The 112,288-nt window shown below is 42.1% G+C and overlaps 2 protein-coding genes and 1 long non-coding RNA gene across 6 annotated transcripts; 1 reads left to right on the top strand and 2 right to left on the bottom strand.

The window, feature by feature from the left end:
- Positions 1-22,788: 22,788 nt before the first annotated feature.
- On the bottom strand, positions 22,789-43,597 carry LOC121874972. Of its 4 annotated transcripts, XR_006090522.1 has the most exons (8): positions 43,301-43,597; positions 33,865-34,105; positions 32,504-32,785; positions 30,864-31,148; positions 28,712-28,993; positions 27,077-27,355; positions 24,145-24,210; positions 22,789-23,975 (listed from the first exon to the last, which is right to left on the bottom strand). It is a non-coding gene; the product is annotated as an uncharacterized LOC121874972 (long non-coding RNA). The 4 variants fall into 4 exon arrangements; XR_006090524.1 differs by lacking the exon at positions 27,077-27,355; XR_006090523.1 differs by lacking the exon at positions 28,712-28,993.
- Positions 43,598-59,241: 15,644 nt separating this feature from the next.
- On the bottom strand, positions 59,242-88,575 carry LOC121874970 (SET domain-containing protein SmydA-8-like). Its single transcript, XM_042379320.1, has 5 exons — positions 88,383-88,575; positions 63,271-64,626; positions 62,633-62,728; positions 60,586-60,794; positions 59,242-60,140 (listed from the first exon to the last, which is right to left on the bottom strand). Exons 2-5 carry the CDS (start codon positions 64,616-64,618, stop codon positions 59,976-59,978), a joined length of 1,818 nt encoding a protein of 605 aa, XP_042235254.1. The 5' UTR covers positions 64,619-64,626; positions 88,383-88,575; the 3' UTR covers positions 59,242-59,975.
- A 2,333-nt stretch (positions 88,576-90,908) lies between these two features.
- Positions 90,909-106,989, top strand: LOC121874969 (exosome complex component RRP46-like). Its single transcript, XM_042379319.1, has 6 exons — positions 90,909-91,014; positions 93,410-93,485; positions 97,019-97,132; positions 100,058-100,179; positions 104,974-105,114; positions 106,593-106,989. The coding sequence occupies exons 2-6, from the start codon at positions 93,419-93,421 to the stop codon at positions 106,785-106,787; spliced, it is 639 nt and encodes a 212-aa protein (XP_042235253.1). The 5' UTR covers positions 90,909-91,014; positions 93,410-93,418; the 3' UTR covers positions 106,788-106,989.
- The last annotated feature ends 5,299 nt before the right edge of the window (positions 106,990-112,288 follow it).

The raw sequence follows: 112,288 nt of genomic DNA, 5'->3' as shown, positions 1-112,288 counted from the left end.
TCCCACACACCACACCCTCCACACACCACACCCCTCCACACACCCACACCTCCCACACACCACACACCCCTCCACACCACACACCCTCCACACACCACACACCCTCCACACCCACACACCCTCCACACACCACACCCTCCACACACCCCCCTACACCCCTCCACACACACTACACACCCTCCACCCTCACACACCTCCACACACCTCTACACCCTCCACACACCTCTCACACCCTCCACACACCACACACCTCCCACACACCTCCACACACCCCACACCCTCCACACACCCCCACACCCCTCCACACCCTCCACACACCACACACCCTCCACACACTATACACCTCCACACACTACACCCTCCACACACCACACACCCTCCACACACTACACCCCCTCCACACACCACACACCCTCCACACACTACAACCCTCCACACACCACAACCATCCACACACTACACACCCTCCACACACCACACCCCACACACCACACACCTCCACACACTACACACCCTCCACACCTACACCCTCCACACACCACACACCCCTCCACACCCACACCCCCTCCACACACCCCTCCCACACCTCCACACACCCCCACACCCTCCACACACCACACACCCCTCCACACTCCCCACACCCTCCACACACCCCCACACCCCTCCACACACCCCCACACCTCCCCACACACCACACACCCTCCACACTCTACACCCTCCACACACCTACACACCTCCACACACCCCACACCCTCCACACCCTCCACACCACACACCCTCCACACACCATACACCCACACACTACACCCCTCCACACACACACACCTCCACACACCACACCCTCACACACCACACACCCTCCACACACTACACACCCTCCACACCACCCCACACACCACACCCTCCACACACTCACACCCCTCCCACACACCACACCCTCCACACACTCACACACCTCCCACACACTAAACACCCCTCCACACACGCCCCCCTCCACACCCCACACACCTCCACACCCACACACCCTCCACACACTAACACCCTCCACACACTACACACCTCCACACACATACACCCTCCACACACCACACCCCACACACCCCCACACTCCACACCCTCCACACACAAACACCCTCCACACACCACACCTCCCACACTATACACCCCACACACACACAACACCACACCTCCACCCCAACACACTACACTCCTCCATACACACTACACTCTTCACATACAATATCATGTGACTATGAATCTGAAGACTTCCTAGACGCAGTACAGGACAATTATTCTAAACAACTAATTACACCCACACATCACCCACACACATCCACCCCACCACACACATCACCCCACCACACATCCACCCCACCACACATCACCCCCACCACACACATCCACCCCACCATACACATCCACCCCCATACACATCCACCGCCACCACACACATCCACCCCACCACACACATCCACCCCACCACACATCCCACCTCCACCACATCCACCCCACCACTCACACACACACATCCACCCCGCCACACACATCCACACATCCACCCCCACCACACATCCACCCCACCACACACATCCACCCCTACACACATCACCCACACACATCCACACCATACACATCACACCCCACCATCCCCCCACCACACATCACCCCCACCACATCCACACCACACATCACACACATCCACCCCACCACATCCACCCACCACACATCACCCCACATCCACCCCCACACACATCCACCCCACCACACATCACCCCACCACACATCACCCCACCACACATCCACCCCACCACACACATCCACACACATCACCCACACATCACCTACCACACATCCACCCTACACACACATCACCCCTACACACACATCCACCCCTACCACACACATCACCCCACCACACATCCACCCCACACACATCCACCCCACCACACACATCCACCTCCACCACACATCACCCCCACACACATCACCCACATCCACCCCTACCACACACATCCACCCTACACACCACCACACATCACCCACCACACATCCACCCCCACCACACATCCACCCCCACACCCCACCACACACATCACCCCACCACACATCCACCCCCCACACACATCCACCTACACACATCACCCCACACACATCCCACCCCCACATCCACCACCACCACACATCCACCACCACACATCCACCACATCCACCCAACCACACATCCCCCACACATCCCTCCACCACACATCCACCCCACCACACATCACACACCACACATCACCTCCCCCACACATCCACCCACCACACACATCCACCTCCACCACACACATCACCTCCCCACCACACACACATCACCTCCCACCACACATCCACCCACCACATCCCCCCACCACACATCCACCCCACATCCCCTACCACACATCCACCCAACCACATCCACCTGCACACATCCACCCACCACACACATCACCTACCACACACATCCACCCCCACACACACACATCCACCACACATCCACCCCACACACATCCACCCCACACATCACCCACCACATCACCCACCACACATCCACCCACCACACACATCCCCACCCTACACATCCACCCCCACCATACACATCCACCTCCCCACACACATCCACCTCCACCACACATCCACCCACCACACACACATCCACCCCCACCACACACACATCCACCCCCACACACACATCCACCCCCACACACACATCCACCCTCCCACCACACACACATCCACCTCCACCACACACATCCACCCTCCAACCACACACACATCCACCCCCCACCACACACATCCACCTCCCACACACACATCCACCCCAACACACACATCCACCCCACCACACACATCCACCCCACCACACACATCCACCCTCACCACACATCCACCCCACCACACCATCCACCCCCACCACACACATCCATCCCCACCACACACATCCACACCCCACCACACACATCCACACCCCACCACACACATCCACCCTCCACCACACACATCCACCCCCACCACACACATCCACCCCCACCACACACATCCACCCCCACCACACACAATAATAATAGTAATACAGAAGGAATATTTGATAAAGTGAGTTTGATGAGATGATACGTATTAGAGGATGAAGGAAGAGAAGCAACGTATGATAACGAACGAGATGATTATTATAGAGAGTGGATTATGGCAGGTGATTTTAACATTGTGGTTAGTTTAGTTTAGTTTAGTTTAGTTTGGTTTAGTTCAGTTCAGGTTAGGTTAGGTGTGGACTAGTGATGGTTAGGATAGTTCAGGGTTGACGATTGTTTGTGTGACCTGAAACACAAAGATATACTCATGAAAGATTATCAGCTGCAACACTCGAAAGGTTCACTCATGTCTGTATCAATATCACCCTGGCTAAATAAACTGTTTTAATTGCAAAAATAGAGATGCGTTAATCTGCGTAGTTATACTGTATACCTGGTGTGTGGCGTATAAGTCAAAAACCCAGATTTTTGTGATGCTTATAAACAAAAAACAAAAAAAAATCACGACACTGTGGACCCCATCTATGTTATGGTTGGGTCCGCCGTCACACCAAAACAAAGCCAGAGACGAACCCGACCACGCTCCACAACAAAGCCAGAGACGAACCCGACGGCCACGCTCCACAACAAAGCCAGAGACGAACCCGACGGCCACGCTCCACAACAAAGCCAGAGACGAATCCGACGGCCACAACAAAGCCAGAGACGAACCCGACGGCCACAACAACACCAGAGACGAACCCGACAGCGCATCACAACACTCCTCTCAGCCTGAACTTATGTGTCCAATATATCTTCAGCGACACTTAGAAAGACGAGGCTTGTCTGTCTGTGTGTGTGTGTCGGTCTTGTGTATAAAAGAAAGCTTATTTAATCTGCTTATCTTAATCTCCCAATAGGTATCTAAAGGCCAGTATAGCGGGAGTTATAGTAATCTCTCTCAATATATTGTACATATCAACAACTGTATAGGATGTCCTTTTCTTATCGCTATTATCGGTTCCATTAGCGTTAAATACGAGTTAATAATGGTCGTGGAACATTGGTCATTCATCGCTAGTTTATTGAAGACGTGAGGATAGAACCACTAAACTTTCGTATGATTGATATTCTTCGTAACTGATAGTGTAAAAATGTCACTAACAGAGACATAATTCAGATACTGTTCAGAATTATTCCAAAATATTCTGTATATTAATTTTATTTTTGGTGGTGTTAGGCGAACGAATATTATAATAAAAAATTAGAGACTCAAAAGAATTTTACTTTTTGACGTTATTATAGCGTTTTAACTTAAGGTCAACTAGTTAAGTACATTCCTATATCATCAGTTACAAGGAATACCATTAACTTTGTAGGAACCTTTTATAAATACCAACAGAAATTCAGTATTATAAAATATTATCTTATTCCTTAGATACACCAGGGATCAGAAGTTCTATCCCACCTGCACCAGACGTCACTCGGGGTAAGTCAGTTCGAAGATTCATTCCCGTGACTCAGCTTCACCACAGGGAGCCAACTCTTATCCCAGACTGCACATGAAACTACGAATGATATTGTGGTAGAAATGTTGAAATTGTCGTCAGAAACAAGAATCTGAGGTACACAGGTAAGTAATATTGACGTGGTTGGTGTTATGGTTGTGGATGGAAATGGTGATTTGTGGTTTTTTTTCTCTTTCGTTGTAATGTGATGATGTAAAGGAGGTGGTGATAAGAGCAGCAGCAGGATGATGTTGATTGATTCTGAGTCCTTGATTGCATTTATTGACTCTCTCTCTCTCTCTCTCTCTCTCTCTCTCTCTCTCTCTCTCTCTCTCTCTCTCTCTCTCTCTGTGCCCCCCCCCACATATATAATGAAACAATCTAGCGAATGCAAACACTCAAACCAAACACTCCAAGCACACACACACACACACACACACAGAGTTCCACCTCAAGCCTAAAGAACTGTGGCCTGATCTTGACGACACTCTCAAAGAAACACAGTTGTCAAAAGGCCATAAGACGAATTAGCAGTTGGCAATGAGCTTAGACAAATAGAGGAGGAGGGAGGGTGACAGGAGGGAGAGGTGAGGGTAGGAGGAGGGGTGACAGGAGGGAGAGATGGGAAACCAGGAGGAGGAGGGTGACAGGAGGGAGGTGGGGGGTAGGAGGAGGAGTGACAGGAGGAGAGGTGAGGTAGGAGGAGGAGTGACTGGAGGAGAGGTGAGGTGGGGGGGGGTGACAGGAGGGAGGAGAGGTGAGGTGGGAGGAGGAGGGTGATGAAGGGAGGAGGTGGGGGGGTGGGAGGAGGAGGGCAGCAGGGAGGGAGAGGTCCAGGAATGGGAGGAGGAAGAGGTGACAGAAGGTGGTGGGAGGAGGGAGGGTGACAGGGGAGGGAGAGGTGGGGGTAGGAGGAGGAGGGATGACAGGAGGAGGTGACAGTAGGAGGAGGAGGGTGACAGGAGGAGGAGGTGACAGTGGGAGGAGGGTGACAGGAGGAGGTGGCGTGGGAGGAGGAGGTGACAGAGGAGGTGAGGTGGGAGGAGGAGGGTGACAGGAGGAGGAGGTGAGGGTGGGAGGAGGAGGAGGGTGACAGGAGGAGGAGGTGAGGGTGGGAGGAGGGGAGGGTGACAGGAGGAGAGGTGAGGGAGTGGGAGGAGGAGGGTGACAGAGGAGGAGGTGAGGGAGTGGGAGGAGGAGGGTGACAGGAGGAGGTGACAGTAGAGGGGGAGGGGGTGTTTGGAGGTGACCCAGTAGGAGGGAGGGTGACAGGAGGAGAGGGTGAGGTAGGAGGAGGGAGGGTGAGCAGGAGGGAGGTGACAGTAGGAGGGAGGGTGACAGGAGGAGAGGTGAGATGGGAGGAGGAGGTGACAGGAGGAGGAGGTGAGCCAGTAGGAGGTGAACAGGAGGAGGTGGTGGGAAGGAGGAGGGTGACAGGAGGGAGAGGTGAGGGTAGGAGGAGGGAGGGTGATGGGGGAGAGGTGAGGGTAGAAAGAAGGAGTATTTATCATACCGATATTAACTTACCTAGCAGTACCTCTTCATACTATGAGTACCACACAATTATTAAAATTACAGGTGGTCTAAAATGAAGCCCTAAGATTCGTCACAGGTGAAAGATACCCCTTCACCAGAACCACAGCCGAGATACATAGAGACCTGAGAATAAAACCCATCAACCAGCAGCTACACACCCTGGCCAGCAGAATCTGGCAAAAGATAGAACGATCAGAGCAAGAACTCCTTCAAAGACTCCCACCAGATAACGACAACAACCATACATGGTTCCCAAAAAGTTACCAAATCTCAAACGGTCCATTACCACCCCCGATCTACACGGCCAGGCAATAGACAACCTCCCTAGACCAGCATCCGCCAGTAGGGTCGGCGGAATATGAAATAAGGCCCTTGAAACACCCATAATTGGGACAGGGTAGGATGTCTAGTGCCTGTACCGACAGACAATAACTAACCCATGACACAACCCTAACACACCATTAGCTTAGCTAGGCGGTCAGCCCGCCCTCTCTTACCTCCTCCTAAATTTCTTTTTCCGAACTATATCTTCCTTCCCCCTCCTCTAATCTTCTTTCACTCTCCTTTCTCTACAAAAAAAACCAGAGAGGTGATGGGAGGAGGAGGGAGGAGGAAGAGGAAGGCTGGTAACAGGAGGGAGAGGAATAGGTGGAGGTGGAGGTGGAGGTGTTGGAGGTGGTGTTGGAGGTGGTGTTGGAGAGAAAGATTGAATTACACTCGAGAACACAGCTGCTGAACCTTGACTCTAGTATTTATGTAACCTTTGTGTAGGGCGTTCAACTCCAGCAAGCCAAGCCAAGGATGCAGGTAATTCTGTCCGTGTGTCTGCCTATCTGTTTGTGATTGACTCTTGCCTCTTGATAGGTGTTTGTTTCTCTGTTTTGTTGATTTACGTGTCGTTTTTTTTTGGGGGGGGGCCTTTTGAGGGGAGGAGGGGGGTTATCTGTGAATGTGTTTGTCTGTTTGTCAAGGCTCACCCAAGGGGACTCAGGTGCGTCTTCTCTTTTGCTTATATCTGAACCAACTTAACATTTTGTGTCTAGTTTTATCTGTCTGTGTCTGTCTGTGTCTGTCTGTGTCTGTCTGTATATATTAGTATGTATGGCCATATATATTTTACTATTTGGTGTCACAATGAACAAAACTTAAGAGGGATTTGAGTTTTTTTTCTCTTATTCGTAAACGTTAGTGAAATATTATGACTTTTTTTCTAAATTTACGATCACCATTATATACTTCACAGCTATTGTCTCTCAGTCCCCGACAGTACTAGACTAATATCGTGTTTTGTATTAATGCTCTAAAGGTAAATGAAAAAGGTTATTATATTAACTAATCTATAAATACAGGTGTTATAAAGACCTTAGTTGTTGAAACGTATTGTAAAAGATTATAACACGAGCATTTGTCAAGTGATGGTTTGGTTTGGCTCATAAGTCACAGATGCAGGAACACTTTTTAACCTGGATATAGTCATCTTGTAGGTCGTTCTTATCTATGTTGTGTTGTGGTGAAGACGAACAAATGCTAGAGGATTTTTTTTTTTTTGGTTTTCCCTCGTACTCAACACTATTCCAAGCCTGTTGTAACGTCATATCTCCACTGTTTACATACGGGATGCTTTTGGTGTCGGGACTAAGTACAATCGGGGCACACCAGAGGGCCCCCCCCTAGTTAACCCTGCTGGGAATAGGTTACATTGGGAGGAGGTGCGGGCAGGTGAATGCATTACCCACCACACATTGTCTCATTTCATATCATAAGTAAAGGTTTTATTTCTTAAGATTATTAATTTATCTTTTCACGAAGCTTTTCACATATGACACCTGTTGTTTCATATATAACACCTGTTGATTCATATATGACACCTGTTGATTCATATATGGCTTCTGTTGATTCATATAGAATACCTGTTGAATATTATTTATAATTTTATACGGTTTTTTTGTCAATTTACATTTTTTTTTCTAGTCTAGCAAATTGTCGAAGATAATGTTATAATTTTATTTGTTGATTACTAATGCGTTTACGAATCGTGAATACGCGCCTTAATAACTTTAGCAAGATGACTTAATCCCTTGTGTATGATAACTTAACCCCTTGAGTTCAGTTTCATTTTACAAGTTATCGTACTCAAGAGGTTAAGTTATCGTACTCAAGAGGTTAAGTTATCGTACTCAAGAGGTTAAGTTATCGTACTCAAGAGGTTAAGTTATCGTACTCAAGAGGTTAAGTTATCGTACTCAAGAGGTTAAGTTATCGTACTCAAGAGGTTAAGTTATCGTACTCAAGAGTTATCGTACTCAAGAGGTTAAGTTATCGTACTCAAGAGGTTAAGTTATCGTACTCAAGAGGTTAAGTTATCGTACTCAAGAGGTTAAGTTATCGTACTCAAGAGGTTAAGTTATCGTACTCAAGAGGTTAAGTTATCGTACTCAAGAGGTTAAGTTATCGTACTCAAGAGGTTAAGTTATCGTACTCAAGAGGTTAAGTTATCGTACTCAAGAGGTTAAGTTATCGTACTCAAGGGGTTAAGTTATTGTACACAGGGGATTAAGTCATCATACTCTATGGATTAAGTCCTCATACTCTATGGATTAAGTCATCATACTCAATGGATAGTCATTGTACTCATGGGATTAATTCCTCATACCCAAATGTTAAGTCGTTTAGTCAAGAGGTTTAAGTCATCATACTCCAGGGATTAAATCATTGTACTCAAGGAGCTACGTCATTATACTCAATGGATTAAGTCATTGTACACAAGGAATTGAGTCATTGTACTTGTAACAGTGCCATGTTTTTAGAGTAAATTATGTCATGTCTTAGAGAAGATATACATGGAAATTAAGCTTTAACAATGATTACCTGCCACAACGCCCTACACGACAGCGTCCCCATTAAACTCATGAGTGCCTGAAACACCTGAGCCATGAACCAATCACAATGACCTGTGAGTGTGATGTCATAGGCATGAATGTGCTGATTGGTTAGAAGTTAGAGTTCGTGGCCTGGACAGAGGGTATTCGGTTTTCCAATACAGAATCTGTGTTGGAATGTTGTTTAGAGAGGTGTGAGACGTCTGTGGTGGCGACATGGTAGGTATTTGGTTGTATTCTATTTGGTAAATCATTAAGTTCCCATTTGTTGTGAGATACGTGGTCTCCGTTTAACTAGCTACGAGTATAGGTTGTTTTGAAGTGTAATTGACCATTCTTAAAACTGTTAATAATTAAGAATATTTAAAATGTGTCTTCAATTCCCTCTCTTTGTATTGAGTAGAATATCAATCGTAAGTGTCTTGGTGTTATACAGTGAGTCCTGAGTAATAACACACCTATCACCTGTTTCCCTTAGTGGCTCAGTTATCGCTTGTTGACTCTATCCCCAGTTATTCCTTCCTTCCTTAGTCTCCCCTTTGTTTTGCGGTTAACAAATTTATTGACAAAGCTTGGAGTACAGTTTGCCTGTTCTGAGTAATTCAGTCAGGTCTTGACACTGAGGGTGGTATCACTGTTCACTGCCACGCAGGACAGAGGTTCATACACAAAGAAATACATCATATTCATTAACAGTATATATAGGTCAGAGTCATGTGGGTGATGTCACTGTTCACTGCCATGCAAGAAAGAGGTTCGTATACAGTAGAAATCATATTCTATTTGAAGACTAATCAGTGTGGGCTGGCAAATTTGGGATAGACAGCAAGAATGTCCTCAAGCACTCCTGATTCAATGCAATAATTACAAAATTCATGAAACAATAAACCAGTGGCCTGAAGTCTTTGACAGTGTCGCATTCAATTATATAGTGTTCAAGTGTATGCTTTGCATAAGAACATAAGAATGGAGGAAACTGCAGCGGGCCTATTGGCCCATACTGGGCAGTCCCGTTTACACCCAACCCCTATTGCTCATATGAGCATCCAACCTATGTTTGAAGCAATTCAGCGTATTCGAGTTAATGATGATATTTGGTAACTTGTTCCATTCATCCACTACTCTGTTTCCAAACCAGTGTTTACCTATTTCACGCCTAAATCTAAATTTGTCTAATTTAAAACCATTGTTACGAGTTCGCTCCTGGTTGGATAATTTGAGTACCTTTGTAATGTCTGTTAGCCCTGCCTTCCACTTATACCTCTATCAGGTCGCCCCTCGCTTTAAAGGTTTATCTACAAAGTTTACATGCTAGGTGTTCGATATCGTTACAGCGGTGCACTAACACTTGAATGTGTCTATATCAAAGCCTAATTCTGTACGACTGCATCCATTGTCTGGTTCTGTCCTTTATATGCTGACCATACCGGTACTTGTGGGGTATGGAGGTTTGTGTTCACTTTCAGATGGAATAGAAGAAACTCACAATGTACTCTCTATATACATGTGTATTGGATGTAACACAATGCAGCTTGGTGCTGGGAAAGCAGCATGTGGTTACAAGCGTGATGTAGAGAGAGCTGGTTGGTGAGGGTGCTCAGAGGAGGACAGCTTGTGGGTCGCCATGCTCGCCGGCGGGAGCGAGGACCGCCAGGCAGCGGTGGAGGTGTTACTGGCTGGTTGGTGTAGGTAGAAAGAGACAGGTCACGACGAGGTCAGGTCTTAAACAGCGGGGGGTAGGCGTGGCTTAGTAGTTGACCCCCGCTCCGTGGTGTATGGCGGCGCTGGTTGACCAAGACCACGAGGCATACACTGGGGAATTGGTGGGGTCGGCTACTCAGCGACAAACAGCGTTTGTAGGGGAGAAATCCACTACAACCTCTTGTCACAAAATTTGTCATATTTACTAATGCTACAACTGCCAGGTCTCTCTGCATTTCTCAGTTCTTCTAGATCAGAGTTCATGATTCTGACTTAAATGTTTTTAAGTACAGCATTGGACAGGCCAAGGTCACGGTCAACATTTTTCTTTCTTACATGCCTCATTGGCCAGTCCATCAGCACGGTCATGATACCTAATTCCAACATGGGACGGAATCCACACAAATTTAATACGAGAGTTGTTCTCCTTAGCATTTATCACATTTCAGTTAATATCACAGACAACTTTAGACATAGAACCTGACAGTCTGTTCATTGATTCAAAGCACTTTGAGAGTCACCGAATATCACCCCACCTCCATTTTCTTTAAGGTAGTCTGTAGCTAAGTAGATTCCAGTTAGTTCAGTTTGTGTTGTGGTGGCCCAGTTGTTCAGTCTTTGCTTGTTTGACACAAATCGACTGTTTTTCCCATCTTCCTGGCTCCCCCTCCTTACCTCCCCCTAACCCTCCCCCTCCTTACCTCTCTCTCTCTCCTCTCTCTCTCTCTCTCTCTCTCTCTCTCTCTCTCTCTCTCTCTCTTTCACGAGTAAAGAACAAAGAAAGAAAGATTAAGACGAGAAAGAAAAGAGAATTGGAAATTAAGGAAGAAAGAATATAAGTTAAGTAAATAAATAGAGAAATAAGAAGAAATAAAAGAAAGGTATTATAAACTATTTTATTACATACTCGAGGGGTTAATTCATCATACTCGAGGGGTTAAGTCATCATACTCTAGGGGTTAAGTCATCATACTCTAGGGGTTAAGTCATCATACTCTAGGGGTTAAGTCATCATACTCTAGGGGTTAAGTCATCATACTCTAGGGGTTAAGTCATCATACTCGAGGGGTTAAGTCATCATACTCGAGGTTAGAATCATACTCTAGGGGTTAAGTCATCATACTCTAGGGGTTAAGTCATCATACTCGAGGGGTTAAGTCATCATACTCGAGGGGTTAATTCATCATACTCGAGGGGTTAATTCATCATACTCGAGGGGTTAAGTCATCATACTCGAGGGGTTAAGTCATCATACTCGAGGGGTTAATTCATCATACTCGAGGGGTTAAGTCATCATACTCAAGGGGTTAATTCATCGTACTCAAGGGGTTAAGTTATCATTGCTCAGTAAGACCATAGTTGTTATTGCACAGTAAATCTTTTATAACAACAAAAACGTCAAAGTAAGAGTAAACACACTTCCTCCTTAAAGCTATTGACATACACTTAAGTCAATCGACCCCCTCCCCACCCCCACACACACACTCTCCCTTCTTCCCTGTCACTTCTTATGTCTTTCACCCTTTATTCTTCCATCTCCTTCTGTATCTTCTCTTCTTCCTCTTACCATCCACATCTAATTACTGTCTTATCTATTTTTACCTATATTTTATGTCATTATTATTTGTTTTCATATTACCATAGTCTACCATAAGAACTGATTCGTTTTCTATCTTAAGTTATATTTCCTTCCTAATTTCTGTTTCCTTGATTTTATTATACGTATTTACTTCCTAATTTTTGTTTCCTTGATTTTATTATACGTGTTTTGATGTTTATTACTTCTATATTATTACTGAGCTGATACAAAGAGGATTATCTGAGATTTTTTCTGTTGTTGTGTCGAAGGCGATGGTTGAGAGGGCACTTGCGGACACAGGCGGTGGTGGGAGGGGGTAGGGGTGTTTATGGGGAGGTTGTTGTGTGGGGGGTTCTATTGGTTTTATGGGGGAGGGGGTAACATTGCGCTTGATGGAGGAGGAGGTATATATAGACGTAGTTGAAGGGGAGATGGTTGTTGCAAGTAGTATAGATGTGTTGCAGGTGACTGAAGAATATTTTGGCCTTAGCTTGAGTTGCATGTGGATGAAATTTGCACCTGGCTGTACTGTACCACACACTACTGTACCGTTTATGACTGTAGTACTGTACCTCCCGACACCTCAATAAACGCAGTTAGTTTTCCCCCTTCCATTCTTCCCCGTGTCCGAATCCTCTGATCGATTTAAGTAAACAAATATAAAAGTTTTTTTGCTTTAAACATTTCATATTACAGGTATTAGATAAAATACATCTACACATCACTACTGTACATGTTTATTTACGATTTAAAAGCTAAAAAGGGGGATAATTAAGTTACTGCTAAAATGGTTAATATTTCTTTTTGCATATCTGAAGCCAAAGCCGCGGTCTGGTTATCGCCTTAGAACGAAGGGTGCACTGTACTTATTACATAAAGGGAAATTGTATGCTCCTGCAATAAGAGAGAGAATGTGTGTGTAAATAATAATAATAATAATAATGTAGGGTTACGTGAGGTTATGTTATCTAGCATTCAGGATGGATGGAAACTCTAGGTCAGGGGTTCAGCAAATTGATTCAGGTTTTCAGAAGACTGATTCGGGAGCAAGAGATATGTTCGATGAGAAATCAATCACAGAATTTTGGCCCTTGATGTGAGATTCTACCCAAAAGTGGCAGAAAGAGCTATCCGTGTCTTGCTTCCGTTTGTGTCGACATATCTTTGTGAGTCAGACTTTTCAACTGAGTTGCAAATTAAAACGAAGCAACGTAGTAGATTAGAGGTAGAAAATGACCTGCGTTGTGCCCTTTCAAGCACTCCTCCGCGTATCCCAGAATTGGCGAAGAAAAAACAATCACAGGTTTCTCATTGACTGTAATCTTCATCTGAATAAAATTAATTACAAATTTACAATATCCTGGTATTCTATTGAACTTTTTGTTTATTGCATTATGCTTCAGTTTGGTCTGTTAAGTAATTCATTATAAATATATAAAAAACTATTTTACTTTTATTCAAGTTTTATAAATCCATCAACATTTTCAATTGCCATTTAATTTGTAAAACTCCACTATAAAAATAATCCATGTAAAATTGTAAATGTATATGTACTAATATGGAAAAAATAAAGGATTTTCAGTATTATATGCATATTATTTGGAATGCACTTTTTGAGGCAGACAATCTTGGAAAGGAGGAGGGAATGACATCCTGACATATGGTGAAAGGGGTGCATGGGGCAAACAAGGTTGAGAACCACTGCTCAAGGTGGTGGTTTTCTTATATAAACTATATCATATACAAGACAGTTTGGTGCTGGAGATGCCGTGTGGTGAGGAGCTTGCTCAAGAGACACGTTCAGTGAGTAGCGTGCTTAAGGAGGTATATGTGCAGGAGCTTCGTTAGAGGTGATGATGCTTGTTGCTGTCCTCCAGGTTGAATGAGGTTGAATTTATTGATCCTGTAACCAAATATTTTCAATTCGTCAGATGCCTTTTAGCCATGTGAGTATATGAGTATAATACCTGCATCAACTTGGCTGTACTGGTTGGACAGACTGTATTATTTTCACTGCCTTCCGTATCGTGTTAATTGTTTCATTGTTCTTGGTTTTAGTGATTTATTCTCTGTGCGTCCATTCTTACCTGTGTTGATCTTCCCTTTGGTAGTCTGTTTGATGCAGTTTGTGAAATCAATCCGCTTTTGTTTAATAAACCATCTTGCCATCAGTTACTCCTTTTGCGACTTCATCACGCTTACAATCCTCGCTGATGTGGTTTGATACGAAGAAGCTCCTTTTAGTGGGTTGTTATTCCGTTGTATGAGGATGTTGCCTTGGCCACTTTGGGATGGGCAGATTGTGGTGGCGTAAACTTTGTTCGAGGATTGTTTAAAAGCAGCCTGAGTGCAGAACAGCCTCCTCATGGGAATGGGATGACTGAGAGGAGGATGGGGGTGTATGGTTGTCGGGAGGGAGGGAGGGATGGGGGTGTGTATGGTTGCAGAGTGGGAGGGAGAGAGAGAGAGAGGGAGGGAGGACACATAATCATCAGGGTGCACATGGTCCTGAGTACTGTACACATCTCTCTCTCTCTCCAAAAGACAAACAATCTTAACACGAAAGCAAATATCACAACAACCACAAACACTTCTAAAAACACACATAAACACTCCCAAACACACACACATATACCCTCGAGGTCTCACGCCTTCACACCAGCGCCTTCAAATGTTTTTGTCCTGTCAATGGGTATATGCAGTCAAGTTTGCCTTTGATCTACGCCTCTGCCAGTGTCTCAACCCTCACACGACAACACACTACCCATAACTCAACTACTTCACGTTTATCAAAGCTCAAAACACATTGTTACAGACTAATTTCATGTTTATTTCCCTTATTTTATAATTTGACGCCGATTTGTATTACAAGTGAGGAAATGTGACGATTATTGAAGCTGAAGGCGAGGACAAGGTCGTGGTTTGGGACGAGGGTGTCTGGACGTAGTGGTTCCGGCCTGCATTGGTCTGAGAGCAGAAGGGGAGGCGGGGGAGAGAGGAGAGGTGAGTGTGGTGGTGGTGGTGTGGGAAAGGATGGAGTGGGAGAGGGTTTTGGGGTTATGGGATGGTGGGGGTTGAGGAGAGGGATGGTTTGGGTAAGGTTTTGTGGGAGAGGAATGATAGTGTCATGATGGGGGTTGCGGGAAGGATGGGGTGGGAGAGGAGTGGGGTAGGAATCGGATGGCGGAATGGCTGAGGGATAGAAGAGATGCTGGGAGTGGGGAGACGAGAGACACGTAGAGAGAGAGAGAGAGAGAGAGAGAGAGAGAGACACACAAGAGACAGTGCAAGAGGCAGGAGAGATATTAGAGAACAGGAAAATGGTGGGAAGGGGGGAGCAGGGTATTTGTGGGGTGGAGAAGAGCTTAATTTAGTAAGCTTAAGTCATGGCCGATGCAGAGGTCAGGACACAGCAGGCCACCTGGGATAGGGTGCGGCTTCCTGCATAGTCCCTAGGTGATGGAGGAGAAGGAAAGAGGAGGAGGAGGAAGAAGAGAATAAACAGCGGGGAAGAGGAAGATGAGAAGAAGGAAGGCGAAGGTGGTGGGAGTTAGGAGGAAGGGAATAGAAGAATGAAAAATGGAATGAGAGAAATCGAAAGAAAACGTAATTATTATGGAAACTGGGAAACCGTTCAGCAGCTGTCCACCTGTGCGCCATATTTATCTTAACTGGAGAATCAAAAACATACCTCACTGACTGACTGACTGACTGACACCACACAGATATTATTGCTACAATGGCGTCGAAATTAAACTGAGACTCGATCTTAGGAACCTTCAACAACACAGGTAAAGTTCAATTAGTTTCCTAGCTAATGAAGGTAGAGTCTCAACTTAATTCAGGTGCCATTTTTTTTCACTTCGGCTTTATGTTAACTTTTTCTGGTTTTTTTTTCTTTGTTTACGAGAAATATTTACCTTGGAGATGTAGACCTTGGCTGTGTGTAGGATCACCTGAGCGACCTTGTTAAGGCCAGTCAGGTGAGAACCGGACGTTGACGTACCTGCATGTTGGAGAGAGCTGGAGAGGGGGGAGGAGGGAGGGAGGTAGGGAGAGGGTTCGGGAGGAGAAGGCAGGGGGAGGTGGGTCATGGAGGAAGGGGTACAGGGGAGAGGGTGAGGAGAAAGTTGACTAACAGGTGTGTTGAAGAAAGTACAGGTTAAATGTATTTATTAGATGGCTCGAGTGATTATATGTCTCCGTCTGGTAGTTTGTTTTTATAGATTAATTCTTATGTTGGGTGGAGAGGAGCCTTTGTGTTGAGAGATAAATGGATCCATAAATTAAGGCGTAAACAACAAGTTATAGATTGAGGAAATATATTATAATGCTGCTACCTGGTGAGTACCTGTACCTGGGGTCACCTGGAGATTAGGCTATCCAACTTATTTGACCTAATATTAACCACCCTAAACCTAACCTAATTTTGACCCCGGATAGCGTAAGGGTGTTAACGAGATCTTCAGGTGAAATAAGGTGGGGTGACTAATTTTCAGATTGCCCTGTACCTGTACTGTCTCGTTCTGGGTAAATGACTTGTATCCCTTGGTCCCTGTTCACCTAGCAGTAAAGTAGGTACCTGTTGTAAGTCGAAAAGTTGCGAATTCTTATTCAGGGAAAGTTTTGAGCTTTACAATAACTTGGTAACAAAAACCTATGACTCTTCAGGCTTCTACGCCCTTGACAAAAAAACTATGACCCTTCAGGCTTCTACGCTCTTAACTCATGAGACATAAAGGCAAGCAGGAACTTACCATGATTCCAAGTTGGGCACTGTAGGCTCTTCTGCGCTTCACCTTGCACAGGATGTAGGGGGGTGCCCAATAAGAAAGAAAAATAAGACTTGTATTAAATATATATATATATATATATATATATATATATATATATATATATATATATATATATATATATCTATCTATCTATCACTCATGATTTAAGAAATATATATATATATATATATATATATATATATATATATATATATATATATATATATATATATATATATATATATATAAGGCCGATGGTAACAACACTTCATATAAAAATTACAATTAACAATCGAGTCAACACTCGTGTCATCCTGCACCAATACTCAAGATGTAAAGTATAACAAAAAACATTCACGACTGTACCTCATAACCCTTTCAGTCTCGACCATAAAGACCAGAATACTACCTTACCACCTCCTGCCATCACATAATGCACTGCCACCTCCCCAGTGCAACACTAACCCTCGCCTCCTGCAACAGGCTGGGGCCGCGGTCGCCCTGGGAAAACTCTGTAACGTTGCAAGTTAAGCCTTTGTAAAGTTCTTCTGGATCATCAAAGGTGAAATGCAGACAAGATTTTGTCCTTCCAGGTGTGAGAATCGATCCTGGAGCACAAATTTTTGCCTCAGTTTCCTTGGCTGTGACTTCCTCTTCATGAATCAAGACAACCCATTCTTATTCCTTAAATTGATAGATAAATTTATTTCTCAATTGTTTATTGTCTCACAAACAGCACCACCAATAACTTCACACATTTATATTCGTATACAAACGTAGATATAACAATTAATTAAACCGAAGTCACATCCCACATCTCGAACACGGCCTATGCAACATTATGCACGTAAGCTCCGCGTGTTGCAGTGTTTTTGCCTCTGCAAGGTGGGTAGGCAAAGAGGGGCTGAGGGAAGGGTCAGGACCTACTGCCCAGGAGCCTCCACCTACATCACCCTGGGAAAACCTCGGCCTAAAGAAGGGACGGAAAGGTGCAGGAGGGAGGGAGGGGAAAGCCATAAAGAGTGGGTCAGGTTGTAGAGGCGGGGGTTGCAAGGGTCATACAGAGGGTCGCCTTACAAAGCGCCGTTGCAACTGGTGCATTACTTGCAGTGGTGCGCGACCAGCGGACCGTTATGGATTTATATGGTTCATTTGCATACGAGCAATGAGGCGTTGCAGCCGGAGACGTGCAGGTGAGAAGTGTACGGTGAGCAACAGGTATAGAAGCCCTGTTTTAACGGTGAGAAGCGACGCAGTGGCTGTACAGTAAACATGTAACCATCAGTGTTCTGGGCTGGTGGAGAGAGGTCTTGTTAGGGTCCTCACACATCCATACGAGGTTATTTACCAAATCACATTAAATAACTATGGCTCTGTTAATACGTCTGTCTGTTTCCTTCTGTGTCTGTGTACTTGTCTGTTTCCTCTGCTTGTACTGTCTGTTTCTTCTGTGTCTGTTACTTTCTGTTTCCTCTGCTTCTTGTCTGTTTCCTCTGCTCTTCTGTGTCTTGTTTTCTCTCTACTTTCTCTTCCTTCTGTGTCTGTGTCTTCCTGTCTTGTCTCTTCTCCTTTTCTTGTTCATGTCATTCATCTGTCACACACACAACACACACACCTTAACACAGGTTGCTTATGTTCTGTTCCGCATTTACAAGAATACCAAATATTTTGAAGTGTATAACAAACTACACAACACAGAAATTCAGTAACATAACAACCATACATATATAACAAAAAATTACATATTCTCGTAAAAAAAAAATAAAAAATAAAATATATCTTTAAATTAAACACTCATTTGACTTTTCCCCGCCAAAAAATAACAGAAATTATCGAAATAAAACCAATATATATTTTTTTTTCGTTCCCTCGGCAGTCTAACACAGTCATACATCAACCTGTAATCCACACTACAGTTAACCAAGCGTGTAATCCTCTTACCCAAAGTCCAGTCACTGGCAACAGTCCCCAACGCCACAAACTCCCAACTCGGGACGAGATTTTAAAATACTGCATCGAGTCTCCTAACAGCTGGTTGATTTATATAATAGATGTCGTTCTGATGTCTCATTCGAGTTTGGTATACGATTTCAAACACGATGGCCTGAGCGAGATGCAACGCGGCCTTAAAATTAAATAAAACTGCCACCCTTCCCTACGCTCCACCACCCCCTTCCTACCTCGATCTGTTTCTCTTTCTCTCTCTTTCTTTCTTTCCTCGACCCCTCTCTTCCTCTCCCCCTCTCTCTTTTTATATCTCTCTCTTTTCGTTTTCATTTCGTCTCAATAGCGGACACGGAGGCGGTCGGCTGGAGAATCAACTCATTAGGAACACCTGAGAGAGATTGAGGTGAGGCTAATTGGATGTACACAGGTCTTACTATGGTTCTTTTCACTCTTAAAGCCCCATTCACCAACCTTTTTTACCTGTCTGCTCGTATTTTCGATGCATTTGGGTTTTTATCTGGCGTGACTCAAGTAGCCGCTGGTGTTGTGTCCGTAATTCGTGACAGCTGATATGGACGGTTATTTACGGCATTGGTTTTTATCAATTGATATTTCAGGACTGATTTATTTATCAAATGGTTGTTTAGTTTTTTTTTCCTAAGGTTGTCTATAAACTGTTTCCATGTTGCTGTTGTTATTGTCATGGAGAACGTGAGGTTTTGCTTATTTTGAATTACGACAACAGTAAAAACATCCACGCCATTGTGATTTCCTCAAAATTTCCGTTCAATGCACACGGACAAAAACCAATGTACAACTACAGTCCTTTCACATCTACCTAAGCTTCCCTTTAGAGCGAAGTCCCTCCGTTTTCTATGACTGGTCCTCCCGCAACCAAACACCTGAATGTCCACCAGCATATAAAAACCACTTTCCTCCTCCGACACTGCACACCGCGTCATTACAAGCTCCTCTCTGTGGCGGTGGGAACTAGAAGCATCTCTTGTTGGCTTGCAATAGAAGACTTTTTTTAGCTTTAACTTGCTATGATGGTGTTTTTGAGTTTCTTCACGAGGCTACACTCCACGTAACTTGTCACTGCTGGTGTGTGCAGGAGTCGGTCATGTTAGGTAGACGATCATGATAAGATAAATGCTTAGGTAATATTCCATAACACAAACTTAATTTTCCTATATCTGTCTCCTTATCTCTCTCTGTCTATCCATTTATATTTGAAATACTGTACCTCAATCCGTGTCTCTCCCTGTGTTTCTGCCTATCCATGCATCTCGCCGCCTATCCATACATCTCACCGCCATCCATCTCACCGCCTATCCATGCATCTCACCCTATCCATACCTCACCGCCTATCCATGCATCTACCGCCTATCCATGCATCTCACCGCCTATCCATGCATCTCACCGCCTATCCATGCATCTCACCGCCTATCCATACACCTCACCGCCTATCCATGCATGTCACCGCCCATCCATACACCTCACCGCCTATCCATGCATCTCCCGCCATCCATATGCACCCTATCCATGCACCTCACCCTATCCATGCATCTCCCGCCTATCCATGCATGTCACCGCCTATCCATGCACCTCACCGCCTATCCATGCACCTCACCGCCTATCCATGCACCTCACCGCCTATCCATACTCACCGCCTATCCATGCATGTCACCGCCTATCCATGCATGTCACCCCATCCATGCTTTCACCACCCATCCATGCACCTACCGCCTATCCATACCTCACCGCCTATCCATGCACCTCACCCCCTATCCATGCACCTCACCGCCTATCCATCACACCTATCCATGCACCTCACCGCCTATCCATGCATCTCACCGCTTATCCATGCATCTCGCCCCTATCCAAACCTCACCGCCTATCCATCACCTCACCGTCTATCATGCACCTCACCGCCTATCCATGCATCTCACCGCCTATCCATGCATCTACCGCCTATCCATGCATCTCGCCGCCTATCCATGCACCTCACCGCCTATCCATCATCGCCGCCTATCCATGCATCTCACCGTCTATCCATGCACCTCACCGCCTATCCATGCATGTCACCGCCCATCCATCACCTCACCGCCTATCCATGCATGTCACCGCCTATCGCCATGCATCTCACCGTCTATCCATGCACCTCACCGCTATCCATGCATGTCACCGCCTATCCATGCACCCTCACCGCCTATCCATGCACCACCGCCTATCCATGCACCTCACCGCCTATCCATGCATCTCACCGCCATACATGTCACCGCCTATCCACTCCTCACCGCCTATCCATGCGTCACCGCCTATCCATGCACGTCACCGCCTATCCACACCTCACCGCTGCCGCCGCCATCCATGCATGTCGCCGTATCCATGCATCTCACCGCCTATCCATCATGTCACCGCCTATCCATGCATGTCACGCCTATCCATGCACCACCGCCTATCCATGCACCTCACCGCCCATCCATGCACCTCACCGCCTATCCATGCACCGTCACCGCCATCCATGCACGTCACGTCATCCCGCACTCACCGCCCTATCCATGCATCTCACCGCCTATCCATGCACCATCCATGCATCCTCACCGCCTATCCATGCACCTCACCGCCTATCCATGCATGCCACCACCTATCCATCACCTCACCGCCTATCCATCACCGCCTATCCATGCATGTCACCGCCTATCCGCATCTCATGCACACATCCCACCGCCTATCCACGCATCACCACCGCCTATCCATGCACCTCACCGCCTATCCATGCACATCACCGCCTATCCATGCACCTCACCGTCTATCCACGCATCACCACCTATCCATGCACCTCACCGCCTATCCATGCATGTCACCGCCTATCCATGCTTCTACCACCTATCCATGCATGTCACCGCCTATCCATGCATCTCACCGCCTATCCATGCATCTCCTATCCATGCACCTCACCGCCTATCCATGCATCACCGCCTATCCATGCCCACCGCCCATCCACATGCATCCTATCCTATCCATGCATCTCACCGCCTATCCATGCATGTCACCGCCTATCCATACACCTCAGCGTCACACTGATTGACCCGTACAGTGGATCAGGTGTACTGGACATGATTTAACCTATCCTAACCTAACCTAACCTATCCTAACCTAACCTAGCCTGGCCTGACATTATTTTACCTAACCTGACCTAACCTGACATTATTTTACCTGACCTGACATAACCTGACGTAACCTAACCATGTCTGTCTGTGTGTGTGTGTTTCTGTGTGTGTGTCTGTGTGTTTGTGTGTGTGTCTGCTTTGTCCTGCAATGTAACCCACCCTGTTTTACATATACTGGGCTGGGATTGGCTGTCGTTGCGGACCATACGACCAATGGGAGTGCAGCAAGAGGTATACCAGCAGAGTTGACGGTAAAAACATTGGAACTAGTTAGCGTGCATTGAACTTGTCCGATTCCTCTCACTACTTTAAAGAAAAAATACATATATATTTTTTTTAATTATATAAACATTATTTTCAGTACAATGATAAATAAATTGATAAATTATTGTATATTTTATGTTAGTGGTCGATATCTGGATTTAATCATTTTATAAGTATTGTAATATATATTAATCAAGTCGAGGGTTGAAACAAGTGCGACAGGACCAGGTAGAAGAGGGTTTTTTTTCTGGTTAAATCTTTGCTGCAGTCTTCCTTTCATACGACCCACTAAATTTTCTATAGAAGACCTGCAAACGTTACAAGGTTTTCCCACGAGTGTATATACAGAAGACCGTGTTGCAGAGGAGGAGGAGGAGGAAGAAGAGCAGGAAGAAGAAGAGGGAGGTGACGTTTTATTGGTGACCGTCGCCTCACATACAAAACAGATTTATTGCTGAGAAATGAAAAAATATATACAATTATATGGATCCAGATATAGAGTGATGAGAATATATCGAAATATATACATAATGATTCATGATAGACATAATATGACAGACAGGTAATGAAATAGACACAACAGGGAAAGATAGTAAAAATAAATCGATTAATAAATTACTACACTTTACAACAACAAAATTTACAATAAAATTACAATACTAACAAAAAATAACGCAAATACAGCGAGTGAGAAACGCCCATACATACAGGAGAGGCTGTGATTGGCAATTAATTCGTAAGTATTAAATAATTAAGAAAATCTACACAAGTTCTTAATATTGACCTGTAAGTTTGGACTCGTTCTGTAGTTTGTATTCATTCTACCCGATAAAACAAAGTCAAATACCACGTGTACGAACAGCAACAGGAAGGCGGGAAGGGTAGAGACATTGGTTCTGGCGAAATCTTTACTGCATTCTTCCTTTCATACGAGCTACCAAGTTTTCAATGGCAGATGGGCAAGAAATGTAATGTTTTCCCAGGAGTGGTTTATGACCCAAGGCTGCAGTGAAGGAAGGGGAAGCAGGGAGGAGGGGGAGGGGGGAAGGCGGGTAGACAAGCTGGGAGGGTGTACTGAGAGAAGAGATATATAAAATGGATATACTTATAGGTTTAAAATAATGAAAATGGGATATATAGATTGATGAGTACAGATAGATAATGAATAACGTAGAAAACCACAGCTTGTGATTGGCTGCCGCTTGGACTCGTGTAATCAATCAGGGTAAAGGAGGAACTATACCTGGGTAACATGCATAGTAGGTGTCCGATTCTGTAATAGAATTTGTTAGTTATTTTGCAACGTCCGTTTTATTGTTATGATTTAGTTTGTAAGTGAAATACTGTAGATTAAATAACTTGTCATATATCAGAATAATTGACGTTAACAATATAATTTCAATGGGGATTTATGGGGATTTATTCAATTTATGGAGTCAAGTGGGAGGAGGCAGGTAGGAGAGGCATTGGTTGTGGCCAAATCTTTGCTGCATTCCTCCTTTCATACGAGCCACAAAGTTTTCAATAGCAAATGTGGGAGAGTTGCTTGGTGTTCCCAGGACCAGATACAAGACCTGGTGATGACTGTTGGAGGAGGAAGATGTTTTTATAAGCTGACGCCACATTAATCTTAATATATCATATACAGAGCAATTAATTAGTTTAAAAATAATTGCCAAGAACAACTTATAACACATTTAAACTCAATTACAAAAGCAAATTCCGAGTTGCAAAAAAAAATTACTTAACATACACATGCAGTCAATCAGTGTATTTCCTTTCCTAAGTAAACCACTGTACTGCATAACTCTGCATTACACTGAAAAAAAAAAGGTACAAGTTGTCAATAAGGTTCATGAATCATTGATAAAACATAGTAAAAACAGTCTTATGAAAGGATATACTGGTTCGTGTTAACCATGGACGGTGATTGGCTGTTGTTGAGTTTCCATGACCAATCAGGGTTAAGAGTGTAGACTTGCATTGAATGTGTTCGATTCCGTGAAATTTTCTAGATTTTAGACAACGCATTTTCTTAAACATAATTTTTCTGTTAAGGTTTATAAGGATTTTGGGTATTAGGACCATAAATAAATAATCATAAATATTAATGTTAACTCTTTTATATATAAATTTTATGGCATATTGGATTTTATTCTCATCCCAATAACAAGTCAAGGATTGGAACACAGGGGAGGAGGCTGGTGGGAGAGGTTGAGGTCCTGGCGAAATCTTTGCTGCATTCCTCCTTTCATTCGAGTTGCTAAGTTTTCAATGGAAGATCTGCAAGTGTTGTAATGTGTTCCCACGAATACGTACCAGGCGGTGGATGGCAACGTTGCAATGTCGGTGGCTGAAGATGTTTGGTTTCAAGAGGAAGTAATCATAGAAAACGAAGGTCTGGTAGTATTATGTGACCCCTGGTGTTATAACTAATTATTGTATCTGTTTTAGTATATTAATCTAACTTTACAGAGGTTATCATACAGATTTATAAGACAAATAAATTCAAATTAATAAGGATAGTTAAATCTTGACACAGAATCCATTGAGGAAAGTAATTTGTTATGTATTTCATTGTCCTAAGTTAATTAATAAAATCCTGTGCCTAAATTACAATAATCACTGTTAAAATTTCTAAAAAAATTAAACTAAAAGCAACAACTACAATAACCCATTGGTAATAACACAATCTACTTCTCTTTAAGGCTCCCCTACAAGAACAAATCCTTCCTTCCCCGTTTTCTATGACGCCCACAGCTATAAAAACACCCTCCTCCTCCTCTGACTACTCACTGTACACTGGCATATTACTTTTTTTTAATCGCTCTTGAGAACACCTCGCATCTCCTGCAGAAGTACCATTAAAAACTTGCTACCAGGGATGAAAGGAAGAAAACACCAAAGATTTTAACCACGACTGACACATATTACCTACCTCCTCCCGTGTGTTCGAATGTATGGTTTCTTGACTTGTATGAAAATGTAAATACTCATAAAATCTTATTACATTAATGACTGATGCTTCTAGAAGTACAGAAAAGCTTCATATTCACTCATCAATATTACACGTAAAATTCCAACGTCAATTGTGTAAAATTTTCAACAACAAAAAATAAAATACATTGGATTTATATAATGGATTCGAACATTTCAATGCAAGTTACCTGCATTCTCGATCCTGGTTGGTCGCGAGGTCCTGCCCAACAGCCAATCACAGTCCAAGTTTTATGTATATCGTCCGCGGGGTTAAAAGTTTACTAGCAGAAACGGGTTAAAGTTATGTCTGGCAATAGAATTTTAGTTGAATTTCAATAAACGTCTGGAATTTATGATAGTTATTATGTAGTTGATTTACCTCCAAGTGACGAAGAGGATCAGTTAATAGCTTCCTCATAAATGTTATCAATTATTGTATCATTGTATCATTCTTTGCAGCTACAAGTAATTAAAGATCTTAAACATAGTGCGACAACATCAAGTATTCACAGTATACCAGAAAATGTAACTAACATATCCTGCATTAATTACATTTAAAGGATTATAAACACGTTAATACATCTTGCCATGAGTCCCCTTTTCTATGGTAGTTCTCCGCCACAACACAGGTGATGTTTAGCTATAATGGCGACATTGGACTATACTGTAATTGCTTCATTGTGTCATCAACTGTCTTCACTATTCATAATTTACAACAATTTATATGAAATATTTCACCATCAAACTCTCCCCTCATGAATCACCCGATATAAGAAACAATTATTAAACCTTATTTATTCTTCTACTTAATTGTGTCCTAAGTAATGTGAACTCAAAACCCACGTCAGTCAAACTCCTTCTTCACCAGACAGTAAGTGGTGGGAAAACTTAACATTTCTTACAGAACTTCCATTGAAAACTTTGTTGCTGGTGTGAAAGGATGAATGCAGCAAAGATTTCACCAGGACCACTGCCTCTACTACCTTGGGTGTCTCACTTGTTCGAATCTTCTACTTATTGACTTGTGAGACAGACAAATCGTTATATAAACCCACGAAATAGGCAAGATTCTGTGTTTAAGAATAAATAAGAGCTATATATTATCCTGGAGTAAAAATAAATGTTGGAAATATCTCGTATATCTTTAGGGAAATATTGAAGTAATAATTTTTAAAACACCACACAAGGTAATCGGACAAATCAATGCAAGTTACCCAGGATGCAACGTTTTTGCTTCACAACCCGGCTCGTCGCTGCATTCTCCATTCTGATTGGTCGCAGCATTCACTACCGGAGCCAATCACAGTCTATGTTTTATATAGGGTCAGCCTCATCGTTCATAAGGTCGCTTTTCCTATTATTTACCATTGATATTCGTACAAACTGTTTCGGTCTACTGTTTTGTTATGGTTTTATATTACAAACATTCATAATACGCTTGTGTCAGTGGCAGTAAACTACAGATAAAACTAATTATCACGCCATTACCCGTGTTAAGATCACCATTATCATTGCCGAGTAATTGTAGAGCATTAGTCCAACAGAGATCGTCAGGATGTAACGGCAGTATATAGCTATGTGTTATATCGGTTATATTTATAAGTGTTATATGTTGCAATGGTTAAGTATATAAATTATTATATAGGTGTGTATATAAAATATTTAATCCACCCATTAATATAGATGTTTATATATACATCACACACCTTATAAAGTTGGTTGCTGTTGTGTTATGTGGAGGTGGTCCGTTCTGCACGAGAGACCTGCTCACACTGCACCAATGTTGCATATCTGGTCTGCAATATAATGCAAGTGCACCTGGCGGTCTTACCATCACTAACAACAAGCATCAGCCTCTAGGTCGTCCACTGCATCACCACCACCACGACTTCCGACCTTAACACCATGAATTACACTGTAGCCAATTATGCCAGGCACTGCACCTCTATGCTGCCATATAGTTCATTCTTCCTCTGTTGTCCCGTCTGTCAAAAAACACTTATGTCAGTTGTTTTAATACATAAATCACACAAGTTTATAATGTAATAATGATCTTTGTTTGTAAAGTAAGTTGTTAAAGGCCGCAGAGTATAATTCATTACATAAAGCCTCCCTAACGCCGGGTTGTCCCGCGCTCTGCACCCCCAGACACCTGCTGGCCGAGGTGTCGCTCCTGCCCGTCTGTCTCTCAGTGTTTAATATCAACCTATCTGTTTACTTTGTGTAAACGAAAGTCTTTACATTTGATGCGTCATGTCCTTAACTATTTAATTTGTGTAGTTCAGATGGCGACATTGGACTATACTGTAATTGTTTCATTGTGTCATCAACTGTCTTCACTATTCATAATTTACAACAATTTATATGAAATATTTCACCATCAAACTCTCCCATCATGAATCACCCGATATAAGAAACAATTATTAAACCTTATTTATTCCTCTACTTAATTATGCCCTAAGTAATGTGAACTCAAAACCCACGTCAGTCAAACTCCTTCACCAGACAGTAAGTGGTGGGAAAACTTAACATTTCTTACAGAACTTCCATTGAAAACTTTGTTGCTGGTGTGAAAGGATGAATGCAGCAAAGATTTCACCAGGACCACTGCCTCTACTACCTAGGGTGTCACTTGTTCGAATCTTCTACTTATTGACTTGTGAGACAGACAAATCGTTATATAAACACACGAAATAGGCAAGATTGTGTGTTTAAGAATAAATAAGAGCTACGTATTATCCTGGAGTAAAAATACACGTTGGAAATATCTCGTATATCTTTAGGGAAACATTAAAGTAACAATTTTTAAAACACCACACAAGGTAATCGGACAAATCAATGCAAGTTACCCAGGATGCAACGTTTTTGCTTCACAACCCGGCTCGTCGCTGCATTCTCCATTCTGATTGGTCACAGCATTCACTACCGGAGCCAATCACAGTCCGTGTTTTATGTAGGGTCAGCCTCATCGTTCATAAGGTCGCTTTTCGTATTATTTACCATTGATATTCGTACAAACTGTTTCGGTCTACTGTTTTGTTATGGTTTTATATTACAAACAGTCATAATACGCTTGTGTCAGTGGCAGTAAATTACAGATAAAACTAATTATCACGCCATTACCCGTGTTAAGATCACCATTATCATTGACGAGTAATTGTACAGCATTAGTCCAACAGAGATCGTCAGGATGTAGCGGCAGTATATAGCTATGTGTTATACCGGTTATATTTAGAAGTGTTATATGTTGCAGTGGTTAAGTATATAAATTATTATATAGGTGTGTATATAAAATATTTAATCCAGCCATTAATAAAGATGTTTATATATACATCACACACCTTATAAAGTTGGTCGCTGTTGTGGTGGGGGGATGTGGTCCGTTCTGCACGAGAGACCTGCTCACACTGCACCAATGTTGCATATCTGGCCTGCAATATAATGCAAGTGCACCTGGCGGCCTTACCACCACCACTAACAACAAGCATCAGCCTCTAGGTCGTCCACTGCATCACCACCACCACGACTTCCGACCTTAACACCATGAATTACACTGTAGCCAATTATGCAAGGCACTGCACCTCAATACTGCCATATCGTTCATTCTTCCTCCGTTGTCCCGTCTGTCAAAAAACACTTATGTCAGTTGTTTTAATACATAAATCACCCAAGCTTATAATGTAATAATGATCTTTGTTTGTAAAGGAAGTTGTTAAAGGCCGCAGAGTATAATTCATTACATAATGCCTCCCTAACGCCAGGTTGTCCCCCCCAGACACCTGTTGGCCGAGGCGTCGCTCCTGCCCGTCTGTCTCTCAGTGTTTAATATCAACCAATCTGTTTAAATTATATAAATGTTTATAATATTAATATTATTCTAAATTCAGTTTCAATCTTATTTACTTTATAAAAAATATATTTATATAAGCGATGGTAAACTTAATCAACTATAATTATTAATTCAAAGTTCTACACGAATACAATATACAACAGTAATTGTATCAATCTGTAGAAGAGTTAGAAGATATTGTAGTGTTTAGTATATACAGTGTTATAGCTTCCCTCCCTCACTCTCCTTTCCCTCCCTCACTCTCCTTTCCCTCCCTCACTCACCCTGCCCTCCCTCACTCTCCCTGCCCTCCCTCACTCTCCCTACCCTCTCTCCCTCATTCCCTCACAAAAACTCCATCTTCACAACACTCCACAACGCTGCATTGACTCCTTTCCCTGACTTTCCCACAGTGTGTACCTCCTTTCCCTTCCCCACCCCTGCAGGCCCTTTACCCTCACCACTTCCTCTTACCTGCCTTCCTTCCCTCCCCTTATCCCTTCTCTCCTTGCATCTTCTCCACTTACTCTTTCTCCTCTCACCTCTTCTCCACTGACCTCTTCACCGTCATCTCTTCTCCCCTTCCCGTTTCTCCTCCGTCGTCTCCAAAGTATCAGGAAAATACGAAAGGTTTCCCAACGTATCAGAAAATTACTTTGGCGAGAAGTGTACAAGTGAAGTTTTTATCTTTCATTCATCTGAAGTTCCTCGAGTTAATAATAATAATAATAATAATAATAATAATAATAATAATAATAATAACCCGTTTTCTATGGTAGTTCTCCGCCACAACACAGGTGATGGCGGCAGCTTATAAAAACCTCTTCCTCCTCCAACAGTCATCACCAGGTCTTGTATCTGGTCCTGGGAACACCAAGCAACTCTCCCACATTTGCTATTGAAAACTTTGTTGCTGGTGTGAAAGGATGAATGCAGCAAAGATTTGGTCACAACCAATGCCTCTCCTACCTAGGATGTCTCACTTGTTCGAATCTTCTACTTATTGACTTGTGAGACAGACAAATCGTTATATAAACACACGAAATAGGCAAGATTGTGTGTTTAAGAATAAATAAGAGCTAGGTATTATCTTGGAGTAAAAATACACGTTGTAAATATCTCGTATATCTTTAGGAAAACATTAAAGTAACAATTTTTAAAACACCACACAAGGTAATCGGACAAATCAATGCAAGTTACCCGGCTTGTCGCTGCATTCTCCATTCTGATTGGTCGCAGCATTCACTACCGGAGCCAATCACAGTCCGTGTTTTATGTAGGGTCAGCCTCATCGTTCATAAGGTCGCTTTTCGTATTATTTACCATTGATATTCGTACAAACTGTTTCGGTCTACTGTTTTGTTATGGTTTTATATTACAAACATTCATAATACGCTTGTGTCAGTGGCAGTAAACTACAGATAAAACTAATTATCACGCCATTACCCGTGTTAAGATCACCATTATCATTGCCGAGTAATTGTAGAGCATTAGTCCAACAGAGATCGTCAGGATGTAGCGGCAGTATATAGCTATGTGTTATATCGGTTATATTTAGAAGTGTTATATGTTGCAGTGGTTAAGTATATAAATTATTATATAGGTGTGTATATAAAATATTTAATCCAGCCATTAATAAAGATGTTTATATATACATCACACACCTTATAAAGTTGGTCGCTGTTGTTGTGTTGTGTGGATGTGGTCCGTTCTGCACGAGAGACCTGCTCACACTGCACCAATGTTGCATATCTGGCCTGCAATATAATGCAAGTGCACCTGGCGGCCTTACCATCACCACTAACAACAAGCATCAGCCTCTGGGTCGTCCACTGCATCACCACCACCACGACTTCCGACCTTAACACCATGAATTACACTGTAGCCAATTATGCAAGGCACTGCACCTCAATGCTGCCATATAGTTCATTCTTCCTCTGTTGTCCCGTCTGTCAAAAAACACTTATGTTAGTTGTTTTAATACATAAATCACCCAAGTTTATAATGTAATAATGATCTTTGTTTGTAAAGGAAGTTGTTAAAGGCCCCAGAGTATAATTCATTACATAAAGCCTCCCTAACGCCGGGTTGTCCCGCGCTCTGCACCCCCAGACACCTGCTGGCCGAGGCGTTGCTCCTGCCCGTCTGTCTCTCAGTGTTTAATATAAACCTATCTGTTTACTTTGTGTAAACGAAAGTCTTTACATTTGATGCGTCATTTCCTTAACTATTTAATTTGTGTAGTTCAGATGGCGACATTGGACTATACTGTAATTGCTTCATTGTGTCATCAACTGTCTTCACTATTCATAATTTACAACAATTTATATGAAATATTTCACCATCAAACTCTCCCATCATGAATCACCCAATATAAGAAACAATTATTAAACCTTATTTATTCCTCTACTTAATTGTGCCCTAAGTAATGTGAACTCCTCAAAACACACATCAGTCAAACTCCTTCACCAGACAGTAAGTGGTGGGAAAACTTAACCTTTCTTACAGATCTTCCATTGAAAACTTTGTTGCTGGTGTGAAAGGATGAATGCAGCAAAGATTTCACCAGGACCACTGCCTCTACTACCTAGGGTGTCACTTGTTCGAATCTTCTACTTATTGACTTGTGAGACAGACAAATCGTTATATAAACACACGAAATAGGCAAGATTGTGTGTTTAAGAATAAATAAGAGCTACGTATTATCCTGGAGTAAAAATACACGTTGTAAATATCTCGTATATCTTTAGGAAAACATTAAAGTAACAATTTTTAAAACACCACACAAGGTAATCGGACAAATCAATGCAAGTTACCCAGGATGCAACGTTTTTGCTTCACAACCCGGCTCGTAGCTGCATTCTCCATTCTGATTGGTCGCAGCATTCACTACCGGAGCCAATCACAGTCCGTGTTTTATGTAGGGTCAGCCTCATCGTTCATAAGGTCGCTTTTCCTATTATTTACCATTGATATTCGTACAAACTGTTACGGTCTACTGTTTTGGTTTGGTTTTATATTACAGTCATAATACGCTTGTGTCAGTGGCAGTAAACTACAGATAAAACTAATTATCACGCCATTACCCGTGTTAAGATCACCATTATCATTGCCGAGTAATTGTAGAGCATTAGTCCAACAGAGATCGTCAGGATGTAGCGGCAGTATATAGCTATGTGTTATATCGGTTATATTTATAAGTGTTATATGTTGCAGTGGTTAAGTATATAAATTATTATATAGGTGTGTATATAAAATATTTAATCCAGCCATTAATAAAGATGTTTATATATACATCACACACCTTATAAAGTTGGTCGCTGTTGTGGTGGGGGGATGTGGTCCGTTCTGCACGAGAGACCTGCTCACACTGCACCAATGTTGCATATCTGGCCTGCAATATAATGCAAGTGCACCTGGCGGCCTTACCACCACCACTAACAACAAGCATCAGCCTCTAGGTCGTCCACTGCATCACCACCACCACGACTTCCGACCTTAACACCATGAATTACACTGTAGCCAATTATGCAAGGCACTGCACCTCAATGCTGCCATATCGTTCATTCTTCCTCCGTTGTCCCGTCTGTCAAAAAACACTTATGTTAGTTGGTTTAATACATAAATCACCCAAGTTTATAATGTAATAATGATCTTTGTTTGTAAAGGAAGTTGTTAAAGGCCCCAGAGTATAATTCATTACATAAAGCCTCCCTAACGCCGGGTTGTCCCGCGCTCTGCACCCCCAGACACCTGCTGGCCAAGGCGTCGCTCCTGCCCGTCTGTCTCTCAGTGTTTAATATCAACCTATCTGTTTAAATTATATAAATGTTCATAATATTAATATTATTCTAAATTCAGTTTCAATCTTATTTACTTTATCAAAAATATATTTATATAAGCGACGGTAAACTTAATCAACTATAATTATTAATTCAAAGTACTACACGAATACAATATACAACAGTAATTGTATCAATCTGTAGAAGAGTTAGAAGATATTGTAGTGATTAGTATATACAGTGTTATAGCTTCCCTCCTTCCCTCTCCTTTCCCCTCCTCACTCCTCCTTTCCCTCTCCTACTCTTTGCCCTCCCTCACTCTCCTTTCCCTCCCTCACTCTCCTTTCCCTCCCTCACTCTCCTTTCCCTGCCTCACTCACCCTGCCCTCCCTCACTCTCCCTGCCCTCCCTCACTCTCCCTACCCTCTCTCCCTCATTCCCTCACAAAAACTCCATCTTCACAACACTCCACAACGCTGCATTGACTCCTTTCCCGGATTTTCCCACAGTGTGTACCTCCTTTCCCTCCCTCCCTCCCTCCCTCTTTTCCTTTACCCTCACCACTTCCTCTCTTCCTCGCCTTCCTTCCCTCCCCTTATCCCTTCTCTCCTTGCATCTTCTCCTCTTTCTCCTCTCACCTCTTCTCCACTGACCTCTTCACCGTCATCTCTTCTCCCCTTCCCGTTTCTCCTCCGTCGTCTCCAAAGTATCAGGAAAATACGAAAGGTTTCCCAACGTATCAGAAAATTACTTTGGCGAGAAGTGTACAAGTGAAGTTTGTATCTTTCATTCATCTGAAGTTCCTCGAGTTAATAATAATAATAATAATAATAATAATAATAATAATAATAATAATAATAATAATAATAATAATAATAATAACCCGTTTTCTATGGTAGTTCTCCGCCACAACACAGGTGATGGCGGCAGCTTATAAAAACCTCTTCCTCCTCCAACAGTCATCACCAGGTCTTGTATCTGGTCCTGGGAACACCAAGCAACTCTCCCACATTTGCTATTGAAAACTTTGTGGCTCGTATGAAAGGAGGAATGCAGCAAAGATTTGGCCACAACCAATGCCTCTCCTACCTGGCTCCTCCCACTTGTTCCAATCCTCTGTTGACCTGAAAATGATAGTCAGAATAAACATACAAATATCAATTAAAATTCAGGCCTTGACACCTTAAATAAAGTAATGGTTAACTCTGAAAAAACAAAACAAGTTTTTAGATATAAATCACAAATATATCATTAAACAAAACACTGGAGAAACGATTCATATCGACCTTTTCTAGGATTCGAACACATCCAATGCAAGCTGGACAGGATGCAGCGGTTTTGCCCTTGTACTTTACTGAGGTGCTCTCAACCCTTTTAGCTTCCGTATCCCCGAGCGTGAGTAGTCACAGGTTACCCAGGATCAGCCATTCACAAGCCGTGATTTATATAAACGGACTTATGTAGTATTTCTTGTTATCGCTGGTATAAGATAAAATCAGTACAGCTGTTGGCGTTTCTTTAGTATGGAGCTACAGAACTCAAGGTGCACTATGATTTGCATATCGTGACCACCAACCACGAAATGCAAGACGACAGCTGTTGCAATGGTGTTCATTGTTACTGCAACATACTCAACCAGCATAGAGATCTGAGCTGACCAGAGGATGTGGCCATCATCTTAAGCTTCTTGTCTAATGGTTCTCTATTACTGGGGGATAAAAAGAGAGGCTGGGATGAACACTGGGAAGGGATGGTGGAAAGGAGATAGGATAGGAACTGTATTTTGGTTTGAAGGGACGGGGGGGGACGGGGGAGAGGACTGCAGTGTGGTGTGTAGGGTTAAGGATAGGGAGGGACAGTGGGATGGAGGACTGCAGTATGGCGTGTAGGGTTAAGGATAGGGAGGGAGGGGGAGGCGGGCAGAGGGATGGATAGTTGCAGTGTCGAGGCGAAGGTACTCCAGGTAGACAACCCCCGAAGGAGACCCCTCAGTACTAAACATTGTTCCTTGTCTCATGCTTCCCACACCTCCACATAACAGAGTCTTCATCAGCCAACTTCACTAAATTATTATTGTGTAAATATAACGAAAGTATTATTGTTTAGTTTTCTTTATCGACTTCACATACTTTACATGCCTATTAGTGATGCATTTACCTTAATGACTCAGAAGATAAGGATGAAAGATGTAATGATTTAACTAAATTATTTTTCTTTTTGTCGACCAGAATTATGTTTTGTGGTCCATCCGTTTAGGTATATTATATATTAGTGTCAAATTATGTCCAGAAACTTATGTGTGTAGAGGGGAGGAGCTTAGCTTACCCTACATAAATCATGGCCTATGATTGGCTCTTTCTCGCTACCCTGTAACCATTCAGGGTGGAAGACACGGCAGCTTGGGGGGGGGGGTTAAGGGCCTTGTAGCAGTACTAGGGTAAAAAATTCTGCATCTTTTACAACTTGCATTGAATGTGTTCGGATGCCTGAATCACTGTAAATGAACTTAGCGTCTCCTGGGTTATATTTTATAATGCTTCATTGTTTTGCATGTATTTTCTGTTATATGAAAGTTTTAAAACGCTTTGATTTAAGATTTCAATGTGTAATTATCCAGGAAAAATGTATTTCATTCTGATGATCTCTTGAAGTCATCATGTGGAAGGTTGGAACAAGTGGGAGGAGTCAGGTAGGAGAGGCATTGGTTGTGGCCAAATCTTTGCTGCATTCCTCCTTTCATACGAGCCACAAAGTTTTCAATAGCAAATGTGGGAGAGTTGCTTGGTGTTCCCAGGACCAGATACAAGACCTGGTGATGACTGTTGGAGGAGGAAGAGGTTTTTATAAGCTGCCTCCATCACCAAAAATTAATAAAAGTAAATTGTTTAAGAAATAATATGTGACAATATTGGCACTGATCACTCACTTCTTGAACAGGTCTCAAGTCATTAACGCTTCACTTAACATTTGTAAAGTGTAGATCCTGACATGAATTCTAACTTATAATTTGCATATCGCCACAACCAACCAGGTAATGCAACACGACACCTGGTGCAGTGGTGTGCATTGTTACTGCAACATTTGCAACCAACCGAGGGAGGAGGGAACAGTGCAGCCTTGTATCTTGATTTTTTTTTAATATATTCTTTTGTCCAAGGACCGCCCGAGATTGTGTTGAGGGATGATGGAATGGAAGGGATGGTGGGATGGAAGAGAGGGTGGGATGGAGGATGTGGTGTGATGGGGAAGAATGATGGAAAAGGAGGGAGGGAGGGTGGGATAGAGGATATGGCGTGATGGGGAAGGATGATGGAAAGGGAGGGAGGAAGGGTGGGATGGAGGATGTGGTGTGATGGGGAAGAATGATGGAAAAGGAGGGAGGGAGGGTGGGATAGAGGATATGGCGTGATGGGGAAGGATGATGGAAAGGGAGGGAGGAAGGGTGGGATAGAGGATATGGCGTGATGGGGAAGGATGATGGAAAGGCAAAGATAGTTGAACGGGATGTGGTTTAGTGGGATCGGATGATGGGAATAGGAATGGGAGGATGTACTGTGGTGTAAGGTGATGGGAGGACAGTGGGAGAGATGGCAAATACTCCACTGTAATCTTTCAAACAATTTTTCATTTGCTGGCGATAAAAACTATATTCACTACACTTTTGTAAAATTGTAAATACTCTTCACTTTAAAAAATCATAGAGAATTTATCAAGAACGTAATATCTATATCTATCTGTCTATGGGTCAATAGGTCCGCTGCAGTTTCCTTCATTATTATGTTCTTATCTGTCTATCTGTCTGTCTGTCTGTCTGTCTCATATAGGACTCTTTGAATCCGTTTTCTCCGCCACAACACAGGTGATGGCAGCAGCTTATAAAAACATCTTCCTCCTCCAACAGTCATCACCAGGTCTTGTATCTGGTCCTGGGAACACCAAGCAACTCTCCCACATTTGCTATTGAAAACTTTGTGGCTCGTATGAAAGGAGGAATGCAGCAAAGATTTGGCCACAACCAATGCCTCTCCTACCTGACTCCTCCCACTTGTTCCAATCCTCTGTTTGGTAACTTAAAAACCTCAAAATAACATATATATATATTTTTTAAATCTTATATTGGAAATCCACAGTTTCACTCCTTCAAAACTCAGATACGGTAAAATAAAAAATTTACAATTATCATATTTGCATCAGAGAATACGATAAGTAAAAAAATTATTAAATGTGAATGATGCAGGTATTCGAACACACCCAATGCAAGCTGGCCAGGATGCAGTGTTTTTGCTCCTGTACTGCGGTCCTCTCAACCCCTCTAGCTTCTGTATCCTCGATCCTGAGTGGTCACAGGATACCCAGCGAGAGCCAATCATAGGCCATGTTATATGTAGGCCAGCCTCCCCCTTCATAAAGGTCATTTTGGTATCATAAAGTTGTGTTGCATTTATAAACTTTAGACAATATATCATGTGAAATTTCCTCTATTAATACTTTAAGTATTTTGATATTTGTTTGTGTTTATGAAGCTCCAACTTTATTCCATATTTGTTGACATAATTTTATCCGTAAAAACATTAATATTAAGGAAAACAAATAAATAAAAGCTTATTAAAAACAACTTATTCCCCAAATCGTTCAGTATTTTAATGGTATTTATTTTAATTTTAAGGGTTATATAAGTAAGTGAGAATATTAAGTTAACTGAACACAAACAATTGATAGAATGATTTATTTAGTCTTATTCTGAGAACTCTTAATGGGTGTCTTATAACACTCCTAGCCACACTGCAGGTCTCTCTCTCCACCTTCCCGGCTCACCACACTGCACCTCCTTCCCACAGCCGGGTGTTCCCAGGACAATAGAACATCACAAAGGTTTATGGTGATGGCTGCATCCCTCGGCTGGCTACACATGTTGCAGGTAACAATGCTCGCCACTGCATCAGTTGTCATATTGCATTAAAAGATGGTGTCTACGATATTCAAATTCCAAGAGATACAAGAGTTTTGTAATCATGAATATATAAGCATTAAGCGATATATTAATGATATGTGTTATTATTCTAAACATTACTTCTCTTTATAGTAATGTTGTGTACTATAAATGGCTAAATTAATTTCCTCTGTCGATTAATTATGCAACACACAACGGTAAATAACTATTATGTTTTCTACAAGTTGAGGACAAACGTTCTTGAAAAGTCGTTTCTATTTATCTAAATTCTCTCTACTTGGATCCGTTCTTCCCATTTTCTATGTGTAGTCCCTCTCCTACACTACAGTACACAGTGCAACACTCTCCTGCATGTGGTCGTGGGAACACCTTCCTGCCCCTGCACATATACCATTGAAAACTTGGTGGCTCATATGAAAGGAGGAATGCAGCAAAGATTTGGCCAGCGTTATTGCCTCCCCTACCTGCCTCCTCCCGCTTGTTTCAACCCTGTTTCATGACTAAAAACTTGATCAATATGGCTTACAATTATCTCTAAGACCCTGTACTGAGGCCCAAAGTCTAAATGCTTCAAATTGCATATATGACACAAAATAATTTATGTAGTAATCATATTTGTAAGTCTAAGAAAATTAAGGAAAATAAGTTTATTATGAAATGCTCATGCAGGTATTCGAACACACCCAATGCAAGCTGGCCAGGATGCAGTGTTTTTGCGCCTGTACTGCGGTCCTCTCAACCCCTCTAGCTTCCGTATCCTCGATCCTGAGTGGTCACAGGATACCCAGCGAGAGCCAATCACAGGTCATGATCTATATAGGCCAGCCTCCCCCTTCATAAAGATCATTTTAGCATCTCAGAAGACAGTATTGTGTGGCAAAGCTCTAACCCACAAATTATATTTTACCGTACGTATAAAAAAAATTAATACCTAGAGAAGATTGTCCTGGTACTTCAACTTTATCCTGAATTGGTATTATTTTATTTCCAATATATGTTATTTTTTTTTTACACAATGTATCCAAAAGTATCTGTGATTTATTAAGGAGTATGTGCATAAGTTATTGAATATGCAGATGGTAAATTACTTCTTTCATTCATAATTTTCCTCGACACAGTAACAGACGTGCATGTCAATATCTGTAATGGTAGTTTTGAGAGGAAATTTATTTTAAGTGTCCCCAAGCGGTGTCGACTCTGTATACCTTCCCACCACACTACAATCTCCTCTCACCCTTCCTCTTTATACCCTCCTTCATTCTCTCCCTCTTACCTTCCTTCCTTCTATACCTCTTACCTTCCCTCCTTCTCTCCCTCTTACCTTCCCTCCTTCTCTCCCTCTTACCTTCCTTCCTTCTCTCCCTCTTACCTTCCTTCATTCTCTCCCTCTTACCCTCCTTCCTTCTCTCCCTCTTACCTTCCTTCCTTCTCTCCCTCTTACCTTCCTTCCTTCTCTCCCTCTTACCTTCCCTCCTTCTCGCCCTCTTACCTTCCCTCCTTCTCTCCCTCTTACCTTCCCTCCTTCTCTCCCTCTTACCTTCCTTCCTTCTCTCCCTCTTACCTTCCCTCCTTCTCTCCCTCTTACCTTCCTTCCTCCTCTCCCTCTTACCTTCCCTCCTTCTCTCCCTCCCTTCCCCCCTCTCACCCTCCATCTCTCACCTCTCCCAGAGTCAGATACTGAGCGCTTGGGATCCAAATCTTACAAATGTTAAGTAATGTATTAATAACTTCAATCTTGTAAAGTGTAAACAGAAGATTCGTAATGATATACAAAATCCAAGACTAGTTTCATAAATAATAACCTCTTCTTAGTTTTATATTTCCTCCTTATCACACCGCCCCCAAAATCCCGTTTTCTATGAGTAGTCCACCACACGATCCACCACTGCAACACGCTATTCTGTTTACCTTCATGGGAATACCTTACAACACTTGCAGATTTTCCATTGAAAACTTGGTAGGTCGTATGAAAGGAGGAATGCAGCAAAGATTTCGCCAGGACCTCAACCTCTCCCACCAGCCTGCTCCCCTGTGTTCTAACTCTTTCTTGAATGGCATGAGTAATGAATAAAATGACATATTTAACTTGAGAATTATACTTTAAGGCTGTGAATCTAATTGCCTTATGGTGCATATAAAATACAAAGTAATCCGCAAAACAATCATAACATGCAATGTTATATTTACAGGAAAATGTCATCTAGAAAGTCTCATGCAGGTATTCGAACACACCCAATGCAAGCTGGCCAGGATGCAGTGTTTTTGCTCCTGTACTGCGGTCCTCTCAACCCCTCTAGCTTCCGTATCCTCGATCCTGAGTGGTCACAGGACACCCAGCGAGAGCCAATCACAGGCCATGATCTATGTAGGCCAGCCTCCCCCTTCATAAAGATCATTTTAGCATCTCAGAAGACCGTGTTGTGTGGTGTCTCGTCTTTCTTCATATAATGGACTAAAAATCCTTTATTATTTTGGGAATATCTTAAGGAATCTCCAATAATTATCTATATCTTTCACTGCTATAGTTCATGGTTATATATGTTACGATATAAGGATAACAAATACAGTAATAATTAATATGATAATTACTTTAAAAAATGGCATACCCAACTTTATTTCATTTACTGTACGAACCCAAATTTAATTATAAGTATTGAAAATTTTGGTATCTGATTAAACACAGCTTCCTCTCACCCTTCTTCCTTCCCTCTCCTCTAGAGTAAGAGAACTCCCTCTCACAGCCGGGAGTTCAAGCCGATGCTGACATTCTCCTCTCCTCCCTCGGCTGGTGGCTCATGTTGCAGTAATAATGCACGTCACTGCACCATCTTGCCGTCGCGATACACATAATATGAAGTATGCTGAATCTTGATTGATTTCTATGTGTTTCTGTACTCCAGTAAACAAATTCATTTATTAAACTAGACAATAGTTATCATAGCTCTAATATTTACCTTCTTGTTGTCTTTTATCTGCTACAACAGGAATAAAACCTACGTGTTTAGAAATCCCCACTTTAAAATTTATCGGTGATGGAATTATAATATTTTGTATTCCTTAACAAAAATTCGAAAGTAAAGTAAATGAAGAATATTAATGAGAATTTCGAAACTTTTTTTGGGGGGTGGTGGTTGTAATAGAAGATATTGAAAGTCTATTTTCTAAAATGTTAGAAAACGTCAAAATTTCGTTACTTCAAGCATTTTCAATACGTTTGACCATGAGATGGCCACTAGCTATGTTAAGTCACTATGTATTAAAAAAAACTCCCTCCGCGCGAAAAAATATATTTCAGTCACGCCAGGGAAGTCATAACCTTGGCTAACTAAACTTAACAACAAACATCTTCCTCCTCCAACACTCAGTCATCACCAGGTCTTGTATCTGGTCCTGGGAACACCAAGCAACTCTCCCACATTTGCTATTGAAAACTTTGTGACTCGTATGAAAGGAGGAATGCAGCAAAGATTTGGCCACAACCAATGCCTCTCCTACCTGCCTCCTCCCACTTGACTCCATAAATTGAATAAATCCCCATAAATCCCCATTGAAATTATATTGTTAACGTCAATTATTCTGATAAACGACAAGTTATTTAATCTACAGTATTTCACTTACAAACTAAATCATAACAATAAAACGGACGTTGCAAAATAACTAACAAATTCTATTACAGAATCAGACACCTACTATGCATGTTACCCAGGTATAGTTCCTCCTTTACCCTGATTGATTACACGAGTCCACGCGGCAGCCAATCACAAGCTGTGGTTTTCTACGTTATTCATTATCTATCTGTACTCATCAATCTATATAATCCCATTTTCATTATTTTAAACCTATAAGTATTTCCATTTTATATATCTCTTCCCTCAGTACACCCTCCCAGCTTGTCTACCCGCCTTCCCCTCCCCCTCCCCCCTGCTTCCCCTTCCTTCACTGCAGCCCTGGATCATAAACCACTCCTGGGAAAACATTACATTTCTTGCCCATCTGCCATTGAAAACTTGGTAGCTCGTATGAATGGAAGAATGCAGTAAAGATTTGGCCACAACCAATGCCTCTCCTACCTGCCTCCTCCCACTTGTTCGAATGATCAGTTTATACACTTTTGGCATAACCAGATAACCATTATTTAAGCTATTTGAGGCCCATGATCTATATTCTTGAAACGTAACATAGATATTTAAATATTATACTTAATACAGACATCACAACAATGTACAGTTCATTACAAGTAATTTTATGTGAGGAGTCTCAAGAATTCGAACACATCCAATGCAAGTTCACAAGGATGCATATTTTTTGCTCATATTCGTCGTCCAGGCCATTACGTACTGTATATATTCTCGATCCTGATTGGTCACAGCCGTTATCCTGGTAACCAATCACGAACCCTGATATATGTGGGAACTAGACAGCCTCACCAATCATAGTAATGTTTATATAGAGGCGATGACATGTTGGCCCGGAGCAATTGTTGTGGTTTTACTATTTTTTTTTTTAACAATTAGGAGCATTACTGTTTATGTATATACGATAGATTAATATATTTTATAATTCTATTAATCAATCAATTATGTATATATTTTAACCTAATTGGTATATTGACTCTTATAACAATGAATATTCTTTAAGTGAATAACATTTCCCGGTCATGTATAAAAATAAATCCAAATTTTTTCTCGTATATAAAATGAGAGATAGACATTCATGATATATGAATAAATTTACCATATAATATACACTTAAGGGAAATGTTCACCTAGTTCAAATTAGATATAACAGGTTTTCTTGAAGTTTTACGTTGGGTTGATTATAATGTATTACGGGCGCATAATATTAACAGTTACACAAGTCATCACTAAACGACTATTACAGGTTACACATGTCTACTGTAATGTAATACAGTACAGTGAAAAATATACAAATCCTGCCAAACAAATCAATATTATTTTTTTCTTTACACGAATGACTGATGACTGAGTTCCTAAGTTCTTGCATTATTTGTGTGGTTTTTTTTTTCATTTCCGTCTACATAAACTAGTGATATCAGATGAGAGTAATCAGATCAGTAGTAGTAATAAGGGTGGCAATGTTAAGATTGATAATCATATAACAGTACTGATAAAACTCCACAGGAAATACAGTCAATTAAAAGTAATAATAATAATAGTAACAGTTGTACAGTAGCGTTACACCCGGAGGTTCAGTGATCTGAGTAACACGGATTTACCTTAACACTCACTTCGTCTAATTTATCACCTGCACCATCATCATCAATCCCGTCAAAGGCTGCATAAATCTGCATTAATGACGCTACCTGCATTAATGCATATAACACACGATAAAAATGCATTCAACTTACTTGTCCTGCATAGTTGTACTGTTGTTGTAGGTGTTTCGCTGTTGTGTTGTGTGGTGGGGGGATGTGGTCCGTTCTGCACGAGAGACCTGCTCACACTGCACCAATGTTGCATATCTGGCCTGCAATATAATGCAAGTGCACCCGGCGGCCTTACCACCACCACTAACAACAAGCATCAGCCTCTAGGTCGTCCACTGCATCACCACCACCACGACTTCCGACCTTAACACCATGAATTACACTGTAGCCAATTATGCAAGGCACTGCACCTCAATGCTGCCATATAGTTCATTCCTTCCTCTGCATTTTCTTCTACTTGCTAAACCGGTCTCGTCTGTTACTGCACCGCCAGAATATAAAGAGACAGAACTACAGTATCTAATAGTTAAATATTATAAATATCACCTGATAACCTCATAAATAAGTAAAGAATATGTCAACACAAGATGACCCCGCTGATGCATTCTCAGAGACACCTGCCGACCCCTGCACACACCCGCCCCAACGTGTCAAGAAGGAACGACGATTTTTCATTTCATATCGTTCCTTTCAAGAAGTTTGTCGCTCTGGCAAATCCGTATTATGAAAGAATAGTATTGCATCTCTTTTAAGTAGTTTGTATGTTAGCGTTATATGATGTTAGTGGCTGATAGTTTCACGTGATTTTGAAAACTAAAGTCATTTTTTGAGTTAATGAGATTATTAAGATCTAAGTGAACGAAATTTACTGTTTTGTTGACTAGCCTGAGACAGATACTATGCAATGGTCACACTAGACTACATACAGCTACAGGTGTGTGTGTGGGGGGGGGGAATCATTCGTTTGTAATAATTATAAGTCATTTTATTTCAGCTTTTAGATAAAATGAAGAACGTTTCCTAACTATGGGAAAACGAAGAGGCCTCTATCGCCCCTCACTCTGCAGTACCCGATAAAAACTGCATCTGGAGGGACATAAAAAACGCTGCATTTGCCCTTTTTCTTTGGAGTCGCCGTAGGGTGTCCCTCTCCTCCTTCCCACACTGCAGCAGCATCAGGCTCCCCTCCTCCTCTCTCCCACCCTCCTCTGTCGTCACCCTCGCTTCCTCCCTCAAGAGCAAAGAGGAAAGAAAAGAAACGCTGCAAAAAACTTCTGCTCACAGGGCATGAGTGCATAGGTAAAAAACTGCATAGGTGGAGGATGCATTCTTCGCTCCCCCCCTCGGGTGACTGCATATGACACAGTAACAATGCAACGCCACTGCAGCTGCCGTCGTGTTGCATTACATGGTCGATGGTGACGATATGCAAATGCAGCAGAAAAGGTTATGTAGTGTTTACCTGGGTGTCTTGCCCTATGGGGGTGTTGGCAGGGCAGAGTCACATCTGAGAAACCTTCTTATACTGTGATGTTTGATAGTTCTGTGATGATAAAATAGACAGAAAATGTAAATATTATAGATAGATATTAACAAACAGACAAATAACATCCCAACACACAGACGGTAAGACACAGACAACAGTACAGAGACATTGTAAAAGACATAAAAATAATCTCATAGGCAGACAACTAGAAATATTATTCGTTCCTTAAAATTTTATGTGATTCATGGTCCACACTAACTAGCTTACTCCTTCTGAATATATTATCACTATACACATCACAGCTATCACATGCAATAGTTATCATAGTTCTAGATAATAATTATGTAGGCTACACCTCCCGGTACATGAGTCATTCAGTTTTCCTTTTCATCACCGTGTTATAACAACCATAACCCAAGTTCCCGCCACATCCTGTATGCAGCCCTCAACACTCTCCAACCAGGGGAAAAAGGAAATGAAAAAAGAGTGGAAAAAATCACAAAAGGAGTAACCATCTTCATTTTTCTTTAGTTACCGCCTCATTTGTTTCTGTTGGTAATAAGAAAAATCTCTTTTTCTTTTCATTTCATTATTCAGTTTGTGTTGCTGTTTGTGGCGAGTCAATCTATTAAACCTTTCTACGTCTCTCCCACCATCTTCCCACCGCTTTCTCTCATCTCCGTCCGTCTTTCTCTCCCCTCCATGGAGCGAACAGGGAGGTCTAATGCATCTCTTAACCCTTGCAGAGATTGAGAGAACAACTGCAGCGAGTTTTCCTTCTAACTGGCCGCCGTGGGTGCAACTGTAGCATGTTGGTGGCTGTACTGTACCCCCACACTCATCCTGAATTCTAAAAACAAAAACTTTCTATATAATCATAAATTCAGTTTATCATTTTCCCCTCGAGAATATTCTGAGACATTTTAAGATTAATGAATGGTAAATGAATCTGTTCTATATTTGCGCTATGGAAATCGAAGCCGGGACCATGCCACCGGCTGGGAATGCGAGCTGTGCAAGAGTATGCATTCGCACGGAGGTTGCATTGTTGTTTTTGCTGGTGGCTGAGGGTGCAGTTGGTTGTGAGCGAGGCGTGGGAAGACTACCTGCTAGGGCGGTACTCTGTATGGGGCCCTTGCTAGGCTGACTATGGCCTGGCCGGAGTCTTCTTTCTCGACCACTGGGCCTGGGAGGGGAGGGCTCAGGTGCCAGTTGATGTTTTTCTTGCAGATTTTTAGTTTCTACGAATGTTAATAGGCATGTAGACCTTTTCAAGTGAGTCTGTTTTTGGAGTAATGTAGCGGTCTCGTGTACCTTAGATATTTAAAGTACTTAAGATCATTGCATTGTAGTATATTGTATAAGCTTAATAATCATATCTTTGCGTTTCACCTTAAAGAGAATTCGATCAGCTTATACGTAGTCACTTAAAGAGACCTATCAGAGGGTTCGAAGGTGGCAATTGCTAAACTGTTTTTGACATTTCAGGTTTTATTTCAGGATTATTTATACACAATGAAACACGCTCATCAGTCACAGATCCTTAGAATATAATTGAGTCTCTTGCACCAAAGGAGGAGCATGTGTACTGTACCAAATTGTTATTCTCATAAAAAAAATTCATATGTTGCCTTCATCAGTGTCTAATGGAGGGAGGAATAACCTACCAGGAGTGAATGAAGAACAGCGAATGTAGAGAGAGAGAGAGAGAGAGAGAGAGTCTACGTTTGATTCTAGTCATCTTGTAATATAACGAGAGAAGGTTTACAGTCGTAGAAGGACTAATTTATCACAGCTCACCAAATCAACAAACACACTCACCAAATCATCGTACTGCCTGGCAATCCCCCCCCCCACCACCACTACCACCACAACTCCCTTCCTGTGCAACATGGCATGGGTAAATCGGCTATTCCAGTCCTTGCACGCCTCATTGCAACAGTTGCACAAGTAACAGTTTTATTTCCCTTCCTCTTTTGTCCACCTGTCCCTTCCACTACATCTCCCTGTTCCATTGGGCTGTGGGTCCGTACCATTGGCCATGTGCAACCAGCGTAAGATATTGTCAAAAATATTTGCAACGGGGAGTTTGAGCCTTGCAATTGCATAGAAATTATGATAGGTATTAGAAAAGGAAGGATTATGAATGTTTATGGTTTATACGCAGCTTTTATGTCTCACCAATACGCGGGAAAACATTGATTTGCTTAGTTATTCGATATTTACCAACGTGGCAGTGAACTGTTTTTAAATTGTGTATGAATGTTACCAATGGAACTATATATATAATTGTTATATATTACCAATGAAACAATGGACGATTTCTATGTTACTACTACAACACTTTATTACTGCCATACACGTTACTGATAAAACATGGCTGAGTTTATATTGATGAGACAAGATAGAGGATTTTGATGTTATTGTATAGTGGTGATTCATCTCTCTCTCTCTCTCTCTCTCTCTCTCTCTCTCTCTCTCTCTCTCTCTCTCTCATTCCATTACTTACCATCGCTAACCAACTCCATCTCATTCCCCTTTCCAGTTTTTCTCCTTCCCTTTCCCCCTTCCTTCCTTCCCTCCCTCCCTCCCCCATATGCATATGAGAGAGAGACAGAGAACGAGAGAGGGAGGGGAGATGATGATGATGAACCGCGATGAAAAGGGACAAACGAAAAAAAAAATGAAAAGGAAGGTAAAGGTAGAGAAAGGTAAGTGTAGATAAGTGTATCACAAGAGGATTTTGGTGGGGTTCGAACGTGATATGATCTGCGGTGAGAGTGTTTAGCCGGGATGCCAGGAGCCGCGGTCGTTCCCCTGCTACTTACTGGGTGTCTGTCTGTCTGTCTTGGATTAGTTAGTGTATTAGTGAGGGAGATAATAGAATGGGTGTAGTAGACCTATTGGTATACTCATGGGGTGTAAGTGGGGTGTAGGTGGGGTGTAGGTGGTAGGTGGGGTGTAGGTGGGGTGTAGGTAGGTGGGTGTAAGGGTAGGTGGGGTGTAGGTGGTAGGTGGGTAGGTGGTGTGTAGGTGGTGTGTAGGTAGGGGTGTAGGTGGGTGGGTAGGTGGGGTGTAGGGTGGTAGGTGGGGTGTGGGTAGGTGGGTGGTGGTAGGTGGGTGTAGGTGGTTGTGTGTAGGTAGTGGTGAGGTATAGGTGGGTGTAGGTGGTGGGTGTAGGTGTGGGTGTGGTGTAGGTGGGTGTAGGTGGGTAGGTGTAGGTGGGTGTAAGTGGTAAGTGGGGTGTAGATGATAGAGTTATGGGGATGAGTGTTTTAGGTGTATTCATGAAGGTGTAGTGGACTTGGGTGGGGTGTAAGTGTTTGGATATACACATACACTTAAATGTATTGTATAGTGATTAGTTTTTATTTTTTTGGGGTGTAATTTGAGTAATATGTATATGTGTAAATGTATACGTGTGCGTGTTGTATAAGTATTTACATATATTTAGGTGTGTTGGTGACTGTGTATACATATTTGTGTGTGGGTGTATTCTGTACAGTATGTATACACAGGCATTCAAGTGTGTATGAGTGAGTCTGTGTATACATATTTATGGCTGTATGTATTTTGTGTGTGTGTGTGTACGTTAGCACGCATGTACAGTGAGTTTATGCATGCGTTTGTGAATCAGTGTACTCGTATATGCATTTATTTAAGTTAAGTGTGTGTGCTTGTGTGCATATGTGTGTGTGTGTGTATGTGTTTATCATTTTATATGTGAGAGTAAATCCATGTTTGTTTTGGTTCATGTTCTTTGTTTTAATTTAATTGAAATCTGTTCTTTAGTTCTCAGTAAAGCATAATCTCTCTCTCTCTCTCTCTCTTCTCTCTCTCTCTCTCTCTCTCTCTCTCTCTCTCTCTCTCTCTCTCTCATCATAGATTTCAAAAAATATATAGACTGTGTATCTCAAATGACAAACACAAGAACCCACTGCAGCTGCATTCACCCTTCTCCCCCTTACCTCCCCACACCGCCCCTCACCTCCCCTCTCCCCAAATGACAAAAAAGAGCACTAAAAAAAATAGAAAAGGTTGCAACATGGCCTGCAACCGCGTTAAAACACAATGTAAATGCATGCGTGTGATCGACAGGGGATAAATGCGTCAACCTACAGTGGATGACGGGGAAAAAATGACTCCCTTTTTTTTTCCTCTCCTCTCTCTCTTTCTCTCTTCTTCCCAGGGCAAAAAGTCACTAAGGGAAGGGGAAAGAAAGGGTGCCGAGAGTGACAATACGTGTAGCTGCATAGTTGAAGGGAAAGGGTGGTTCTCCTCCAAGTGGATTACCAAGTATTACACTGGATTTTTCCCCTTTGTGGATTTTTTGACGGATTTATTGACTCTTGAGTGATAGATAGAGGGATTACGTGTATCGGATATTGATACTTGGTATGTAGTGAGGGATTTTGGGGTGAGGGAGATTTCTTTTTTTTTGTATTTGTTTGTGAAATAAAATACTGTATAGCTGTACATTTATTCTGTAATTGCCTTCCTAGTAGAGGGATTTTCCGGAATTTGAGATGAATTATTGATCTCAAATTATAGAAGGATTTTTCCGCTAGTTAATATAAGTGAATGTATAATCGTATAATGATAGGTGATATAATTGAAGATTTATTATATATGCAAAATTAAGGTACATATATGTTTTTTGGGCGGAAGATTTAATGGTAATATGACAAATGAATCCGTTGTGAAAAAGCGTATATATATATATATATATATATATATATATATATATATATATATATATATATATATATATATATATATATATATATATATATATATATATATATATATATATATATATAATTTTAACGGGATTTATATATGAAAAATTTAAATATATACATCTGTTTTCATGTACAGATATATATAAATACAGTATATATTAGTACTCTTCCTTGTGTTTCCTTGCATTTGTAATCCACATAATGGGATTTAACTGAAAGAATTAGTTTATGCATGTATGTATGCATATATGTATGCATGTATGTATGTATGTATGTATGTATGTATGTATGTATGTACGTATGTATGTATGTATGTATGTATTACTCCGTATATGCGTGTATACCAAAGACTCAAGATCATCACCGTGGTATATTTGCAGCTGTAGAAATATCCTTGCCTTTGTGTAGCTTTATTCCTGCGGTTATATAAACATCTACCAATTACGTAAAAATATGGAAGAAAACATAACGTGTACTGATAAACTCTTAAATAAAATGAAAGTTTAAGTTTTATCAATAATTAAATAATATATTAACAATTATATTAGTCTATTGCAAAATCTTTTAATTTTCCTCGATAACTCAAAGTGATATTAATAAAATAAAAGCCTTCATAGCCCCAGGACATCTACACGAAGGCTCCACCACAATGCATCTGCAGCGGCCGTGATCGACAGCCGCGGAAGGTGTGAAACTGAACGGAAAATGTTCCCCACGAGAGCAAAAAATATAAGTGTGGGGAAAAAACAGTGTGCGAGGGTGAATCTAGATTAGCGTGTGTGTGTGTGTGTGTGTGTGCGTAGTGTCGTGTTGGATACATTATTAATTTTGTGTGGGTTTGATTTTCTCTCAATCTGATTTACACATATATACATTCTGTATGAGTCTATCCTCTATGACACTAACCTTTATTTATATCTGTCCTCGTGTATTCAATTATCCATCATGTATATGTATATAATATATTTAGTTATCCATCTTATTACATGTAAGAACATAAGAAAATATGGATTCTGCAAATAGCCGGTTGGCCTGTGTATGGCAGCTTCTGTTGAGAGTTACAACCACTCTCTGTCGTTCATGAATCTATCTAGCCTCCTTTAAAGACTTTCCAGCGTTTCAGCACTTACTACAAAGTTGCTAAGCTTGTTCCACTCATCTACCACCCTATTTGTGAACCAGTTCTTCCTATCTCCCTCCTAAATCTAAACTTATCCAACTTAAATCCATTGCTACGAGTCCTATCCTTTCACCCACTTAAATACTTCTATCATATCTCCCCGCACTCTTCGTCTTTCTAGGGAATGCAAGTTTGGTTTCTTTAACCTATCTTGATATGGAAGGTTTCTAAGTCCCGGAATCATTTTCGTCATTTTTCGCTGCACCGACTCCAGTGAATTGATATCCATTCTATAATAAGGGCACCAGAACTGAACAGCATTATCGAGGTACAGCCTGACTAGCACAAGATAAAATTGCAATATGACCTCTGCACTCTTGTTACTTACACTTCTAGATATAAAACCCAATACTCTGTTTGCATTATTTCGAACATTAACGCACTGTTTTCTAGGCCGTAGGTCCGGGCTTACAAGTACCCCTAAGTCTCTTTCACAAGTCGACTTCTCTAGGTTGATGTTGTTAAGGCTGTATACATTATTGACAGTACTTGTTCTTCCAATATTAAGTACGCTGCACTTGCTGGTGTTGAATTTCCCTTGCCATTTTTCTGAACACTCCTGCAGTTTATTTAAATCCTCCTGTAGTCCATTTGCATCCTGCCCTTAATTAATCTGCCACCCTATTTTGGTGTCATCCGCAAACTTGCTTATGTCACTGCTGATCCCAGTATCTAGATCGTTTATGTAGATTATGAAAAAGAGTGGGCCTAGTACTGACCCCTGGGGAACCCCACTGGTTACACGGCCCCACTCAGATTTAAGACCATCTACGCTGACCCTCTGTGTTCTATCGGTGAGCCATGATTTTATCCAATTTAAAACTTTCCCCTCGATACCATGAGCCTTAACTTTTCTAAGAAGCCTCTGATGCGGTACTCTGTCAAACGCTTTGCTTAAGTCTAAGTATATAACATCGTAATTTTCGTCATTATCTACTACCTCATAGACTTAACTAAAAAACGTCAGCAGATTTGTTAGACAAGATTTTCCCTTTGTAAATCCATGTTTATTTATTTATCTCTATCTTTCTATCTATCTAACCTCCAAGTTAGCAAGTCCATATAGTAGGTAGTAGGCAGCTACCAAACAGGGAGGTACTACCGCCTGGGAAGATATTGGAAGCATAATGTGTTGTCTAATGGTAGACCCTGCTGCCATATGTGACCAAGTCCCAGGTTGATGATCTGACTTTCTGCCTCATTTAAACACAATTGCAGGGTCTCAATTGTTTCTCTTACCATTGACAACACAACATACATATATTGTTTCTCACTTTTGATTTATTTTTCTTTGTGGTTCTTTATTATTATTATTTTTATTATTATTATTATTATTATTATTATTATTATTATTATTATTATTATTATTATTATTATAACCATTATTATTTTTATTTTTTTTTTACTTATCTGAATTATTATTATTATTATTATTATTATTATTATTATTATTATTATTAAATTTTCGCCCCCAGGCCCCGATGTGGGTGGTGACCTGTGCCCGGGTGGGCTAATCCCCGTAAAAAAAAAAAAATAAAGTACGGAGAAATGTCTCGTATGATTAATTGGAAATAAGGTTTTGTTGGCTCTCCTTGGTCGAATACACTGTCTAATTACTATACTCTGACTGTTATATAATTATTATATAATTGCATTGTCTGTTTACATGTTAATTCAATGAAAAGTTGTTTGATGATTTGACTGATTCAGAAAGTATTTATATAATTCAGTAAATAGAAGGGAACAACATCTACCAAATACCTTGAGTTATTTTATATTAATTTGTATAGCAACAAGATCCCTATAATATTTCGTTAAAGTATTCACCTGACCACAGTGACCTGCGTGTGTTTATAGGAAATATGTAACTGTTTCATTGTATCATCTGTGTTCCTTTTTGTAGTATTGGATGAAATTTAACAAGAAAATAGGTTAATTTTCTTGATTTCTGCTTAATGATCACAGACATTGCTTGAAATTCGGCTGTACATTATAACAACCATTAAACCTCGTTATATAGGCATTAAATGTTGTACTTAATTACGGGTGTACGAAGCTAAAGTAATACATTATGCTCAAAAAACAAAATATTCCATACTCTTCTTTTCCTACGATAATAATTCCTTAATATCATAAAATGTTCCTATCATGGCACTATTTTTAAGGCCTTAGGTTATAAATTTTTAGGATCATATTAATAATTACAAAAATAGCTTGCGGCTATTATGAAGAGCGGCAATACCGTATAACATCAACATCTTGCTTCCATGAGAGAGACAGAGAGACTAGTTTCAATTCAAGTATCAGCCATCCTCTCCCTCACGTTAATTCATTCAGTAATTATTACGGAAGTTTTGCAGGTCTCAGCCACAGAGCCTCGGGCATTGATTAAAAAATTTAACCTTTGATTACAATATCCAGATGTCTTAATTCTCTCACCATATCAATTATATACCTTTAATTCTCCTTATCACTTTAAAAAAAATATAGAAGGCATTTAGAAAGATATAAATATAACTCAAGCTCGTTTTTATCAGCTTACAAGAATTTCTTTAAGCATTTTTTTTATAGTACATAATGATAGATACATGATAACCATTTTCTCTCATATCATCACGTACTCTGGGTAACTGAACTGTTTTGAGATGAGTAACTTTTTTCCATCATACTACTAATTCTCACTTGTTTTTCAGCCTTTATTGCCTTTCATCTATGTCTACACCTTTTTTATTCACTTTCATCGATCAGTTTCCTAAGTACATATGGATGAAAAATCGAATGAAAGAAAAAAGGCGTTCCTTTGAGTTCCTTTGTTTGGCGATAAGAAAAGACAATAATATACTGTTGATAAATGATTTACATACATTATTTTTTTTTTAATAAAGTCGTGTAAAATAGACCTACTTTCTCCACGTGATGAAAAATAAATGATAATAATAAATAAGGTAGAATAGGAGACGAAATATCAGACTAAGAATTGTGTTTTGTTTTATTTTGGTTCGTTCATGAATAAATTTACATACATCAAAATGTTTATTCCATCTTTCCAATATTACTTTCTTTCTCCCCGTCTCGTTTAATTATCTCATAGACCTCATCAACACCGCACAAACCCCACAAAAGAGAATTCCTATACAATATTCCTAGACTAAACAAAGAAAGATACTCACAAACTCGCAATTTTTTCGAGTCATGAGTTAGAATTAAAAACTGTCAGTCCTTCTCTTAAAAGCTTCTTCCTCTGCCTCCTCCTCCTTTCTTCACTCACTCACCACTCACTCACTCACTCACCGGGGAGCAAATGATTCCTACTTTGACAGGGTATCATAAAGCCACGTTACTTAACATGCTTGGTGTGAGAGAAATGCCGTATCTAGACTTTTTTTTTAATACAATTCATCTACTTTACACTATCGTACGTACAAGTGAGATTTTATTTCAACTTAATAAAAACTCTTAATAACTCTTTCTTGTGATGTTATATTGTATAGAAATTATTGTTTTATTTTGAATTATGTTACAGAATTTATGTTGGCTAAACTGTCATGTCTTAATGTAGTTGCCAGTGACATGAGTTTGTGCTTATGACAAAATTTTTACATATTTACAGTAACATATATGGGATAATATTGATTTGAGACGCTATTATAATATTAGCTATAGCATATTATGTACCAACGGGTAATGTATCGGGAGATGATTATAATATTTATTTAATTGTAAGTTATAGAATCAGGCGAGACTTGGTAGTGTGTTTACCCTAACGCAGAGATTATCTTAATTTTCTCTCATATGATACTTAGTTTGTTTTTTCTCTTCAGTGTGGTTTGATAATATAAACTTAAGCTTAACTGAAGGAATAAGAACACCACTACACAAATATCTTTGTTTTTCTCACTCATCATTTATCGCTCTGAGTATTTAGGGATTATCAACCATCATGGAGAGACAACCAATCACAACTCACATTCGCCCAGCCTCGTGACGTAAGAGATTAGCGGCGAGAGGCAACCAATCCTGGTTCACCTTTTTGATCCATATACGGAATTTTGGTGCTGAGGATGTAGCTTACAACGTGTACGACAACAGAGCATAATTCTTCACTTTATAAATATGATTACATAAACTAAAATAAATTCATTATTTTACGGAGAGATTTTTAAATAGAGTTCTATATTATATAACAATAAAAATACATAATATGAACAGTCTTTAAGAAAATATATGCAATAGATATTGTAAGTTGCCGTACATCCGCCACCATTGCATTTGCTCGTCCCACGGATTATCCGACACTGCGGCTAAACCCCAGGGCTGCCAACAGGGCTTCATAGTGCTGCGTTACTGACTCTCCCCAGGATATACGCACAAGGGGCGGGGCTTGAACGCCGCGCGTATACGAGGAGGATTATCGTGAACAGGATAAGATTTAAGCATTGAAACAACATTTAGAACGGATTTTGAGCGGTATTTTTTTTACCTGTTTTATTATAATACGTCTTCATACTGTTTGCCGTACTGTATATTTATTGTAACGAATATTATATGCACATAACTATGATAATATTAATAAATACTTAGAAAAGAACTAAACTCGGCAGATATTCTCATTTTTATTGCACAGTGTCCATTATGTACTGAGGTTTAAAAATAAATTGTCCAAAGAAATTTAATTAAAGAAATGAAACTATGATCATAAGAGGATTTTGATGATGGTTTTAAATTTATGATTTTTCTCTCTAGTTAACTGTAAATAAGGACATAAAGAACTGCAGTAATTGTCAAGTGTCAATTGACTGAACCTATTAAAAATTTTCAGTGGAACAGGTGGCTTTCAGTTGGTTTTTGTTTTATTTTCAAATTTCTATGATAATTTTTCTATGACCAGACCAAAAATAAATCGTATCCAAACCTCAAAATAAACACTAGCGTTATAATTAATAGATGATCGAAAAAGAATACCCAGAATTAATATTGTTACCGTATATAGTAAGAGCTGAGCATTCATTTTCGATGGCATTGTATTTCCCTCGGGACAAATAGAATATTCTCTATGGGTAATAATTACTTGACACTTCTTAAATTTCTGAGGTACCCACCACAAAACATTCTTGAAATAGAATTAATTAAATCAGCTGAAACTTAGACACCCCAGGTTATTGCACCGGAAAATTAACCACCCTAATGTTAACCTAATATAAATGTAGGGTAGTTAATCTTCAAGCTAATTAATCTGTGAGGCTTATTTTCAGGTGGTATTTATGTTGTATTGTTTCATGGCATTTAATCTTTTTCTAAAATAGTTTATTATTTTATCTGGCTCCAGGTTCCCATAATCATAACTGTAATCGGTCATCTGCCTCCTCGTACAGTAAATCGCGGGAATGTTGTTGAGCAGAGGCCGCTTACCACCCGCTGTCTCGCCACAATGTACAGCATATACATTTTACACAAAACTCACAATTTATAAGCAGAGGTCAGTCATGTTTTCCTATTTTTGGTAATTTTGCTGTTTTTTGATACTGTGTGAGTTAATTTATTTATTTGATTTATTTACACACTGCAATTGATGTAAATATGTAGCCTACGTAAACTACATGTATGTCGTTTCTCACTTTATTTATTTATTTTTGGTATTTTTGTGTTATTTATGGTTATTATTTTTTATAATTATTACTATTATTTTGTTATAAATTTTATTAAAATTTATTAATCATCATCATCATCATCATCATCATCATCATCATCATCATCATCATCATCATCATCATCATCATCATCATTATTATTATTATTATTATATTTTCGGCCTCTGCACTAATGTGGTCAATGACCCAGCCCCAGGGCTAATCCCTAAAAAAAATATATATATATATATATATATATATATATATATATATATATATATATATATATATATATATATATATATATATATATATATATATATATATATACACACAGTCGATACAAAATTAGATACCTGTACACAGACGCACACTGACAAACCAAGAGCGGATCCAGGGGAGTCATGGGAGTCCGGACCCCAGTTTTCATTAAAAAATTTCCAATACTTTTTCTTTAATGCAGTATTGTACTCAGGCATTTTTGTATAGTAAAAAGTAATTACTATTGACCTCAGAATATCTTCTAATATCAAGAGCAGATGGCTTCGAAATGACCTCAAAATGCCCATGATATATTGGTCAGGTTTCAAAAAATTTCTGGGGGGCTTACAGCGCCTCCCCCCCTCCCCCTCCCCCAATGCCCCCCAGCTGGGTGGGCTCGTCCTGCTCGCCATGTTCCCCTGAAAACACAATCATACGTATATACACCTATGGGGTAATATATACACCGCCACGTATGTTCGTCTTTTACACACACAAAAACACAACACAAAGAAGCCGAGTCTTACAAGTGATGTTCGATGATATAAAACACATCTTCCTGTGCTGTTTATTGTATAAGTAAATAAGACATCATTTTGTTTTACAGTAACTGTGACTACACTTAATGTACGTAACATGATCAGTGTACAAAAACGAGATTCAGTATAACATTATCAACGCCGCCTGTAAAAGTATTTAAAATATACTAAATTATTAACTTAAGTATCTAGCAAATGCTCCATAAACAAATATCCGCACAAAACAACACTCACCTTAACAAAACAAATATATAATAAAACCGTCAAGTACTTCTACTACTACTTTGCTGTCACTCGGAATCGAGTATGACGATCATCCAGCTATGAGACAATGATATGAGTTATTAAAGACGTCACCTTCGTTGGTGAATTCTGGGTGATTAAAGAGGCCAATACGGGACCGAGAGGGTCGTTCACAGTTGTTGCACATATGGAGGGCTACATATAGTGCGGGAAGGGCAGCGGTTTCGTGTTTCCGGCGTTGGCGCTTGTCTGCCTCGGTTTCCAGTCGGGTTAAGTCGAAAGTATTGACACCTTCTCGTGTGGTGCTCCTCCAAGCGTTACTGTGTGCAGTCATCGTCTCCCAGGTGAGGGGGTCGATTTGGCACTTTTTCAGGTTTGTCTTAAGACTATCCTTATAACTTTTCACTTGCCCGCCAGCGTTACAATTACAATTACTATTCGTTAGGCGACTGTAAAGTAGCTGCTTTGGCAGTCTACTGTTGTCCATGCGGTAACATGGCCAGTCCAAAGTAGTTAATCATGAATAATGGCAGCCTCAATGCTCCTGGTGTTGGTGTCAGCAAGAATACTGGCATTTGTTCTCTTGTCTTCCCAGCAAACTCTGAGGATGAAACGTACACTACATTGGTGAAAGTTTTCAAGTGCCTTGGGGTGCCTCCTGTATGTGACCCATGTCTCGCTGCCATATAGCAGCGTGGGGAGGACCACTGCTCGATATACGTGCAGCTTTGTAGATGATTTCAGTTCCCTACAGCTGAAGACACGGTTTCGGAGTCTGCCAAAGGCTTGAGATGCACATCTGATCCGGTGCTGAATCTCTTTATCGATGTCCGTAGTGGTGGACAGGTGGGAGCCGAGATACTGGAAGTGGGTAACATTAGAGAGGGTAGTACCGTTAAGCTGGATGGACGGTGGAGGTGTGGCTGAACCAGGGTCAGGTTGAAAGAGAATCTGAATCTTACGTATAGTCACTTCAAGGCCGAAGTGTGCATACGCATCTGTGTAGGTGATCAGGGTCTCCTGTTGGTCGCATTCAGTGTGAGCGACACCTTTGTTCTTGCCTGGAGGCGTCTTATTGTAAAGATCCTTCATCCGGTACTGGATGTCCACCCCGCTGGCTAAACTGGCACTGGCACGAGTAAGGAAGGCAGCCAAGAAAATGGAAAAGAGAATTGGTGCCAGTACACTTCCTTGTTTAACCCCTGTTTGAATGGGGAAGAACTCAGACTGGGTGCCATTGTGCAGGACACTGCCGCTCGTGCCATCGTGGAGTTGCCTCGCAATGGCAATGAATTTTGGTGGGCAGCCAAAATGGCTGAGGGTCTGCCAGAAGGCTTCCCTGTTGACCGAGTCGAAGGCCTTGGTTAGGTCGATGAAGGCCATGTACAGGTCACGACGCTGTTCTCTGCACTTTTCCTGTATCTGGCGGGCAGCAAAGATCATGTCAGTGGTGCCACGTAATGGTCTAAAGCCACATTGAGATTCTGGGAGGAAGTTTTTCGCCTCGGTAAGAAGTCTGTTTAGGAGGACTCAAGCGATAATCTTGCCAGCTACGGACAGCAGCGAGATCCCGTGGTAGTTGCCACAGTCTGACCGGTCTCCCTTGTTCTTATAAATATTGACAATGGAGGCGTCTTTAAGAGCTTGGGGATTTCCTCCTTTTCCCATATATTCTCCATGAGAGAGTGGAGACGGCTAGTAAGCAGAGGTCCTCCTGCTTTATACACCTCGGCTGGGATTCCGTCAGGCCCTGAGGCTTTTTTTATTTTTCATCTGTTTGATGGCAGTAGCTACCTCATCCAGGGATGGAGGATAGCTGAGGTGGGTCAGCTTTGGATGCTGAGGGACCTGCTGGGTAGTCAGGACATCCACATCGGTGTTTCGGTTGAGCAGTGAATGGTAGTGCTCTTTCCAGCGCTGAAGGATGTCTTTATCGTCTTTAATTAGGGAGTTACCGTCGGATGAGCGGAGGGAGGGAGGGGTGCGCCATGAGTGATTTGTTCATAAAATGTTTTAGTGGAATTTAAAAATTCGCGCATCTTGTGTTGATCTGCATGTTTTTGTGTTTCAGATGTACAATCAAAGACAAAAGTTGTATCACGGTTTTGTCCGGAAATTAAATATAACTCGTGAAACATTATGAGAGCCCCCTACCACAAGGCAGAGCGCACCAAAAGCTTAGCCCTACGGCAAATATTTTCACCAAATTTCACGACACGACTTTTGTCTTTCATTGTATATATCTAGCAAATGCGCCATAAACAAATATCCAGACAAAACAACACATCATGTTAAATTACAAATACATAACAAATGCTTCATAATCAAAGAAACGATAATAAGTACAGAAATATATAACAAATCGTTCGTAAACAAACATGAACAATAAAAAGTATAGAAATATATAACAAATGTAGCCTGTACAACTACAGTATAATATAGCAAGTGGTGTAAACAGAAAACTCTTGAGAAGCAAAACTTTTGCTCTCCGTTAAAATAAAACTCTTCTGTGGTCATTTAAAACTCTTAAGCAATCCCTTAAAATAAATTTCTTGAACAAATCTTTAAATCATACTTAACTCTTGAACGGAACTCTATATTACATTTCCTCTGAACTCTTGAATGTTCCTCCTAAAATTAAACTGTTGAACACTCTTGAACTCTGAATCATCAATCATTAAAAATCTATATCCTCCTCCTTCAGAACTCTTTCTCCCCAATTCAGAATATTTGAGAGCCTATTCAGAAACTTCAGCCCCTATTACAAAATTTTGAGTCGTTCTTTCTGAGGTAAAATACAGGTGCTGCAGATGCTGGAGGTCAAGCTTGAGGGGGAGTACCTCATCCAGGCGCCCGTCATACTGCAGAATCGCCTCACACTCCTCCATCAGCTTTAGGAGGGACTGAAATGAAGACAAGACATTATGAAAACGAGAAGATTTTTCTATTGCACTATTTCAGACTCTCTCTCTCTCTCTCTCTCAAACTCGACGTTTATCAGGGGCGGATCCAGGTGGGTCCTGGGGGTCCGGATCTTCCTTTTCACCATAAAATTCCAATACTATTTCTTTAATGCAGTATTGTACTCAGGCATTTTTGTATAGTAAAAAGTAATTACTATTGACCTCAGAATATCTCCTAACATCAAGTACACATGGCTTCAGAGTGGCCTCAAAATGCCCATGATATATTGGTCAAATTTCAAACAAAATTATGGGGGCTACAGCTCGTCATGTACCCCCACCTACAACTTCTTGGACTCCCCCTGTTAATACTCCTGGATCTGCCCCTGTTTAATTAATGTAATATCCCTATAAGATCATCAGACAGTATTAATAATCTTAGTACCTGGACATCGTTATTGTGGAGGCTGGTGGTAGAGTGGTCCTTACTGTCGCCATCTTCATTACTATTATTATCATCATCCAAGTCATCAGCAGATATAGTAGTAGAAGTTGTATCAGTAGTAGTAGCGGCAGCCGTCGAAGCGACGCAGTTAATGTTCCGTCTTTTCATCAACTCAGTGACTGACTTTATCAACTCTAGCAGCAACACTCCTGGAGAGAGAGAGAGAGAGAGAGAGAGAGTACTTTAATAATACTTTAGTTACCACTGAGACTTGGGAGTTCTTAAGAGAAAATGAAAGTATTTTATGGGAGCCTAACGTATAATGCTTTTTAACTTGAATAATATCAAGCTTTTGAACGAACGGAGGCAAAATCATGACAATGTTTGCGAATATTATTATGATCCATTTATATATAAAATTAGGTTACTTGAGCTACAGTATAAACAATTTTTGTATGTCCCGGCCCTGACATGGTGCATCCTAGAGTGCTAAGAGAGTTGTGCAACGAGCTTGCCGAGCCCCTGAAGATCTTGTTTTGTAAATGCCTGGATGAACAAATGGTCCCCAGTGAATGGAAAGTGGCTTATGTGAGTCCTATCTTTAAGAAGGGCGATCGTCACTCCACGAATAACTATAGACCGGTGAGCCTGACCAGCATAATATGTAAAGTACTTGAGAGTATATCAGAGATGCCGCGATGGAACACCTACTACCAAACAACCTCGTAAAGGATTGCCATCACGGTTTTATGCCGGGGCGCTCCTGCTTAACACAATTGCTCAAGGTATTGGATATTTGGACCCATATTCTGGAACGGGGTGGTAATATCGACAATATTTACCTAGATTTTGCCAGTGTACCTCACGAAAGGCTGAAAATCAAACTGGAAGGGTACGGAATTCGAAGAAATGTCCTAGCGTGGATAGAAGATTTTCTGCATGACCGCAAGCAGTGTGTGGTGATTAATGGCACGAAATCATCATCTGTACCTGTCACAAGCAGGGTACCACAGGGCAGTGTATTGGGCCCGCTGTTGTTTGTTTGTTTCATAAATGACATGCCTGACGCTGTACACTCCTCCATACAAATGTTTGCCGATGACGCCAAGTTATTTCGGGAAATCAAGAACCAAGCGGACTGTGAAGAGCTGCAGAAGGACCTCTGTGGGCTCCAGGAATGGCCGAAGAAATGGCTGCTGAGATTCAATGTCACGAAGTGTAAGAGGATGTACCTGGGGCGTACCAACGGTAAGGAGGCGTACCATATGTCCCAACTGGATGAAGAAGCTGCACTATTTGAGACTGAATGTGAGAAGGACCTAGGTGTGTATGTTGACAATGAGCTGAAGTTCTCGGGCCATTGCGAGAAGAAGGTCAATCAGGCAAATGGATTATTGGGTCTTATAAGATGGTCGTTCAGATATCTAGATGGTCCGTCCCTCGTAACGATCTTCAAGAGTGAAGTGCTTCCCCATCTGGAGTACTGTCACCCCGTCTGGTCCCCGAGATATGCTTGGGACTGTCAGTTGGTTGAAAATGTTCAAAGGAGGGCCACCAGACTGGTGCCTGCACTTCGGCACCTCAGCTACCCTGAGAGATTGGAGCGCCTGAACTTACCTAGCTTATACTACAGACGGGCAAGGGGCGACCTAATTGAGGTGTATAAGCATCTCAAGGGGCACTACTCAGTCGAGTGTCCTTACTTGGAGCTGGCGGACGCTCGCCCCACAAGGGGTCACAGCTCAAGATTGAAGTAGCCGCAGGTTCAGAAAACTGCATGAGGGCAAACTTTTTCTGAGTGAGAGTTGTGAACTCTTGGCCAGACTTGACCAGCAGTGGAGAAGGTTCAGTCACATTCAGTAGCCGGTGCATGCCTAGTACTTGCCAACAGTGCGTAACAGAGACGTGACCGATCGGCCAAGCGGCTAACGAGCTGATCAGTGGTGAAGAGGATAAAAGTAAAGTAATTAAAAAATAAATATGTGGATGTCAGAGTCATTGGATGAGAGGATTACATCATATATTAGGGACTGGAGAGTGGACCTACCTCTAAATCTGGACATTCCTGGGTCGATACAGGCAGCCAACCGCAGCAGTTCCTTGGTCAGGTCCACCACTCTTGAGAGGTCATCCTCGGTCACATCTGTTTATAATTTCTTGTAGTTGGTGTGGGCATTATATGCTTTTTTCAGGATATTTAATTCACAATTTCCTTTCAAGCATTATTACTTTATACAAGTTAATATATATAATATTTTTACTAAATAAGGATAAGTGTTCACTTAAATCTTAAAATGCAGCCGACGTGATTACCAAGCAGTACAGCTTAGTGGGAATTAATTCATGAGAGGGAATTTACTCTGTTTTATTTCAAATGTGATTTACCATCGTAGTATACAGATAAACTGTACCTAAATTAGTATAGTTTTCAATGGTGCTATTAATTCATAGTTTGTCTTATATTTATATTCACAATCATACCAGCTTTTAGTGTCCTCCAAATATATATATATATATATATATATATATATATATATATATATATATATATATATATATATATATATATATATATATATATATATATATATATATATATATATACTGAATATAAGATTGTGGAAGTATATGATGATGATGATGATGATACACTAGGGCAGGAGAAACTATGTGAGGGCAGCTGACCTGAGAGAGGCTGGGTCATGATGGCCAGCACCAGGGCGAACTTGAGCTCTACGGTAACATAGTGCCCGCCGCCCACCACCCTAGACAGATGGTCGACGGTGGCACTGAGGGAAGCCTTGTCTCCCTGAGGCACACGGCTCACTGCAGCCCCGGCAGCCCGCACCATGGCCTCCACAGCGCCCGAAGAGACACTAGTGCCGCAGATATGACACTCCCAAGGTCCCCGGGGAGCATATGGAGGCACCAGGAGGCCGTCTTTGCACCCCCGACATGCGACGGAGCTAATGTGAGAACATAGTTCTGTAGGGTCTAGGCAACGCTCACAGGTGCATGTGAAGAGTTTAGAGCCGGCTAGGTGAGCTGCCCTGGCTTGAGTGCCCCAGAGTGTAGGCGCGTAGGTGTTGGTGAGGGACTCGCCCTTGGGGATGTCTTTCAATGCACGGACAATCAACACACCGTCCTTGTACCAGTGCTGTGTGTTGGGAATACAGGAATGGTTCATTAATGCTCCGAGAGGAAATAGCCCACGTCCACATCTGTTATTGCCGAGGCTAATGACGAAGGCGTTGGTGTCGAACACACCACACAGGTGTTGAACTATGTCCGATCCCACCTGAAGACTCAGTTGGCGTCGCAAAGGCCCAGCCACCTTTTCCTCCACGAAGCGTCCAATAGGCAGCTTCTGTCTTAAATCTGCGTTGCTCTGGAGCGCAGCGATAACGGCGGCCTTTCCTGGCGACTTTTCCATCAGTAACAACGTTCTTAGCGGCGTCAGGAGAACGTTGAGTTGTTTGATCAGTAAGTTCTTATTGCTCGAATCTTGCTTCAAACCCAACCCAGTCAGTCTCTTGCACTCTTCGGCTGTATGGCCAGCGCCTCCACAGTGTGGTGAACACAGTGGAGAGCCACAGCCGTTACACCCAACCCAAGACTCCTTCAGTGCCCTCAGGCAAGCCAAACAAGTGGACCCTGCGCCTGGCTTGGGAGCTACTACCAACGGCTCCTCTCCGAACACCACTTCCCCGGCCTTAATATCCCTTGCAGCCACCAGGTACCGCCCCTGTTTAGGATTCCACTCAATCCTCACTGCTGCTCCTGAAACATCCGTAGTAGAACCTGAAGAGTAGGGCCCATCTGGTACAGGATCTCTAGCGAAGGATCCGTCTCTGTCAACTGATCGCAGGATCTGAGCTCTCTTAGTGGGGTTGTACTCCTGCTGTAGACGGTCTGTGAAGGTCCCTGTAGGTGGTATTTTCTCCTGAAAGTCATGAGGCCCCCAGGAAGGGTTGGAGGAGGTGAGGGAGACCAAATAAGACTCCAGCACTGACAGCCGCGTCTCAGTACCCATCCTCGTACCTGCACCAGAGAGATGATCTCATTAATAAAGTTTACCTCTTAATCTTTAACACCTATACATAACTATTTTGGTCAACAGGTCACAAAAACACACACACCTTTGACCTGCCAGTTGGTCTTTACTGTTACACTAGCTCTCTTAGGCTAATTAAATTTAAACTACTGCATTGGCTGGATACTTTCATGAGGCCATAAGCAACAGGACTTCACGAGGGTTTAGTTTGGCCACAGTAAAAGTGTTGAGGTAGCTTCAGGTCAACGCTCGTCCACCACCAGTACCGTGTTGGGGGGGAGGTGAGGTGGCTGGTGAGCGTTGGTCTGACAATATTTTATTGGATTATTATTTTGTATTTATCATTTCACCTCTTACCAGCTTACTTACTAGCCGTTCAGGTGGTTGGTCTGTTCTGTGTTACTTTCTTAGGAATGTTAGAGTGTTAGTACAGAAGAAAATCTGAGAACCCACCCGGAGGAAACCTGAGAACCCACCCGGAGGAAACCTAAGAACCCACCCGGAGGAAACCTACGATGCTTGGTTGAGTTACACCCTTCCCCTGTGTGTTCCGGTCCAGGACTCGAACCCTGGACACATTTATGAGAGATACGCACATTATCCGAATTTATTTTAATCTGTGCATTCCCATTGCATGTGTGGTCTTAATTTAGTGTTTTTATGCATTTTCCTTGGATGAATCTCTGCACCTTGTGATTTGTTCTGCCTCAGTTTAATTTCGTTTCTGACTTCTGACTGCTGCTACTTTTTTACTTAAGTCAAAGAAAATTACTGTAATTAGCATACTTAATACTGTAACTGATTTCTCTCTTTAATAGAAGGTATTCACATCTACTAATAATTATTTCCTAATGCATTCTCAATGTTTGCCAAGATTAAGAAAATTTCTACCACATTATCAAAATAAAATATGTTAACCGTGGTGACTCAATGAAGACTTGTGGTGTAATGGTCAGCAAGCTCGCCTATCAAAAGAGTGAAGCCGGGTTCGATCCCCGAGCAGGGTGAAATTCTGGGCAAGTTTCTTTCCGTCATTTTCCTCTGTCTACCCAGCAGTAATTGGGAACCTGGATGGTAATTGATTTGCGGATTGTGTTCCTGGGTAATGGTTAGCCAGTGGAGTTGTCCGGTCTTCTCGGACTATTCCTTGACACTGGGTCATGCAGCTCGTTAACTTAGGGTGTGGTTGTTGTGTTGGCGACAGCTTCTACACCTTAAACACTGGGTCATGCAGCTCGTTAACTTAGGGTGTGGTTGTTGTGTTGGCGACAGCTTCTACACCTTAAACACTGGGTCATGCAGCTCGTTAACTCAGGGTGAGGTTGTTGTATTGGCTACAGCTTCTGCACCTTAAACACTGGTCATGCAACTCGTTAACTCAGGGTGTGGTGTTGTGTTGGCGACAGCTTCTACACCTTAAACACTGGGTCATGCAGCTCGTTAACTCAGGGTGTGGTTGTTGTGTTGGCGACAGCTTCTGCACCTTAAACACTGGGTCATGCAGCTCGTTAACTCAGGGTGTGGTTGTTGTGTTGGCGACAGCTTCTGCACCTTAAACACTGGGTCATGCAGCTCGTTAACTCGGGGTGTGGTTGTTGTGTTGGCGACGGCTTCTACACCTTAAGCACTGAGTCATGCAGCTCGTTAACTCAGAAGTTGTGGTTGTTGTGTTGGCGACAGCTTCTGCACCTTAAACCCTGGGTCATGCAGCTCGTTAACTCAGGGTGTGGTTGTTGTGTTGGCGACAGCTTCTACACCTTAAACCCTGGGTCATGCAGCTCGTTAACTCAGGGTGTGGTTGTTGTGTTGGCCTACACCTTAAACACTGGGTCATGCAGCTCGTTAACTTAGTGTGTGGTTGTTGTGTTGGCGACATCTTCTACACCTTAAACACTGGGTCATGCAGCTCGTTAACTTAGTGTGTGGTTGTTGTGTTGGTGACAGCTTCTACACCTTAAACACTGGGCCATGCAGTTCGTTGACTTAGTGTGTGGTTGTTGTGTTGGTGACAGCTTCTACACCTTAAACACTGGGTCATGCAGTTCGTTAACTTAGTGTGTGGTTGTTGTGTTGGTAACAGCTTCTACACCTTAAACACTGGGCCATGCAGTTCGTTGACTTAGTGTGTGGTTGTTGTGTTGGTGACAGCTTCTACACCTTAAACACTGGGCCATGCAGTTCGTTGACTTAGTGTGTGGTTGTTGTGTTGGTGACAGCTTCTACACCTTAAGCACTGGGTCTTGCAGCTCGTTAACTTAGGGTGTGGTTGTTGTGTTGGTGACAGCTTCTACACCTTAAACACTGGGTCATACAGCTCGTTAACTCAGGGTGTGGTTCGTATGTTAGTGACAGCTTCTACACCTTAAACACTGGGTCTTGCAGCTCGTTAACTTAGGGTGTGGTTATTGTGTTGGCGACAGCTTCTACACCTTAAACACCGGGTCATGCAGCTCGTTAACTCAGGGTGGTTGCTGTTGGCACAGCTTCTACACCTAAACACTGGGTCATGCAACTCGTTAACTTAGGGTGTGGTTGTGTTGGCGACAGCTTCTACACCTTAAACATTGGGTCATGGGTCATGCAGCTCGTTAACTTAGGGTGTGGTTGTTGTGTTGGCGACAGCTTCTACACCTTAAACACTGGGTCATGCAGCTCGTTACGTTAGAGTGTGGTTGTTGTGTTGGCTACAGCTTCTACGCCTTAAACAAATTCACGCCTAGGTGGCCCGAGGGCCGGCCATCCTCGTTACACTAGGGGAACCATTATTATTATTAATGAAGTGGTTAATAGTGAGAGAACAAGGGAGAGCGAGTATAAACACAACACACCGCCTCTCACTGTCAGTTGTTTATCTTACTATTTATGTATATTTAATTGTTTATTTTTATTCTAATATTCTACACTTTTTGTATTTACTTATAACCTATAGGCACTTACGTACAGTCAGCAAAAGAATACTCTGCCCCCCTTGGTCTGATGGCCTCTGCAACCATCACTGACTGAGACTATGTTAATTTGGTAAGGTTGGTAATTCTGATTGTGTGATGCATTGTATAACCAGTGTGATGTATATTTTATATCATACATAGTTAATACAGAGAAATTAACAGGAATCACCCATGTATTTACTTTGATAAGATAATTAAACTATATATATATTAGGTTATAATTTATTTACATCAATCCTATATAAATAAAGACCAGTGTGAATCTTCAAAGAAAGTAGAAAAGGTGTGTGTGTGTGTGTGTGTGTGTGTGTTTGCTCGGAAGACGCGGGAAAATAGTGAGCTGAAACCTGGTACACAATCCCCGGCTGAGGTCACTTGGTCAAATGCAAGACTTTCTCGAGACTTCTTTTCAGGGAAGTCGTACACTAAGTTAAAACTAATGTAGGCTGGTATCTCCTCCTGTTGGCACCTGGGTAACCTGCCAGAAAGCGTCAGTATCATGAGCATTTACACCATCTTGTTCTTTTATACTATAGTTTTTCTTTTGAGTTCCCCCAAATTTACTCTCCACCTATAAGGCTCTCTGATTGGACGGTTGTGCTAACACGTGGAAGCCTATGATTGGTCCGCAGCTAACTTCACACTAAAAATATCGCCTCACATAATAATGATTAGTGTGTTTTAGGTACTTGAACTCTGACTCATTAAGGGGGAGGAGAGGGGGTAAATATAATTATTTTCTAGTTCTTTGACTTCTACTAACAAGAGGAACGAGCTAACTGTAGAATTATGTTGACCAATGACGACGCATCACTCAAACATGACCTGTGTTTACTGCGACGTACACACATTGAAAATAAGACGACCTTATGAGGGAGGAAGGAGAGGGTAGTGGGGAGGAAGGAAAGGGTAGTGGGGAGGAAGGAAAGGGTAGTGGGGAGGAAGGAAAGGGTAGTGGGGAGGAAGGAAAGGGTAGTGGAGAGGAAGGAAAGGGTAGTGGGGAGGAAGGAAAGGGTAGTGGGGAGGAAGGAAAGGGTAGTGGGGAGGAAGGAAAGGGTAGTGGGGAGGAGATATAGAGAGTGCTTCACACACCAAACATTGCTCAGGTCTCCTCCCCCCCTTAGAGTACCCAGTAAACCCGTTGTTGTCGTCGTGGTCTGGAATCTGTGCTATTTCCTCGTTAATTCTTATCTCCCTCCCTCTCATCTGAAGGGAGTACGAGTATATAGCAGTTTAGTATCGTCAATGTGTTTGTTTGTCTGTAAATATATATTTCTCAGAGTTAGCGCAATGTATTATGGGAGGTTTTTTTATATAGATTACTCGTCTGTATAACTGATTGTCCTGTGTCTAATATTGGCCTCATTAACATAACGACGTGAAGATTAGGCACCCTAGGTTAGGTTAGGTTAGGTTAGGTTAGGTTAGTGTTAAGGTGAAATAAACTGGGGTGTCTAATTCTCACGTGATTCCTTTCTTCCTAAACCCTTGATTCGCTAATAAAACTTCCCCCTCCTCCTCCACGACCACCACCCCACACCAGCCTACACACCCACCACCACACACCAGCCCTACACCCCACACCAGCCTACACCCCACCAGCCTACACCCCACACCAGCCTACACCCCACCCACACCCACACCAGCCTACACACCACCCACACCACCAGCCTACACACACACAGCCTACACCCACACCAGCCCTACACCCCACCCAGCCTACACCCCACACCAGCCACACACCAGCCCCACACCAGCCTACACCCACCCCACCCAGCCTACACCCCACCCCACACCAGCCTACAAGCACCCGTAACTAACACAGCTCACGTCCACTGGTTATAGAGAGCGTCAAGACTTCTACTCAACACTTGACAACTTATCCTCGTCACCTACGCTACCCAGTTGAGGTCCAGCAGTGTCAGAATTATTGGCAGGTGTCTTGACTTACCTGTCTGTCTTGTGCTACCTGGCTGTCTGTCTGTCTGTCTGTCTGTCTTGTGCTACCTGGCTGTGTGTCTGTCTGTCTGTCTGTCTTGTCCTACCTGGCTGGCTGTCTGTCTGTCTGTCTGTCTGTCTTGTGCTACCTGGCTGTGTGTCTGTCTGTCTGTCTGTCTTGTCCTACCTGGCTGAATCGTCTGTCTGTCTGTCTGTAGCTTTCCGGCTGAGTCGTCTGTCTGTCTGTCTGTCTGTCTGTCTGTGAGGCTACCTGGCTGAATCGTCTGTCTGTCTGTCTGTAGCTTTCGGCTGAGTCGTCTGGCTGTCTGTCTGTCTGTCTGTCTTGAGCTACCTGGCTGAGTCGTCTCGTCTGTCTCTTTGCCCTACCTGTCTGTCTGTCTGTCTTGCCCCTACCTGGCTGAGTCGTCTGTCTGTCTGTCTGTCTGTCTGTCTGTCTGTCTGTCCTGTCTGTTTGTCTGTCTTGTCCTACCTGTCTGTTTTTGTCTGTCTTGTCCTACCTGGCTGAATCGTCTGTCTGCCTGTCTGTCTGTGTCTGTGTCTATCTTGAGCTACCTGGCTGAGTCTTCTGTCTATCTGTCTATCTGTCTATCTATCTGTCAAGTATAATGTAAAGTGACACGCGCCGGCTTAGGGTTCTCAGCTATTCATTATCATTGTTATTTCAATTATAAGCTAAAAATAAGAGAATCCATCTTGTTAGTTGAGAATGTCCGGAGAGATGTATGGTGTGGTGTGTGGTGTGGTGTGGTGTGTATGGTGTGTATGGTGTGGTGGTGGTGTGTGTGTGGTGAGTCAGGTAGAGTCGATGCATTCTTACCCTTGTAGTTCTGGTTGAAATTGTTTTCGTGTATCGTTGAGAATATCCCGTCATGGTAAGGGACAGAGAGTGGGGAGGAGGGGGTGAAGGAGGCACTGAGAGGTAAGAAGGAAGGAGAGAGTGGGGAGCGGACGTGCAGGAAACAGGTGTGTGTGTGTGTGTGTGTGTGTGTGTGTGTGTGTGTGTGTGTGTGTGTGTGTGTGTGTGTGTGTGTATTTTCATTAATTTGGTAAAAGTCTTGGTAAACTACTACTACTACTACTACTACTTTTTTTTAATCGTGGCCTCCATCCTCCCCTAGTAGCCATACCTTCGCCGCCATTTTATTACCTTAAAATTAAATATCCTAATACATAAGTAGCTACCCTGGCTGTGTTGAGTTAGTTGAGCCGCAGATCTATGAGGCATTCAGTGACTGTAGCCTCATAGTCAATATATGCAACTGTTGTCGGCTTTGGAACCGATGCTCTCGTTCCCCTAAGGCAGAGCAAAGCCGACCTAAGGAGAGAGAGAAGGACAGTCGACATCTCATCCAGGCTGTAACATAACTTCTGGGCTGCTGCTTCTGTTCGGATAGCACCTCCGCGAGTCTGGCGTAGAAGCATCTTGCACTTGGTCCCATCCCACTAGAGGTTGTGGACACTAGGGGAGTGAAGCTGCCTTGATCAACGTTCTGAATTCTCTCCCCTATGCCCTTATCTTGTCGTTCTCGTTCCTCCTGTGTGCAGCATCGAGAGCTAGGTTACGGTGACATGCGGCCATGGGATAAAAAATCCTGATGTCGAAGAAGGCTCGCTGTCCCCCTGTCCAGAATCCTCGAGCACTGACGTCAACACGGGCTTCGTTGGATGTGTTTGAAGTCCTATGGTGAAAATTCTCACCGTCCAATGGAAGGAGGATCGGTTCTACCCTGACCACTGCAGATTTGCTGTGAGATCCCTTACTTCGTCATGCCTCATGCATATGAAGCTCCCTTTCTTGCACACCATGGCGTGATCAACGTCATAGGAAGAGCCACACACGCATTGGGAGGGCAAACCTTCTACTGGCCTACCGCACCTTAGATCATTGGCGTCTGTAAATTCTTGTTTATTGAGACTGAAACCATTTGTCCTTATTGGTAATGTAGTTAACCAGTTCGAGGCGCCCACCCCCTGCACTGTAGCTACTTTTTTTTTCAAATTCTCTGGTACCTGCAGCAACATTTGCTGCAACTTATCACTTTGGCCGTGCTGTCGTTCTGTCGTAATGGACCTTCGAATCTTGTTTACTTCACTGGTATCCACCTCCCCTGTTGCGTTCCGAGCTATTATGTGGTCCGTGAGGGTTGCCGTGAGCTTAACTGAGTTTTGATGTTCGGTGGCAGCAATCTCCTCTGGATTGGTCAATCCCATTCCTCCCAGTCTCGGTGGTAGTGCAAGGAGTAATTTTTCTGCTGGGGTTAAGTGAGGGTGTTTCACTAATTTGGGAATGAAATTGACGCTGATAGCTTCTTCCAGAGGGTGGAGGAGGGGTCCGATATCAGGGATAGTGCGTATCAGGTAGTTCCAGCGATGCCTGACTCCATGGGTGAATGCCGTAAAAGCCGCATGTGGCTCTGTGTTAGCAATATCAGACAGAGCTTGGATTCCCCTAACCCACTCAATCACCTTTCCTGTTACATACTCGGTCTTGAAGTCCGTCGTGCCGATTACTGCTCCTAGGTGTCTTTACTACTACTACTGCTCCTACTACTGTTAATAATAATAAATGATTACTGTACTGAGAATATATATATAGAGACGAATATAATCCACCTGTTCTCAAACTTAATATTTTTCCGCCAGGGGCCCAGCTATATCACATTACGAATGACGCATCTGAAGCTCCTGCCTGTCAGCTGATTTAGCCTCCGTGACGCTCCTGACAGTAACCGGCTGTCGGCTCATATCCATCGCTATTTACAGCAGTATCTGGGTCGGCGCCTCGTTCATATCACTTAAATGTCACTCCACGTATAATTAGACACTAGTATGTGGTCATTTACGTCTTTATTTAAGCGTCTAACAATTTAGCTTTCCACCACAAATTCTTTCTACCAGCTATAGGTTTTGAAGTGCTTGTTTATGTCACCCACTCAGCTGATTTGCACACACTCTCAATTCCTCCTTGACAAAATAGGTTCTATTAGGGTCATAACCGATCGTGTTTAATAGACCTTTAAATTGTTGACGACTGTGTTCGCGCGCTTTTTCCTATTTTTCCTATTTATGTTGTACTTGTTTATACATGTCAGCTGACTGATGGTGGTGTTTCCCGCGCCTTTTCTGCTGTTTCTTTATATATCTTATTTCGGGCTATGAGTAGTCCATGTTTACATCATTCTGCTGCTCCCTGACCTTGATACCAGCCCCAGCACTTTACATTTATTTATATCTCTCAGCTGACTCCTGGTAATGTTTCCCGCGTTTTATTATCCTAACAACTGGAAGTAAAAAGACTGGGGACCGAGTAAGGATTGGTTATAGATCTGATTTAGTAGAAGGTTGAGGTTATATAAAGAACTGTCTGGGAAGTGGATGGGACTGTGTTACTTAAGGACCACTTGAGTTACTGCCTATAGAGAGCTGATAGGGACTGTGCTACTTAGGGAACACAAAGAAAAGGCTGTGTATAGGAGAAGTACACGTCACAGGGACCCATAAATCTCCTACACTAACCAAAAATAATACGCTTGAGATGGTCGGCTGACAGACGGCGTTAGTGACGCGTGGTGGGCTGCGGGCTCAAAAAACTCTTCCATTTGACTTTACAATCTTTAATTACATACCATATATTTTTTTTTCATCTCTTCTTTGTTTACTTATGATGACAGTGTGGTAGACTTACATACATCAACGAAATACTTGAGGGTAGTCCTTCGTTCCTCCCTCCTCCTTCTTTCCTCCTCTTCCTCCTCCTCATACCTCTTGACAAACATCCTTCACTCTTGCCTCCTTCCTTCCTCCGTATCCTCTTCCGTCCTTCGCCCATTCCTTTCTCCCTTTCCCCCGTTTCCTCCCTCCCTCCCTCATAACCAGCCTCCTTCACTTCCCTCTTCCCACTGCATCTTCCTCCCTTCATTCGCCTTGACCTCCCTCCTCCTGCCCTGCCCCCCCCCTCCCCCGTGCCACCTCTCCCCCCTCTTCCGTGCCTCCTTCCCCCTCCTCCTCTTAACCTACCTCTGGCTGGCACTTTTGTCACTATAGATCTTTAAACCTGAGACAAGGATCACGTGAAGATCAAGCACTACAGTTTATTTCACCTCATAATTATCCTTATGCTAACCTAACTTAATCAACCCTAACTTAATCTAGTCTAACTTAATCTAGCCTAACATAATCTAACCTAACCTAGCTTAACCTAACCAAACCAAACCTAAGCTAACCCGCCAGATAGCAAAAGGGTTATTTAATTAATCATCAGGTCAAATAAGCTAGGGTATTATCACACACACACACACACACACACATTCTTGCTGTTTATCCCAAATTTGCTAGTCCACACTGATTAGTCTTCAATTAGAATATGACGTCCAATGTATATGAACCACTGACCTATATATACTGCTAATAAATATGATGTATTTCTTTGTGTACGAACCTTTGTCCTGCATGGCAGTGAACAGTGACATTACCCACATGAATCTGACTATATATATATATATATATATATATATATATATATATATATATATATATATATATATATATATATATATATATATATAGCTGTTAATGAATATGTTGTATTTCTTTGTGTATGAACCTCTGTCCTGCATGGCAGTGAACAGTGACATTACCCACATGAATCTGACCTCTTATATATATAGCTGTTAATGAATATGATGTATTTCTTTGTGTATGAACCTCTGTCCTGTGTGGCAGTGAGAAGTGATACCACCCTCAGTGTCAAGACCTGACTGAATTACTCAGAACAGGCAAACTGTACTACAAGCTTTGTCAATAAATTTGTTAAACTAAAAAGCACACACACGCACGCGGGTAAACAGACGCAACAGACTCAAGGGACCAACACGGGGAACTAAAAATGACTCTGATGGCGGGAGGGAGGGGAGGGCGGAGTGTGATGTACGCCTGACACCTGTGAAAAATTGGATTTGAGATGCTGAGGAAAGATGTGAACGGTCGCGGTGTGGAGAAGACGGAGGGGGGTGTTTGTATATAGCGTAGAGAGGACAGGATGTAAGTGATAAACTGATGGAATAGAAATGATGTTGAAATGATAATAAAGAAACAAATTGATGTTATGGGGGGATAAACATGAATTGGTGTTAAAAATACCCGATTGATAGCCGTGAAACATGAATGTGGAGAAGGAAAGAGGATAATAAATTGGTGGAATAGGAATAGATAAATAAAGAATTAAATTATAGTATGGGAATGAACATGAAATAGTGTTGAAAAATTGGTGAAGGAAAGCCGTGAAATTTAGCGGATAGATGTTAATGAAAGTTGGTGGTGATTGTCGCTAGAGGTTAGTCACTGTTCATTACTCACCCGAGGAATGTGTGTTGTTGTTGTTGTTTATTTGTTGTTACAGGGTGTGGCGGTTGTTATTGTTATCTTTTACTGTTGTTGTTGTTGTGGAAGTGATTGTTGTTTTTTATTATCATCTTTTGCTGCTGTTGTAATTGTTATTATTGTGGATTGTGGTTATTGACTTTATAATAGTCTTGTAGGTTGTTGTGGGTGTTATTGTTGTTGTTGTTATGGCCAAGGGGTGGTAAGCTGAGGATGGATGACACAACAGTTTAAGACGGATGAATATTGAGATATCGAGTCAATTAATGATTAATAACGGTTGAAACTGTTGGGACGGTGGGTCACCTTGCCTGGGCCCCATCACTCTCCTCCCTCGCCTCCCATTCGACGTCTGAAAAGCGGCCTCTTCCTTCTGACGATCAGCCTTCTGTAGCAGGTGTGAAAGGGGACGGTCTCAGCTCTGCATCCCCGACTTGCAGAAGAGAGGAGGGGGGGGGGACGGTTCAGCCCGGTCTCCCGCGCTCCAACGTCTACTTTTTACTTTTATCCTCTTCACCACTGATCGACTCGTTAGCCGCTTGGGCGATCGGTCACGTCTCTGATTACTTTTTCTCGTCGCTACCAGGTGGTGTTTCCTCGAGCAGTACCTCCAAAGAGCGAGGGCAGCTTGGTTCTTCCAACTGTGCCACACAACCTCCGTCTGGCCTTGAGTCCCACAACCATTGAGGGAGATGCACTGTCACCCTCCTGACTAACGCCACTCACGACTCGCCCACACACGGGTGATGGTCCGTCACATTCCTTGAACCTTTCTCGCCGTCATCAACTCACCTCGAACCATCCTTTCAACGACATCTTGGGCTGGTGGCTGATCAGCGTATACTGGACACGACCTGTGTTGGCCCAGTTTACAATTGTCCGGTGACGATACACAACCAGTCCTCCGAAGCTCCGCGATAAGTGCCAATCCTGAGATCATCGGACGTACGCGGAGCCACTCGGATGTGTTTGGTGGTGCATCGTGCAACGGAAAAACAACCTACCTTTAATGCCCAGCCTGACCCCCGCAACCCACTGAAGCCACTTCAAGTTCCTTTACCCCTTCGTTATCGACCATCCCGCTGATCAACACTCCTGTTCCCTTCGTCAACCCTTTCCAAAATATGCAATCAAGTGGTCCGTCAAGAATACCAAGCCGACCTGTTCTCAACCCGCCTCTCTGACCCCAGCTCCTCTCTTAGCAGTCACGGCTTCACATACTCGTCAAGATCATCGATCATCGACACATCCGACGCCGACGGCTCCTGCTAAATCTCTCACAACTCTCCCTTCCTCACTACCTGTCCCGTACACTGGTCTCCTGCTGCTCCACAGTCTCGATAGTCTGGAGACATAGCAGGAAGTCAAGTCGCGGGTTTCGTCTGTCCTCTATCCACTTGTACAGCTCCTCAGTCCACGTCCTCCTCAGCTTCACCTCCCGTCCACAACACTCCCGCCTCACACGCCACCTCCCGTCCACAACACTCCCGCCTCACACGCCGCCTCCCGTCCACAGGATGGGACCCTGACCTGTCACCTTGACTGTCCACTTCGTAAATAACAATAAAGTTGCCAGTAGTCTTTGCCATAATTCCCTCCAGTTGTACACCAGTCTGTAGTCTTACTTTACAATAAAACTGTGTATTTGCCTTACCTCCTGTCTGGCCAGCTGCACCTTACACCTTGGTACCCGGCTACTGTACTCAACTTACGTGACGCAGATCTTTGAGAATAAATACGTTACATAATAATTGAAATAGTAAAAACATATATGAAGGAATCTCAATTATTGGAACTTTTTCTACATCAAATAAAGCGGAAAAGAAGAAAACAGAACGACATGAGAAAAGTAAAATATTACGATCTGTTGTTGTTGTTGTGTTCACTACAGGTGTACCTGGTCAAGGTGTCCCTCAACCCATGAGTTATTAAGATGAATGTTGCTGTATTATTTGATGGGGTGTGTGTGTGTGTGTGTGTGTGTGTGTGTGTGTGTGTGTGTGTGTGTGTGTGTGTGTGTGTGTGTGAAAGATACAAAAACAGAAAGAGAGAAAGAAAGACAGAGACAGGGATTCACACAAGGTCACATATACACGGCATCATAACCTTGTCGCTATTACTTATTACCCACACACACACACACACACACACACACACACACACACACACACACACACACACACACACACACACACACACACTACTACTACTACTACTACTACTACTACCACTTTGCTGTCACTCGGAATCAAGTATGACGATCATCCAGGTAAGATACAATGATATGAGTTATTAAGGATATCACCTTCGTTGGTGAGTTCTGAGGTGACTAAAGATGCCAATACGGGACCAGCAGGGTCGTTCACAAATGTTGCGCATGGGGGGGTTACATCTAGTGCGGGAGGGCCAGCGGCAGCGTCTTTCCGGTGCTGGCGCTTGTCTGCCTCGGTATGCAATCGGGCTAACTCGAAAGTATTGACACCTTCTCGTGTGGTGCTCCTCCAAGTGTTACGGTGTGCAGTCATCGTCTCCCAGGTTATGGGGTCGATTTGGCACTTTTTCAGGTTTGTCTTAAGACTATCCTTATACCTTTTCAGTTGCCCGCCAGCGTTACATTTACTATTCGTTAGGTGACTGTAAAGTAGCTGCTTTGGCAGTCTACTGTCGTCCATGCGGGTAACATGGCCAGTCCAACGTAGTTGTTCATGGATAATGGTAGCCTTGATGCTCCTACAGTTGGTGTCAGTGAGAATACTGGTATTTCTTCTCTTGTCTTCCCAGCGAACTCGGAGGATGGAACGTAGACTACTTTGGTGAAAATTTTCAAGTGCCTTGAGGTGTCTCCTATTTAGGACCCATGTCTCGTTGCCACATTGCAGGGTAGGGAGGACCACTGCTCGATATACGTGCAGCTTTGTAGATAAATTCAGCTTTCTACAGCTGAAGACACGGGTTCGGAGTCTGCCAAGGGCTTGAGATGCACATCTGATCCGATGCTGAATATCTTCTTCGATGTCTGCGGTGGTGGACAGGTGGGAGCCGAGATACTGAAAGTGGATAAGATTAGAGAGGGTAGTACCGTTAAGCTGGATGGGTGGTGGAGGTGTGGCTGAACCAGGGACAAACTGAAAGAGAATTTGAGTCTTACGTACATTCACCTCAAGGTCAAAGTGTGCATACGCATCTGCGTAGGTGTTCAGGATCTTCTGTAGGTCGTGTTCAGTGTGAGCAACAAGGGTGAGGGCGTCTGCATATTGAAGTTCAGTAATGGAAGCTGAGGACGCCTCTGTTCCTGCTTGGAGTCATCTTATGTAGAAAAGACCCTTCATCCGGTACTGGATGTCCACCTCGCTGGCTAAATTGGCACTGACACGAGTAAAGAAGGCAGCCAAGAAAATGGAAAAGAGAGTTGATGCCAGTACACACCCTCGTTTTACCCCTATTTGGATGGGGAAGAACTCAGCCTGGCTGCCAGTGTGCAGGACACTGCCGTTCATGCCATCATAGAGTTGTCTCACAATGGCAATGAATTTTGGTGGGCAGCCAAAACAGCTGAGGGTCTGCCAGAGGGCTTCCCTGTTGACCGAGTCGATGGCCTTGGTTAGGTCGATGAAGGCCATGTGCAGGTCACGATGCTGTTATCTGCACTTTTCCTGTATCTGGCGGGCAGCAAAGATCATGTTGGTGGTGCCACGTGATGTTCTAAAGCCACATTGAGATTCTGGGAGGAAATTCTCCGCCTCAGGAAAAATCTGTTTAGGAGGACTCGGGCGATAATCTTGCCAGCTATGGACAGCAGCGAGATCCCGTGGTAGTTGCCACAGTCTGACCGGTCTCCCTTGTTCTTATAGGAGGGAGTTCCTCCTTTTCCCATATATTCTCCAGGAGAGAGTGGAGACGGTTGGTAAGCAAGAGTCCTCCTGCTTTATACACTTAGGCTGGGATTCCATCAGGCCCTTAGGCTTTGTTATTTTTCATCTGTTTGATGGCAAAGCTACCTCATTCAGGGATGGAGGATAGCTGAGGTGGATCAGTTCTAGATGCTGTTGGGTAGTCAGGGCATGTGATTGGCCCATAAAATGTTTTAGTTGAATTGAAAAATTCGTGCATCTTGTGCTGATCTGCAAGTTTTTGCTTTTCACATGTTTTATTTTTCAACCATTCATTCTTTAGATTTCGAAGTTCGTGCTGGGCCGCCACTTTCTTTCTTGCGGAAGGTATCAGCTTTGGTCTGAGACTGAGGGTTGTTCTGCCAGTCAGTTAAAGCAGCACGTTTATCAATGATGTTTACATTGATTTTCCGATTATTTTTATCAAGACAGTTCTGGTGTATTTTTTCGATCTTGCCGAGGGTCTCTGCAAGTTTTTGTCATGACAGTGTCGACAATACCCCATTCGGCACTGGGACTTAGGTTGTTTGTTGTCGGGTTATTTATCAGCCCATGTTCGAGCTGCTCTCTGAAAGCGTGTGCTACTGCTGGATCCTGCAGATGCTTAGTGCTAAAACCTCTTCTGGTGACTTGCTGCCTTCGCCGTTTTGGGGTGACGTAAAGTGATAGCTTGGCTCTGACTAGTCGATGATTAGTATCACAGTGGTCTGAGCCACGCTTGGCTCAGGTGATGAGGACATCTCGGCGATCTGTTTCTCTGACAATGGTGTAGTCAATGAGATGCCAGTGTTTGGATTATGGGTGTTGCCGCGAACCCTTGAACTTGTCGGCCTGCCTAAACAAGGTATTGGTGATAGTGAGGTTGTGTGCAGCACACTTGGTGAGGAGGAGTAGGCCGTTGGGATTACACTTGCCTAGTCCATTTCTCCCTATGGTTCCCTGCCAAATGTCAGCATCTCTGTCAACTCTGGCATTGAAGTCACCAAGGAGCACAACCTTGTCTTCTCTGGGGATAGAGGTTAGTATTCTGTCCAGGTCGGCGTAAAAGGCCTCCATGATGCTATCCTCTCCATCCAGTGTTGGGGCGTATGCACTGATGAAAAGGGCATGAGGTGAGTGATTCAGTGGGACTCGAAGCGTCATGAGGCGCTCGTTGATCCCAATAGGCAGTTCAGTTAGCCTGTGTAGGATGCGTTGGCGGATGGCAAAGCCAACTCCATAAATGCGGTTTCTCTCCGCAGCAGGCTTACCCTTCCAGAAGAAGGTATAGCCAGACCCCTGTTCTCTGAGTCGACCCTCGTCTGGGAGGTGGGACTCACTAATAGCTGCTATGTCGATGTTATACCTAGCCAGCTCTTTTGCCACAAGGGCGGTTCTTCTTTCAGGACGCTCATTTGTGCCAGTATCCAGAAGGGTCCTGACATTCCATGCAGCGACCATAAGAGGTTGTATAGTTTGTTTTTGTTTGGATCTGTAACTATGATTGTGTTTTCGACCGCATGAGGATGACTTTAGTGGGTGCGGTTGCCCAGTCAGGTTGGTTCTTTAGGCAGGCTATGTTTAGGGCACCTTTTCTAGCCCCCTCCCCGTGTGGGGTGAGCAGAGTGGTTCCTTGAAAGAGCTGCTCAGTCGCACAGACAGGACCGGATTGCACTGCTGCCTAGATCCCAGTGCATAAACGACCATCTTATCTGTGCCGCCCATGTGCAGAGTTGTGACTAGAGACTCCCGGCAGTCATCTCTGCCTGTCCCCGTCGTCACTCGTCCGTCGCTATAGGACTTTTGGGGGTATACGGGTTTTGATGGTGATGAGAGGTATGATGAGCTGGATGATGGCTGCACGTGAGTTGATTTATGTGATGAGGCAGGAGCGCAGGCTGCAACTACACATCTTGCTCTCCCTTTTCCTGATCCAGTGGTGCAAGTGTTGCAACGACTGGGGAGAGGGAGAGTTGCATTGGACTGCCGATAGCTCTCGACACACACACACACACACACACACACACACACACACTAATTGGCTGAGTAATGATACGAGACACAAGAATATAAAACACTTTACTTATCTTGGCAGACCATCTCAACACCTCTCACAGCGTCTTCCAGTTTATTTATACATTTGCATGACTCCTCTGATGGTAGAGTTCTGCTTTTAGGTTGAAGGAAGTAAGTTGGTTTTGACTTAAATTTTGAATACGAAACTTTACGAAACTTGACGATGGTTAAATTCAAGTTCTGTGTTTAGTCGTGGGTGTTTTAAGAGTGTATAAATATGCCGATGAGGTAACTTGGGTGACTTTAAGTTACTTGGGGTTAAATGTTGGATATGACAACTTAAAGTAGTGTTAAGTTACTTCAGGATAAGATATTATACTTAAGATAACGTCAAGTTGTAAGGTAATAAGTGCTTGAAGAGACAACTTAAAAGTAACCTTGAATTTCTTGTGAATGCGGCGACCGAGTGGACAGAGAGTGTTACCATGTGTACCGAGGGTCAGTGAGCGGTATGTGAGCCTTGCACCGGGCGCCATTAAACCTATGGGACCCACATTAATTTTCTTTGGCTTAACGTGTTAGATAAAGGAAATAAAATAACCTCAAGATATGCTAGCACAGAGTGTAAACATGCGAGGTTTAAAGCCATGATCGCATCAGATTAAAGGTAAACAGATGGTAATCAGAAGGGCAATAAAGACTTCATTTACTGACGAAAAGATAAGACTAACGACCGTAACAGCTGGCGGGTAGGGGGGTGTGACTTTGCTCCCTCAACCTGTGCTCACTGGAAAAGGTAGCGTGCGGTGTGCCATCTGTGTAAATGCAATAACTTACCCAAATGATTCACAACCTCTTTCAAATGATTCACAACCTCTCTCAAATGATTCACAACCTCTCCCAAATGATTCACAACCTCTCCCAAATGATTCACAACCTCTTCCAAATGATTCACAACCTCTCCCAAATGATTCACAACCTCTCAAATGATTCACAACCTCTCCCAAATGATTCACAACCTCTCCCAAATGATTCACAACCTCTCTCAAATGATTCACAACCTCTCAAATGATTCAAAACCTTCCAAATGATTCACAACCTCTTCCAAATGATTCACAACCTCTCCCAAATGATTCACAACCTCTTTCAAATGATTCACAACCTCTCCCAAATGATTCACAACCTTCCAAATGATTCCCAACTTCTTCACAACCTCTCCCAAATGATTCACAACCTTCCAAATGATTCACAACGTCTTCCAAATGATTAACAACCTCTCCTAAATGATTCACAACCTCTCCCAAATGATTCACAACCTTCCAAATGATTCACAACCTCTCCCAAATGATTCACAACCTTCCAAATTATTCACAACCTCTCCTAAATGATTCACAACCTCTCCCAAATGATTCACAACCTCTCCCAAATGATTCACAACCTCTCCCAAATGATTCACAACCTCTCCCCTCACCATCTTATTACCCAGGAGACACTTGGTATTCGAGGATGTATCGCGTGTTCGATCCTCTGCTGAACGTATGACCCAGGGCGTCTTTAGGTCGCCTGAAGATTAGATTAGGTTAAGTTAGGTTAGGTTAGGTTAACGTTACGTTGGTTAATCCTAAGGTGAAATAACTAACTGACACACAGACTGACTAACAGACACACAGACAAACAGACACACAGACTGACTAACAGACACACAGACTGACTCACAGACACACAGACTGACTAACAGACACACAGACTGACTCACAGACACACAGACTGACTAACAGACACACAGACTGACTAACAGACACACAGACAGACTAACAGACACACAGACTGACTAACAGACACACAGACTGACTAACAGACACACAGACTGACTAACAGACCCACAGACTGACTAACAGACCCACAGACTGACTAACAGACCCACTGACAGACAAACAGACCCACAGACAGACTAACAGACACACAGACTGACTAACAGACACACAGACTGACTAACAGACACACAGACTGACTAACAGACACACAGCCTGACTAACAGACACACAGCCTGACTAACAGACACAGACACAACAATATTAAGGACAGGATGAACAAGAATAGCCAGAGATAAGTCATGGGCCATGTTGAGATACACTTGGGAAAAAAAATTATCACCAAAAACGCACTTAACGAGGGAACAGTAGGCAGCGAAAAGGTGTGTGAGAGAGAGAGAGAGAGAGAGAGAGAGAGAGAGAGTTTGTGTGTGCTGGCCAGCTAAGTGATCGTGATTGAAGGGCTGAATCATTTGTATGTGATGACGAGGCGACACTTGACGCCTCCCTGGCACGTCGACACCTCCCTCCCTCCCTCCTTCCTTTCTCCCTCCACCCCTTCCCTCCACCTCTTCCCTCCACCCCTTCCTTCCCTTTCCTCTCTCCTTCCCTAACCTCCCCTCCCTACCTACCTTACTGTGACTCTCAAAGTTCTTTTAAATCAATGAACAGCCCGTCAGGTTCTATGTCTAAAGTTGTATGTGATATTAAAAGAAATGTGATAACTGCCAATGAGAACAACTTTCGTATCGAATTTGTGTGGATTCCGTCCCATGTTGGAATCAGGTATCATGACCGTGCTGATGGACTGGCCAGTGAGGCATGTAAGAAAGAAAATGTTGACCGTGACCTTGGCCTGTCCAATGCTGTACTTAAAAACTTTCAAGTCAGAATCATGAACTCTGATCTAGAAGAACTGAGAAATGCAGAGAGACCTGACAGTTGTAGCATTAGTTAATATGACAAATTTTGTGACGAGAGGTACCGGTATGGCCAGCATAAGGACAGAACCAGACAATGTGATGTAGTCGTGGCCAGAATTAGGCTAGGATACAGACACATCTGGCAAGTTAGTAACGCTGTACCCATACCGGAACACTCGGCATGTAAACTTTGTGATAAACCTTTAAAGCATACACTTGAGCACTATATTATTGAATGTGACACTATCAAAGACTCCAGGCCACCTGGCTTATTGTATCATGAACTATGTAATTTCTACATTGAATCGGGGGTGCTTGAGGACATTCTTGCTGTTTATCCCAAATTTGCTAGCCCACACTGATTAGTCTTCAATTAGAATGTGACGACCAATGTATATGAACCACTGTCCAGGCAGTGAACAGTGACATCACCCACATGACTCTGACCTATATATACTGCTAATGAATATGATGTATTTCTTTGTGTATGAACCTCTGTCCTGTGTGGCAGTGAACAGTGATACCACCCTCAGTGTCAAGACCTGACTGAATTACTCAGAATAAGCAAACTGTACTACAAGCTTTGTCAATAAAGTTGTTAAACTAAACTACCTACCTTACTCCTTCCTTATTTTCCCCCCTCCTTACTCATGTCCTCCCTCTGCTTCTCACTCCCACCTGCCACTGTCCATCTGCTTGCTTGCGTACGTAAGCCTCTCTCTCTCTCTCTCTCTCTCTCTCTCTCTCTCTCTCTCTCTCTCTCTCTCTCTCTCTCTCGTTCACATCCACGATCAGGAAATTAGCAAAAAAAATAACAAACAGACAGACAGACAGACAGACAGACAGACAGACAGACAGACAGATAAATAAATAAAAAGTTTATAGACATATATAGATAGATATAGAACAAAACATAAACATAAACAGCGGAAAATAAAATGAGACATAACTTCCTCGTTGACTCACCGTTTCTTGTCCTGGCCAACACCCACAAAGGCGTGGAAATAGTCGGCAGTTTTATCGTCTGGTGTAGAAATACCAGAGTTTCCCCTCCTTCACCCCCCCCTTCCCTCCCAGCTACCTATAGCCCCCAGACGTGGATAGCAACAACACCCCATCTCCCCACCCCACCCACCCATTCTCCCAACATAAAATTAACTTGAATATCAAACAACAACAACAACAACAACAGCTAGGCCAGATAACAACAAGGAACTAAGTGCTTAGCAACAAAAGGCCACTTCAAGTCTTCACTACATGGACACAGTGACTCCTTCCTCTTCCCTCTCTCCTCCCCCTTCCCTCCCTCCTTCCCCCCTTCTCCCCCTCCCCCATCAACAATGAACCAATAATATCACCTCAAGCACAACACACACACACACCTCCCTACCATCTCTGCCAACCATGTAAAGTGTGAGATCCCACACGTATACCTCACCTACCGAGTGTAGTACACCATGGCCTCTGTGTGTGTGTGCGTGTGTGTGTCAAGGCCAAGCAACCTATGTCCGTTCTCAGTGTACCGTCACAGCTGGCTTTATACCAAATCTCTCTCTCTCTCTCTCTCTCTCTCTCTCTCTCTCTCTCTCTCTCTTCATTGTTTGTTAACATCACCTCTTTCTTATTATAATTTACTTGCTTTGAAGTTGATTCGCAAAAGTAATAAAACCGAGTTATTTTTGCATGGCTGAGTAAACTTAAACGCGTCATTATTGTCCTTATAAGTAGTGGTAGTAGTAATGTTATTTTAGGTTCGTGGTCGTCGAGGGGTCCTCACCACCAGGGGCCGCTGTAATAGGACTGGGTGAATTCTCTTGAGTTTTGGAGGGACAATAAACAGCCCCGTAGTACCTTGGATAAGTTTGGTGAAAGTAACCATTTTTATCTCGTTAAATAACTACAAACTACATGAGTATCTGAAGAACGTAATAGTAGTAGTAGTAGTAGTAGTAGTAGTAGTAGTAGTAGTAGCAGGATTTTTTTATCCCATGGCCGCATGTCACTGTAACTTAGCTCTCGATACTGCACACAGGAGGAACGAGAACGACAAGACAAGGGCATACGGGGAGAGAATTCAGAACGTTTATCAAGGCAGCTTCACTCCTCTAGTGTCCACAACCTCTGGTGGGATGGGACCAAGTGCAAGATGTTTCTACGCCAGACTCGCGGAGGTGCTGCCCAAACAGAAGCAGCAGCCCAGAAGTTATGTTACAGCCTGGATGAGATGTCGACTGTCCTTCTCTCTCCTTAGGTCGGCTTTGCTCTGCCTCAGGGGAACGAGAGCATCGGTCCCAAAGCCGACAACAGTTGCGGATATTGACTATGAGGCTACAGTCACTGAATGTTGCATAATTCTGCTGCTCAACTAACTCAACACAGTTAGGATAGCTACTTATGTATTAGGATATTTAATTTTAAGGTAATAAAATGGTGGCGAAGGTGTGGCTATTGGGGGAGGCTGGAGGACACGTTAAAAAAATATATGTAGTAATAATAGTTGTAGTGTTTACCTTTTGACGTTAGTTATGGCCGAATAAAGCGAATTTATTCAATAATTCTTCCTCGGAAAAAAATCATCAAACATTTTCTTACTCTCTTTCACTCCTTATTTAATTTTTTATTTATATTAAATAAAGAGATGAAAAGACTGATTTATTAAGAGACGAATCGAAAAAAAAATTGCTTACGCTGGGTCATAAATTTTCCTCAGCGTATCATGAAAGTCTAGCCCGGGGACCATGTGACAAGATCAACAGTATAATGTTAATATACTGTCAGTCCTCAGCTAGATACATGGCTTCATATCTCTCTCTCTCTCTCTCTCTCTCTCTCTCTCTCTCTCTCTCTCTCTCTCTCTCACTACAACTGGGAACACTACCGGACCTCTAACGACGGCTGGTAACACTACCGGACCTCTAACTACGGCTGGGAACACTACCGGACCTCTAACTACGGCTTGGAACACTACCGGACCTCTAATTATGGCTGGGAACACTACCGGACCTCTAACTACGGCTGGGAACACTTCCGGACCTCTAACTATCGAACACTACCGGACCTCTAACTACGGCTGGGAACACTACCGGACCTCTAACTGGCTGGGAACACTACCGGACCTCTAACTACGAACACTACGGACCTCTGGAACACTACCCTCTAACTATGGCTGGGACTAACTACGGCGGACCTCTAACTACGGCTGGGAACACTACTGGACCTCTAACTACTGGGAACACTACGGACCTCTAACTACGGCTGGGAACACTACCGGACACTCTACTCTGGCGGCTGGGAACACTACTGACCTCTAACTACGGACTGGGAACACTACCGGACCTCTAACTACGGCTGAACACTACGGACCTCTAACTACGGCTGGGAACACTACTGGACCTCTAACTCGCACTACCGACCTCTAACTGCTACTGGAACACTACGACCTCTAACTACTGAGAACTACCGGAACACACGGACCTCTAACTACGGCTGGGGAACACTACCGGACCTCTAACTACGGCTGGGAACACTACCGGACCTCTAACTATGGCTGGGAACACTACTGGTTGGGGACACTGGACCTCTAACTACGACTGGGAACACTACCGGACCTCTAACTACGGCTGGGAACACTACTGGACCTCTAACTACGACTGGGAACACATCTACCGGACTAACTGGCTACACTACTGGACCTGGAACACTTAACTACGAACACTACGACCTCTAACTACGACTACGGACCTCTAACTACGACTGGAACACTACCGACCTCTAACTACGGCTGAGAACACTACCGGACTGACCTCTAACTACGGCGGACCTCTAACTACGACTGGGAACACTACCGGACCTCTAACTACGACTGGGAACACTACCGGACCTCTAACTACGACTGGGAACTCTACCGGACCTCTAACTACGACTGGGAACACTACCGGACCTCTAACTACGACTAAATGAACTCACTCATACCTCCAACTACGACTGTAAACTGTGTCGTACCTACAACTACGAGCGCGAACTCTACTCTGTTCCCAAATACGGCCTATGAACCTTCCATTTGTCTTAACTAGCAAAATTACCCGGTTTTTCACAGGTTAGGTTAGCTTAGGTTTGGTTAGGTTAGGTTAGGTTAGGTTAGGTTAGGTTAGGTTGGGTTAGGTAAGGTTAGGTTAGGTTGGGTTAGGTAAGGTAACCAACTCCCGTAATCGTCGCCCGTGGTGACATCTCAGACAGGGAAGATTTTTGGTTCTTTGCCCGGACCATCTTGGCACCTATGTATAATATAAGTGTAAATTTTCAGGTCTCTAACTGTTTCCGTTTTGAAGATATGGCTGGAACAGACAGACACGTCACAGACAGACAGACACAGCACAGACAGACAGACACAGCACAGAAAGACACGTCACAGACAGACAGACACAGCACAGAAAGACACGTCACAGACAGACGGACACTTCACAGACAGACAGACAGACACACTCTCAACTACTACAAATTTGTTATCGTTGTTGGACAAGAGTATTACTAACCATGCTACAGGCTTGAAGACCTGCGTAGTTGAAGTGTAGTAATAATATTATTATAAACACAACAACTATCACGAGACCAATTACTAACCTCATTTGTACCATAACCACTAATTACTGTCCTTAATTGTACCATAATCACTAACTAGTTCCTTTAATTGTGTCATAACACCTAACTACTATCATAAATTGTACCATAACCACTAATTACTACCCTTAACTGTACCATAATTGCTAATTACTGCCCTCAACTGTACCATAACCACGTAAATCATCGTCTCTCTCTGCCTGATACCACATAATACGCACCTGGCGAAACAACGACGGCACTGGAGAAGCTGCTACACTCTCCAAAAAATTAAGTGGGGGGAGTTATCGCCTTTTTGGTGACGTGAATTAAAGTCAGGTGTAGTCAGGTGAGGCGATGAAGTTAATTAAACCACTCTCAGGTGGTGGCCAGCAGGCGCGGCAGGTGGTGGTGACACACACGAGGCTCGGACGGAAATGAGTGGTTGTAGCGGTGGTAGCTCCCTCTCTGCTCCCTCCCTCCGTCTCTCTCTCTCTCTCTCCTTCCTCCATCTCTCCTAACCCCCCCCCCTACCTACCCTCTCTCTACCTCCCCTCCTGTGGGTGTGGGTAGCAGGTGGTGGATGATGATCAGGGAGAGGGAGAGCCATGAAGAGAGAGAAACAGAACGAGGTTATGAATTTACGTGCACATCCGCAGGTTCGGGATTCACTTCGTATACTGCGTGTGCGGAAGTGTGTGTGTAGGAGAAGGGGGTTACTTGGTAGGCCTATATCAGCTCTTCTTTGTTTGTTTACTAATTCATATATAAGTTGAGGATGTGACGAAGCGTGTTGAGCATTTCTTTATCAGCTCCTCCTGTGGCTGTGTAAACCTTGTAGTCAAATTGGGATATGAACCAGTGTGTACGAAGTATTTTTGTGAAAGAAATTTCCTCTCACTTTCAGCCCTTCTCTTGCCTTTATTCATCCTTCATAATAATCGGAGGGAAGTAATGATAATAAACACGAAAGGATAGAATTATTAATAGATATCCGCTAATAACTGATGTAAGGCCGTTTCTTATGACAAGATGTGAACAAAACATATAATGTATATAACTGTTATTTCGTTAAGTATAAAAATGTGCACACACATTTTTTTTAAATTGTACAAAAGCAAATAACCAAAAAACACCAGGGCGGTTTAACTTAAATCTTAACTTACAAAAATTTTGAACATGGGAACTGGTGATCACCTGCTTATTGGCGCTCACAGTATTGTACTTTACACGAGTTAGTCACGTAGTGAGTTTATGCACAAGGTCACGCTGCACACATGTTCCAAGCAGTACCGAGCCCTCAGCAGGCACTACGACGGAGAACCAGGATTCATGATTCAGTGAGGGTCTAACTGTTGTATGTTTCGTTCCAGCAATTCAAAGACTCAGGGGTGTAACAGGCCTTTTGTCCGTGATTCTACAAACAAGGGTTGTAGTTATAAATGTAGTGAAATTCACGCTGGGCCACACAAAAGTCCAAAGGGCCAAAACTTAGTACATGGATGACACAAAGTATTCCTCTGTCTGCTTACCAATTACCTCGTGGCTCACTTTTTTTGCGTTACTTTATTCCTCAGCTAACTGTTTGGTCGGGCGGTCGGTTATTTCAATGTTACTCGCTGTTGGCAGGTAATGAGCAGGTAGTGCACGGGCTCTTGGGTGTATCTGAACATGTGCTGTCACAACATTCCCTGGCAGATTATTCCAAGAGTTCACATCTCTTGCCCTCCAATTAAGTTACTCTGACAGTTTTTGTACTACAGCTTCCTTAACTTGAATCTGTCACCTCTAGTGGGGCAACATCTACTAGCCCCCGATATGTACATTTGACGGAGTGTTGTTTTAAAAAATCCTTATTCTCGTTTACTAAATCTACCCTTGGCCACCTGTAGTACAAACTGCACGTTTGCAAATGGTCTGTTCTATTTTGGTGAATGTGAAGTCTGAGTGCCAACACCAGTTTGGTAACCTACCTTTAGACGTTCTCAAATTGGCAGACCTTGGCATATCTTTGAGACCAGGCAGATTTACAATAATGTTAGTGATATAGTAGACTTACTACGTTTTCGAAAAGCCTTACTAGAGACGTATACCAGGTAAAGGACCTTTGTATCAATCCTACTCGTCTCTCAACAAGATTCGCCTTTTTATAAGGATTCGAGAACTTCAGTTCATTTTAATTTCAATTAGAGAAATGTCTTCGTCGTGTTGGCACATGTGATAGTGATTCGCTTCCGTTTTGTTTTTGTTTGTTTTTCATTTCCTGACTAAGTTGGCGTCATCAGCATATATTTGTATGGAAGAATGAAGAACATTTGTCATATCGTTTATAATGCAGACAAACAATGGTCCCAGCATAGTGCCTTAAGACACGCCACTTGCTGTGGGTATACTGTACACCTGTGAGTCCTATGACCATTTTGTGCCATTGATCACCACCAAGAATTCTGGCACCAAAGGAGAATGTAGCACTCAATGTTAACGTCTTGTAATTACTAACCTTGTTAGGCACCAAATATAGACCCGGAGGAAACCTTCCATGGTTGGAAACCACCCTTCTCACATCTGTCCTGGCTGGGGATTGAAGTGAACCCAGGACATATTCATGAGAGGCACTGTACTCACGTTGCTCTTGTTTATCAAACTGTGATACATATTTTATAGATTTAACTTCAGACTGTGTTAAAACTAATATTAAATTTCATCTGTATGATCATGTGTAATATTGCAATTAATAGGGAAAAATATTTAACACGTATAGTAATAGGTATTAAATGGTTTAGTTGAGAGACCGTAGAAGTAAACATAAACAAACTCACGTTGAGTTACTCAGACTGGCACAGGTTCTGTAGCCTAGACGACATTTAAAACTAGGTTAGTACAAAGTAATTTTCACAGTTTAGCTTGAAATACAATCAATATCTTTTTCTACAATAATAAAGGTAGGCAAGTACTAGTCTTCCTGTTCTCTTCAAAAACTTGGGAGTATAAGTAGCAGTTCCTCTTGTCAGGTTAATATCTGAGATCATCACTACCACCAGAAGGAATTGTTCAGTTTAGTTGATTTTTGGCTATTATTTTAGTTTAGATCACCCGGGGAATCTTTGGAATTTAACCCCTCGCCAGAAAGGGGGAGAGCCTGTGGGGGGAGAAGCAGGTTAGGTTAAATATAGTTCCTGGGGTCTATGGCTAGGTTAGGTTGGTTAGGCTAGGTTACATTGGGTTAGGTTAGGTTGGTTAGGTTAGGTTACATTGGGTTAGGTTAGGTTGGTTAGGCTAGGTTACATTGGGTTAGGTTAGGTTGGATATCTAAAAACAAATAACCAGCTAATTATTGACGACTGATCCGCTGCATATTTCTCATGGAAAACGATTATACAAATGCCACAATGTCACTGTTTTTTTAATGGACATAACCGTATTTATGGAAAAACTGTTAAAAACTGTTTATTTAACAGTTTAAGTTAACCTAACCTAATCTTAACCTAACTTTAAACTAAACTAACTTAACCAAACCCAACCTAGCATAACTTAACATCTGCCGTAGGCGAACTTACTGAGAGGGGGGGAAGAGGCTGTGATGTCCTCCACATTAGCTAAACAAGCAGCAGAAGCACTGTTACAAGACCTCGCCAAACAAACCTACCTAACTTCCTAACTGCGGGGCTCCGACCCCCAGCCCCCCCCCCCCTCCTCTGCATATTTAACAGAAAGAACTTACTATGAGATGATGTAATTTTACATTTTTTGTAGACGTGAGAGCAACCGCCCATACCAAACAGCTCGTAAGCATACACTGAGCATTGGCACTAATCCGGCTCGGGTGGTGGAGTGTTTTTTAATATGTCTGTATGATTGGCTGTTTACATCATGGGATGAGACATCACCTCCGCATTACCACCAAGAAGACAAAGTAGTGTGCACCTAGGTGCCTAATTATCTACCAAACAATACATTTGCACAAAGAATTATTATCATATCAGAACTCACTGATGAAAATATAGTAAAAAAATAAACACCAAAACAAATAATGTCGGCGGGTCAGTCGTCAATATTAACCGATGACCAAAACTAAAATTTTACCCTTTTTTTCCACAGATGCTCTTATCATTATACAGGTATTAAGTATTTTAAATGAGGCGACATTTACTACAACTTAATAAAACCTGACCTAACCTACCAAAGAAACCTGCTTAACCTTACCTAACTTCCTATCCGTCACCGCCATATTAAACAGAAAGTACTTATTGTATTTTGATATCTGGTACCAATGAAACCAACTTTGTTGAAGCATCATGGTGTAGTTTTGCATTTTTTGTGGATGTGTGAATACACTCAGACCAAGCAGTCTGTTGTAAACAAACTGACAACATGCGATGACTTGGCAGATTTTTTAATTGTACAGTATTTACGGTAAATAATTATTTTCTTTATATTCGAAGCGCGCAGACATAATTTTAATGTTATATGATCAGTTTTTCGCCGTGTTTTTCCCGGAAATTTTCCTCATCCTTCAAGCCCTGCCCACTACAGGTGATTTATAATCATAGATAAAAAGTAAAAAAATAAATAAATACGTATTAAAATAACAAAATTTTGCCTATTAAAATACTCACTATAATGATAAGAACATCTGTGGAAAAAATGAACGGAATCGAGCGACTCGTTGTGGTGGTAATGGTGTTCTCGTACATTACCCTTCTGTGTAATGAGGTAAATGTTAGGAGGCAAAACTACATAATGTATAAACATTTACCGGTAAAGGAGGAGAATACGACTAGTACTTGAGATAATTTATGGAATTTAACCAGAATTTCTAGGGGATACTATTTGCATGATACTAAATATCAAAATACAAACGACAATACACAGAACAAAACACAACCTGACCTAACCAACCACACCTCCCTGAAGCACAACAAACAAGATGGTTCCTCTAGGGTAGGTGACGCGAAGTAAGTACGGTATTGTTATTTATAAAGAAAAACTAAGAGAAAACAATACTGTAGTGTATAGCATAAGAAAAGTGCTTTTCCTCTCACCAATTTGCTTTATTATTTAAGGTAAGAGATAAGTTTTTCTCAAATGATGCTTTTCATTAGTTAGCTGATTAACCCAGACCCATGTCCTCAACTTAACTAAAAAATGATTCCTTGACAACAATTTTGCTAAGAACTCTTGGTATGCAGTAGTTTAGGGTAGTTCAACATAAACAGAGTTATATGCTCATAATACTGTGCTCTCTATATATACTATTTTTATGTTTCAGACGAGTAAAATGTCGAAACACGCTTGTGAGCTAAATTTCCTCTCCCGGTCTGATGGCTCTGCACTTTATTCTATAGGTAAGTGTTTTATTTAGATTTTGTATATTCTTTGGGGTTTTTTATTTTGTTGTTGTTGAAACAGAAGGTGGTGTCAGTTTGCCCCTAATTTATGTACGTGTGTGGAGGAGGGGTGGGGGTGCGGGGGGGGTGTTTGCTGTTATCGACCAGCTTAAGTAAGGCTGGCATAAACAAATACACTGTCCAGGTTTCCATACTTAGAGAAGTTTACCTCTTTTTTGACAATATTTCAGTACAGTACTAAACTTCTGTGCTTACTGTAAACTTATAACATTTATTTTGCTTCCTGCACAGATATATTATACATGAACATTATATGTGATCATACTCTTCAATACATTCACTTCTTCACAAATCATGGCAGAGCTAAGCAATATTTTACCTCTACAGCAAACCCTTGATAACTCGGCATTCGGTAACTCAGAATTTCATATAACTTGGCACAGATATGATCTCGGAATTCATTACAAAATAATTCAGGAAATTGCATGGTATATAAAGTTATCTGGGTAAATCTCATCATATTTGGCCTCGTGGGTAACACCCGCTCCACTCTTGGTCAGTCTGGTGTTTGTTATTGTTGTGGTCAGGTGTGTGCCGGCTCACTCCACCCAGTACATGGACGTGGGAAGGGAGGTTGCTGTACACCCCAATATTTGAGGTATAAAGTACTATACATTCAACACCCCCTGGTTAAATATAGTTCCTGCCGTACTAACCCAGTAACACCCAACAACCTCCTCCACTCATATGTATTTCTCCTATACGTATTGTATTTCAATCGTACGCCTGGCAACAGGTGTAAGGGCTGTAACGTGTGGGATGGTTGTCCGCCGCTCGTTTGCTTGTTCGTGGTCCCACTAGGGAGGGGGGGTAGACGGTGGTGAGAAGGTCGCTGCTGCCTCGAAGCCCGCCAGACACGGTCCAGCCTTGACCACAGCTGCACTTCCCCCACTATTCAATTCCAACTCTGGTTGTGTGCTCATCTGAGGCTCCTGGGGCTCGTGGGCTGATTCCCCAGTCCTTCACTATTTGGCTGTCAATCTCCGGACACCTGTTCCAGCTACTACTGTTGCTGCCACGTGATCGCCACTTCCTCCACGCCCTATCCACCGTCCATGCCCTGGCGTCTCTCCTGTGTGGCAAGACATCGCCCACCAACTCCAAGTGAGGAAGCTGCCCTGGACCTTCCCCCTGAGAGCGGATCACCACGTTACCAGAACATCCCACCGTGCTGGTCAGGAGGAAGATTCATCTGCAGCCGTAGGAAATACCTGTACTTTGTTGTATTAATTGTTTTGTTTCAAGTAATTCTTTGACAATAGTTTTGTTTATTTAATATTTGTGTGAGTGGTGTCAATTATTGTGATTATTTTCGTAGTAAAGATATGTTAATCTCTAACGGTTGTTTGTTACCCCTTGGAAACCCATGGTTCTTGACTTTCCTTTTATAAGATCCTGATTAGGCTGGCAAGGGATTTATATCCCAAAGATCAGGCCTTTACAACGGGAGCGAGTAAGTAACCACTAGTTAGTGCATCATCTGCTGTTGTAACTCTTCTCCCTCCCTGTAATATTTCACTGGATTTACTGTTATTATTAGTGTTTACTGATATAATAATGCTTAATAGTGATTAACATGGCATTGTAGCCAGGCAACTAAATTATTAGGTCTTATAAGAAGGTCGTTTAGATATCTAGACGGTCCGTCCCTCGTAACGATCTTCAAGAGTGAAGTGCTTCCCCATCTGGAGTACTGCCACCCCGTCTGGTCCCCGAGATATGCTAGGGACTGTCAGTTGGTTGAAAATATTCAAAGGAGGGCCACCAGACTGGTGCCTGCACTTCGGCACCTCAGCTACCCTGAGAGATTTGAGTGCCTGAATAATGCCTAGCTTATATTACAGACGGGCAAGAGGCGACCTAATTGAAGTGTAAAAGCATCTCAAGGGGCACTACTCAGTCGAGTGTCCTTACCTGGAGTTGCCGGACGCTTGCCCCACAAGGGGTCACAGCTCAAGATTGAAGAAGCCGCAAGGCCAAAAATCTGTGATTGGTAACTTTTCGGAATGAGAGTTGTGAACTCTTGGAACATTCTGCTAGAAAGTGTTGTGACGGCACTGAGTGTGAGCTCTTTCAAGACCAGACTTGACCAACACTGGAGCAGGTTCAGGTACATTCAGGAGCCGGTACATACTTGCCAACAGTGCGTAACAGAGACGTGACTGACCGCCCAAGTCTCTAGCAAGCCCATCATTGGTGAAGAGGGTAAAAGAAGAAAAGTAAAATAAAATCTATACTCATCGCTGTGACCACCAGGCTACTGGGCCTACTGTTGAGAACCAACTCATATTTTCAGGTAGATGTACATAACTTTCTTCATTTATTTTTACTCAGTTACACACACACATCATCCTACATACATATTGTGAAAAAAGTAAAAGAAATAATTGTCCTAAGGGCAAGCACATAAAGGGAATAATTTATTTGTACACGAGTTAGCTGGCTGAGTGAGGGACGGGAAGACAGTTGCAGTGTGTAAGGGGGAGGGTGGGGGGGGCATTGCTAGGGAACCAGCGTGCCAGCTGATGTTCGTTACCTTGGTGAACTTGCATTTGGCTTTTATTTACTGATTGTGCAATACAGTATGTTTCGTTGGTATTTTTTTTATTTATTCATCATATTTCCCGGTACTGTATATATTATTTCAAGAAAACTATGGTTACAGGAGGAAAATACACACATTTTTCTTCCTAAATACTCCCTGCCTTAAAATACAGTTCAGGTACTGTATTTTTGGTGTTTTTATGTCGTCATTATATATAGTTTTTATACATTTAGTACATTCACCGTAGGCTGATGTAGCATTCATATTTTTTACATTATTATTGACAAATTAAACAGTAACCATGGCCCCTAGGAAAGTGTTTGGTATCTATAAGGGTGGTGAGAAGGTTAAGCCTAAGACCTTATCAGTGAACTAAGAGTAAGTGTACAGTACTTAATGGTCGTTACTTTTTTTAATTCATTTATATTAAAAAAACATGTATTTCTTTTATAAAAATTGGATACATTGGTGTTGTACTCTTTTTTTTTTTTTTTAATAGTTTTTTTTGACAAATTTGATCTAAGGTGGACACCCTCTTTTCCCGGACACCCCTTCCCCCTAATTAGTCCGCCTTATGGAGGTTTTACTGTAATTGTATTTGAAAAATCAACTTCTAAACTCTCAAAAAGCCCTTACAGTACAATATTGAATTAGTTGTGGAAAGGGGTAAAATTAATTCAAGGATCATTTGCAGAGATTACAGAGGACTATTACTAAAAATTACAACTTTCTGATCAAAGTTACTGGTATTTACTGTAGTAAGCATAGTGAACGGCCATAAAAATGTGCAGGAATAAATGTACCAATGAATAAAAGAAAATCAATTATGCTTTGAATTTTGTATAATATCTAAACATTTCTTTTCATAAACAGTTTTTATCCATGTTAAAAAGATAGATATAAATTTTATTGCATTTTTCATCAGGAAACACAGTGGCTCTTGCTTCAGTAAATGGTCCGGGTGAAGTTAAGAAGTTCAACCGCCTCTACAACAGGGCATATCTAGAGGTGTCCTACAGCCCCTCCACCGGACAGTCCAGTACGTCTCTCTCAGCATATTTATACTGTATGATGTAGCCGTGAAGCTGGTTTATTGTCACAGATATATAGTGCTGCTTTTACAGGTATTTTTAATAAATGATTACAGTACAGTATAGTAATATTCCCATTAGCTGGAACAATTGGTGCAAAGCACTTCTGGAAATGACAGATTTCCAGGTAACAAGACAACTTTCTCAAACCCCCAAAAATACCCCATCCCCGGAATTTTCCAGAGAATTCCTAGCAAAATTCTATTCCGGCTATCGGAGAGTTTCGGTTAAGAGGGATACACTGTACTGTATGAATGTTCCATTCAAAATATACACTAACTACAGTACTACAATATACTGCAGTGTCTTAAACAATATGTGAGGTAAACAGGGCTTCAATTCTCTTAAATATCTGTCTTTAAGTATCTATATACAGTACACATCAACCATATGCCAGACTCACTAACATCATTCATAAGATATACAGTACAGTAGAGTGAGTGTGATTATCTATAGCTTGAAATGGCAGATAAAGGAATCTTAACCCTGACAAATACCAACAAAATAACTGCAGATATTGTCTTTATTATTGAATATAACATTGACTAATTAAAAGGAAAAGGAAATTCTTAAATCTACTTAACAACACTTAATTATTTTAATCTCCAGTCTATGTGGAATAAATTACCTTCAATGCATGGAATATTGTTTTAGTCATTTATGGGTTAAGTATACAGTAAATACCCAGTCATAAGGATTTATTTACTCAACATCAGAGGTGGCTCCTCCGAAATCAGTACTTATAGTTTTCTTTATAATACACAAGAATGTAAGGTAGATATATTGGATCACCTGAAGATTAGACATCCTAGCTTATATCACCTGACAATTAACCACTCCATGGTAACCTAACCTCCCTGGTATTGTTAGGATGGTTAATCTTTAGGTGATGTGATATATTGTATATATTATATTACAATATTTAGAGCCTTCTTATCAAACCCATAATACAGTGTGTAATTCAAAACTATCTACCGTATGTCCTTTGGCAATCATATACAATACCACCTCCAGTTGAACAGACTGGAACAGATCTAGCAAAGTTCTAAATAAATTACACTGTACAGCTCCTCCCCGACTTACGACGGAGTTAGGGACCCAAATCCAGGTCGTAAGTCGAAATGGCCGTATGTCGAAAATGCTTAAATAATACATAGAAAATCTAAAATGGGTGTCTCTTTTTTTCTTCTCAGCACCACAAAACTCTCACTTTTAAGCTTGCCAGACATTTTAAAGTGAATTACAAACGAAAATTTTGTCTGTACTGACGTTGGGACTCAAAAATACATAATTTGACAAAATTTGGGTATGACTGAGGCAGGTCGTAAGTGCGGGTGGTCGTAAGTTGAGTAGGTCGTAAGTCGGGGAGGAGCTGTATAAGTGATCCCTTGGTTAACGAATTACCTTCCATAAGATTCTTTACTTCGGTTAACGAGCAAACCCTCGGTTAACGAATTACCTTCCATAAGATTCTTTACTTCGGTTAACGAGCAAACCCTCGGTTAACGAATTCCTTACGCATTTTTCCCAACATGTTTTCGCCTGCATATGGCTTCCCACCAGCTGCAGTATTAGTCCGCCAATACAGTAATCGGTTTTAGGGCTTAAATTCCTTACCATTTTAGTAAATATCAAGAAGGTTGTACTATTCAATAATTTAAAAGTTTTATATTAAATTTTTTAGTCATTTTAACAATTATTGAACATAATTGAAGTATAGGAAACTAGTTTTATGCGCGCCAAACAGCCACTCAACACACCAAGCTTGGCGTCAGTTTGTTTACAGGTTCAGAGAAAGGAACATCTTGTTTGAGACTCTTCAACATAAACTTTTTTTCTGTGTTTCCAGTCAAATTATTGGTTATTTTGAAATATATTTTACATATTGATAATATATAGCGCAGTGCAGTGTTGATTTAAAGAAAATAATCTTGAATTACACCAAGTGAGCTAAAATTTTATGAGTGAAATGGCAGCATGGGGTGACTTCTCTTCCACCCCAATGCCTTCTCTTCTCCCTTCTCCTCCACCCCCATTCTAATTCCCATCATCATCAACCAGGAGCCTTCTACATGCACACCTCAAAGTAAGTGTACTTTACTGCATTTATTTTTAGTTTGTATGTAATTTTCGGTGAGCTGGAACCAATTACCCAAAAACCCATTGAAACAATGGTTTCGGTTAACGAATTTTTCGGTTAACGAGCAACCTTCTGGAACGAATTGTGCTCGTTAACCGAGGGACCACTGACAATGAATCTTTAGTGTTGAACATAGTGAAATGAGACTTCCATAGTGCTTGAACATCTCTCGACTGTTTGGTACGTTTACTCACTAAGCCAATTCATTAGTGAAACATATCTGTTCAGTCTTTAACTTGCATATTTATTTCTTCTTAATTTTCACCTTTTCTTTCAATTCATCTGGTGTATTTCATGAACATAAGAATATTTATAAGAGCAATAGGAATAAAGAAACACACCACTACATTCAGTGAACCACACCCTGACATACAACTAATCAACCCCTTAGTAAATTCTTCCTAGAGGTTGGTCTTAACTCTCTCCTCTTGCTCTCACTCACTTGTTCATCTCTTGATCACACAGTTGATTATTATTTTCCCTTATTTTTTATTCAACCTCATCTATGAAATTTTCTCATACAGTAGTTTTTTTGCTCCTGTACTGCCAGCATTGCTATGAAATCTTAAGAATTATACACTGAGGGAATCTTGTCACAAATTGTGTTATAATACTAGTTTCATCATTGTGCCCATAACATTTCATCTCTCCTCTCTTCACACCATAACTTCTCAAGTAATTACTGTACTGCATTGTATTTGAAGCTTTAGAAATTCTGCTTGTTTCTTAACAGTGATAGGAGAGCGAGCTTTGGAGTCGGTGATCACACGCACAGTTGAACAAGTGATTCTTGTTCATCTTCACCCAAGAACTGCAGTTAATGTCACCATACAAGAGATGCAGTCAGATGGTTTGGTAAGAGTTATGCAGAAATAAGTACAGGAATTGTACCATATTTTGTCATCCCCTTAGATAATTAATACATACTGTACACAGTAGTTGATTTATTTGGACAGTACGAGTGCCATGTTTTTAAGATGAAGGTTTCAGAGTGAGTTATGGTTATTTTATTACAATATCGGGTAACTAACAGATGTTTTTATTTGTCCATTTTATAACCTATGTTCCTGCAGTGATTAATTTACAAGATCAACCACCATTAATGTTACCTTGGTAGAGTCCATCATTTGCACTGCACATATATTGTCCAGCAGCAGGACACTGTACAGTATTCATGTAAAGGATGCTGCAGCAGCATAGAGTAATAGTTCCTCATCCAGAGAAATCAGAGTTCTGAATCTTTGATCCAGCAGTTGTGTTGTTTGACCAGTGAGGGCATTTAACCCTCTTGTTAAAACTTTGTTTTTGGGGTTATGCCTCACAGTGTGTAGAAAGCCTTTTGATGTTTTGACAATTAAGATAATTGACATTTTAGACAGTTATTCTGCCAGTTCACTACTAACCACTGTGCAAGTATTAAATCTTTTGTTTTTCATATAAACAAAGTGAATTTTTATGGTTGTCAGAAACTGAGGATGACTTTCATCCCTAATAATAAGGATCAGTAGTCTGGCTTCTCTATATTAACTCGAGTGTAGTGATAATTACTCATCTATATCCTTCATTATTTGTTAGTAAATAATAAATTAGTTTCAGATAAGACAATACATAAATCCATTACAAATTTCTTCTAAGTTGAGCTAAGTTCTCAAAGGATAAGAGCATTCTCCTCTCTGGTGTTAGGATACAATACAGAACTGTACTTCAAAATCTGGTTTGATTATGCTGTCCCATAAGTTTCTCAGATGTCTATCTTATCTGTTGATTAGATTCATTATAAGACAATCTTTCTCTTCTACATCTGATAGTCTGTATTAACCTGATAGGTCTAGGAAATTTTCTTGTTTAATTCATAATACATGTACAGTAAACTCTTGCACTTTCGGACAATTAGGGGAGGAGAGAGTGTCTGGATGAGCCGGGTGGACAAATGTGCGTTATTTAATCTTATGGGGAAATTAGGATAAGTTCCACAACGACTAAAAGTCAACAGTTATGCTATAAAAGTTGTGGAAAAATCATTACAATACTCTAATGTGGCTTATAAATAAATATACTGTAATATAAAACTATAAAATAAGAAAAAATAAAGAACACGAGTGTGTGTGTGGTGGTGGCTGTGGTCTTGAGCCATCTGATACCTGAGGAGCCTTCCGTCCCAACCCTCCCTCCCTCAACCATCTGATAACTGAGGAGCCTTCCGTCCCCACCCTCCCTCCCTCAACCATCTGATAACTGAGGAGCCTTCCATCCCCACCCTCCCTCCCTCAACCATCTGATACCTGAGGAGCCTTCCATCCCCACCCTCCCTCCCTCAACCACCTGAGGAGCCTTCCATCCCCACCCTCCCTCCCTCACCCATCTGATACCTGAGGAGCCTTCCGCCCCAACCTCTCCTCCTCAACCATCTGATAACTGAGGAGCCTTCTCCCCCCATCCTCCTCCCTCAACCATCTGATAACTGAGGAGCCTTCCCCAACCCTCCCTCCCAACCTGATAACTGAGATAACTGAGGAGCCTTCCTGTCCCCACCCTCCCTCCTCAACCATCTGATAACTGAGGAGCCTTCTCCCCAACCCTCCCTCCCTCAACCACCTGATAACTGAGGAGCCTGTCCCCAACCCTCCCTCCCTCAACCACCTGATAACCTGAGGAGCCTTCCATCCCAACCCTCTGAGGAGCCTTCCGTCTCAACCATCTGATAACTGAGGAGCCTTCCTTCCCCCCACCTCTGAAACTGAGGAGCCTTCTCCCCACCCTCCCTCCTCAACCATCTGATAACTGAGGAGCCTTCCGCCCCACCTCCCTCCTCAACCATCTGATAACTGAGGAGCCTCTCCCCCCATCCTCCTCCCTCAACCATCTGATAACTGAGGAGCCTTCCCCAACCCTCCCTCCCAACCTGATAACTGAGGAGCCTTCCTGTCCCCACCCTCCCTCCTCAACCATCTGATAACTGAGGAGCCTTCTCCCCAACCCTCCCTCCCTCAACCACCTGATAACTGAGGAGCCTGTCCCCACCCTCCCTCCCTCAACCACCTGATAACCTGAGGAGCCTTCCATCCCAACCCTCCCTCCCTCAACCATCTGATAACTGAGGAGCCTTCCTTCCCCCCACCTCCTCCCTCAACCATCTGATAACTGAGGAGCCTTCCGCCCCACCCTCCCTCCCTCAACCACCTGATAACTGATACCTTCCCTCAACCCTGATAACCCCGCCCTCCTCCCTCAACCATCTGATACTGAGGAGCCTTCTCCCCCCTCCTCCCTCAACCATCTGATAACCTGAGGAGCCTTCCGTCCCCAACCCTCCTCCCTCAACCATCTGATAACTGAGGAGCCTTCCGTCCCACCCTCCCTCCCTCAACCACCTGATAACTGAGGAGCCTTCCCCCCCCCTCCCTCCCTCAACCACCTGATACCTGAGGAGCCTTCCGTCCCCAACCTCCCTTCCCTCAACCATCTGATAACTGAGGAGCCTCCGTCCCCCCTCCCTCCCTCAACCACCTGATACCCTGGAGGACCTGTCCCCCACCTCCCTCCCTCAACCACCTGATAACTGAGGAGCCTGTCCCTCCCTCCCTCCTCAACCACCTGATAACTGAGGGCCTTCCGTCCCAACCCTCCCTCCCTCAACCACCTGATACCCTTCCGTCCCCATCCCTCCCTCAACCACCTGATAACTGAGGAGCCTCCCAACCCTCCCTCCCTCAACCACCTGATAACTGAGGAGCCTTCCTCCCAACCCTCCCTCCCTCAACCACCTGATAACTGGAGGAGCCTTCCGTCCCACCCTCCCTCCCTCAACCACCTGATAACTGAGGAGCCTTCCGTCCCAACCCTCCCTCCTCAACCACCTGATAACTGAGGAGCCTTCCATCCCCACCCTCCCTCCCTCAACCACCTGATAACTGAGGATCCTCCTCCTCAACCCCCTGACCCCCTCCCTCCTCAACCACCTGATAACTGGGGAGCCTTCCGGAACCTCCTCCCACCTGATAACTGAGGAGCCTTCCGCCCAACCCTCCCTCCCTCAACCACCTATAACTGAGGAGGAGCCTTCCATCCCACCCTCCCTCCCTCAACCATCCTGATAACCGAGGAGCCTTCCGTCCCCCTCCCTCCCTCAACCACCTGATAACTGAGGAGCCTTCCCTCCCTCCCCAACCCTCCCTCCTCAACCATCTCTGAGGAGCCTTCCCCCCTGATGATAACTGAGGAGCCTCCCAACCCTCCCTCCCTCAACCACCTGATAACTGAGGAGCCTTCCGTCCCAACCTCCCTCCCTCACCATCTGATAACTGAGGAGCCTTCCCGTCCCCACCCCTCCCTCCCTCAACCATCTGATAACTGAGGAGCCTTCCGTCCCCACCTCTCCCTCCCTCAACCACCTGATACCTGAGGAGCCTTCCCGCCCAACCCTCCCTCCTCAACCACCTCCCTCCCTCCCTCCTCCCTCAACCACCTGATAACCTGAGGAGCCTTCCGTCCCAACCCTCCTCTCAACCACCTCCTCCCTCCAACCTCCTCCTCAACCACCTCCTGATAACCTGAGGAGCCTTCCGTCCCAACCCCCTCCCTCCCTCAATGATGACGACACCCACATCATTTATATACTGAGGAGCCTTGGTGATAACTGAGGAGCCTTCCATCAGATAAAACAAAAAATACAGATAACTGAGGAGCCTTCCCCCCATCCCTCCCTCAACCATCTGATAACTGAGGAGCCTTCCGCCCCCAGGAGGAGCCTATCCCTTACCCATCTGGAGGAGCCTTCCGTCCCAAAACTTGTGTGTATTTTCCTCCTGTAACCATAGTTTTCTTAAAATAATATATACACTACCAGGAAATGTGAGGAATAAATCAAAATAATACCAACAAGAAATACTGTATTGCACAATCAGTAAATAAAAGCCAAGTAAAAGTTTAACAGTCACTATTTACATACACTCCGTTTCACCATAGTAACGAAGACCAACTGGCACACCGATTCCCTAGCAACACTCCACCAACCCCTACACTCTGTGCTGTCCTCCCATTATGTGTTTTCCCTTAGGACAATAATTTCTTATACTTTTTTCACAATATGTATCTAGGATGGTGTGTGCATGTGACTGAGTAAAAATAAATTAAGAAAGTTATGTATATCGACCCAAAAATACAAGTTTTAAAAAACCATAACACCTCACAGCATGGCCCAGCAGACGACGAGGACTGGGCCCATTTTAGCACTTGGGGAATAAACACGGTATACGGACTGAGAGAAAGAGAGACCAGATAGGAATTTGCCACATTCAGATGTCGGTTTGAACCAACCAAAATCCGGATCTGACAGGTCCAGAAGTGCGGGGGTTTACTGTATCTGCTTTTGTGGTAGACATACAATATTTTTTAACCACTTTGGACCACTAGTATAACATATTATATTTTTGGTATTAATGTGAAATTTGCTACAAGTAAATAAGTTACCCTGTGTGTTCATGTTTTTTGTGGGGATGAATTAATTATTCTTGCATTCACAAACCATACATGAAACCATAAATAAAAAATACTTACCATACATATAGTAGCCATAACTGACATGGTTACATCGTCTAATATATACCTGGAATCTTACAAGATTTCTTTCTCACCAAATATTTTTTTTAGGAACTGTCAACAAGTGTGAATGCTGCCTGTTTGTCCCTTCTTGATGCTGGAGTACAGATGAAGTCAACATTTGCAGCTGTCACCTGTTGTCTCACACCTTCATCCACCATCTTAATTGAACCCACAGCAGCTGAGATGAAGGTCAGTCAATCTATTTTAGTTTTAAACATTACAAACCCATTTTACATCTTTTTCTGAGCTTTATTTAATGCTCATAGTTTAAACATATGGGAAGAAACTGAAAAAGCACAAAACACAAAAGTAACTATTCTGTGAAGGAAGGTCTGTGCAATGGATACATCTAGACAGTGTTAACTTGTCTGTGTGTGTGTGTGAATGATGTGTTGGTTTTTGCTTAGAGTTAACAAGAATCACAAAAGGTGGTGAATGACTTTAACAATTGTATGAGGGAAATTATTGAAGATAAATGCTAGGAAGAGTAAGGTACTGGTATTTGTGAAGGAGTTTGCTGAAAAATAATGCAAATTTATATGTAAAATCACAATGCAGAATTAAATATAGTATGGGACTGTAGGACGTTAAGGAATTCAAATATTTGGGAATAATATGAAGTATCAAAAGAAAGGTTTGATAACAACAGTAAGGAGAGATCAGTATGTGGGGAGGAGGGTGACTGAAGAGCTGGGAAGATGGAACAGTACATTGAGGGGAGCACAGGTGAAGGGTATAGACAAGAGAGGGCAAAGAAGATAATATACGTAGTGTACTGATAGGATGGCCTGGAGGTTCTTCTGTTGTGGCCACCATCTCAGTGGAGAGTTGCCTGGAGGAGGTAGACATCATAGATAAGATAATACTGTACTGTATAAGAAGACATAAATAACTATCTTTCTGTAAACTTGCAAATATCACATAGAATTTGATATATACTATATGATTTATACCTTTTGTGCCTTGTTTTGATGTGAATAAACAAGATGATCACTTAGCAGATTTCACATTTTGTCTGAGAGAGAGAAAGATTTACACCTTACAAAGTACAGTAAAGTCAGTTTAGGAACAATGCAAACATCAGTCATCACATTGCTACTGAAAAGGTATGCAAGAATCTAAGTAAATCAATTGAAATGCAGTCTCATGAACACTAACTGTCTCTTATAGCTAACTGTCTATGATCCATAACCAAGAGACTCATCAATGTGGACCTCAAATGTCATACATGATATTGCTGGCATTACTATTGAGAGCTATTTAAGGCGGGAACAGATAAGACCAATAGTGCAGGTAATCATTTCTTACAGGCTGTCCAATGGCAGTTTATATAGCTAGGTAGGATATGGTTAAGGTAAGAGTATTTTAGGAATGCCCGAGCCAAATCAGACTGACTTGATTTTATACATGCCCGCTCCCACTCCTGAGTGTACCCTGCCGGTATTATTAATGCAGGCAAATTTATATCAATGCGATTTCTGTCTCAGAAAACGTGAATATATTGTATTTTGTGTGTCAAGTGTAAGCTGTAATGATCATTATAGATTGAGAATCTCAATTAAAAGATACCTGTATTAAATCATTCCTCGATTAGTTTACTGTAAAACTATATAATCCCCAAAAGAAGTAATGATATGCATTGAAATACGTATTTACATTTTTACCAGGAAAGTGTGGCAGTAGCAACATTTGTACTAGATGGCCAAGCACTGAATGTTTTGTCAGCACATCAAGAGGGATGCCTCAATGCAGAGAACTTTAATGCTTGTCTCAAGGCTTGCCAGACTGCAGCCAAGGATGTTTTTAATTTCTACCGGCAGGCTTTGGAGAAAAAATATCATACATGTAATGAGATAAGCTAGGACTACCCAACTCTCAGTGTTAATATTTGAAAGTGTTATAATAAGGAACCTTTTAGTGTGGACATCATGTTTTAATTATTGCAATATTTCATGATAAACATTAGGACTTTGTCATATTTGCAAGATATGTGATTGTATTTTATATTTGTATCAGAATGTGTTTCTTTGAAGATAAGAAAAATAAAAGGCTAGTGTGATTTTTTATTGAATTTTGTTTTCACTTTTAAGATTTTCCAATGTTCAAATGAATACAGTTTAACCCCTTCACTACAGGGATGCCGCTTTTAAGATTTTATTTGGCTAACACCAGATGATTTTATTCAGCAGAGAGAGAACTCTGGACACAAATGGTTAAGGGTAATCCCATTGACTTTGATAGTCTCACATACCTCTCCTTTCTGCCACTACATATATGCTGTTGCTTATTTTGTTACTCCACCATTAATGTAACTAGGGGAACACACACACACACACACACACACACACACACACACACACACACACACACACACATATATTTGAGCAAAAGGGATAATATACAGGTGATGGCTCTTTTCAGTACACATAACCAAAGGAGAATCATCAAATTTTGCAGAAGTTTACACGATAACAAGACAAGAAAGTACTTTAATAGTTCTTAATTGCAGTAGATTAAAAAAAAAAAGCCAACTACTGCACACTGTTATGAGGCATACTGTTGGGTAATACTGTACTGTATATACTGTATACATTTTGTTAGTCTTTATGCAACTTGTTTGTTTCTTGTTATTCATCTAAAACCATTGATATTTCTCCACCGCAAGACTGTATTTGTCAGCTTCACATATGTACCTTTTTCAGATTCTGTATAGGTTCTAGTTTCAGAGAAATACATAATTCACAACTATTTATATAAAAGTCTATATACTGAACCTCATAACAAAAGAATTTCCACAAGTATACACCAATACAGTACAGTGAACCCTCACTTTACACGGTCAATTGAACCCACGGCCGCCCGCGTAAAGTGAACAACATAACATATGGGATTAATTGAAATAGAGATCAACACACTTCAAAACCCACTTTTTTGTAGACAATACCCATGTTAGTAGTAAAAAATAACTTCTAATTTTATGATGGTATGCACACACAATTAATAATTAAGAGAAATATCAATAATATTAGGTTTTTAACACTTACATTAGTAGAAAAGATTGGGCACACGGGGATGGGGGGTTGGTTCCGAGGCAGAGGGCAGATTATTGGCCCTCACCTGTATCACTGTGAATACTTATCCACCACAGAGGCTTGCAGGGCCTCTTTGTCAAACCCCTCAAAGTCCATATAAGTCCATATCCTCACTATCATTATCACTATCACTGACTTGGGCCGGCTGTGGTGGGTGGCGGGTGAAGAACTCGGTAATGTTTTGATGACTGGGCGACCTTGTGCGCACCCTGCTCGCACCGCTCTCCGCGTAAAAGGGTACACACACCGCGGAAAGTGAGCATTCCGGTTTCGGCAGGGTACCGCGTAAACGTGGAAACGCGTAAAGTGGGACCGCGTAAAGCGAGGGTTGATATATCTGAAACCTTCAATTGTGCTAAACATTTTCCTGGCACACAACTCTTACTGGATACATTGCTGAGATATTCTGTGATATTCAAGTAAAGACTTACTGTAGTTTGAATATTTAGGATCCATCTATCATACATTCTCAGCCCATCAGGCATATTATTTCCTCTTATCTCCTCCACCTCATGAGTTAATAATCTTTTTCTTATAATTTGCTGCATAGGACAACATGATCTCAAGACATTATTGGCTTATATTTCTTGGCTCACTTGCATCATTGCAGAAAAGTTTACATGATATATCCCCAGCACCATAATCCTCACAGTTGTAATTGGATCAAATGAATGTAAACTTTTTGATATACAGTAATTCAGTATGTTACATAATATAATCACTAGTCTTCATGGGCATTATCATCTGAACACACTTAATCATCACAATCATTTTATGGGAGTCAAGATTACCTGATGTCAACTCTCCATACTACACAGTCTCTTCCAGCTCCCTTGTTAGGTTCTTATCTGTAAGGTCATTTCTTACAGACTCTTCCCATGTACCTCTAGCTCTCCTCCACCTTTTAAGCCAATTGATATCCCCCATTCTCCCAACATGCCCAAACCATCTCAGCTTACCTCTATACAAAATTTCACCAATATAGTACTCACAATATCCAGCTGCCATTTTAGCTTAGAACAGGATTTTCTATCTCTCAGTGTCACATCCACCTTACCATTCTTATTTCAGCTCGCTCAAGCCTTCCCATGACAGTCACTGGGACACAACTGAGCTAGCTTCAGGTAGGCCACTTCAACCTACTATTCAGAATTTAGTGGTCATGTTAATTTCTATATCATTTTTGTTTCAACACTTTACACCAAACAAGTACTGTACACCCACAGGAGAGCTTCATTCAGGTGTAGGGTCCTCGGACACAGTCTCAAGGGGGTACCAAGTTCATGACTCATTCATCCAGTAAGCATATAATATCATAAAATGTGTCTATTATAATTCCAAAGTTGCATATTACAATATATACAAGAGTACCTTGTAATGGAAACATTAATTTGAAACTTGGAGGACAGGGGGGAAGTGTGTCTGGTAGGGCAGGAGGGTGAGGGTAAAAGTGCATTTTGCTCCAGGGTGTCAGAGACCTTCAGTACACAGACCACCCAACTGACTAGTAACCTGACAAGTGGCAAAGGGTATAAAGTATATTAAATAGTTTAGTTTATTTTTGCATTTCAGGAGGCCTAGAAATTCTACCTTCATCTAAGGAAAAACATTTACGGTAAGAGAACATTAATGGTACAGGGTACTTACTTATCCCCTTGGTCACTTGTCAGCTTACTAGTCAGTTGGATGGTCAGTCTGTTACAAAATGTTGACAAATACTGGGCATGTACAGGCTCTTCAATGTATCTGAACATGTGCCAACCTAAATATTGTAAATAGATAGAATTAAGGGATACCATACGTACATATTTTCCTGGACATTTCGTTTTTGGTCCTTAATTCTCTGTCTAGGAGAAATTTGTAAATATCTGAAAACATCCATGATTTTACCCTTAGTATTTTTCTCCAAAGGTTTTTGATGCAAAATTAACCTTAATATAAAATTAGGAATAAAATATTCATTGGTTCTTGGGAGAGAGAGTAAGATCATGTGTTGATTATTGGTCCTGGACTTCTCTAGTTTGCTGCACCGTTCAGTTTTCATCCTGAACAGGCACTAATCTTCCAAGGCCTCCTCACTGGCTCAGCCACTGCACTAATTTCATTGTTTTATTTATTTTGTTTATTTTTTACAGGGATTAGCCCACCCGGGCACATGTCACTGACCCACATCGGGGCCTGGGGGGTGAAAATTTAATAATAATTAGTTCATAGTAAATAAAATTTATAAAAAAAACAAAATAAAACATTAAAAACAACTAATAATAACAAAAACACTGATGATGATGATGATGATGATCATAATAATAATAATAATAATAATAATAATAATAATAATAATAATAATATTAATAAAGAACCATAAAGAAATACAAAAATTAAAAAGATTAATAGTGAGAAACGATATACTGTATGTACTGTATGTTGTGTTGTCAAAGTAAGAGAAACAATTGAAACCCTGCAATTGTGTGTAAATGAGGCAGAAAGTCAGATCAGCAACCTGGGACTTGGTCACATATGGCAGCAGGGTCTACCATTAGACAACACATTATGCTTCCAATATCTTCCCAGGTGGTAGTACCTCCCTGTTTAGTAGCTGCCTACTGTACTTCCAACCTGAGTCTGTTCTGTGCTCAGTTGCATTTCTTCAGGAGATTTTTATTTGATATTTTATTTTGTTATCCCTAAACATGATACCAAAATGAAAATACAAATTGACTGCAGAACTAAAGACAAAGTTCAAGTGTTTTCAAGGTGGTGGAGAAGAATGGGAAGCTGAGTGTGTAGACCAGGTCTGCATCTCTGTGGCAACTAAAGGCACAAATGATTTATAAACTCATGTGAACTCAGACAAGCACAAGAATTAAAATTAAAGCAGTTCGAGAGAGAACTCATCAGAAAATTTGACAGATTATTTTGTAAAACCAGACAGCAAATAAGAGTACAGTGGGGTATGCGATAACGAATCTAATTGGTTCTAGAACCTCGTTCGTTATAGCATTCGTTCGTTATAGGATTAATCCGTTCCAGGCCCCCAAATACAACCACTTAACACTGAAAAATATAATATAAAATTGTAAAAATTGTAAAAAAGTGCATAAATATGCATCTAAACCCCTGAAATAAAGAATATCATTAATACTTGTAATAAAAAAACAATAAATTAGGAAAAAAAAAAAAAAATTTAAATAATGTTCGTTGTAGGAGTTTCGTTCGTTATAGCATTCTCAATTTTATAGGTAAAACCGTTCGTTATAGGAATATTCGTAGTAGGATCCGTTCGTTATAGCATACCCCACTGTATGTGGTTAATGCAGCAGAAGATGCTTTTGTATTTCACACCATTAAGCATCACAATAGTTTCAAGTCAATGGATTGTACATTTGTCTAAGTGAAGAAGACATTCCCTGATTCTGAGGTAGCATGAAAATTTCAAGTGCTTGAACCAAGACAGAGGCAATTGTTAACTGTACTTGCATTGCATTCTGTTGTTGCTGTTCTAAAAACGTTTGAAGGAAATTACCGCTTACTGTGGAGTTACCACAGATGGAAGCAATCATGGTTCAGTGAAAATATTTCCAGAAATTATTCAGTATTTTGACTGGAAGATGGTAGTTTGTAGTAAATTGATTGAGGTCCAGAACGCACCCAATGAGACTGCCGATATGATTGCTCATTACATAAAAGAAACTCTTGCAAAAATGGTTGGTTAGAGAATTACACTGCATTTATGGGTGACAACTGTAATGCAGTACTGTACAATGTTTGATGGACAGTGGCTTGATGAAGAAGGAAAGAATATGTTTGCAAACTTAAAGAAGTTGCTGCAGAAAAGAACTTTCATTGGTGTGGGCTGCTCAGCACACATTTTCAGCAACTGTGTTCATCATGCAACAGAAAGAATGGACATTGACATCGAGAACATTATTTTTAAAATTTACCTAAAATATACAGTTCTTTCATATCTACACTGAACCGAGCAGCTGAAGGAGTTTTACTGAAAGTTTGTTGGCGTTGAACACAGAAAGCAGCTTTCTCATAGCAAGACACAATGGCTGTCATTATGTCTAGACATTACAAGGATAATCCAGAAGTTTCCAGCCTTGAAATCATTCTTTTTTTTTTGTCACACAACACACCACCCACTGTGATTAAGACATTTTTTGAGCATGAAGTAAGTGAGATTTACCTCTGGCAAGTGCACTCACTCCTGAGTGTATTCCAAACTTATTGTCCTTTTTGATACAACAGAGGCATATCCAGGAAAATCA

Source organism: Homarus americanus, unplaced genomic scaffold (genome assembly GCF_018991925.1).
Source record: "Homarus americanus isolate GMGI-L3 unplaced genomic scaffold, GMGI_Hamer_2.0 scaffold44177, whole genome shotgun sequence".
Taxonomy (NCBI): Eukaryota; Metazoa; Arthropoda; class Malacostraca; order Decapoda; family Nephropidae; genus Homarus; species Homarus americanus.
This window is presented reverse-complemented; position numbering and strand designations above follow the sequence as displayed.

Excerpts from the sequence above, each read along its gene's own strand:
- LOC121874970 (XM_042379320.1), bottom strand. The coding sequence starts at position 64,618 with ATGGGTACTGAGACGCGGCTGTCAGTGCTGGAGTCTTATTTGGTCTCC. Across the intron at positions 60,795-62,632 it reads AGGAATGTCCAGATTTAGAG|GAGTGTTGCTGCTAGAGTTG; the intron begins GTAGGTCCACTC and ends CTCTCTCTCCAG. Across the intron at positions 60,141-60,585 it reads TCCACAATAACGATGTCCAG|TCCCTCCTAAAGCTGATGGA; the intron begins GTACTAAGATTA and ends TCTTCATTTCAG.
- LOC121874969 (XM_042379319.1), top strand. The coding sequence starts at position 93,419 with ATGTCGAAACACGCTTGTGAGCTAAATTTCCTCTCCCGGTCTGATGGC. Across the intron at positions 93,486-97,018 it reads CTCTGCACTTTATTCTATAG|GAAACACAGTGGCTCTTGCT; the intron begins GTAAGTGTTTTA and ends ATTTTTCATCAG. Across the intron at positions 105,115-106,592 it reads CCACAGCAGCTGAGATGAAG|GAAAGTGTGGCAGTAGCAAC; the intron begins GTCAGTCAATCT and ends CATTTTTACCAG.